Genomic DNA, 144,179 nt, shown 5'->3' with positions numbered 1-144,179 from the left:
TCTAGTGTCATATTTGGTCAGCCTACCTCAACCAGACACAAGCTAGACAACATGAGGCCTCCAGTCCCACGAGTTGACAGAGTACCTCTAGAAGACACAAGTGACGCAACATGAGGGTTTGAGTGCCAGACATGGGCAGAATGCTGGTCGTGGGCAAAGCACCTCTAACAAGAGACAAGCGATACAACATGAGGCTTCAAGTGCAGAGAAAGCAAGACCACATCAGGTTTCCAATTTTGGACCTGCTAAAGTAACTATGCATAGCATATCTCTATGGTAACATATGTGACGCCATAGTGATGCATACAGGGTACAACTGCTATAGATACATATATGTAGTATGAGTGCTATAGTGATACCTGCATGGTATGCATGATATATACTATAGTGAACGTATACATGGTGTATATGCTGTATTGAACTTATGAATGGTGTATATGCTATAATTACTTATGCATACTATGTACTATTGCTAACGTATACATGGTATATGCTAGGGATACACCGAAAATTATCAGCTGAAAATGGCCCTTTTGGACCTTCTGGCTAAGGGAATTTCCCGCCGATAATTTCGGTGGGCATGGCATAACTGCTAGAGGACAGAGGGCGCACCATGACTTAGCACACCAGGATGTACATGTATGCCCAGAGTCCTGCGGCAGCTATGACGCAAGTGCAGGAGCTGCGCTCGTATCATAGACCACAGGTCCCGACTGCTATCAGCAGCCAGGGACCCACCGGTAGTGGCGGAAATCAGTGATTGCGCTGATTTGTGCCATTAGCCCCTTAGATGCTGTGATCAATATTGATCACGGCATCTGCGGATATCCATGGCTGCGGGCATCAGATCAGCTAAGATGTGACCAGAGGTCTGCATACCTGTCTCCTGCTGCCATTTTGGGGTCTTCTTGATGGCAGACTAGAGAAATAGATCACAGATAACACTGATCAGAGCTATTCATATGGATAGAACTGATCAGTGTCTGCAAGCTAAAGATTGAAAGTGAGGCCTATAAAAGTGTAAAAAAAAAAAAAAAAAAAAAAAAGTGTCAATAATAGTGAATAAGCCCCGCCCCAATGAAAAATTTCCCTCTTTTCCTATAAAAACAAAAATTGTATAAAATTTAAATAAACCAACATACTTGGTATTGTTGGTGCAGATATGTCCGATCTATAAAAATATTATCTTAATGATCCCATATGGTGAACGGCATAAACATTTAAAAAAAAAGAACAAAGTCCAAAAATATAGATTTTTATTCACATTAAACAGTCATGGCCGTAAATGTTGGCACCTCTGAAATTTTTCTAGAAAATTAAGTATTTCTCACAGTATTTGATATACCGTATATGCCGGCGTATAAGACGACTGGGCGTATAAGACGACCCCCAACTTTTACAGTTAAAATATAGAGTTTGGGATATACTTGCCGTATAAGACTACCCCTTCTACCGCAATGTACAGTACCTTGTAGTTCCCCCCACATCAGGTAGGCAGTATAGTTCCCTCCACATTAGGTAGGCAGCATGTTCCCCCACATTAGGTTCAGTTCCCCCATATTAGGTTGGCAGTTCCCCCACATTAGGTTGGCAGTTCCCCCACATTAGGTTGCCAACTCCCTCACATTAGTAGGCAGTTCCCCCACATTAGGTTGCAGTTCCCCCACATTAGGTCGGCAGTTCCCCCACAATAGTAGGCAGCTCCCCCACAATAGTAGGCAGTTCCCCCCACATTAGGTCAGCAGTTCCCCCCACATGAGGTCAGCAGTTCCCCCCCACATTAGGTCAGCAGTTCCCCCACAATAGTAGGCAGCTCCCCCCACATTAGGTCGATAGTTCCCCCACAATAGTCGGCAGCTTCCCCCACATTAGGTCGGGAGTTACCCCCCATTAGGTCGGGAGTTACTCCACATTAGTAGGCAGCTCCCCCACATTAGTAGACAGTCCCCCCCCCTCACAGACATACAGCCTCCAGCCATATACAATGTATGGCTGGAGGCTGTATGTCTGTACTGCCCCCACAGTGTTCTGATTACCGGTCCTCCAGCCCGGGGTCACCATCTACTGCTATGGACCATAGCAGCAGTCCCGGGGCTGTAGGAGCGGTGACCGGATCACTGAAGAAGATGACGCACCGCCGGTCACTCACCAGGCCCCGGCCTGCGTGCGTCCTCCTGCGATGGTCCTGCGGTCCTCCTGCGTCTCTATGGTCGCAGGAGGACGTCACTGACATCCCGTGCGCACAACCATAGAGGCGGAGAAGCGGAGGAGGACCGCAGGAGGACCCGCGCCGGTCGGGGAATGGTGAGTGACCGGTAGACATCCCTATGTCCAGAAAAGATCTTTCGGGACACAGGGATGTCCGGCATAGGAAAAGCTATGATTATCTGCTCCCGTGATACTAAAAACCAGGGTGCCTCCGGCAAAGGCTGTCCGGGCATGCTGGGAGTTGTAGTTTCACAACCGCTGGAGACACCCTGGTTTTTAGTATCAGTAATTAGTTTTTATCTGCTCTGGCCAGCCCCGCACACGGGAGCCGGCCCAGGCAGATAGTCATAAGTTTTCCTATCCCGGACCCCAATACCCGGCGTATAAGAAGACCTCCGACTTTTCCGAAAAAAAGTTGGGGTTAAAAAGTCGTCTTATACGCCGGAATATACGGTACACATGTTTATTCCCTTTGTGTGTATTGGAACTAAACCAAAAAAAGGAGAGAAAAAAAGCAAATTGGACATAATGTCACACCAAACTCCAAAAATGGGCTGGACAAAATTATTGGCACCCTTATCTTAATATATGGTTGTACATTCTTTGGAAAAAATGACTGAAATCAGTTGCTTCCTATAACCATCAATAAGCTTCTTACACCTCTCAGTTGGAATATTGGACCACTCTTCCTTTGCAAACTGCTCCAGGTCTCTCTTATTGGAAGGGCGCCTTTTCCCAACAGCAATTTTAAGATCTCTCCACAGGTGTTCAATGAGATTTAGATCTGCACTCATTGCTGGCCACTTCAGAACTCTCCAGCGCTTTTTGCCATCCATTTCTGGGTGCTTTTTGACATATCTTTGGAGTCATTGTCCTGCTGGAAGACCCAAGATCTTGGATGCAAACCCAGCTTTATGACACTGGGCTGTACAGTGTGACCCAAAATTCATTGGTAATCCTCAGATTTCATGATGCCTTGCACATATTCAGAGGCAGTAAAACATCCCAAAACATTATTGAACTTAAACCATATTTCACTGTAGGTACTGTGTTTTTTTTCTTTGTAGGCCTCATTCTGTTTTCGGAAAACAGTAGAATGATGTGCTTTACCAAAAAGCTCTATCTTGGTCTTATCTGTCCACAAGACGTTTTCTCAGAAGGATTTTGGCTTTATCAAGTTCATTTTAGCAAAATGTAGTCTTGCTTTTTTATGTCTCTGTGTCAGCAGTGGGGTCCTCCTGGATCTCCTGCCATAGCGTTTCATTTCATTTAAATGTCGATGGATAGTTCACGCTGACATTGATCTTCCCTGAGCCTGCAGGACAGCTTGTATATCTTTGGAACTTGTTTGGGGCTGCTTATCCACCATCCGGACTATCCTGCGTTGACACCTTTCATCAATTTTTCTCTTCTGTCCACTCCCAGGGAGATTAGCAACAGTGATGTATTTCCGGCACTTGTTATAAAATGCCACAATTCCCAGGCATTTCCATCCAGCTAACCACTTTCCTTGCTATTGAAAAAGGGGACGTGGCTGCCCGAAAAACGTCTAGTCTATGACTGCAGCCAACACCCCAATTGTGGACACATTGAAGTACCCACAATCCAGGAGCCATTGCCGTTTCATTTGAGAACTGAAAGCATGCTCCACTAAACACAATCGCACCGCTGGCCAGCCGCAGAAAGCACGGCCCAGCAATCCTATCATCAGCAAAGCCGGTAAGAGCCACTTTGTGCCAAACTTTCATTCTGCTCTGAACTTTTCATTCTGTCTCTGTGCCGTCAGGGTAAAGAGGGTCCCAAAGCAGAGGACTCCAGCACTGCAAAGCGCACATGATCGACATTCAGCCTTAACCCCCACTATACTGCAAACCACTCATACAGCATCCCTGTGCCGACAGGGTAGAGTGGGCAAGGAATAGGGGGCCTCCAGTTCTGCCGAGCACTGTTACTGATCTAAACCCCAGCTCTGCATCTAATCCACTACATCGTCACAGCTGTCCGTGCCAGGAATATGCAATTCATTGCGGGGAAGTATCACCATAGTACTTACCAGCACACCGCGCCAACCATAGCGCAGACACTAAAATACTCCGTGTCCCAACCTTCTCTGTTACAGGGGAATTACAGGTATCACCTATTTCACATGCTTTTATATGTATTTATTACTGTATCGATTTAATTTTAGCATGTTTTATTATATCTTGTGACTTGTCTGAAGCAAGGGCCCTGCTTAACCCCTTGGGGACCGAGTCCATTTTGACCCTAAGGAACAGAGCATATTTTGCAATTCTGACCACTGTCACTTTAAGCATTAATAACTCTGGGATGCTTGCACTTATGAATTTGATTCAGAGATTGTTTAGCATTTTTTTACATTTGAAGCTCTCTGCTTGTAAGGAAAATAGACATACCAAAAATTATATATTGATTCACATATATAATATATCTACTTTACGTTGGTATAATAAAGTTGACATGTTTTTACTTTTTGAAGACATCAGAGGGCTTCAAAGTATAGCAGCAATTTTCCAAGTAAATTTCAAAATCTGAATTTTTCAAGGACCAGTTCAGTTTTGAATTAATTTCAGGGTCTTTATGTTACAAATACCCCATAATGGACCCCATTATGAAAGCTGCACCCCTCAAAGTATTCAAAATGACATTCAGAAAGTTTGTTAACCCCTTTAGGTGTTTCACAGGAATAGCAGCAAAGTGGAGGCGAACATTCAAAATCTTAATTTTTTACACTAGCATGTTTTTGTAGACCCATATATTTTTTTACAAGGGGTAAAAGGAGAAAAAGCCCCCCAAAATATGTAAACCAATTTCTCTCGAGTAAGGAAATACTTCATATGTGGATGTAAAGTGCTTTGTGGGCGCACTAAAGGACTAAGAAGAGAAGGAGCAACAATGGAATTTTGGAGAGCGAATTTTGCTGAAATGGTTCTTGGGGGGCATGTCGCATTTAGGAAGCCCCTATGGTGCCAGAACAGCAAAAAACACCCCACATGGCATACTATTTGGGAAACTACACCCCTCAAGGAATGTAACAAGTGGTACAGTAAGCCTTAATACCCCACAGGTGTTTGATGACTTTGCATTGAAGTTGGACCTGAAAATGAAAAATGTAATTTTTTTTACTAAAATGCTGATGTTACCCCAAATTTTTCATTTTCACAAGGGATAATAGGTGAAAATGTCCCCCAAAATTTGAAACCCCATTTCTCTCGAGTAAGGAAATACCTCATATGTGGATGGAAAGTTATCTGTGGGTGCACTAGAGGGCTCAAAAGGGAGGGAGCAACATTGGGCTTTCGGAAAGCAAATTATGCTGAAATGGTTTTTGGGGGGCATGTCACATTTAGGAAGCCCCCCATGGTGCCAGAACACCGAAAGTGCGAAAAACACCCCACATGGCACAATATTTGGGAAACTACCATCAAGGAATGTAACAAGGGGTGCAATGAGCATCTACACCCCACTGGCGTTTAACAGATCTTTGTAACAGTGGGCTGTGCAAATGAAAAATTACATTTTTCATTTTCACGGACCACTTTTAAAAAAATCTGTCAGTCACCTGTGGGGTGTTAAGGCTCACTATACCCGTTGTTACATTCCGTGAGGGGTGTAGTTTCCAAAATTGGGTCACATGTGGGTATTAATTTATTTTGCGTTTATGTCAGAACCGCTGTAACTGCAGCCAGCCCTGTGCAAATCACCAGATTTTGCCTCAAATGTACATAGTGCGCCCACAAAGCATTTTACGCTCACATATGGGGTATTTCCGTACTTGGGAGAAATTGTGTTACAAATTTTGTGGGTCTTTATTTCTTTTTACCTCTTATGAAAATGAACATGGGGCAACAACAGCATGTTAGTGTAAAAAATAAAACATTTTTACACTAACAGGCTGGTGTAGACCCCAACTGTACCTTTTCACAAGGGGTAAAAGCCCCCAAAATTTGTAGCGCAATTTCTCCCGAGTACGGAGATACCCCATAAGTGGCCCTAAACTGTCGCCTTGAAATAAGACAGGGCTCTGAAGTGAGAGAGCACCATGCGCATTTGAGGCCTAAATTAGGGATTTTTATAGGGGTCTACCCGGATGCAAGCATTTTACTTGCTTTCTCAACCAGTATGTAAGTTTTCCCCAAACAGGGTGCCTCCAGCTGTTGCTAAACTCACCACATGCCTGGACAGTCAATGGCTGTCCGGCAATACTGGGAGATGTTATTTTGCAACAGCTGGAGGCTCCGTTTTGGAAAAACTGACATACAAGACGTTTTTAATTTTTATTGGGGGGGGGGGGGGGGCGACAGTGTAAGGGTGTGGTGTATATGTAGTGTTTTGCTCTTTATTTAGGGTTAGTGTTAGGAAAATTTGCCACATCTCAAACTAGAAGCGGGAAGCTTGCTGTAAACCCCCGCCCATGTGAATGCACCCTGTACATTCACGTGGGGGGTGCAAAACTACAACTACCAGCATGCACTGACAGACCGTGCATGCTGGGAGTTGGCACATTGGTTGGGAAACACTGAGTTAGGTAACAGACTACTGCAGTGTTTCCGCACCACTGTGTTTCCTAACTCAGTGTTTCCCAACCCATGTGCCGCCAGCTGTTGCAAAACTAAAACTCCCAGCATGCATGGTCTGTCAGTGCATGCTAGGAGTTATAGTTTTGCAACAGCAGGAGGCACACGGGTTGGAAAACACAGACAATGTTTCCCAACCAGTGTGCCTCCAGTTGTTGCAATACTACAACTCCCAGCATGCCCAGACAGCCGAAGGGCATGTTGGGAGTTGTAGTTATGCAACAACTGGAGAAGAACAATTTGGAGACTACTGTGTAGCGGTCTCCAAACTGTAGCCCTCCAGATGTTGCAAGACTTCAACTCCAAGCATGCCCAGACTGCCCAGGCATGCTGGGAGTTGTAGTTCGGCAACATCTGAAGGGACAGATGTTGCCGAACTACAACTCCCAGCATGCCTGGACAATCTCGGCATTCTTTGAATTAACATCTGGAGTGCTACAGTTTGGACACCACTGCATAGTGGTCTCCAAACAGTGCCATTCCAGATGTTGCAAAACTACAACTCCCAGCATGCTGAGACTGTTCAAGCATGCTGGGAGTTGTAGTTCTGCAACATCTGAAGGGCCAGATGTTACATAACTACAACCCCTAGCATGCCTGGACAGTCTGGGCATGCTGAGAGTTGTAGTTTTGCAACATCTGGAAGGACAGTGGTCTCCAAACTGTGGCCCTCCAGATGTTGCAAAACTACAACTCCAGCATACTCAGACAGCCAAAGGCTGTCTCGGCATGCTAGGAGTTGTAGTTTTGAAACTCCAAGATACAGCAGTGAAGATCACTTTATGGCAATCTTCACTGCTGCATCTGGGAAACCACCGCCGCTGCCTCCACTTGCCTGCGCCTCCTGTCAACCACCGTTCCATGGTCCCCGCGTAAAGCCAGGTAAGCGGTGCCGGCAGTCCCCGCTGCATCCACAGGCCCCCCGCACATCGCCGCAATCTTCCCCCGCTCTGCCCCGACATCCAGGGGTGGGTAGAGCAAGGGAAATGAACGTTCACCCCCGCCCCTGCCCTGCAATTTGCCGATCAGTCCTGATCGGCCAATCGCAGGGGATAGGAGGAGGTGGCACGCCTGCCACCTCGCTCCTATCCTTTAGGATGATCAGGGCTCTCTCTGACCGCTCCGATCATCCCTATTTTGAAGGGCTATCGGGTCCTCAGAGACCCGATCCGCCCAGAATCGCCACAAATTTTGCGGCCGAATTGGGGGGGGGGGGGTTCTCAGGAATCCCACAGGCATTTGCACGGGATGCCTGCTGCCTGATTTCAGCAGGCATCCCGTTCCGATCCCTGTCCAGCTAGTGGCGGGGATTGAAATTCTCACGGGTTTACAGGTACGCCCGTGGTCCCCAACAGGTTAAGACCTCACATTACATTATTTAAATAATTATTATTTTAATACTGGACATCTGTTCTTGTATCTTCTTTTCTCCCATTTTTCTTTTTCTCCTATTTTTCTTGCTATGTACTCACCCTTAGCCTAGCAGGACTGTTACCATTTTTGTCTTCCCAGATAAGCAATAGTGTTGAGCAGCATAGGCCATATTCGAATTCGCGAATATTCGCGAATATATGAACGAATATTCGTCATATATTCGAGAATATTCGCATATTCGTAATATCCTCGTTTTATTTTCGCATACGCGAAACAAAAATCGCGTATGTGAAAAGTGTACATAAAAATTAACATAACGCAAAATTCGCATATGCGAAAATTAGCATATGCTAATTTTCGCATATGCGAATATTCGCACGCCGGCTTCACACAGTACTATTAGAGCCTTCTTTACACCACACAGCTGGAAGCAGAGAGGGATGATCACTGTGATGTGTACTGTGGGGGGAAAAAAAATAGAAAAAAACAAAAACGAATATTCGTAATTATGAATATATAGTGCTATATTCGCGAATATTCGCGAATATGCGATATTCACGAATAAAATTTGCTTTGCGAATATTCGCGAGCAACACTAATAAGCAACAGTGCCATGGGTTGCAAACTTCTTGATAATGTTGCGCACTGTGGACAAAGGCAAATCTAGATCTCTGGAGATAGACTTGTAACCTTGAGATTGTTGATAGTTTTCCACAATTTTGGTTCTCAAGTCCTCAGACAGTTCTCTTCTCCTCTTTCTGTTGTCCATGCTTAGTGTGGCACACACAGACACACAATGCAAAGACTAAGTGAACGTCTCTTCTTTTTATCCTCTTTCAGGTGTGATTTTTATATTGCCCGCACCTGTTACTTGCGCCAGGTGAGTTTAAAGGAGCATCACATGCTTGAAACAATCTAATTTTTCCACAATTTTGAAAGGGTGCCAATCATTTTGTCCAGACCATTTTTGGAGTTTGGTGTGACATTATGTCCAATTTGCTTTTTTTTCCTCCCATTTTTTGTTTAATTCCAATACACACAAAGGGAATAAACATGTGTATAGCAAAACATGTGTTAATGCAATCATTTTCTGCGATGACTGTATATTGTAGTACAACAAAGCAAAAAAAAAAAAAAAATAAACGGTTAGGCACCATGCTGGGACTTATAGTCCGGTTCAGGATTTATAATATAGGCCCCCACTCTTGCAATTATTGGGTGCGGGCGTGTAAATTTTTTGACAACACAATAAAAATAAAGAGCAAATATATATGATCATATACCTTGTTTACATACAAATTTTATATACATCAGTGTAGTGATCAAACTTATACATCTGTTGAATATAGTGCAAAGTGCCATGTAAAATATCCCTATTTCCTCTAAAATAAACATAAATCCATGTGATTCTGGCCCTTACCGGAACTGAACCTCGTTTGTATACAAATCAAGTGTGCTTGTTAAATATTAGGCTTTCCAGGTCAAAGATTAATGTGCAGCACATGCTGGAAGTGCTCACTTCCCGAGGTGCAGTCACTGACCATCTCCCTGGAGACGTCTGTAAACACAAACAGGGACGTGCGCTTGATCCGGAATGAGATTGCGCGCATATCTCCATGATGACAGCACGGGATCCCGGTCAGAGCACAGGCTCCACTCAGTTGATATAATTTAATACAATGTATTCAAGCACCGAACGGGGCTCAGGGACAGAATACACTATTTTCTAAAAAGGGCACAGTCCCTCCTTCCCCAGTCGGTGTCAGATAAGGTTTAAAGGGTACTCTGCCCCTAGAAATCTTATCCACTATCCAAAGGATAGGGGATCAGATGTCTGATCGTGGGGGTTACGCTACTGAGAACCCCCTCGCGATCTCTCCTGCAGCACCCCCTATCATCTGGTGCACAGAGCGAGCTTCACTCTGTGCCTGATGAATGGAGATGCAGGGGCTGGAGGATCGTGATGTCACTGCCCCACCCCCTCGTGACATCACACCCCACTCCCTTAACCCCTTAAGGACCAAGCCCATTTACACCTTAAGGACCTGAGGGTTTTTTGCACATCTGACCACTATCACTGGAATTCCAGGAATTTTTTGCTATTTTACTATGCTACAGGGGATGTAAAGTTAGTGTAGTTCATAATATAGTGTCTGTACCTGTGTGTGACGGTTTTCTCACAATTCTTCTATGGTTTTCTCCCCACTATTTATTTTATACGGCATACAAAATGACTGTTGTCTCAGATTTTTCCCAGCTTGCAATGTGGCTGAGACCTGACTCACTAGTCAGCTGATGACAGGGAGCCTGTCTGCTTCAATGGGTGGAGGGATCAATCTGCAACTAATGCAACAGCTGTATGCACCCTGATTGAAAACCACAGGTCTGCAGCTCATTTATGTTTCAATGGGTGGGGTGGCTGATGTGTGGGAGGGAGGAAAATGGAATTGTGGGATTTGTAGTCAAAAAAAGAAAAGTCACAAGTTCACAAAAAGCTAGCCACAGTGTTATGGTAATCTCACAACATAGTAATTTATCCCCGATAAAATTGCGATGTTCCGATAAGCTGGGACTCAGGTGGAGGTCTCCTTACCTGTCTCTGCAGCGTCCGATCGTCGATTGATTGCTCCAAGCCTGAGCTACAGGCTTGATCAATCAAGCCCCTATCTCACTGATCCGTGCAAAGCTATGGCTTTGCAGGGATCAGCATAGGAGATTAGTGTGTGCAGTGTTATAGGCCCCTTCGAGAGCTATAACAATGCAAAAAAAAAAGTTTTAAAAAAAAGTTAACAAAGGTCATTTAACCCCTTAACCCCTAATAAAAGTTTGAATCACCCCCCTTTTCCCATAAAACAAAAACTGTGTAAATAAAAATAAACATATGTGGTATCGCCGCATGCGGAAATGTCCGAACTATAAAAATATATTGTTAATTAAATGGCGCGGTGAACGGCGTGCGTGCAAAAAAAATCCAAAGTCCAAAATAGTGTAATTTTTGGTAGCTTTTTATATAATGAAAAAATTAATAAAACGTGATCAAAAAGTCCAATCAATACAAAAATGGTACCAATAAAAACTTCAGAACACGGCTCAAAAAATGAGTCCTCATACCGGCCCATACGCAGATAAATAAAAAAGTTATAGGGGTTAGAAGATGAGAATTTTTAACATATAAATTTTCCTGCATGTAGTTATGATTTTTTTCCGAAGTACTACAATATCCAACCTATATAAGTAGGGTATCATTTTAACCGTATGGACCTACAGAATAAAGATAAGGTTTTATTTTTACCGAAAAATGAACTGCGTAGAAACGGAAGCCCTCAAAATTTACAAAATGACAGTTTTTCTTCTATTTTGTCGCACAATGAATTTTTTTTCTGGATTTTTGGGTGAAATGACTACTGTCACTGTAAAGAAGAATTGGTGGCGCAAGAAATAAGCCATCATATGGAATTTTATGTGCAAAATTTTAAGCGTTATGATTTTTAGAAGGTGATGAGGAAAAAAATCAAAATGCAAAAACAGAAAAACCCTGTGTCCTTAAGGGGTTAATGACTCTGGGATGCTTTTACTTATGAATTTGATTCCGAGAAAGTTCTTTTGTGACATATTCCACTTTAAAATAGTTGTACATTTTTGTTGATACTGCATCATTTCTTGTTTAAAAATACAAAAATTTCATTCAAAATTAGAAAATTTTGCATTTTTCTATCTTTGAAGCTTGTGAGGAAAATAGACATACCAAATAAATTATATATTGATTTGCATATACAATATGTCTACTTTATGTTTGCATCATGTTTTTACTTTTGGAAGACATCAGAGGGCTTCAAAGATCAGCAGCAATTTTCCAAATTTTCACAAAATTTTCAAAATCGGAATTTTTCAGGCACAAGTTCAGTTTTTAAGGGGATTTGAGAGGACTTCATATTATAAATACCCCATAATGGACCCCATTATAGAACTGAACCCCTCAAAGTATTCAAAATGACATTCAGAAAGTTTGTTAACCCTTTAGTTGGTTCACAAGAATAGCAGCAAAGTGAATGAGAAATTTCTACATTTTTTACACTAACATGTTCTTGTAGACCCAGTTTTTGAATTTTTACAAGGGGTAAAGGGAGAAAAAGCCTCCAAAAATGTGTAACCCAATTTCTCTCAAGTAAGGAAATACCTCATATCTGAACATAAAGTGCTCTGTGGGTGCACTGAAGGGCTCAGAAGGGAAGGATTTGCTGAAATGGTTTTTTGGGGGTATGTCGCATTTAGGAAGCCCCTATGGTGCTATAACAGCAGAAAAAACACATGGCATACTATTTTGGAAGCTACACCCCTCATGGCAAGTAACAAGGGGTACAGAGAGCCTTAACACCTCACAGGTGTTTGACGACTTTTCGGTAAAATCGGATGTGTAAATAAGAAAAAAAAAATGTCTCACTAAAATGCATTTTTTCCCCAAATTAACCATTTTTACAAGAGGTAATAGGAGAAAATGCCCCCCAAAAGTTGTAACCCCATCTGAGTATGGAAATACCCCATGTGTGGACGTAAAGTGCTTTGTGAGCAAACTACAATACTCGGAAGAGAAGGAGCCACATTTGGCTTTTCGAAAGGAAATTTAGCTGAAATGGTTTTTGGGGGGTATGTCACATTTAGAAAGCCCCTATGGTGCCAGAACAGCAAAAAAAGCCCCACAGGGCAAACTATTTGGGAAACAACACCCCTCAAGGAACGTAACAAGGGGTACAGTGAGCCTTAACATCCCACAGGTGTTTGACAAATTTCTGCTAAAGTTGGACGTGAAAATAAAAAATTTGATTTTTTTTCACAAAAATGCTGGCGTTACCCCAAATTTTTCATTTTCCCAAGGGGTAATAGGAGAAAAAGCCTCACGAAATTTTAACCCCATTTAATACTCCATATGTGGATGTAAAGTGCTCTGCGGGTGAACTACAGTGCTCAGAAGGGAAGGAGTGCCATTGGGCTTTTGGAAAAAGAATTTGGTTGGAATGGAATTCGGGGGCCATGTGTGTTTACCAAGCCCCCCCGTGGTGCAAGAACAGTGGACCCCCCCCCCCACATGTGACCCTATTTTGGAAACTACACCCCTCACAGAATGTTAGAAGGGGTGCAGTGAGAATTTACACCTCACTGGCATTTTACAGATCTTTGGAACAGTGGGCTGTGCAAATGAGAAAAAAAATGTTCTTCATTTTTACGGACGACTCTTCACAAAAGCTGTCAGACACCAGTGGGGTGTAAATGCTCATTGCACCCCTTGTTACATTCCGTGAGGGGTGTAGTTTCCAAAATGGTGTCACAACAGGGGGAGTCCACTGTTCTGCCACCACGGGGGCTTTGTAAACGCACATGGCCTTCAATTTCAGACACATTCTCTCTCCAAAAGCCCAATGGCGCTCCTTCTCTTCTGAGCATTGCAGTTTGCCCGAAGAGCACTTTACATCCAGATATGGGGTATTTATATACTTAGAAGAAATAGTGTTACAAATTTTGGGGGCTGTTTTCCTATTACTCCTTGTGAAAATGAAAAAATTTGGGATAACACCAGCATTTTAGTGAAAAAATAAAAAAATCATTTTCACATCACCTTTAACGAAAATTTGTCAAACACCTGTGGGGTGTTAAGGCTCACTATACCCCTTGTTACTTTCCATGAGGGCTGTAGTTTCCAAAATGGGGTCACATGTTTTTTTTTTTTTTGCGTTTATGTCAGAACTGCTGTAACGATGAGCCACCCCTGTACAAATCACCTCAAATCTACATGGCACTCTCATCCCAGAGCCTTATTGTGCGCCCACAGAGCATTTTACGTCCATATATGGGGTATTTCCGTACTCAGAAGAAATTGTGTTACAAATTTTGGGGGCCATTTTTTCCTTTTACCTCTTGAAAAAATTAAAAGTATTGGCCAACACCAGAATGTTAGTGTAAACAATTAAATTTTTTACAATTACATGCTGGAGTAGACCCCAACTTTACCTTTTCATAAGGGGTAAAAGGAGAAAAAGCCCCTTAAATTTGTTAGGCAATTTCTCCCGAGTACAGAAATACCCCATATGTGGCCCTAAACTTTTGCGTTGAAATACGACAGGGCTCTGAAGTGAGAGAGCGCCATGTGCATTTGAGGCCTAAATAAGGGATTTGCATAGGAAATTGCAGCGGAAAATGTGCTGCATCTCAAACTTGCAGCGAGAAACTCGCTGTAAACCCCCTCCCATGTAACATAGTAACATAGTTCATAAGGTTGAAAAAAGACCAAAGTCCATCAAGTTCAACCTATAACCCTAGTGAGTCCCTACTGAGTTGATCCAGAGGAAGGCAAAAAACCCTCATACTAGAGGTAAAAATTCCTTCCCGACTCCAAATATGGCAGTCAGAATAAATCCCTGGATCAACGTTCTGTTATAAAATCTAGAATCCATAACCTGTAATGTTATTACTCTCCAAAAATGCATCCAGACCACTTTTGAACTATTTTACTGAGTTCACCATGACCACCTCCTCAGGCAGAGAATTCCACAGTCTTACTGCTCTTACAGTAAAGAACCCCCATCTGTGCTGGTGTAGAAACCTTCTTTCCTCTAAATGTAGAGGATGCCCTGTACATTTACATGGGGGGACAATCCTCCAGCTGTTGCAAAACTACAACTTCCAGCATGCCTTTTGTCTGTCCGTGCATGCTGGGGGTTGTAGTTATGCAACAGCTGGAGGCACACTGGTTGTGAAACACTTAGGTAACAAACTCTGTGTTTCGTGAGCAGTGTGCTTTCAGCTATTGCAAAAACTACAACTCTCAGCATGCAGTGATAGCTGAAGGGCATGCTGAGACTTGTAGTTATGCAAAGGCTTGAGGCATACTACTAACACTCCCAGTATGCCCTACGGCTGTCCATGCATGCTGGGGTACTAGTTATGCAACAGCTGGAGGCACACTGGTTGCAAAATACAGAGTTTGTTACTTAAAGGGGTATTCCAGGCAAAACCTTTTTTTATATATATCAACTGGCTCTGGAAAGTTAAACAGATTTGTAAATTACTTCAATTAAAAAAATCTTAATCCTTCCAATAGTTATTAGCTTCTGAAGTTTTCTGTCTAACTGCTCGATGATGATGTCACGTCCCGGGAGCTGTGCATGATGGGAGAATATCCCCATAGGAACTGTACAGCTCCCGGGACGTGAGTCATCAGAGAGCAGTTAGACAGAAAACAACAACTCAACTTCAGAAGCTAATAACTATTGGAAGGATTAAGATTTTTTAATAGAAGTAATTTACAAATCTGTTTAACTTTCCGGAGCCAGTTGATATATAAAAAAAAGTTTTGGCCTGGAATACCCCTTTAACTCAATGTTTCCCAACCAGTGTGTCTCCAGCTGTTGCACAACTACAACTATGCTTTCCGTAATAAAATCATCTTCATGCATGACAATGCACCATCTCATGCTGCAAAGAATGCCTCTGCATCAATGGCTGCTATGGGGTTAAAAGGAGAGAAAGTCATGGTGTGGCCTCCATCCTCCATTGACCTCAATCCTATTGAGAACCTTTGGAGCATACTCAAGCAAAAAGATCTATGAGGATGGGAGGCAGTTTATATCCAAACAGCAGCTCTGGGAGGGTATTCTAACATCTTGCAAACAAATTCAAGCGGAAACTGTCCAAAAACTCACAAGTTCAAAGGATACAAGACTTGTGAAGCTACTATGAAATAAGGGGTCCTATGTTAAAATGTAAAGTGACCTGTTAATATGTTTTAAAAATGTTAAACGTGTTTAAAAAGTTAAAATGTTGTTAAAAGTTTGATTGAAATAGCTTTTGATTTCAGTAAATATGCTGAAAACACAACAAATGGCAATTTTCAACCTATAACAACCTAGAAAGTGTTTTGAAACTTACTGTGTGTAATAATTTGGAACAGTGCATTGTAAGTTTTATATGTTTAAAAAAATACTGTTATCATTAGGAGGTTTGTTCAATAAAATTTGAATTGTACTCTTAATAGTTGATAACATGAGAAAAATATAACTTGCATAATATTTTGGAACAGGGTGTAGAAAAAAAAATTGTCTTAACCATTTCCCATAAAAACTTGATTTAAACAGCACATCATTTTCTGATGACATATTCAGACCGACTCCCCCTCCCCCCCCCTTTTAATTTTTTATATGATGCCGGTGTGAGGTACAGGAGCGGACGCAGACTTGCATGGGAAGCAAGTCTTCACCTCACACCGGTGCTCAGGGTGTATGGAGTGGGCTCCTTTCTCAAGCCCGCTCCATACTCCAGGTGGCCCCTGGCTGATTTCAGTAGCTGGGGGCTGCTGCTAAAAGCCAGCATGCGGCCAGCTATTATCCCTTTAGATCACCACTGTGAAAGTTGACAGCGGTGTCTAAAGGGATCTTTTAACCATCCCTGGTGGTCTAGCGGGGTGAATGCACCTCCCCCCCCCCCCCCCCCCGCAGCGTGATCGCGGGGGGAGATTCCCTGTGGAGGTAGCCGGAGGGCTTACCTCTTCATTCATGGCTGCCCCCATAGATCTGCATCGATTGAGCCTGCCTTGAGCAGGCTCAACCAAATGAACACAGATCGATGGAGTTCAATAGAACTGTATTGATCTGTATGAGGAATCTAAATGATTCCTCCTAATAAAGTGTATTTAAATAAAAAGTTTAATAAAAGTTTTAAAACACTCATTAACCCCTTTCATATTAAAAGTTCATATCACCACCCCTTTCCATATAAAAATATGTAAACATAATAAAAATAAACATATTTGGTATTGTTGCGTGCGTAATTGTCCAAACAATTAAAAAAAAATGTTATATCCCATACAGTAATTGGCGTTAACGTAAAAAAAAAAAATCACAGAATTGCCTTTTTTATGTTTATAATATCATAGCCGAGAAAAAATGAAGTAAAAATGTTCAAAATGTCTGATCAATACCATAATGATACCGATACAAACAGCATATTACGGCCCAAATAATGAGTTCTCATACAGCCCAGTATATGGAAAAATAAAAATGTTATAGGGGGTCAGGATTTTATAAATTTTTTTTATTAAAAAGTTTAAAAAAAATATAATTATTATTAAAACATGACGGAAACTAAACAAATTTGGTATTGGTGTAATCAGGCCGACCTGAAGTATCAAAATATATATGTAAGTTTGACCACAAGGTGAATGGCGAAAAAAAATAAATTTTTGTTATGGAAAAATGAAAGGTGTCATTACAAAGTATACCTGGCCACGCAAAAACAAACCTCATATGGGTCTGTAGATGGAAAAATAAGAGTTATGGCTATTATAGGATGAGGAGGAAAAAAGAAAAAAAAGTGCAGAAACTAATAAAGACCTTATTTACATACTATTTTGGTTGAAATTATTTTATCTACCAGGACAAGTGTATTTACTTGAGGGAAAAATAGATTGTGGTCTGCTTTAATCGCTTGGACAAGTAGTTTTTTTATTTTTTATTTCCACACCCCTGTCTATAATGAAACTGTTAATCAGTCAGCCCCATTCATTACATATTTCACATGAAATTATTTAACTATCATTTGTAACTTTTTATAAATTAATGTTTTTTTTTTTATGATTTTGCACTTCAAATCACCATATGAAAATATATTTACATGCTGCACCAGCTCCCGTTATGTGAAGCGCACTTCATACCTGGCAGGTCGCCGATCGGACTGTTGTTCTGTATTAACTCAAAGTTGATTGTGGCGTCTAAACCGGGAGAAAATACTGCCAGTTATCTCAGCGGAGCTGTTCAGGACCGCTGCGGTAAAATCGCTGTCCAATCTGCATTTGATTGCTCCAAGCCTGTGATCCAGAATGGAGCAATCAAGCACAGATTACACTGATCAATACTATGCTATGGCATAGCATTGTTCGGTGTATGCAATCAAAGCATTACACGTAATAGTCCCCTATGGGGGCTTAAAAAAAAAGTTTTTAAAAGTTTTTTTTTTAAAGTGAATTAATGTGATTTAACCCCTTCCTGAATATAAGTTTGAATCATCCCCTTTCCCATTTAAAAAAATATATATATGTAAACCAAAATAAAAACAAACATATATGGTATCGCCTTTGTACGTAAATGTCCCAACTATAAAAATATAATGTTAATTAAACTGCATGGTCAATGGCGTACACGTAAAAAATTCAGAAGTCTAGAATTGCGTATTTTTGGTCACTTTGTATACCCTTAACCCCTTAAGGACTAAGCCCATTTTCACCTTAAGAGAGTACCTGTCATCAACAAAAACTTTTAATATGTTGTTCATAATCATTAATGAAGACATATTGTAATATATCTTCATTAAAAAAAGATTTATATTTATACCAGTTTTTTCATTTTATACTTTTGGCCACTAGGGGTCTCTCTTCTATGCCTGGTCTGCAGGCAGCTTCCTATGCTTTTCATAGTAAGTGTACAGCTTTTAGGACTAATGCTGTAAGGGCTCTGGTCCTTCCACAGGAAGATCAGTACTCTCAGCTCAGGACTCGCTCCCAGCCTGGAGCAGCACTGTGAGCTACAAGCCTGCACATGCCTCTCATATAACAGAGGCCAGTCACCTCCCCCTCCCCCTGCTCTGTGTTCTCCCTGCCCCTCACCACACGTTATCTTATACATTGTATTATCTCACTGCACTCCCTGCTTTGTGCCCCCCCCCCCCCTGACATTCATCTTAACCTCTTAAGGACCCAGCCATTTTACACCTTAGGACCCGGCCATTTTTTGCACATCTGACCACTGTCACTTTAAACATTAATAACTCTGGAATGCTTTTAGTTATCATTCTGATTCCGAGATTGTTTTTTCGTGACATATTCTACTTTAACATAGTGGTAAAAAAAATTTGTAACTTGCATCCTTTCTTGGTGAAAAATTTGAAAATTTTATGAAAAATTAGAAAATTTAGCATTTTTCTAACTTTGAAGCTCTCTGTTTGTAAGGAAAATGGATATTCAAAATATTTTAAAAACATTTTCACATATACAATATGTCTACTTTATGTTTGCATCATAAAATTGACGTGTTTTTACTTTTGGAAGACTCCAGAGGGCTTCAAAGTTCAGCAGCAATTTTCCAATTTTTCACAAAATTTCCAAACTCACTATTTTTCAGGGACCAGTTCAGGTTTGAAGTGGATTTGAAGGGTCTTCATCTTAGAAATACCCCACAAATGACCCCCTTATAAAAACTGCACCCCCCAAAGTATACAAAATGATATTCGGTCAGCCTTTTAACCCTTTAGGTGTTTCACAGGAATAGCAGGAAAGTGAAGGAGAAAATTCACAATCTTCATTTTTTACACTTGCATGTTCTTGTAGACCCAATTTTTGAATTTTTACGAGGGGTAAAAGGAGAAAATGTATACTTATATTTGTAGCCCAATTTCTCTCGAGTAAGCACATACCTCATATGTCTATGTAAAGTGTTCGGTGGGCGCAGTAGAGGGCTCAGAAGCGAAGGAGCGACAAGGGGATTTTGGAGAATACGTTTTTCTGAAATGGTTTTTGGGGGGCATGTTGCATTTAGGAAGACCCTATGGTGCCAGAACAGCAAAAAAAAAAAACACATGGCATACCATTTTGGAAACAAGACCCCTTGAGGAATGTAACAAGGAATTAAGTGAGCCTTAATACCCCACATGTGTTTCACGACTTTTGCATATGTAAAAAAATAAAATAAAATTTCACTAAAATGTGTGTTTCCCCCCAAATTTCACATTTTTGCAAGGGTTAAAAGCAGAAAATACCCCCAGAATTTGTAACCCCATCTCTTCTGAGTATGGAGGTACCCCATAAGTTGACCTGAAGTGCACTACGGGCGAACTACAATGCTCAGAAGAGGAGTCATATTTGGCTTTTTGAGAGCAAATTTTGCTTGGGGGCATGTCCCATATAGGAAGCCCCTATGGTGCCAGGACAGCAAAAAATACCCACATGCCATACCATTTTGGAAACTAGACCCCTTGAGGAACGTAACAAGGGGTACAGTGAGCATTTACCCCCACTGGTGTCTGTCAGAACTTTGGAACAGTGGTCTGTACAACATTTTTAATTTGCACAGCCCACTGTTCCAAAGATCTGTCAGACACCTGTGGGGTGTAAATTCTCACTGCACCCCTCATTACATTCCGTGAGGGGTGTAGTTTCCGAAATGGGGTCACATGTTGGGTTTTGTTTTTTTTGCGTTTGTCAAAACCGCTGTAACAATCAGCCACTCCTGTGCAAATCACCTCAAATGTACATGGCGCACTCTCCCTTCTGGGCCTTGTTGTGCGCCCCCAGAGCACTTCGCGCCCACATATGGGGTATCTCCGTAGTCGGGAGAAATTGCATTACAAATTTTGGGGGGCTTTTTTCCCTTTTACCTCTTTTGAAATTGAAAAGTATAGGGCAACACCAGCATGTTACTGTAAAAAATTTATTTTTTTACACTAACATGCTGGTGTAGACCCCAACTTCACATTTTCATAAGGGGTGAAAAGAAAAAAAGCCCCCCAAAATTTGTTAGGCAATTTCTCCCTAGTACGGCGATACCCCATATGTGACCCTAAACTGTTGCCTTGAAATACGACAGGGCTCCGAAGTGAGAGCGCCATGCGCATTTGAGGCCTGAATTAGGGATTTGCATAGGGGTGGACATAGGGGTATTCTACGCCAGTGATTCCCAAACAGGGTGCCTCCAGCTGTTGCAAAACTCCCAGCATGCCGGGACAGTCAATGGCTGTCCGGTAATACTGGGAGTTGTTTTGCAACAGCTGGAGGCTCCATTTTGGAAACAGTGGCGTTTTTCATTTTTATTGGGGAGGGGGGCTGTGTAGGGGTATGTGTATATGTAGTGTTTTTTACTTTTTATTTTATTTTGTTGTAGTGTAGTGTAGTGTTTTCAGGGTACAGTAACACGGGCGGGGATTACAGCGAGTTTGAGCTGCCACGCAAAATTTGCTGCATCGCAAACTTGCAGCCTGATACTCACTGTAAGCCCCCTGTCCATGTGAATGTACCCTGTACATTCACAGGGGGGACCTTCAGCTGTTGCAAAACTACAACTCCCAGCATGCACAGTCTATCAGTGCATGCTGGTAGTTATAGTTTTGCAACAGCTGGAGGCACACGGGTTGGGAAACACTGAGTTAGGAAACAGACAATGTTTCCCAACCAGTGTGCCTCCAGTTGTTGCAAAACCACAACTCCCAGCATTCTCAGGCATGCTGGGAGTAGTAGTTCGGCAACATCTTTAGAGCCAGATGTTGCCGAACTACAACTCCCAGCATGCTTGGAGTTGTAGTTTTGCAACATCTGGAGGACTACAGTTTGCAGACCACTAATACAGTGGTTCCCAATCTGTGCCCTTCCAGATGTTGCAAAACTACAACTCCCAGTATGCCAAAACTGTCCAGGCATGCTGGGAATTGTAGTTCTGCAACATCTGAAGGGACAGATGTTACAGAACTACAACTCCCAGCATGCCTGGACAGTAAGGGCATGCTGAGGATGTGTAGTTTTGCAACATCTGGAAGGGCACAGTGGTCTCCAAACTGTGGACCTCTAGATGTTGCAAAACTGCAACTCCCAGCATGCCCAGACGCCAAGGGCTGTCTGGGCATGCTGGGAGTTGTAGTTTACAGGGTCCCATTACAGCAATGCATGTCGCTTTACGGCGACGTGCATTGCTGTAAAGGGCCCGACCGCGGCTGAAGATATACTCACCTGTCGCCGCCGCCGCCATCTTCCTCGCCGGGATCCAGGTCTTCAGGGACGAGGTAAGTACCGGGGCCGGTCCCCAGCTATCCCCCGTCCCCCGCCGCGTCCTCCGGTCTTCCTCCCGTCCTCTCCGGACTTTCAGGGGCCGGGCAGGACGGGAGGAAGTAACCGCCCCCCTCCTGCGATTGGTCGGTTAACTAACCGACAGATCGCAGGGTATAGGAGGAGGTGGCAGGCTTGCCACCTCGCTCCTATACGTTAGCATGGTCCTGGCTGTCTGTGGCAGCCGGGATCATGCGAAATTACCGGGCGGTCGGGTCCCAGAGATCCGATCAGCCCGGTATCGCCGCAGATCGCAAGGGCGATTTCCCTTGCGATTTGCGGCGATCGCCGACATGGGGGGCCTACATGGCCCCCCTCGGCGTTTGCCCTGGATGCCTGCTGAAGCATTTCAGCAGGCATCCAGTTCCGATCTCTGCCCGGCGCGCGGCAGAGACCGGAAAACGCCAGGGCGTATGGATACGCCCTGGGTCCTTAAGGCCCAGGGTGTGAGGGCGTATCCATACGCCCTGGGTCCTTAAGAGGTTAATTACTGCCTCTGTAATTGCTCCTACCACCCCTGGTTATCAGCACTGACTTTTTAGTGCAGAGAGACAGAGGATAGAGAGAGACAGAGGCTGCCATCCATCCCCTGTACTTAGTCTGTATGCACACTGCAGAGTTTCCCAACCAGGGTGCCTCCAGCTGTTGCAAAACTACAACTCCCAGCATGCCCGGATAGCTGTTGGCTGTCTGGGCATGCTGAGAGTTGTAGTTTTGCAACAGCTGGAGGTACCCTGGTTGGGAAACACTGCTGCTGAGGGAGAGCAGCATACAGGAAGACTGGCAGAAGCAGAGTCCCGGCCAGGCTTCATGTGACATCATGCCTGCCGGGACCTGCCTCCTTCCACCCCTCAGAAAGACAGTTCTCCTGAGTTAATGAAGAGGGATAAAAAAAAAAGTGTATTTCCACAGCGTTTTAAACCTCAATAAACACAGGGATAGGCATAGTTAGTGTAAGGGACAGATGGGGAGGGGGGGGGGGAATCAGAGAAAATTTAGTTGATGACAGGTACTCTAAGGACCAGGTCATTTTTTCATTTCTGTAATTTCATTTTTTCCACCTCACCTTCTAAAAATCATAACGCTTTAAATTTTGCACCTACAGACCCATATAAGAGCTTTTTTTTTTGCATCACCAATTGTACTTTGTAATGACATCAATCATTTAATATCAAAATCTACCGGGAAAAAAAACAAAATACATTTGTGGGGTGAAATTGAAAAAAAATTGCTACTTTTTATCTTCTGATTGCATATACTTATCAATGCTATGCAATAGCATAGCATTGATCAGTGTAATCCGCGCTCTGCTGCTCTAGCCTGCTGCGCGACATGGAGCATTAGATCGCTGATTGGGCGACGGAGAGGCAGGTGAGGACCCTCTCGTCATCCGGTAAGCTGATCGGGACATGGCGATTATGTCGCGATAGTCCCCATCAGCTCCGCTGAGCTTCTGAGACATGTTTACTTTCTTTTTAGATGCGCAATCAACTTTGATCACGTGTCTAAAGGTTAATGCTGGGCATTGGCATGATCAACGGTGTCCGGCATTAGCCATGGGCCGATAAAAACTTCAGATCACGGTGCAAAAAAAATGAGCCCTACTAATTTTGGTACACATAGTTATAATTTTTTTAAAGTAGTGAAATAAAATTAAACAAAACCCACATAAATTATGTATCTTTGCAATCATATGGACCTACAGAATAAAGATAAGGTGTCATTTTTACCGAAAAGCACACTGCGTAGAATCGGAAGCCCCAAAAAGTTACAAAATGGCGTTTTTTTCCGATTTTGCCCCACAAATATTTTTTTACTGGTTTCTCCCAAAATTTTGTGGTAAAATGATTGATGTCATTACAAAGTACACTTGGTGGCGCAAAAAAATAAGCCCTCATATGGGTCTGTACGTGCAAAATTGAAAGCATTCACAGCGGGTCACAACGGCCAGGACCCATGGCGAAAATCAAGCGGCATTGATCGCTATTAACCCTTTAGACACGGCGTTCAAAGTTGAACGCCGCGTCTAAAGTGAAAGCATGCCGGTTAGCTCAGGGAGCTATTTGGGATAGCCGCGGTGAAATTGCGGCATCCCGAACAGTTTACAGGACAGCTGGAGGGTCCCTACCTGCCTCCTTGCTGTCCGATTGCCGAATGACTGCTCAGTGCCTGAGATCCAGGCATGAGCAGTCAAGCGGCAGAATCATCGATCACTGGTTTCCTTTGAGAAACCAGTGATCAATGTAATAGATCAGTGTGTGCAGTGTTATAGGTCCCTATGGGAGCTATAATACTGCAAATAAAAAGTGAAATAGAAAAGGGAATAAAAATCATTTAACCCCTCCCCTATTAAAAGTTTGAATCACCCCCCTTTTCCCATAAAAAAAAAAAAACAGTGTAAATAGAAATAAAAATAAACATATATGGTATCGCCGCGTGCGGAAATGTCCGAATTATAAAAATATATTGTTAATTAAACCGCACGGTCAATGGCGTACGCGCAAAAAAATTCCAAAATCCGAAATAGTGCATTTTTGGTCACTTTTTATATCATGAAAAAATGAATAAGTCCTATCAATGCAAAAATTGTACCGTTAAAAACTTCAGATCACGGCGCAAAAAATGAGCATTCATACCACCGCATACGCGGGGAAAAAAAAGTTATAGGGGTCAGAATATGACAATTTTAAACGTATAAATTTTCCTGCATGAAGTTATGATTTTTTCAAGAAATACGACAAAATCAACCTATATAAGTAGGGTATCATTTTAATCATATGAACCTACAGAATAAAGATAAGGTGTCATTTGTACCGAAAAATGTACTACGTAGAAACGGAAGCCCCCAAAAGTTACAAAACTGCGATTTTTTTCTTCCGTTTCACCGTAGATTTTTGGGCAAAATGACTGACATCATTACAAAGTAGAATTGGTGGAGCAAAAAATAAGCAATCATATGGATTTTAAGGTGCAAAATTGAAAGAGTTATGAATTTTTAAAGGCAAGGAGCAAAAAACGAAAATGCAAAAACGGAAAAACTCCCCGGGTTAAAAGGTGATGAGGAAAAACGAAAGTCCATGTAATTCACATTGAATGAAAACAAAACAACAAGTATTGCCAGACAAGTGGCAATTAAAACTAACTGCATTTCTTTTCTAGTATTGCCATAATCATAAAATTGTAAAAGGGGTTTGTGTTGACAAATATAAGACAGACATCTGGTTGATGACACAGAAATAACTGTGTTATAGATATGTCAGATATGGGCAGGGAAGGAGTGCTCGCTAAGCTCTCCCGCCCCCCTGTCCCAGCCTACTTGTCCGCCTATCCTAAATGATAGGCCGGAAACTGGTCGACAATCCCTTCCTAAATAAGTGAGGGGAGTCAAATGTCAACACAATAAAATATAATCTTGTCAGTTGTCAGGAGCAATAGGGAAACAAGCAACTAACAAAGACAAACTAAACAAACATACACACATAAAGTCAATGTCAGTCAAACCGAGTCTAGCCAGGAGTGGGAAGAGGTGCCGAATCGCTATAACAAAAGAGAAGTCAGATAGGAAGCCAGAAGTCAAGTTGCCAGGTATAAAAGGGAATAAGGAAATGCTAGTTACTCAGGTAATGACCAGTTTCACAGGCATCTTCCCAGTGTCTGATGCACAGGTGGTCAATCAGTAGCTAGCCACTCAGACAGCAGGGGGTAACCCGGCAACAACACCTTGTCAGCACCTGTTAACCGTGCTGGTGCTGACAGTACCCCACCTTTTGATAGGGGCCACCGGACCCTTAAAACTGGCTCTAGGTTTGTCTGGGTGAGAATCGTGGAATTTCTTAATTAAAGTGGCCGCATGGACAAAAGAGGCCGGAACCCACGATCTCTCCTCCGGACCATAACCTTTCCAATGAACTAAGTACTGGACAGAATTCTGTACCCTTCTGCTCTCCAGTATTCTAGTGACCTCATACTCAAGCTCTCCGTCAACCTCAACCGGAGGAGGCAGACTCGGGACTGGAGACTGAGTAGGAACAGAACGTTTTAACAAGGAGCAATGGAACACATTATGAATCTTAAAAGAAGATGGTAATTTTAATCTGTAACTCACAGGATTAATAACTTCAATTACCTCATAAGGTCCAATGAACCTAGATGCCAGTTTCTTAGACGGAACCTTGAGACGAAGATTTTTCGTAGATAACCACATTTTATCACCAACTTAAAATTTTATGCCGCAAGTATGTCTCTTGTCGCCCGATTTCTTCTGTAGTACTTGGGCGTTTTCCAGGTTCTTCTGAACCTGAGCCCAAACTGTGCACAGTTTACTCATAGTGGTGTTGACCTCAGGGTTATCCCTTTCAGTATAGGTACAGGGTCTCTTTGGAATAGATAATGGACACAGCTCGGGCACAAACATCACGAGAAGCAACAAAAGTTTTCACATCCATTTTCAGGGTTGACCACCAAAATCTCTTTTGAAGCAATCTCCTTGTACCATGGATAGGGAGATGACCTGCTAACGGCGAACAATGAGATTCCTCGATTATACGGAGGCGAAACTGATTAGGTACAAAGATTTTGCCTCTAGGAATCTCTGGAGGAACCAAACCTTGATTACTCAAAATTTCCGATGTTAAATCGGCAGATACTGCAAAGATAACCACACCTTCTGGAAGAATAGTCGCAGGATTAGAGTCTATAGGCTGAGAAGCACTGAAACTTCGAGACAAGGCATCAGGTAAAAGTTCACTATCACAGACATAATCTCGGTGTGGGGGCAAAGCAGAGGTGGCCTCCTCAGAAAAAATTTCACAAAAATCTTAAATAATTTTGGGTTGAATACTTTTACCCACACCGAGAGTAGCAAGAGTCGGTAATGCATTTGTTAGAACACTCAGATCCCCACTTGATAAGTTCCCCTGAGGTCTAATCAAAAACAGGGTTATGATTTCTTAACCAGGGTAAACGCAGAATCACATCTACAGACAAATTTTTAAGAACAAAAAAAGGTGATTTTTTCAAAGTGCATAGAACCGACCAATAATCCCACTATGGGAGTAGAAAAACTGACAACGCCCTGACAAGAGTGTATAATCCACTCCAGAAATGGGAATTGGGTCCTCCATCCGTCTCAAAGGTAAATTTAAAGACTTAATACATTTTACATCCACAAAATTAGCAGCAGAACCAGAATCAACAAAAGCTTTACCAAATATTTTTCTCTTTTGAAAACATATTTGCACTAGTAAAAACATTTTTGAAGATAAATTCGGAGGTACCTGTGCACCTAAATGACCTCCCTGATTGTCATTTAGGCGCTGGCGTTTGACGCAATTCTGGAACCGATGTCCTTTGTCCCCACAAAAGAAATGGATTTTCTCTGCTGAGGGGAAAATTTCCCTATCTGCATAGGTTCCTCGGCAGAGACATGAGGGACAGGAAAAGATAGAAACATGGAGGAAGGAGAGTGAGGAACCAAATTAAAAGTCCGCTTTCGATTTCTTTCTTTCATATGTCTGTCAAGTCATATAGCTAATGTCATGGCTTGTTCTAATGAGTCAGTTGATGGATAACTTACAAAAGCATCCTTAATAGCGTCAGATAATCCTAGTCTGAACTGACACCTAAGGGCTGGATCATTCCAACCTGAAGCCGTGCACTACTTTCGAAAATTCGCACAGTACTCCTCTGCTGTTCTCTTTCCCTGCTTAAGATTGACTAGCGGCGATTCTGCAAAGGCTGCAAGGTCTGGCTCATCATAAAGAAGGCCCAATGAAGAAAAGAAAGCCTCCACTGAACTTAATTCAGGAGCTGAGGAAGGTAAAGAGAAAGCCCACTCTTGACTTGAGGGTCTCCTTGCAACAAAGACAATATAAGTCCTACTCTCTTATCCTCTGTGCTAGTAGACTGTGGTCTCATGCAAAAATATAGCTTACAACTCTCTCTGAAGACAACAAATTTCTTTCGGTCACCTGAAAAACGATAAGGAAGATTAATTTTAGGGTCACTTGAAACAGCTGGAGGACAGACCACTGACTGACCATCAGCTGTCTCCTGGGCCTGAACCCTCTCAGCAAGAGAATGCACTAACTGGGTTAATCCCTGCATTTGCTCTACTAAAGCAGTCATTGTTTCCATCATAGCAGATGCAGGTAGTAGTTTGGGCCTGTGAAAATGTCATGTATGGGCAGGGAAGGAGTGCTCGCTAAGCTCACCCGCCCCTGTCCCTGCCTACTTGTCCGCCTATCCTAAATGATAGGCCGGAAACTGGTCGACAATCCCTTCCTAAGTAAGTGAGGGGAGTCCAATGTCAACACAATAAAATACAATCCTGTCAGTTGTCAGGAGCAACAGGGAAACAAGCAACTAATAAAGACAAACTAAACATACACACATAAAGTCAATGTCAGTCAAACCGAGTCTAGCCAGGAGTGGGAAGAGGTGCTGAATCACTATAACAAAAGAGAAGTCAGATAGGAAGCCAGAAGTCAAGTTGCCGGGTATACAAGGGAATAAGGAAATGCTAGCTACTCAGGTAATGACCAGTTTCACAGGCATCTTAACAGTGTCTGATGCCTGGTAATATAGGGAGATGCACATGTAGTCAATCAGTAGCTAGCCACTCAGACAGCAGGGCGTAACCCGGCAACCTTGCAACAACACCTTGTCAGCACCTGTTAACCCTGATGGTGCTGACAAGATAATAGAGAAATAAATAGATAGATGTACTTATTGTTAGGACAGACCGGATCTTACTGTTAGGACAGGCCGGATCTTACTGTTAGGAATCACGGCAGGTGGACGACAGGAGGTGGATTCTCTGGACCTGTGTGGATGGAGACTTGAGCCGTGCAAGGGAGCGCGGTCTAAGGTGCCACTGATTTTCACCAGAGCCCGCCGCAAAGCGGGATGGTCTTGCTGCAGCAGGTGGCACCCAGGTCACTACCCCTGGCATGACTCGTCCACACAGGTAGCTGGGGGGAGACGTGGCACAGACAGGGACAGGCAGAACGTGGCAGACAGGACGTAGTGGGCAGGACTTGGCAGGCAGGGCAGAAGGACAAGGCAGGAACATAGGTACAGGACAGGCCGGAACTAGGAACAGGTACACAGAGTCGGGAACAGGACTTGACTCAGGGACAGGACTTGACTCTGGAACAGGAGTTGAGTCAGGAACAGGACTTGACTCTGGAACAGGACTAGACTCAGAAACAGGACTTGACTCAGGCTAGGACAAACAAAGACTAAGACAGACAACCAAGATCTGGCCCAGGGAGTAGGGAGGAGCAGATACTTAAGGACTAGGGGAAAGGTGCAAACACTTAGACTAATTGGGTACTGGTCCTTTAAGAAACAGAGCTCCGGCGTGCACGCCCAAAGGGCCGGAGACACACACACCGGAGCTGCGGGGACATCAGAGAGCAAGGACACAGGACGGTAAGCGACGGGCTGAGACTCGCATGCGGGCGCGTCCCGCACTGTGAATCTTAGCCCTGTCAACAGCGGTGACAGAAAGCGCTCACGGCCGGTGAGTCCGACCGGAGCGCAACTGTAACAGTACCCCCCCCCCCCTTTGGTCTCCCCTCTTCTTGGGACTCAAAGAGTTCCCCACAACATAAGACCAGGGGGGTACTGAACTGGGCAAAGGCAGACACGAACTAACAGGCTTCAGGCTACGAGTCTTTCGTCTTCTGAGATGAACACCTGGAGAGGAAAAGGTAACAAGACAAAGATCTTGGCAAAATTCAAGACGGTATGCATCCATAGCCAAAGTTGGTAGCAAGGAAGGATGTTGGGACTCCAGATGAGGTACAGACAGTTGTAGCTGGGAACCAGAAGACCCTGCAGGAGCCAGAGGGGGCAAATGGTCCACATCCAAGACCTTTTCGGCAGGAGGCAAAGTTGGTAGCAAGGAAGGATGTTCAGAAGACACTGCAGAAGCTTGACAGGGCAAATGGTCCACATTCAAGACCTCTTCAGCAAGAGGCAAAGTTGGTAGCAAGGAAGGATGTTCGGAAGGCACTGCAGGAGCTTGACAGGTCAAATGGTCCACATCCAAGACTTCTTCGGCAAGAGGCAAAATTGGTAGCAAGGAAAAATGTTGGGACTCCACACGAGGTACAGACAGGCATAGCTGACAACCAGGAGACACTGCAGGAACTGGTAGTGGGCCAGATTGTGGTACTTGCTGCTGTTGAAAGGCCAAAAGCTGTTGCATCATCACTGAAAGTAACTACAGTCATTGCGCTTGATGGACCACGACAGTGGGACTGACTTCTGGCAGAGGTACTTCAGCAGAATTCAAGGCCTGATTGAAAAGACCCGAAAAATCAGACAAAAGCGCCCCAGCGGAATCCATGGATCTGTTAGGAATCACGGTAGGTGGACAGCAGGAGGTGGATTCTCTGGACCTGTGTGAATAGAGACTTGAGCCGTGCAAGGGAGCGGGGTCTAAGGTGCCACTGGTTTTCACCAGAGCCCGCCGCAAAGCGGGATGGTCTTGCTGCGGCAGATGGCACCCAGGTAGCTACCCCTGGCATGACTCGTCCACTCAGGTAGCTGGGGGGTGACGTGGCACAGACATCGACAGGCAGGACATGGTGGGCAGGATGTGGCTGGCAGGGCAGAAGGACAAGGCAGGAACACAGGTACCGGACAGGCCGGAACTAGGAACAGGACTTGACTCAGGAACAGGACTTAACTCAGGAATAGGACTATCACAGACAAAGACAGACAACCAAGATCCTGCCCAGGGAGCAGGGGGGAGCAGATATTATGGACCAGAGGACAGGTGCAGACACTTTGACTAATAGGGTACTGGCCCTTTAAGAAACAGAGCTCCGGTGCGCACGCGCCCAAAGGGGCCAGGGGCACACACACCGGAGCTGCGGAACACAAGGGAGCAAGGACACAGGACGGTGAGCGACGGGTTGAGACTCGCATGCAGGAGCGTCTCACACTGCGAAACTGAGCCCCGCTGACAGCGGGGACAGAAAGCGCTCACGGCCGGTGAGTACGACCGGAGCGCAACTGCAACACTTATCGTAGAAATTACTACAGAAATTACAATAACACATACTCATTTTGAAAACATAAAATTTGTACACAAAAAGTAATTGCAATAATAGGTGAACGTCATTACAATATTTATTCAATTGAAGAAATATAATAATTTAAGAATTTCCTTGCTGCACCCACTTGTCATCAGCCTCACGGAGCGAAGATCGCTCTGTATCTGATGACTCACGATACAGGGGCCGGAGTATAGTGACATCACGGATCCGCCCCCTTGTGACATCACGTCCCGCCCCCTCAATGCAAGTCTATGGGAGGGGGCATGGCGGTCGGGAGGGGGCGTGGCGGCCCCTATAACTTCGCTCTGTGAGGCTGATGACAAATGGGTGCAGCAGGGAGATCACGCGGGACCCCCGCAATCAGAAATCTTATCCCTTATCCTTTGGATAGGGGATAAGATGTCTAGGGCCAGAGCACCCCTTTAAGCCATCTTCATCTCTCTGTTGTACACAAGACACTTTACCTGCTCAGAGTTGTGGGATACTACTTGTTCTTTTTTAATGCCTGAACATTTTTAAGTGATTATTTGATGGCAGGTAGAGCTTTAATTTGTGCAATGAAAATAAATAAAATACTAAAAAAAACATGACTGAGTACAGGGTTTCTAAATTTCACATTTTACTTACCATTGTGTCCTAATGAAGGATTTAGAAAAAATTATTTCCATATGTCACTGTCCTTTTTATTATCCAGTCACTGTCTGATTTATTCTAGACACCAAAAATAAGAAGGGAACTTTGTGATGTGAAGTAGATTCAAGAAAACAGAATATATTAACATTTCTTTCTCGAGATATATGGACACTGACAAAGGACGTAACTTTAAAAACTAGAGGAAAAAACACAAAGAAATACTTTTGTGCAGAAAAGGTGATCCGTGGAACAGTTAAAGTCATGGATCAGAAAGTACATGAAATATATTACCCACCCCGGGTCTGCAAAACAAATCACATAAACTCACAAAAAATGTGTACGATAATCCTTGAAGGGGTTGTCTAAATCATTTAAATATATTTTTTGGGTTGTGAAAATAAATAAAAAAATAAATAAATATATTTATACATCATAGTATACTAACCTTACTCCATCAAGTGTCAGAACTCCAGTCCTCTCTATTGCCTTTTCTTCCCTGCTAGACGTGCTTTGAGAACTACCCTGGTGACATGCCTGGGCACCCTGCAGCAAGACTTCACAGTGGCTAGCACCATACCATTGAGTCCAGTGGCAGCAGAGTGTCCTGGAATATCAGCACTTCAGGAAAATATACAGCACTGGATAAAGCATAGTTAAAACTAGTAAAATATACTAGTAATAACTAGTAAAATATACTATCTTTTTTTATCAATCAAAATGCCAGGCCGCAAAAAGGAGATTTTTTTTGTACTCATCGAAAAATCTCTTTCTCGTAGCCTTCATTGAGGGAAACCTATACTGATGGGTATATGCTCTTGCCACTAGGAGGCGCTGACACTAGGAAAAAAAAAGTCAGCTCCTCCCTGGCAGGATATACCAGCTTACTGGAACTGAGGTAATCAGTTTTGTCACAAAGCAGTAGGAGAAGCCTACAAAGACATATGTCCGAAGGACCCTGGAAAAGAATCACGGATAAAGAACCAGAAAAGATAATCAGGGGAAAAAAAGGGATATATGGGTGGGTGTGGTGTCCCCCAATGAAGGCTACGAGAAAAAGATTTTATGGTGAGTACAAAAAAATCTCCTTTTCTCGGTCGCTCTTCATTGGGGGACACCTATACTGATAGGAAGTACCAAAGCAGTCCCTTAGGGTGGTAATAACATAAACTAGAGAAAGGGAATCCATCCAGAGACCAAACCCACTCATCTGTAAGGTCTTGCGGACGAGACCTCAGGCCAGAGACAACCGAGGCCCAGAAACTGAGCTCCGAGAAGATCCCCCGTCCATGGAGATGGACTAGGACGCCAAAGGAAGGGACCGTCCTTTGCAGAGACTAAGCCTATGAAAAAGTCAACTAGGAAGCCAGATGGAAGGTAGTAGGAAATCAACCTCAAGGAACACAGAACAAGACAGGGTGCTAGCCCGGCTGGGAAACAAAAATGGAAAAAAGGGCAGAAAAGAACCCCATCCAGGGTCGACCGATTCAAGAGAACATGGCGGAAAGGCTCCAGAGAGAGCAGCGTACGCCTGAGCAGAAGGTGAGCACAAAAGGTGAAGACCAGAAAACCACTGGAAAAAAGAAAGAGATGGAAACCGGCTCAATAGAGGCCTGGTGCATAAAATCGATGACCTGAACATCTGGAGACCCAAAACCCCTATCCCAGGGACCCGCCGCGAGCACCCGGAAGGGGAAATCAGCTTGACTAGTGTAATCCAGATGACCGGAATCCCCACCATTTCTGGAGCACATGGATAAAGGAGTAGACAGAAAGTAATAACAGCCAAAAAAGGAACAGAACGCCCTGAAAAGGAGCATCCTGGAACACCAGAGAGACAGACATGGGAACTGGTGGTTCCTGAGTCACTTGGAAGACGTACACGAAAGGAAAAACGGCCAAAAAGGAGCAGAAGACCCTGAAAAGGAGCATCCCAGAACCCAGAGCGACTGACATGGGAATCGGAGGTTCCTGCGTCTCCTGGAAGACTCACACCTGAAATGTGTGTAAACCCAACGGCGGAGAAAAGCTCTGGGAGACAAACTTCTGTGTCGAGACAAGAAGAAGTGTGGTACAGAAAGACGGAAAGAAGGATTACGGTGAGGTCTGGGCAGGAGAGCTACACATGCCCGAGACCTCAACCATCACTAAGACCCAAGAAACCAGAAGGGCTGACCTAGTAAAGATGGCACGCCACAGCATACTAGGATAGTGTCCAAGACAAGGAGACTAATCAGACATGGACCATAGCCGTCTGAGAGGACCAAAACAACATCCCGTCAGGATGAGAATGGAGGGGGAACAAAAGGGAAGGTAACTCCAGAAGACTGTAGTGTCAGTGTAGCGCAGCTTACACCGACAAAGGAAAGGAGGAACAAACCCCTCCAGGGAGATTGCACCGAGGGAGGAGGAGCGCAATGGCAGAACCCAATCAACAGACGGTGATAGATCGGCTGATGCCGAACCATACGAGATCGTATAAACTACTCCAACAGAGGAGAGTGCCAAGGCAGCATGAGCAGCTGTAGATAACCAAGAAACAGGAAGAGAGCTAGGCTGCAAAAGTGCGCAGCTCAGTTGATTGCTCTCAGCAGAAAACAAGGGCCCGGCCAGCTACCCCACCTATATAAAGGAGGGGAAAACAAGTGGTGATTGCAATGAAAACCTGGCCCAGACCATGCCAAGCTCCCTGATCCCTGTACCCCTTGTGGAAAGGGGATGGCCAAGCAGTATAGGAGCAGGGAAATGCCGCCCAAAGGCAAGGGGGCAAAGAACCGGGTGGACATAGTTCTCAGGAATCCTGCAACAACATATCGAGGAATGGAGGAGATAATTTGTGTCCCCGGAGAGATCGGAAATCTGGACACTGATGCTGGACAAAGATACAAAAACGTGACTATAAATGGAAGTAAGAAGTACACGCCCCCACAGTAACCAAAGCATTGAGAGGAACACCCCAAAGTTGTAACACGTTTCAGAAGACAGGAACTCCGGTGGATGTGGATCCACCAGACCTGTGTGGCAGATGACTCGGACTGTACCAGGGAGCGGAGTCTAATGTGCCGCTGGTTTTCACCAGAGGCCGCCGCAAAGTGGGATGGACTTGCTGCAGCAGACGGCACCCAGGTCGCTACCCCTGGCACGGCTTGACCACACAGGCGGATGAGGAGATGCGAGGCACAGGAGGGATAAGGCAGCTCGTAGTCAGGATAGAGGAAGGTCAAGACAGGCGCAGTAGGAGTCAGTAGGCAGGCAGAAGAGGAGCAAAGGATCAGATACTCGGTAAGGCAACTCTCAGGAATGCTTTCTCTCAGGCACAAGGCAACAAAGATCCGGCAGGGAAGTGAGGAGTGTGGTGGAATTTATCAATGAGCCACAGGTGAATTACACTAATGTGCGCAAAGTCCTGAGATATGGCATCTGCTAGTGCCCTTGATGCGGGCCGAGAGGATATCACCACTTTCTTTTCTCAGTGCAATCTGAATGATGAGTTTTCTGTACTGAGCACTCGGGCTTTGGAAAGTCGACTCTTAGCCCTTTCCGAAAAAGAGGTGAAGCTGTTTTGGACTATCAGCACATTAAAATCTTATGTTGAAGCAAACAGGTCTCCCCGAGGATTAAGGTCTTATAAAGAGGCTTCACAATACCAGGAGGATAAAGCATTCATTACCAAATGGCAGCAGGCTCATTTAAAACATGCAATGAACCTGACCAGGATTGTCCTGGATAGATCCAACCTGGATTATGTGATGGTACAAGCTGACTTAGAGGAAGCAAGAACTGAGTTGCGCTCACGTTTAACGGAGTTACAGTGGACCACCTTCTCCCGCAAGCTGGATGTTAAATTGATCCCGATCCAAAACGAAATAAAGGAGAGAAAAAGGGACACATTTATAAGGGACAAACTTGATTTTGATCTGGATAAAATGTTCTCGTGGAAAAACCAACAACAGAAACGACCCGCGAGACCAAGAAATCAACGGCGCAGGACCAGACGCCAGAGGCAGAAACCTGATTATTGGACCACCAATTCTGGGTTGGATTCGAGTAATACAGAGGACTGTAAAACTGTCCCATTGAAACAAGGGGTGTGAGATGGCAAAGAGGAAACAGATCTCCTGGAGACAGGAGACGCTGTACCGCACAGCTCCAGTACATCGGAACAGGTCAGTTCACTTGTAGGCAGTAATGTAGTTAACATATGGAGTGTTACACTTTCAGAATCTTGTTTGTCATTACTGAGTAAGGGGCTTAACTTTTGCACCACTAACAGTTTTGATGAGGTCAATTTTGAAATTGATTTAGCAAAATCCCTGCGTAAATTAAATCTCCATAAGATATTTAAAAATAAAACATCTTATGAGAGGGACACAGAATTCTCAGGGGAAACACCAGCCAAAATAGGCCCTTTGGGGTTTACAGCTAATCCCCTTTTTTCTATTGAGGATCGCAGCATTGTGTGTGATCTGTTTACTTTACTCACGGAGGAGGAGGGAGCACAGGAGGAGGAAGAAATCTCTAAGTTCACGGGAGGTGTAAAGTCCAGCTATTTTCCCCCCTTGTCACCAGGTTCCAGTTTAGACCAATTCTATAACAGTGTAATAATGTCGGATATGAAAAGTCTTATTTATCCTACAGCTAGTGATAATTTATCGGCTGAGGAGAAATCCTCATTAAAGTGGTTGAAAAACAATAATCAAATAACTGTGAAGCCTGCTGACAAAGGGGGAAATATAGTGGTGATGGAGGGGTCATCATACATTCAGGAAGCCATGCGCCAACTGTCTGATCCAGTGACATATGTGAAGTTAACCAAGGACCCCACAGCAGTGTATCACAGTCGCCTCCAAACACTATTGCGGAAGGGGGTTGAACATGGTGTTATCTCTGATCAACTAGCAGAGAAATTGTTCCCCAAACGACCAGCTAAGCCAAAATGGTACCATCTCCCGAAAATTCACAAGGGTCTCAAGGACCTGCCAGGCAGACCCATTGTGTCTGGCCGCGGGTCAGTCAAAGAAACCTTTTTTCCTGATTTGTGGACTGGTTCCTGAGACCCTTGTTGAGTTCCGTCCCATCCTATTTAGTGGACACTAAGGCTCTACTGCAGAGTGTGAACAGTATAGACTGGCAGGGAGAGTGTAGTGTAGCCACAATTGATGTTGTGGGACTTTAACCCCTTAAGGACACATGACGTTCTCATACGTCTCCATTTCCGAGTCCTTAAGGACACATGACGTATGAGAACGTCATGTGTTTTACCGGCCCCCCGCAACCATCTGGAGCGGAGCCGGTGCCCGATGCCTGCTGAAATCGTTGAGCAGGCATCGGGGCATATCGCCCAGGGGGTTCATGATGACCCCCCATGTCGGCGATGGCCGCAGATCGCTGGACAATTCAGTCCAGCGATCTGCGGCGGATTCCGGGTCAATCGGGTCTCCAGTGACCCGGAATTATTGGCTGATCGGAGCCATCAGAGACGGCCCCGAACAGCCATAGCCAGCAGGGGTGAGGTGGCACTGGTGCAACCTCACGATCGCCCTGATTCGTCGGCCGGATTACCGGCCGACCAATCAGGGCGCTTGCTGCGGGTGTCACTCCCGCAACCCGCTCCGCCCCTCTTCCGGAGGACGTGAGCGGGTGCGGGACGTGCAACCCGGGTGCTGGGGACCCCGATCCCCGGCGTCCCTGTTGGGATCGGGGCCCCAGGAGCAGTGGCGGCGGCAATGACGAGGGACTGACCTGTGCGGCTGGATCGTTGGAGGTGAGTGACAGCCTCCTGCTGTTGCTTAGCAACAGCTCCCAGCATGCAAAAAGGGCATGCTGGGAGCTGTAGTTATGCAACAGCAGGAGGCAGACCACCACAACTCCCAGCATTCCCTTATGGGCATGCTGGGACTTGTAGTTTTGCAACAGCTGGAGGCACATTCTTTCTATGGAAAAGTGTACCTTCAGCTGTTGTATAACTACAACCCCCAGCTTGCACAATCAGCTAAAGTGCATGCTGGGAGTTGTAGTGGTGCATCTGGTGGTTGCATAACTACAACTCCCAGCATGCCCGTTGGCTGTCTGACTGCTGAGAGTTGTAGTTTTGCAACAGCTGAAGGCACACTGAGTTAAGTAGCAAACCAGTGTGTCTCCAGCTGTTGCATAACTACAATCCCCAGCATCCCCAGCCAAAGTAGTATGCCTCCATCTGTTGCATAACTACAAGACCCAGCATGCCCTTTCACTGTCCGTACATCCTGGGGGTTGTAGCTTTTGCAACAGCTGAAGGCACACTGGTTGCAAAACACTTTGTTACCAAACTCGGTGTTTCACAACCAGTGTGCCTCCAGCTGTTGCAAAACTACAACTTCCAGCATGCACTGATAGACCGTACATGCTGGGAGTTGTAGTTTTGCAACAGCTGGATGTCCCCCCCCCCCCCAATGTGAATGTACAGGGTACACTCACATGGGCGGAGGATTACAGTAAGTATCCGGCTGCAAGTTTGAGGTGCGGCAAATTTTCTGCCCCAGCTCAAACTGCCAGTGAGAAACTACTGTGAACCCCCGCCCGTGCGACTGTACCCTAAAAACACTACACTAACACACAATAAAATAAAAAGTAAAAAACACTACGTATACACATACCCCTACACAGCCCCCCTCCCCTCCCCAATAAAACTGAAAAACGTCTGGTACGCCACTGTTTCCAAAACGGAGCCTTCAGCGGTTGCAAAACTACAACTCCCAGCATGCACTGATAGACCGTACATGTTGGGAGTTGTAGTTTTGCAACAGCTGGATGTTCCCCCCCCCCCCCCCCAATGTGAACGTACAGGGTACACTCACATGGGCGGAGGATTATAGTAAGTATCCGGCTGCCAGTTTGAGCTGCGTCAAATTTTCTACCGCAGCTCAAACTGCCAGCGAGAAACTACTGTGAACCCCCGCCCGTGTGACTGTACCCTAAAAACACTACACTACACTAACACAAAATAAAATAAAAAGTAAAAAACACTACATATACACATACCCCTACACAGCCCCCCTCCCCAATAAAAATGAAAAACGTCTGGTACGCCACTGTTTCCAAAACGGAGCCTCCAGCTGTTGCAAAACAACTACTCCCAGTATTGCCAGATAACCGTTGACTGTCTAGGCATGCTGGGAGTTTTACAACAGCTGGAGGCACCCTGTTTGGGAATCACTGGCGTAGAATACCCCTATGTCCACCCCTATGCAAGTCCCTAATTCAGGTCTCAAATCCGCATGGCGCTCTAACTTTGGAGCCCTGTCGTATTTCAAGGCAACAGTTTAGGGCCACATATGGGGTATCGCCGTACTCGGGAGAAATTGTGTTAGTAATTTGGGGGGGTATTTTCTGCTATTACCCTTTCTAAAAATGTAAAATTTTTGGGAAAACAAGCATTTTAGGTAAAAAAAATATATATTTTTTTACATATGCAAAAGCGTGAAACACCTGTAGGATATTAAGGTTCAAATTACCCCTTGTTACGTTCCCCGAGGGGTCTAGTTTCCAAAATGGTATGCCATGTGTTTTTTTTTTTTGCTGTCCTGGCACCATAGGGGCTTCCTAAATGCGGCATGCCCCCAGAGAAAAATTTGCTTTCAAAAAGCCAAATGTGACTCCTTCTCTTCTGAGACCTGTAGTGCGCCAGCAGAGCACTTTTCACCCCCATATGGGGTGTTTTCTGAATCGGGAGAAATTGGGCTTCAAATTTTGGGGGGTATTTTCTGCTATTACCCTTTTTAAAATTGTAAACATTTCGGGAAACCTAGCATTTTAGGTAAAAAAAAATATATATTTTTTTACATATGCAAAAGTCGTGAAACACCTGTAGGGTATTAAGGTTCACTTTACCCCTTGTTACGTTCCCCGAGGGGTCTAGTTTCCAAAATGGTATGCCATGTGTTTTTTTTTTTTGCTGTTCTGGCACCATAGGGGCTTCCTAAATGCGGCATGCCCCCAGAGCAAAATTTGCTTTCAAAAAGCCAAATGTGACTCCTTCTCTTCTGAGACCTGTTGTGCATCAGCAGAGCACTTTTCACCCCCATATGGGGTGTTTTCTGAATCGGGAGAAATTGGGCTTCAAATTTTGGGGGGTATTTTCTGCTATTACCCTTTTTTAAAATGTAAACATTTTGGGAAAACAAGCAAGCATTTTAGGTAAAAAAACATTTTTTTTTTTACATATGCAAAAGTCGTGAAACACCTGTAGGGTATTAAGGTTCACGTTACCCCTTGTTACGTTCCCTGAGGGGTCTAGTTTCCAAAATGGTATGCCATGTGTTTTTTTTTTTTTGCTGTTCTGGCACCATAGGGGCTTCCTAAATGCGGCATGCCCCCAGAGCAAAATTTGCTTTCAAAAAGCCAAATGTGACTCCTTCTCTTCTGAGACCTGTAGTTCGCCAGCAGAGCACTTTTCACCCCCATATGGGGTGTTTTCTGTATCGGGAGAAATTGGGCTTCAAATTTTGGGGGGTATTTTCTGCTATTACCCTTTTTAAAAATGTAAAATTTTTGGGAAACCAAGCATTTTAGGTAAAAAATATATATATTTTTTTTACATATGCAAAAGTCGTGAATCACCTGTGGGGTATTAAGGTTCACTTTACCTCTTGTTACATTCCCTGAGGGGTCTAGTTTCCAAAATGGTATGCCATGTGTTTTTTTTTTGCTGTCCTGGCACCATAGGGGCTTCCTAAACGTGACATGCCCCCCAAAAACCATTTGTCGCTCCTTCCCTTCTGAGCCCTCTACCTTGCCCGCTGAACGCTTTACATAGACATATGAGGTATGTGCTTACTCAAGAGAAATTGGGTTTCAAATACAAGTAAAAATTTTCTCCTTTTTACCCCTTGCAAAAATTCAAAAATTGGGTCTACAAGAACATGCGAGTGTAAAAAATGAAGATTTTGAATTTTCTCCTTCACTTTGCTGCTATTACTGTGAAACACCTAAAGGGTTAATACACTTACTGAATGTCATTTTGAATACTTTAGGGGGTGTAGTTTTTATAATGGGGTCTTTTATGGGGTATTTCTAATATGAAGACCCTTCAAATCCACTTCAAACCTGAACTGGTCCCTGAAAAATTGTGAGTTTGAACATTTTGTGAAAAATTTCAAAATTGCTGCTGAACTTTGAAGCCCTCTGGTGTCTTCCAAAAGTAAAAACTCATAAATTTTATGATGCAAACATAAAGTAGACATATTGTATATGTGAACCCAAAAAATATATATTTTGAATATCCATTTTCCTTACAAGCAGAGAGCTTCAAAGTTAGAAAAATGCTAAATTTTCATTTTTTTCATCAAATTTGGGGATTTTTCACCAAGAAAGGATGCAAGTTACCATAAAATTTTACCACTAAGTTAAAGTAGAATATGTCACGAAAAAATAATCTCGGAATCAGAATGATAACTAAAAGCATTCCAGAGTTATTAATGTTTAAAGTGACAGTGGTCAGAATTGCAAAAAACGCTCCGGTCCTTAAGGTGTAAAATGGCCTGGTCCTTAACCTCTTCAGGACATAGGGCGTATGGATACGCCCTGCATCCCGAGTCCTTAAGGACCGAGGGAGTATCCATACGCCCGTGGGAATTCCGGCCCCACCGCTAGCGGGTTGAGGACCGGAGCCGGATGCCTGCTGAAATCGTTCAGCAGGCATCCCGGCATATCGCCCAGGGGGGTCATTATGCCCCCCCATGTCGGCGATTGCCGCAGATCGCTGGACAATTCAGTCCAGCGATCTGCGGCGATTCCGGGTCAATCGGGTCTCCAGTGACCCGGAATTACTGGCTGATCGGGGCCGTCAGAGACGGCCCCGAACAGCCAGAGCCTGCAGAGGTGAGGTGGCACTGGTGCCACCTCACGATCGCCCTGATTCGTTGGCCGGATTACCGGCCGACCAATCAGGGCGCCTGCTGCGGGTGTCACTCCCGCACCCGCTCCGCCCCTCTTCCGGAGGACGTGAGCGGGTGCGGGACGTGCACCCCGGGTGCTGGGGACCCCGATCCCCGGCGTCAATGTTGGGATCGGGGCCCCAGGAGCAGCGGCGGCGGCGGTGACGACGAGGGACTGACTCTCCGGCGTGGATCGTTGGAGGTGAGTGACAGCCTCCTGCTGTTGCTTAGCAACAGCTCCCAGCATGCAAAAAGGGCATGCTGGGAGCTGTAGTTATGCAACAGCAGGAGGCAGACCACCACAACTCCCAGCATTCCCTTATGGGCATGCTGGGACTTATGGTTTTGCAACAGCAGGAGGCACATTTTTTCTATGTATAACTACAACTCCCAGCTTGCACAAACAGCTAAAGTGCATGCTGGGAGTTGTAGTGGTGCATCTGCTGGTTGCATAACTACAACTCCCAGCATGCCCGTTGGCTGTCGGTGACTGCTGAGAGTTGTAGTTTTGCAACAGCTGAAGGCACACTGGTTGTGAAACTCAGAGTTTTTTTTTACCTAACTCAGTGTTTCACGACCGGTGTGCCTCCAGCTGTTGCAAACTACAACTCTCAGCAGTCACCGTACACCATGCACCGTACATGCTGGGAGTTGTAGTTTTGCAACAGCTGGAGGCACACTGGTTGTGAAACACTGAGTTAGGTCACAAACTCAGTGATACATAACCAGTGTGCCTACAGTTGTTGCAAAACTACAACTCTCAGCAGTCACAGACAGCCAACGGGCATGCTGGGAGTTGTAGTTATGCAACAGCTGGATGTCCCCCCCCCCCAATGTGAACGTACAGGGTACACTCACATGGGCGGAGGTTTACAGTAAGTATCTGGCTGCAAGTATGAGCTGCCGCAAACTTTCTGCTGCAGCTGCCAGCGAGAAAATACTGTGAACCCCCGCCCGTGCGACTGTACCCTAAAAACACTACACTACCACAAAAAATAAAATAAAAAGTAAAAAACACTACGTATACACATACCCCTATACAACCCCCCCTCCCCTCCCCAATAAAAATGAAAAACGTCTGGTACGCCACTGTTTCCAGAACGGAGCCTCCAGCTGTTGCAAAACAACTCCCAGTATTGTCGGACAGCCGTTGACTGTCCAGGCATGCTGGGAGTTTTGCAACAGCTGGAGGCACCCTGTTTGGGAATCACTGGCGTAAAATTCCCCTATGTCCACCCCTATGCAAGTCCCTAATTTAGGCCTCAAATACGCATGGCGCTCTCACTTTGGAGCCCTGTCGTATTTCAAGGCAACAGTTTAGGGCCACATATGGGGTATTGCCGTACTCGGGAGAAATTGTGTTACAAATTTTGGGGGGTATTTTCTGCTTTTACCCTTTTTAAAAATGTAAAATTTTTGGGAAAACAAGCATTTTAGGTAAAAAATAATTTTTTTTTTTACATATGCAAAAGTCGTGAAACACCTGTGGGGTATAAAGGGTCACTTAACCCCTTGTTACGTTCCCCTTGTTACGTTTCCAAAATGATATGCCATGTGGTTTTTTTTTTGCTGTCCTGGCACCATAGGGGCTTCCTAAATGCGGCATGCCCCCAGAGCAAAATTTGCTTTCAAAAAGCCAAATGTGACTCCTTCTCTTCCGAGACCTGTAGTGCGCCAGCAGAGCACTTTTCACCCCCATATGGGGTGTTTTCTGAATCAGGAGAAATTGGGCTTCACATTTTTAGGGGTATTTTCTGCTATTACCCTTTTTAAAAATTAAAATTTTTGGGGAAAACAAGCATTTTAGGTAAAAATGTATTTTATTTTTTTACATTTGCAAAAGTCGTGAAACACCTGTGGGGTATTAAGGTTCACTTTATCCCATGTTACATTCCCCGAGGGGTCTAGTTTCCAAAATGGTATGCCATGTGTTTTTTTTTTGCTGTTCTGGCACCATAAGGGCTTCCTAAAGGTGACATGCCCTCCAAAAACCATTTCAGAAAAACGTACTCTCCAAAATCTCCTTGTCGCTCCTTCGCTTCTGAGCCCTCTACTGCACCCGCCGAACACTTTACATAGACATATGAGGTATGTGCTTACTCGAGAGAAATTGGGCTACAAATACAAGTAAAAATGTTGTCCTTTTACCCCTTTAAAAATTAAAAATTTGGGTCTACAAGAACATGTAAGTGTAAAAAATGAAGATTGTGAATTTTCTCCTTCACTTTGCTGCTATTCGTGTGAAACACCTAAAGGGTTAAAACCCTTACTGAATGTCATTTTGAATACTTTGGGGGTGTAGTTTTTATAATGGGGTCATTTATGGGGTATTTCTAATATGAAGACCCTTCAAATCCACTTCAAACCTGAACTGGTCCCTGAAAAATACTGAGTTTGAAAATTTTGAGAAAAATCGGAAAATTGCTGCTGACCGTTGAAGCCCTCTGGTGTCTTCCAAAAGTAAAAACTCATCAATTTTATGATGCAAACATAAAGTAGACATATTGTATATGTGAACCAAAAAAAAATGTATTCGTAATATCCATTTTCCTTACAAGCAGAGAGCTTCAAAGTTAGAAAAATGCAAAATTTTCAAATTTTTCATCAAATTTACGGATTTTTCACCAAGAAAGGATGCAAGTATCGACAAAAATTTACCACTATGTTAAAGTAGAATATGTCACGAAAAAACAATCTCGGAATCAGAATGATAACTAAAAGCATCCCAGAGTTATTAATGTTTAAAGTGACAGTGGTCAGATGTGCAAAAAACGCTCCGGTCCTTAAGGCCAAAATGGGCTCCGTCCTGAAGGGGTTAAGGGGTTAAACTCGCATATGCCATGGGGATGCTGTCCTGGCCGTACACAAGCTTTTGGAGAGGGCAGGAAAAGATGCGAGGTGTATCAGTTTTATTTGTGAAGCTGTGAAATTTATATTGGACCACAATGCTTTTCGTTTTGGGGACCAATGGTATGCCCAATGCACGGGCACGGCAATGGGCACACCCTTGTTACCAATCTTTTCTATCATATTCCTGGCAATGTGGGAGGAGATAGCCATCTATGGACCTGGTAACAAGTTTGCCAAATATATCAGGCATTGGACCAGGTTCATAGATGATGTTCTGATTGGACAGGGTCTAAAGAACAATTCACTGACTTTGTGAGCTACATAAATGAGAATGAACGCAATATGCAGTTCACAGCTAACTTTAGAGGGTATAGGGTCCAATTCTTGGATACTGAATTAATCATTGAAAATGGTGAAATCACTGTGAAAGGGTATGAGAAACCGACAGCCACTAAAGCCGCTTTGCTGAAATAAACTAGCTATCACCCCCACATGTAACCAGAGCCCTCCCCTATGGACAATTCCTCCGTTTGAGGAGAAACAATTCAGATGATGCGGTCTTTTTGGAACAGTCTTGTAAATTGATGGATAAGCTGAGAGCTCGGGGTTATCCCGAGATGGCCATTCAACAGGCAATTGATAGAGCGAGGAAACAGGAATGCAGGGACTTGATTTTTTCCAGCAGGAGAGCGAAAGGAAATAAAATCTGAAACGAGCCATTTTTTCCTTTGAGTTTAGTCCAGCAGCAGAAATAGTGAAACAGGCTATATATATATATATATATATATATATAAAAACTGGCATCTCCTACAGACTGATGGGGACTTATCTGATCTCACCAAACAACACCCGCAGGTTTCGTTTCGGAGAACATGAAACCTGCGGGATGAAGTGGTGAAAAGTGGCTTACCCACGCCTAATGTGAACTGTTTGCAACGTGACTTGCCGAAAGGCAACTATCGTTGCAAACACTGTTCGTTTTGTAGCCATTTAGATACATCTCGATACATACAACTAGGTCCGATAACACATATGGTTAATGATTTTATCACGTGCAGATCAGATTTCATAGTATATGCATGAATTTGTCCCTGCCAGAAGTTTTATATTGGCAAAACTATTCGGCCACTTTTTAATAGGATCAGGGAACACTTCTATTCAGTCCGTACGGGGAAGGGCTCCCCTCGATTTATTGCACATATGAATGAGTATCATGGAGGGGCAGTAACTGGAGTACGTTTCCTAGGTTTACAGCGGATCCTCAACACTGACAGCAACCTTGATAGACACACAAGATTGCTACAGGCGGAAGCAAGATGGGTCATCCGGACGGGAGCCACTGGCACAATAGGTTTAAATGATAGGAACGATTTATCTTCATTTTTATAATAATGCATGTTTTGGTACTTTTGCCTTTTCTTGTAATTATATGTTTTTCCTTCTATGACTGCTCACATATATATAATGTATGTTCATGGAGGATTGCAAGTTTGGAGAGTGCACTAAGGGTTAAGTGTTTGGAGTACCCTTCCCTTCCCAGCATACCTTGATAAAGCGTCCTTGGGGCGTGAAACAACTGAATTGTTGGTGTAGTGCATCCTCATTGTAAGCCTTGCTTGTGGCAATAAAGCAGCAAGATTAAAGTAGAACTTCGGGTGCCGTGTCTTAATTTCCTTTGAGACATACACTAATGAGTGCACTGGCCCTATAATTCTTAAAGCTCCGGCGCGTGCACGCCCTAGGGGATGGGGACACGCACGCCGGAGCAGAGAGGCAGAAGCACCAGGTAAGTGACAGCCTGGGGCTCACATGCGGGTGCGTTCCGCGATGTGAGCCCCAGCCCTGCCGGCAGCAGCAGGTAACGGGACCATGCACTCACGGCCAGCGTGTGCGTCCGGAGCGCATAACGTAACAAAGGTGGTGAAACCCTGGAACAGAAGGGCTTCAACGGAGCCATCCTGGTAGTTTTCTAAGGCAACAGGGCCAGCATCCTGCACAGGTGCCCAGGAAAGATACCTGGAGGCATGGGGAGGGGGGCTGAACCGACTGTGTCGCCCCATCACGCCCCATGCCAGAACAGAGGTGCTCAACCGTCAGAAACCTGTGGAAACAAGATCACAGGAATGCCCGAGGCACAGCCCACCGAAAAAAAGGGAAGGTGGGCTCTACACGTGTAGAGTTGCCTAGCATATGTAGGGACACCAACATGGTTACCGCATGATAGTAGTGGGGTACCAAGACTGCAGGCGCAAAAGAAAACGCAGACATCCAAAAGTCCGGCAGCATGGAAGACAGCTCAACACCCAACGGTGTGTCACAACCATGCCTCAAGCAGACCAACGTTACACCCCTAGAAAGAGGAACAGAGAATGCTGCTGTTTCTGTGAAAGTCCATGGAACCTGCAGGAAATGCCCAGACCCCATCTCCTAATGGTGCCACACACTAGAGTCAAAGAATGTGTTTGGGAAAGAAAACATGCAGACACAGTCTGACTGGCAGGTATAAAAGATCCAATGAAACCCCCGAGACACTCTCTTTAGAACTTCACATGGAAAATGAGTCACCGGACTGTAGCTGCGGGAGCGGGCAGAATGGGGAAGGTGACCTGGCGGAGTAGAAAACCATGCAGACACAGTCTGCTATCTGGGATAGGGACCATGGCCACACCAGGTGCTGCATTCAGAACCATGCACACAGAAAGTGGGTTACCGGCCGTTGGCCGGGAGAGCAGTAGACATGTAGTGAGGAAACTGGTAAAGGAAGGAACCCTACGAACCGGTATATGGTATATTGAATAGGGCCCATGGAGCAACATGGAGAGACTCACTCGGAACTGCACCTTGGCAGTGGGTTACCTGACCTTCCGTCCTTGGTGTGGGAAGTTTATAGTAGTGGACTCGACATAGCAGTAGTAGACCATGCAGACAACTGCCTGGCTGACTGGTATAGGATTCCTGAATGCTTAGGGTCACTCCATCGAACCTCCCCCACAGAAAGTGGGGTATTGGAGCACAACCTAACAGGCAACCTGGCGGTGTAAGAGACCCAGCAGATGAAAATCTGGCTGACTGGCATCAGTCCTGAGTACCTGCAGGAACTCCAGCCACAGATACATCAGTTGTGTGATGTGAGGAAACCACGCAGACCACTGTCTGGCTTACTGGCATGGGTCCATAGTATACAACGGGTCACTCCTTCGGACACCTCGCCCAGCAGTGGGGTACCGGAACTCCAGTCGCAGATACATCAGCTGTGTGATGAGGAACAGGTGGTGAAGGAAACCATGCAGACCACTGTCTGGCTTACTGGTATGGGTCCATAGTAGACAACGGGTCACTCCATCAGACACCTGCACTAGTCGTGGAGTGCCAGCCACGGACGCTGCAGCTGAGAGATGAGTGACAGGCAAGACTACAGTCAGACATATCAACATCAGCACCAATCCATGCCCACGCAGGGACACTTCCACTGAGACCTCACACTAGAAGTGAGGATCCGGAGCACTAGCCACAGATGCGGCAGCCTGTGGAGGAGGGAATCAAATTGTATGACATGCTAGAACACCCCCTTGATGGGTGAGCGGCAGACCTGACAAAGCGTCCTTAGCGTACGCCAGGAATGCAAAAACTCTTGCAAGGGCACCCAACCAGTGTCTTCCCTCGGTAGAGAGGGACTGGAATTTGGCAGTAGGGGGGAACAGTCACCTAATATATCCCCTACAATTTCCAAGGGATCATGCAGAAAATAAATACGCCAGAGGCATACTTCAACTGACAATGTACAGGGCGATTGAAGAAATAAAGCGGGCCCCAATACCGTCCCAAGAAAAGTAACCCTGCAGATATTAAACTGATAAAAACAGAAGTGACAGACCAAGGCTGTAATAGCGCTTGGTTGCCACAAGGGGGAGCCCATTTACAGTAACAGGGCTGAGGGACTAGTTGAAGGACGTGGCCGGTTCCTCCCTCAGGGAAGCGCCCGGCAGCGTGAGACCGGAGCAGTAAGCGGGCTGGTGCACGCACTAAGGAGTGGTCGGCCACGTGGGACAGGAGACCCACTGCCTGCAGCTCAAGGTCTCCAGTCAGCTTATAAAGAACGTGGCTAGGATATTGCGTCTTGCCACAGCAAGATAGTAGTGAGCGGGCTGGTGTGCCCGCACTGAGGAAACGAGCAGCCACGTGGGACCGGAGACCCACTGACTGCAGCTGTAGGTCTTTGGTGAGCCTAATAAAGAACACGGCCAGGACACAACCTGGCCGCACAAAAAAGCTGGTGTGCCCGCACTGAGGAAACGAGGAGCCATGTGGGACCAGAGACCTGCAGCCTGCAGCTGTAGGTCTCTGGTCAGCCTAATAAAAAACACTGCCAGGACACAGCCTGGCTGCACAAAAAAAGCTGGCAAGCGGGCTGGTTACGCCCCCCTCCCCTCCCCTACTGCGAAGTGGACAGCCACATGGGACCGGAGACCCGCTGCCCCAGAAGACAAACTAGATGGAGGATAGAGTCTCCAACAGATAGAAAAACGCGGCCAAGGCAGTGTGTCTGGCCGCAATACATGTGGGACCCGAAGAGGGATGGGGGCTAGTCCACCGGACTGCCCCCTCCAGGAAGGCGCCTGAGGCCATGAGGGGTCCGGCCCAGCACAGCCACGTGCAACGGCAGCTGAGAAGCTGGGCACAGCAGAGGAAGGGGACCCCCGGATGAGCAAAAGGGAAGGAGGGGGAAGGGGGGGTTGTAGTACATACTCACCCACAAGCTCCGTCATATGGCCACGCTGCATCATACCAGGCTAAGATAGGGAGGCGAGTAGGGGCAAGTGGGAAACCCAGACCCAGGGTACAACCTCCAGGCGCTGGCCATTGGCGAGAAGGGGTTAACAGTACATACTCTATGTCTGTACCCCTTCATCACATATGGGGGAACAGGTAGCGCCATGGTCCTGAACCCCCACCTGAAAAAAGGAAACAAAAAAAGAGTAAAGAACCTAACTAATAAAAAAGACCAGGTCTGGAGAGCACCAGGCCTGTGTCTTGCCTCCTACTGAAACTAGCTAAAACTGATTACCTCACTTCCAGTGAGCGGGTATATCCTGCCAGGGAGGAGCCAACTTTTTTTCCTAGTGTCAGCGCATATACCTATCAGTATAGGTGTCCCCCAAAGAGCGACCAAGAAATTATTTTACAATTTTTTGGACAATCCTTTCAAGGTTTTTTCGCACATCCATTTTACTTATATATTCATTGTCATGTTTGTAATCCACCTATAAACTTCCATTCTTTGTTTATTATTAACATGCACTTGCACTTTTTCAGATCATTTCTTACGTTTACATTCTCCCTTGTATTCACACTTATCAATTTATTTGCATATTTCACGCTCACATATCAGCATTGGCTGTCATTATGCTGCTATTATTATGCACTATGCACCTTATGATGTCCGTTCCATACTTACCAATAATTGATTGTATGGCATGTATTTATGTTTACAATCTGTGTATAATGCTGTTTGCTGCCATAATTTATTTATTTATGAATTTGTCATTGATTTTGTGTAATGTTTACATACAGCTGGCTCTGTTACTGTGAGCATGCGCCGATCCAAGGCGCCGCAGCCTTCCAGGGTCGCCTCTCACACTGCCCGTCACGTGATGTATCATGTGGCGGAGTCAGCTGAGGCGAGTCCCCGAAGTGGCGCGGCGTTCGGTGGCTCGCTCGCTATGCGCTGCAATGATGACAGAACCTTTACCAGCCTATCACGTACATGATCTCATTGCAAATTGAATAATCTGGCACCCTATTGGACAATGTTTTATATAAATTGTATCTGCACTGAGAGGACGCCACCCCCAGGACGAAGGATATCGCCGAAACGTACTTTGGGGTGGCGTCACTACTGCTGCACTGGCCACTTTATACTTTACCTAGGTTTGTACTGCTTGTTACTTATGCACTTTGCACCTATGTATTTCCCTCTTGTTGAGAGTCCCATCTCTATGATTATGCTTGTACATTCACCTTTGTAAATTTGTTCAATATGATGTTCACAAGTGCGGCAGCGGTGACGCCTCTTGTTGTCCTTGTTCCTCCCTGTGTATGTTTCTTCCCTGCTGTATATGTTTTTATTACCATTTAATGAAAAATATTTTTATTTTCCTAACCAAATGACTCCATAGCTCTTGTGTAGTGTAGTTCAATCAGGAGTTCATATAACTAGCCCTAATTCTACCCAGCTCACCTTGATATATTAAACAATATATAGCATGTGTTGTATCACATAGACATATTTATACAATATTTGTGTTTGGTACAACTATTGAGGTAGTTTGCTATTTGTGTTTCCAATACACTTCATAGTACAGTACATGGAGATAGGCTTTCTGAACCACATCCACATGTAGTAGAAAAACTCCCGACATACTAATTAACTCATGGAAAAGCTGCACATTTTTTCTGAAGATTTGCTACAGAATCAGTTCTGTATTGAAATACACAGTAGAAAATGTGGATGTAGCCTAAGATCTGTTTCTAAGAGGCAATATTTTTGAACGATCATAACAATTAGTACACTATCTGAATGATAGAAAAAAATGAACTAAACATCAAAACCATTTTTTATCTTTTTATCTTTTTTATCGATTGTTCATATAACACAATCGTAGCAGTATTGATAAATGTAAACATTGTTCCTCTAACATTTACAATATATATATATATATATATATATATCTAAGATAAAATTATCAAATGATCAATCACTCACCAGTAGTGTTGAAAGGTTTCCAAGTACACACATACCTCACAAAAGACAAAAATTCCACAAAAATTGCTATTCCTTTCCATTTTGCACATGAAAATGCAAAAATTGCACAAAGAATATATGATAATCCCCCTTCTACTTAGCATCCATAAATAACATTAAAAAAACAAAAAAAGAATGCATACCTACTCCAAATATATATAACAAAGACAAATAAACATATAATAAAGAGATGATAATCCTGCATTTACAGTGGTAGTAACATGAACAGATACTCCCTACATATGGGTAATACCAAAGTTGTCCAAAAAGCATGTAACAGGCGGGACAGACTACAAGATGGACAAAAAATAACAGACAGAAATCTGGATATAAATACATAAATGTATGCATATGTTTATTTACATGGTGCCTGTTATTACTTAATCTTTCCCTGTATTTGTTTTGTATAGTGTATATACAAGCTAAACGTAATATAAACCTTGGATTAAAGAACCTTAAACATTTGAAGCCCAACAGGGAATATTTGCCTAAACCCATAGAGAATATCTGCCAGGATTACAGAACATTTTGAACACTATTCATTTTATTGGCAATGTTTAACTGTATTTGTGTGCTGTAACAAACTGCTGATAAAAATATAATAAAACTTGTATTATGGCTATATAGCATTGCATGGATGTAAAACACAGCTATTTTTTATGTCAACCCCATATATCCAAATAAAAATCTAACTAGATTTTGTTAAACGTAAGCTTATTTTATGTCTATGGAGGTAATACATATAATGTTTCATTTAGAATGCAGAGCAAATTCAGCTCCAGTGATTACTATAGGTTTATTTCACTATTTATGAAGAATACTATATTGCCTGCAGAGCACTTAGGACTTCCTATCTTTGTGGAACTGGCCTGATTTAGCAAATGTGAGCATATTGAGCATGTTATTAGTTTACGTTAATAATCATTTATATGAATATAGTGTAGAGCGCATATAAAAGGTTGCAATGGATTAGTGGATGTTATAGGCGTTATTCTGGACTGCATTGTCTTTGCAATAAAACTCGGTTCAAAAGACAGGGGGTTAAGTGTGAATTTTAAATGTACCTAATAACTAATAAGAATTGTATGCGGTGTGAATGTCATTCTGAATACATTTTATTGACTGAATGTCCTAGTAATGAAATTATAACAATCATTATTATTTTCATCTGTAGCACATTTTAATCGTCTATGGGCAGCACAGAAAAGGATTTACTGTAATTCTGCTGCCATCTCAAGGTCAGCGGTGGTTTATTTTTGTCTCTGGTAATTTTCTTTTTTTCCAAGAGAAAATTATTTGATTTGTGATATTTCTACATCTATATTTTACTGTTGCTGAACTCTAAATATTGTGATTGCAGATATTTCAAATTTTTCCCCACTCTGTGTAAATAATACACAATAATACACAATAAAAAAAATAAAAAAAAACAACAACAGTAAACATGAATGTATAAGCAAGGGAGTGTGTCAGCAGAAACTAACTCATTGTTTAAATCAAGTTTTTATTTTGAACATATTATTTAAGAATTTTTTAAGATGTTATTTTTCCAATTTATTCATATTACTACATTCAAATGACCCTGAAATCTTGCAGTTTTTAGTCAGGCCACTGGGCCTAATAATAATATGACTTACTTTCAAGTACTATCCTCCTTATCATCACAGACAGTGAAAGGTGAGACCATTGTATAGATAACAGAGGAACAATAGGTAGTGGTCAAAGCTCAGCCTCCCCCTCCCTATAGAATGACAGGTCATTAAGCATGCCTAAAATACTCTCTCATTATAGGATCTGCTCCAGCCAATTGTACCTATGTCCATGATGCTTGCTGTAAAACAGCTCAGGCAAGATATCTGCCCCCATAATTATCTACTAATTAAAAAATTGAAAACTGTAACAGGTTTCAGCATCTGGTTCCAATTGGCAAAAAAAGAAATATATGTAATAAATGTACTTTAAGCCATATTTTCCAATTATGCTGTCCAGGAAGCTTAGGAATAAGGAGCTGATAAGTTGGATGCTTGGAGCTGCTTTGGTTATCCCTGCATTTATATTTCACAGGAGGGAACACTGTTGTTGCCATAGATTTTTTTCCCCACTATTAAGAAAACAGCAGCTACTGGGCACAGTTATATTACCTGTGGAATGTTGTAAATGCCTCTTCTTAAAGCTTTCCTTTAAGGCCTGAGGCCACAGATTTAGTACTAGTAGGCAATGGATAGGCTATCATTCTTCTCAGAGTTCTTGCATTGATTATATCTTAAAGGGGTACTCCGGTGGGGAAAAAAATGTTTTATTCAATTGGTGCCAGAAAGTTAAACAGATTTGTAAATTACTTCTATTAAAAAATCTTTCCTCTTCCAGTATGTTTTAGCAGCTGTATGCTACAAAGGAAATTCTTTTCTTTTTGAATTTCTTTTTGTCTTGTCCACAGTGCTCTCTGCTGACACCTGATGCCCGTATCAGGAACTGTCCAGAGCAGGAGAAAATCCCCATAGCAAACCTATGCTGCTCTGGACAGCTCCTGATACGGGCATCAGGTGTCAGCAGAGAGCACTGTGGACAAGACGAAAAAGAAATTCAAAAAGAAAAGAATTTCCTTTGTAGCATACAGCTGCTTAAAAGTACTGGAAGGGTAAAGGTTTTTTTTAATAGAAGTAACTTACAAATCTGTTTAACTTTCTGGCACCAGTTGATTAAAACATTTTTTTTACCACCGGAGTACCCCTTTAAGTTAGAGATAGATAACTGTAGTGGGCTGGTTTGGTAACTTAAAGGGGTTATCCACAATAAGGTGATTTTAGTACACACCTGCCAGGCTATCTGGGTATTTCCTGTTGGAGTTTGGTCTCTTAACCCCTTAAGGACTCAGCCCATTTGGACCTTAAGGACAATTTTATTTTTACGTTTTCGTTTTTTCCTCCTCGCCTTCAAAAAAATCATAACTCTTTTATATTTTCATGGACAGACTAGTATAAGGGCTTGTTTTTTGTGCGACCAGTTGACCGTTGTAATGCCATCACTCACTTTACCATAAAATGTATGGCGCAACCAAAAAAATACTATTTGTGTGGGGAAATTAAAAAGAAAACAGCAATTTAGCAAATTTTGGAAGGTTTTGTTTTCACGCTGTACACTTTACGGTAAAAATGACGTGTGTTCTTTATTCTTTGGGTCAATTCGATTAAAATGATACCCATAATCACATAGTTTTCTATTACTGTTGCAATTAAAAAATATCGCAAACTGTTTAACCAAATTAGTACGTTTAAAATCCCCCTATTTTGAAGACCTATAACTTTTTCATTTTTCCGTATAAGCGGCAGTATAAGGGCTAATTTTTTGCGTCATGATCTGTTATTTTTATTGATACCATATTTGCTTATATAAAACTTTTAATACATTTTTTATTAATTTTTTTTTTGGAATAACATTTTATAAAAAAGCAGCTATTTTGGATTTTTTTTTTTTACGTTCACACCGTTCACCGTACAGTATCATCAACATTTTATTTTAATAGTTGGGATATTTACGCACACGGCGATACCAAATATGTATATAAAAAAAAATGAAATAGAGAAAATGGGACAATTTAGTTTTTCAAATTTTTTTTTTACTCTTATTTTTACACTTTAGTAGTCCCCATAGGGGACTATTCATAGCAATAATTTGATTACTAATACTGTTCAGTGCTATGCATAGGACATAGCACTGATCAGTATTATTGGTCATCTGCTCTGGTCTGCTCGATCACAGACCAGAGCAGAAGACCCGTGGAAGGCAGCGGAGACAGGTGGGGGACCTCCGACTGCCATGCTGGATGATCGGATCGCAGCGGCAGCGCTGCGGATGATCCGATCATCCATTTTGGTGTCCGCAATGCTGCAGATGCCGTGATCTGTATTGATCACGGCATCTGAGGGGTTAATGGTGGACATCCGCGCGATTGCCGATGTCCGCCATTACCGGCGGGTCCCTGGCTGCTGGCCGGAACCTGCCGTGCATGGCGCGAGCATCGGGACCCTCCACGCATGAAACGTAAATGTACGTCCTGGTGCGTTAAGTACCAGCTCACCAGGACATACATTTACGTCCGGCGTCGTTAAGGGGTTAAACTACACATCTCATAGTTCCATGCTTGTAAGCGTGAAGTTACATTCCTCCCTCCCAAACATTAGCAACCCCACCCATTGCAGCACAAATAAGCTCAAAAGACCAGTGTTTTCTAACTCGGGCCCTACAGCTGTTTCACTACCCAATGAAGCAGGACTGGCTCCCTTTGCACAACTGACTAGTGATGTCAGGTCTCGAAGCACTGCAATCTGGGAAATCCTGAGACATGAGTGATTTTGTATGCTGTAAAAAAATATTGGGGTGAAAATCCCATAAGATTTGTGAGACCACTGTCACACACAGGTACAGACACTATGTTATCAACTACACTAACTTTACAGCCCCTGTAGCAGTCAAATAAAAAAAATTCCTGGAATACCCCTTTAACGCCATGCAGGAAAAATACTTTCCACACAAATGTCCAGTCCAGACACGCATGACATTTTGTTACAGGCACAGGCTGGGTCACAAAATGTACATTAACCATGATGCAAATGCTGTACAGAGGCACTTGAAAATACCTATGGTTCCATAGGCACTTCATGTGCCATTGTTGCCCCATGCAACATATTGTCCTAAAGGAGCAATTGTTCATATGGGAAAATAAAATGTACATAATAATATTATATGTATATGTGAAATATAATGGCCCTGATTTACTAAGAGTGGAGTGTAGGTTTATTTGTGGGTTTTAATTCTCTACAATTTTTTTCCACTGTATTTACTAAGCTTTCCCTACATTTTCTACTTTTCCCTACATTTTGCTTTTTTTTACACATGCTCTGATCTGTAGGGTTTCGTCAGCTCAAATCCACCACATTTTCTGTGGAAACCTTAGTAAATATGTTGGGTTTTTGTGAAAATGTCGGGAACAAGAGCCTTTTCCGTGACCATGCCCCGTTTTCCTGACAAACACGCCACTTTTTCAGGTTTTCTCAGTAAAATGGAGAGTTAGTCGGGTTCTTCATATCTGGCGAAGACAGAATTCTGGCGCAATGAGACAGAATTCTGGCGCAAATTCTGGCGCAGACAGAATTTCTGGTGCACAACCCGACAAAACATGTCGGGTTTACAATAGCAAATCAGGGCCAATGTGTATATTCTAAGGAATAAATGCTGTGTTGTCCCTGCAGCTATTGCCTGTGTGTCCCAGCTGAGACAAAATATGGGAAGTGTGAGCAGGACAAGCAGGGCTCTGTACAGGCCAATGTATAAAATATATATATATATATATATATATATATATATATATATATAATGCTATACTCTTCATTATTTTAACATTATATTAAATGTTTTTGCAAATGATAGTGCCCATTTAATATTACAATTCAGACTCTAGGATATCCAATTATTAAACTGGAAAACATGATATTAAATTGTATTAAAGAACATAATATCACATGGCCTACAAACTAAGACCTGACTGCTACTTATATCCTTAACCACTTATTTTACTGTCCACTATAGTAGTCTTTGCAAATGCTTAGCACAATTTTTTTTCTTTAAATCAGCAATATTCTGGATTCTATGGAAGAACTGACTGCAAGCTTGGTTTGTTTAATACTAAATTTTGCTAACAATTTCAGAAAATACTGGATACACCAATTATTAGTCTGTTTGGATTTGCCTCTTTCAATACACTTTCAAGCTTAGAAATCTGGTTTAAGGCCACTTTCACACAGCAGTATTTTTAGCCAAAAGCAAAAGTTGAGTCTACACAGAGAAAACTATAATGTAAAGATTTGTACCTAAATCCTGTTTTGGCTTCACTTTAGTTTTGACTTACATATACTGATGCAAAATATTGACCAATATATTGTAGAATGCTAGAGGTCTAAATGCCACGTTAGAGGCATGGTTTAAAACAGTCAAGATTATCTTGCCTTTACACCATGCAAAACATCTTTTAAACTTTTTATCAGAAATTTGTTGTCAAAAATAACATAATTTAGCTCTTATTTGTACTAGCAGATTGGGACCCAGCATTAAGCTGGTCTCATATTCTCCCCCTGATTTTTTTAAGGCCCAAATAAGTAATAGAAAAAAAGGAAGTATGTATGGCTAAAACAATGTCTGCAAGCTTTGGAACAACTAAACTCTATGGGAAGTCGCTCCACTGTAAGGACCTTTTTCATAATGCTTCTCACTCTCCGCTTCCACTCTTCCAGCACGCAGGCAAGCGACCGTGTTTTTCCACTTAATACGCAGTAAAGACAGACAGCACAGCATTTGTACAACTTTCAGATAGTCGTGGGTTTTAATAGTTAAGGATTTTAGTCAGATGCTGACTTTCCTAATGCCGTTTTACGAAGCGCGGCCCTTAAAAATTTTCCTTTTGCAGCTGGGAATGGTTGGCAGGACATGAAAATTACCATGCAGTGCAATTACTTTCTTTTTAAAATAGGGATGTATGGTGAAATATATTATGCATATTGTCTTGAAGCGCACCTTTAGGCCACATTTACTTTCCCGCTGTCATACCTGCCATCGCGTGACATTTAATGAAGAATGCTAGCTGTGCCTGACAGCTGGGAATAAAGTGCAAGCTAGGCAGACCTATTATACCAGCCCTTATTGCATGTGAATCTCACTTACATCTAAATAGTATCACTCATGTCCACGCTGAGACCCCTATGCATTGTTAGATTGTCACTCATAAATATTATAACCGATTCATTATGGTTTCAGCTTTTCTACGAAACCCTTAATGTCAGTCATATTGGCCAACAAACCATGGCAGCTCCTGATTCCTCCGCCTAGCAAATGTCCATCATTGTCAGTGACAAGCATACATTTTTAAAAAAATTGTCACTCATGAGCGAATAATTACCCCCGTCCGCCTGACTGAAGTGTCACTCGGGAAATCCGTAATTAAACGCCAATAATTATCCGCATGTCAGTCAGGTTATCAGCCGCTTGGGGAGGTCTTCAGCCCCCATCAAAATTTAATCAGGGACTCGCTCAAATTCCCTTCAGATTGTATTTGGTGCTTTATTGTATTTGAAAGTCTGTCTGTGGGGGGGGAAAAAAAGCAAGTTTTTTTTTTATACAATATGAAAAGCTGCTTAGTTTGTTGGGCTCAGCATAGGATGGCACCATGCTGCCTCTCCTCAGGATAATAAACTACTTTTCTCTAGCAAATGGTGTCGTGTAGAAGATGCACCCGGTTTATGACCAAATTTAGCGCCATTATAGAGAACCTGTCATCACTGTCACGCTGCCCGAACAAAAAGTTATGGGGGGCAATCCCTGGCAGTATCTTCCCACTCCACCAGCCATAATATCTCCATATTTGGTTACAGGAAGAGATCTAGTAAAGGGTTACTTTAATTTAAAAAAAAAAAAAAACTTTTGACAAACCCAGAAAATTGATTTTCTTTGGACCAGGTCTCAGTCTTGAGACCCGCTGGGATCCCTAGTTATAAGCAGGGGAAGTTTGCAGCAGTGTGCACCTTTCTGTCAATCAAATCTGACCTTTTCTCTGCATAGGTCTATGCAAACAAAAGGTCACACATAGCGTGGAGTAAAGAGCAATCCTGTGCACTTCCCCAGCTTTAACTAGTGATCACAGTGGATCTCAGGAGTGAGAACCCATGTGATCAAAACCTTTCATGTCTGGGCAACATGTCAGAAGTTGTTTTTAATGATAGTGAAACTTTAATCAAAGCCAGTGGGACAGCTTACATTCCCTGGGGATTTCCCCAATGACTCATGGTTCAGGCAGCATGAAAGTGATGACAGATTCTCTCTAATGGCATGAGCGTGTGAGCATCATTGCATTAAGGCGGGTAGGGATAGTGAAGTGGTGGCACGAACATTTTTTACTAATCGGTCCCAAAATTTTTGTAGAATTGCCCGTCTGCTGTTTCTGACTAATATTAAGGATGTATTTGCACTTTGTAGCATAGTTTTCTGTCAGGATTTTATCTTGTAAGGTGTGAAGGCAATAGATAAGAATTCTATCTCCGTCTAATGATTGTACTACACAAGGGCGGCCACCTGTAATTCTGTCCCTGCAGACAATGCTGAGAGTTGTAGTTTTTGCGCAACCTTGGAGCTACAGGTTGCAGTACTCTCATGGCTGCCGTGCTAACTCCGTCACTGTCCCCCGTCCTCCCGCCACTTTCCTCAGCCACGTCAGGTGTCACCTACAGCAGAGAAGGCAGCACACGGATATTTGAGGCGGCGACACTACGACTTCCCGCCTCTGCTCTTGCTCCGCCCTTCTTCCCCGCCGAGCCCCCGTGACGTCAAAGCCGAGGCCCACCTGACCTGTCATGTCGAGTCACGTGATCTACCTCCCGCACGCCGCCATTTTGAAACGCCTGAGAGGAAAGAGAGTGAGTTTGCTGGGCTCTGCTTCTGAGGGGGAATTATCTTATTCGTCTTCTTCTGAGGTGGGCGATCGGCGGGAGGGTGATGGGGAGAGGGCGCGGGTGTTCTCCGGTGAATCCTAGGCAGGGGAGAGGGTTGTGGGCGAGGATGGAGCTGGTAACAGGCCGTGTGTGGAGCCTCCTCTCCTGTGTGTCTATGAGGGGCCTGCCCCTTTCGAGGTTGTCACGTTGCCTGACCAAAACAAAGGCTCTAATCTAACTTACTATGTGTATGGGTCCTAACGTAATCTGTAGGGGGGCCCACAGCGGGTCATGTGCCTCGTGAATCTACAAGTCCCAGCAGAGTGTACATGAGGGTTTGCTGTAGTTGTACCTAGTGGATTCTAGGCTGATGTGGGGGAGAAAGTAGATCTACTGATGGTCTCCTAAAGTAGTGCCTTCCAACTTGTGCTTCTCAGGCTGGTACAAAACTACAACTCCCAGTGTCCACAGGCAGCTGTTGGTTCTCTGGGAATGCTGAGTTTTTCAACACATGCAAAGCCTCTATTCTAGATTATTAGTGAGGCAAGTAGCTGTAATATGTATTGTAGTAAACTCAGCTGGGAGAAGTATTCGGGTACATCCACACCTATAGTGTTTGCTGCAGATTTGATGCTGTGTAAATGAGTGAACACAGCATCACATCTGCAGTGTACAATATATATATCTCTATCTGGGGGGGGGGGGGTGACTGTACCTTTAAAGCAGTGGTCTCCAAACTGCATCCTTCCAACGGCTGTCCAGGCATGCTGGTAGTTGTAGTTTTGCAACATCTGGAGGTCTGAAGTTTGTAGATGGCTGCCTTAGGAAACAAACACATTTTTTCTGTCCCCGTTAATCACATACATTGGTATCCCACCCAAAAAGGGAGGCTGATGTATACTATTAACAGGAGCAATGGACTGTGTTCACTTCTATAGTTGAAAGGAGTCTCCTAGTGACTCCATTTGGGACGTATTGTCTATTTTTAATGGACTAATGATGGAGGCTGTTCCGCTTAAAATTGCGTATACATCCCAAAAGGAGTCACTAGGTAATTCCTTTCGACCTTAGAAGTGAATGGGGTCTGCTGCTCCGGTTAACAGTATACTGTGGCATGCTGATGGATGCAATTAACGGGGGCAGAAATGTAATGTGTTCGTACCCTTTAAATTACAGGAGTTTGTCATCTACAGAAGGAAGGTTTGAACCATGGCCCTGTCTGGTTCTGCGACTCAGGCCCTTTAATGACCGGCATGTATAGGTTGAAATAGGTTGAATTATGTTCACATGAATTAAAAAAAAACAATAATTCCGCAGCAGAAATCTGATCCAGACCCCTGGATTTTTATCGCTGACTTTGCAGGTTCTGGTGCGCTGTATTTGCACACAGATCACTCCTTATTCAATTATACAAATTGATGGGTGACTACCTTTTGCAGATTTCACATCAGGAAGTCATTCCCACCCCCAGTTACCATTGAAACCATGGGGGGGGGGGGTGATTTTACTGGGAATACATGATATTTATACGACAAGGGTTTATCTTGAAAGCAAAAAAAGTGTTACCCACCTGGGTAGTATAAATTTTGAGACCGGGGGTCTGGTACTCGTGGTCAACTTATCAGCATCATAGTGAGGCCACTGAACTCCATACACACGTGTGATGGGTGGAGCTAATCCATTAATTATTATTCTGCAAACTGCTAGGACCGCACAGGAATGTGCCGTCTCATAGATGGCTATACATTCCATGCGGAGACTGCAGAAAAAATAAATTCTTTCTGCAGAAACGGAAATCACAATTTCTGTGCCAAAAACATTGAATTTAAAGGGGTACTCCAGTGGAAAACGTTTTTTAAAAATCAACTGATTCCAGAAAGTTAAAAAGATTTTGTAAATTACTTCTATTAAAAAAATCTTATTCCTTCCAGACACTTAGTAGCGGCTGTATACTACAGAGGAAATTCTTTTCTTTTTGGATTTCTTTTCTGTCTGACCACAGTGCTATCGGTTGACACCTCTGTCCATGTCAGGTAGAAGCAAATCCCCATAACAAACATCTCCTGCTCTGGGCAGTTCATAACATGGACAGAGGTGTCGGCAGAGAGCACTGTGGTCAGACAGAAAATAAATCCCCAAATTTTCCACATTCCTCTGTAGTATACAGCCGCTAATAAGTACTGGAAGGATTAACAATTTTTAATAGAAGTAATTTACAAATCCGCTTAACTTTCTGGCACCAGTTGATTTAAAAAAAATTCCACCGGAGTACCTCTTTAACCCCTTGAGGGCCAAGCCCATTTTGGCCTCAAGGACCAGACCAATTTTATTTTTGCATTTCCATTTTTTCCTCCTCGCCTTTAAAAAAGACCCATAGACCATCCACATCCATTCCATCCACAGACCCATATGAGGGCTTGTTTTTTGCTTCACCAATAGTAATTACATCACTTATTTTACCATAAAATGTACGGCGCAACCAAACAAATATTATTTATGTGGGAAAATTGAAAAGAAAACTGTAATTTAGCAAATTTTGGAAGGTTTTGTTTTCACGCTGTACATTTTACAGTAAAAATGACATGTTTTCTTTATTCTATGGGTCCATACGATTAAAATGATACCCATGTTATATACTTTTCTATGATTGTACCGCTTAAAAAAAATCTCAAACCATTTTAACAAAATTAGTATGTTTGAAATTGCCCTATTTTGACCACCCATAACTTTCTCATTTTTCCGTATATGGGGCGGTATGAGGGCTCATTATTTTTTGTGCCATAATCTGTAGTTTGTATCAGTACAACCCCGGGGTCCACGCTACTTCTGGCTCCTTCTGCGTCCTGCATTACGCTGTGTGCAATGACGAGTGACGCACCGTCACAATCAGTGTGCACAGTGACAGCTCAGGAGGACGCCACCGGAGCCAGATGTAGAGTGGACCCCGGGCCCTGGGAACAGGTAATTATAAAACTGGGGATGGGGGGAGGCAATGGGGCCAGTGCGGTGGGGGGTGCGACGTGGGGCGGTAAGGAGCGGCGGTGGGGGGGGGGGGGGGCGTTCACGGTAGCGGTGATAGGACTCAGGAGGACCCCAGGACAGGCAGGGGGAGAGAAGCGGGTGGCGGCGACGGTCTATGGCACCGCAAAAGCCGCTGCAGTTCATTGATTTAAAGCGCCCGCTTTAAATTAGTGATCTACAGCAGTGTCGCGGGGGGGGATAAATAGCCGATAACTTATACCGGAATATCGGTATAAATTATCGGCTGTCGGCCCTAACCTCCATAGATTATCGGTATCGGCCCTAAAAAGAACGATACCGGTCGATCCCTAGTTCAGCAATAACAAATATGTGTATTCATTTATTTTATTTTTTACGCTTTTTGGGGGTAAAATGGGGAAAAACGGACGTTTTACCTTTTTTGGGTGGCAATTTTTCCCATTTTTTTTTTTACTTTTTTTAATTTTTTTTTTTTTTTACTTTCAATTTTACACTTTTTGTCCCCATAGGGGACTATCTATAGCAATTATTTGATCGCTAATACTGTTGAGTGCTATCCATAGGGCACAGCACTGATCAGTATTATCGGTCATCTTCTGCTCGTCTGCTCGATCTTAGACCAGAGCAGAAGACCCCAGGAGATGGCAAAAGCCAGGTGAGGGGACCTCCGGCTGCCATGCTGGATGACTGGATCCCTGCGGCAGCACTGCGGGCAATCCGATCATCCATTTAAAGTACCGCACTGCCGTAGATGCCATGATCTGTATTGATCACGGCATCTGAGGGGTTAATGGCCGACATCCGTGTGATCGCTGATGTCCGCCATTACCGGTGGGTCCCTGGCTGTTGATAGCAGCCGGGACCTGCCGTGCATGAACGGAATGGTGCTCGCGGTCATGGCGAAGCGTAAATGTATGTCTTGGTGCGTTAAGTACCACGGCACCGTGACACACATTTATGTCCATTGCAGAATTCGCCACAGAAATTCCGACGTGTGAATATAGACAGAGCGGTCAGTCACTGAGTAGGACCACACACGTGAATACTCAATTCCCACGAATCTATCAATTTGCTCAGCTCCTTCACCTTGATTACCTGATACCTGCAGACTGGATTAAATTTTCAACATGACCGGCTCCTTTAAAGAGGATCTGTGGTCAAGCCAGAAAAATAAAAATTTTGGTCTAATCATATAGCCATGGGTCCCCCGATCACTCACCTTTAATTTTTTTTTACAGTTTCTTGATACACAGTTCCTGACATGGACAGAGGTGTCAGCAGAGAACACTGTGGTCAGGCAGAAAAGACATTTGAAAAGAACTTCCTCTGTAGTAGGGATCGACCGATTATCTGTTTGGCTGATATTCACGATTTTGGACGTTTTTGGTATCGGCAATTACCTTGCCGATAATACCCCCGCATCACCACCGTACCGCCCCGGCCAGAGAGCGCCGCCGCCGCTACCCCATTGCCTCCCCCATCCCCGGTTTTATAATTGCCTGTTCCCAGGGTCCGCGCTACTTCTGGCTCCTGCGGCGTCCTGTGTAACGCTGTGCGCTTCGCAGTGACGAGTGATGTCCTCAATGCGACGTCACCATCAGTGTGCACAGTGACAGCTCTGGATGCTGCCGTAGCCAGAAGTAGCCGGGCCCTGGGAACAGGTAATTACAAAACCGGGAATGGGGGAGGCAATGGGGTGGTGGTGGTGGTTGGACTAGGGAGGACCCCAGGACAGGCAGAGGAAGAGAAGTAGGCGGCAGCGGTCCCCAGGACAGTCTTTAAATCAATGATCTGCAGCGGCGTTGCCTTGGGGGGGGGGGGGGGGGCAATAAATAGCCAATAAGTTATACCGGTATATCGGCTGTTGGCCTCAACCTCCACAGATTATCGTTATCGGCCCTAAAAAAAGGATTAAAGGGGTACTCCGGTTGAAGACTTTTTTTTTTTCTTCTTTTCTTTTTAAATCAACTGGTGCCAGAAAGTTAAACAGATTTGTAAATTACTTCTGTAAAAAAAAAATCTTAATCCTTCCAGTACATTATTAGCTGCTGAATACTACAGAGGAAATTCTTTTCTTTTTGGAACCCAGAGCTCTCTGCTGACATCCCTGTCCATTTTGGGAACTGTTCAGAGCAGCATATGTTTTCTATGGGTATTTTCTCCTACTCTGGACAGTTCTTAAAATGAACAGATATGTCAGCAGAGAGCTCTGTGTTCCAAAAAGAAAATAATTTCCTCTGGAGTATTCAGCAGCTAAAAAGTACTGGAAGGATTAAGATTTTTTTGATAGAAGTAATTTACAAATCTGTTTAACTTTCTGGCACCAGTTGATTTAAAAAAAATTTGAAAAAAAGTTTCCCACTGGAGTACCCCTTTAACCTGTTAAGGATCAAGGGCGTACCTGTACTTCCTGGGTCCTTTCCCTTTCTATAACGCGGGTCCATGGCGTGGCCCCGCATCATAGCTGGTCGGGCTCGGCCTCTATCAACGGTCGGGACTCGTGGCTAATAGCACTATTATCCCTTTAGACGTGGCGTCCAAAGTTGATCGCTGCATCTAAAGTAAAACTAAACTGCCCCCCCAGCTAGCTCAAGGGGCTGTTCGGGACCACTGCAATGAAATTGCGGTGTCCCAAACAGCTGTAGGACACGAGGAGGGTCCCCTTACCTGCCTCCTGGTGTCCGATCGCCGAATGAGCAGTCAAGCGGCAGAATCATTGATCAATGGTTTCCTGTTAGAAACCGTTGATCAATGTAAAAGATGAGTGTGTGCTGTTATAGCCCCCTATGGGAGCTATAACATTGCAAAAAAAAAGTGGAAAAAAAGTTTAAGATCTTTTAACCACTTCCCTAATAAAAGTTTGAATCGCCTCCCTTTTCCCATTAAAAAAATAGTGTACCATAAATAAAAATATCGCCGCATGCGGAAATGTCAGAATTATAAAAAAAATATATTGTTAATTAAACCGCACGGTCAATGGCGTACACGCAAGCAAATTCTAAAGTCCAAAATAGCGTATTTTTGGTCACTTTTTTTATATAATGAAAAATTAATAAAAAGCAATCAAAAAGTCCAATCAATATAAAAATTGGAACAATAAAAACTTCAGATCGCGGTGCAAAAAATGAGCCCTCATACCGCCCCGTACACCGAAAAATAAGTTATAGGGGTCAGAAGAAGACAATTGTATACATATACATTTTCCTGCATGTAGTTTATTTATTTTATATTTTTTTTTTTTTAAGTTATACAAAATCAAACCTATATAAGTAGGGTATCATTTTAATCGTATAAACCTACAGAATAAAGATAAGGTGTCATTTTTACTGAAAAATTTACTCTGTAGAAACCGAAGCCCCCAACATTTTCTAAATAGTTTTTTCTTCAATTTTGTCGCACAATGATGATTTTTTTTTTTTTTTCGTTTCGTCGTGTATATTTTTGTGTAAAATGACTGAAGTCACTGCAAAGTAGAATTGTTGGTGCAATAAATAAGCCATCATATGGATTTTTAGGTGCAAAATTGAGTTATGATTTTTTATTTTTTTTAAAGGTAAAGAGGAAAAAATGAAAGTGCAAAAACGCGAAAAACCCCTGGTCCTTAAGGGGTTAAGGGTACTACAAAGTTCCAGAATTAATCTTTGAGTAAAGAACTATTCCGGCAGCACAATTTTTAATTGAGGTTCGGTAATATTTAAAATAAAGCCATTCTCCTGATCCCCCACTGGTTCCTGTGATATGTTGTCTCTGCAGGAACTGCCCACTCATCCTATCACTGGCTAAGGCGGGTCACTGAGATGGGGGTTGGTGTGGACAGTGTGTAACAGGAAGCAGGGGGAACCAGGAGCTGTCAGAATGGCAGTGGTTGGGGAATCATGGAAGTATGGCTTTTTATATTTTTAAAGAACCTTAAGATATAAAATATTTTGACCTGTTGGAATGCCACTTAGCTGTATGTTAAACAAACACGAACATTAACCTGCCATCCCTGTCAGCCATTAATCTCACTTTATTGTTTAGTTTCTAAAAGCTCCCACAAACCACATTCTAAATAAATATTGGCATCCACCCACTCTGTATCTGCACCACTGTCATCTTGTGCAGCTTATATGGCTAGGATTGTGTTCAGTTGTTGTGCAGACCCAGGGAGGTAGCTGCTGTTTGGGAATAAGACTATAAAAAAAAACCCGCAATTTTGCAACTTTTAGGGGCTTCCGTTTTCAGTTTTTTGCACCTTATTGTAAAACTGACATGTTCTATTTATTTTGTAGGTCAGTACGATTAAAATGACACTCACGTTCAGTTTTTATTATTGTACCACTTTTAGAAAGTGACAAAATCAGTATGTTAAGAATTGTCCTATTCTGACCCCCTATAACTTTCTAATTTTTCTGTATACAGGGCTGTATGAAGGCTCACTTTTTTGTGCTGTGATCTGTAGTTATCAGTTCACCATGTGGGATAATAAACATATTATAGTAGTTTGGACATTTACACATGCTGCGATACTAAATAAGTATTGATTGTTTTTTGTAATAGGAAAATGGAGGTGATTTAGGTCATTAGATTGCTCTGTACTGTTCAGTACTATGTAATAACATATTACTGATAAGTATTATCGCAATCCTCTTTGTTCAGCCTGGCTTTCCGGGCTACCCAAGAAGGTTGTCCATCCTACAAGCCAGAGGGAGGTGAGGAGACCTCGAGCGGCCATTTGAGCTCATTGGGCCCCCGCAATTGCACAGCAGGTGTTAAATGCAGGGCTGTGTAGATAAATGTTCCGACTCCGGAGTTTTCTGTACTTCCGACTCCTCTGTATTAATATGCGAATGTATTTTATACATTCCTTGAAGGAAAGAAAGGCAACATACATGTCATTACCACAGGACTACTGGCTGGGAAGCCAACAGTCTACTGTATTGAACAGTTTGTGTGCTGATCTGCTGCTGAAGATAGGGCAGTGGGAGGATCAAGGAAGGGGCATTTATTATAAAACATGATTTCCCTAGTAGAATCCCATAGTCATGTTTAAAGGGGTACTCCGCCCCTAGACATCTTATCCCCGGGGTCCCGCTGCTGGAGACCCCCGGGATCGCCGCTGCGGCACCGCACTTTCATTACTACACAGAGCAAGTTCGGGGGACGGATACAGAGCGATACAGTGGACCGAGCAGTGTAATGTCATAGCTCTGCCCCTCGTGACATCACGGCCCGGCCCCTTAATGCAAGTCTATGGCAGGGGGCGTGAAGACCGCCACGCCCCCTCCCATAGACTTGTATTGAGGGGGCTGGCCGTGACATCACGAGGGACAGAGCCATGAAATAACGGTGCTCCAACCCCTGTATCGCCCGTCATTACGCACAGAGCGAACTCGCTCTGTGCAGTAATAATAGCGCGGTGCCGCAGCGGCAATCCCGGGGGTCCCCAGCAGCGGGACCCCGGAGATCTGACATCTTATCCCCTATCCTTTGGATAGGGGATAAGATGTCTAGGTGCGGAGTACCCCTTTAAGCTAGCAATCGAGTTTACACGTTTTTATAGCCTTAGCTGAATGGCAGCAGTTTTTCCAATGGTTTACAGCTTCAGTCTTGAACTATTGACCCTCCATTCCCTTCACTTATACAAGTGTCTCTAGTCCTGCAAAAAACATATTTCCTTAACCCCTTATCAGTGAGAGGCTAGGTTCCCTGTAAGAGCAGAACACAACACTATGGAAAGTATTGCCGCTCCTAATTGTGCATTGTGTGCCATATAGTAAAGCACATGAAAAGCCTGCTTCTTCACCGTCACTTAACGTGTTCGTTTTGCGGTTACGTGAGGTACTGCATGCATTGGTCTTTATTCTTAAAGTAGAGAAGTCATTAATTATAACTTTTTGTGACTTGGGACATTTAAACTTGCTTTTTTTTTTATTTTTTATTCCAATCTAAATTTAGTCGGAGTCGTTGCATTGTTTGCCGACTCTGACTCCAGGTACCCAAAATTTCGTCCGACTCCTCGATTCAGACTCCACAGCCCTGGTTCAATGAGCCCACCCGAATGCACGGCATTGATCAAGGCATCTATGGGGTTAATGGTGGACATCAGTGAGTTCCTGGCTGCTGGTAGCAGCCTGAGCTCATCTATGTATCGAGCGCAGCTCCTGCACTCACTTTATAGCTGCGTCGTAAATGTGTGGCACTGTGGGCAAAGTTATTTGCTTCAGTGCGGTACATTTACAACGCATGTCCTTAAGGGGTTAAGAGCTTCTGTGCCTTTTAAATACTACAAGCTGGGACAGGATGTCTGATTGCGGGGGTCCCACCACTGGGGACCCCTGCAATCTCTCATGCAGCACCCACCTGTCCCAGCTACACGAATCGATGATTGCTCTGTGTCTGAAGCCTCACAACCACTGGGCCGGAGTATTGTGACATCACAACTCCGCCCCCTTAATGCAAGTCTATGGGAGGGGGCGTGATATTGTTTTAACAATATCAAGTGATATGCTTTACAGCAAGCCCCATGGACAGACAGATTGAACATCTGCAGACTATCCTTTTCATAGGACATGTTTTTAAGCATGCTATTTGATCTGTGCAGTGAAAACCCCCAAAACTTAAAGGGAAAGTGTCATTAGAAAATGACCTATTATTAAAAATCCAACTTTAAAGGAAATCTGTCACCAGTGTCGCCTGCACTAACCTGTCGTTACTGACAGGTAGTGCAGATAACACTGATGACAACGGTACTTACCTTGTCACATTCCATGGCAGGGATCTAAGGTAATCTTGTCCGTTAAGCTTCAGATTCAGCCCTGTTTGGGCACGGGCGGAGCTTAGTGATATCAACGCTGCTGTTCTCTAGCAGGGGGACCCATCTGGGATCAGCAGCGGTGACGTCACTAAGCTCCGTCCGTGCCCCCCGCCGGGCCTGAGCTGAAGCTTAACGGACAAGATTACCAGAGATTCCCTCCATAGAACAGGACGTGGTGAGCACCGTTGCCATCAATGTCACTTGCCCTATCTGTCAGTACCAACAGGCTAGTACAGGTGACACTGGTGACAGATTTAAGTTAAACATATTTATAAGAAAGTTTGTTCATTTTCCACTTTATAATCTATATTCTAAAACAGTCCTAAATATTGTAGTTTTCATTCTGGCCACTAGGCCTAAAACTAAGTTGAGACTTTTTGTTCTTCCTGATAAGGAGGCGTCTGCTGGAAAGTGATCTGTACAGTGAAAGTGACACTAGTAGGTAGATAAATAAAAGGGGTTCAGCCTTCTTCCCTTTTAGAATGGTATCTGCACAGATCAAAGAGCATGCTTAAAAACATGTCCTATAAAAAGGATAGTCTGCAGATGTTCAATCTGTCTGTCCATGGGGCTTGCTGTAAAGCATATCACTTGACATTGTTAAAACAATATCACGCCCCCTCCCATAGACTTGCATTAAGGGGGTGGAGTTGTGATGTCACAATACTCCGGCCCCGTGGTCGTGAGGCTTCAGGCACAGAGCGATCATAGCTTCATGCAGCTGGGACAGGTGGGTGCTTCATGAGATTGCAGGGGTCCCCAGTAGCGGGACCCCCGCGATCAGACATCCTGTCCCAGCTGGATAGGGGATAAGATGTCTTGGGGCCGAAATACCCCTTTAAATGGGTTTCTCGTTTCTGCTTTTTATATGTTGAAGAATACTTACTAAGAATGTTTTAGTGATGGTGGGGGACAAAACAAACAGTCTTCAGAGATCTTGCTATCACTTGATATTTGATAGTGTGGCTGTTGCAGAATGCATGGAATCTGCATCCATCGAAGTATGTCTCCCTTAGCTTGAGAGCTTTCGAGGGCTGAAAATAGCATCCTTCCTCCCACTCCCTCGTGCTTTTTTCGTTCCTGCGATTTCTGTGGAAACAAACTCTAGATGATTTTCAGCAGCTGGTTAGACTTCAAGATTTGACAGTATCTGTAATGTTGCTAACCACATAGTTACATAGTTTGTAAGGTTAAAAAAGACTACAGTCCAAGTTCAACCTAAAACCCTACTGCGTTGATCCAAAGAAGGGCAAAACAAAATTCCACGAGGCTGATGCCAATTGATCCAAAATTCCTTCCCAACTCCAATATGACAGAAATTTGCTGTACGATACCATATACAAGTTATATAATGTGTAGAAATAGCACTGCTTCTCATATTAACACACAGGTCAGCTTATCGTAAGTCACCTGAACTAATATGTATACTTTAATAGGTCACTTTTGTTTTAACCCCTTAAGGACACAGCCCATTTTGGCCTTAAAGGGGTATTCTGCCTCTAGACATCTTATCCCCTATCCAAAGGATAAGATGTCAGATAGCTGTGGTCCCGCTGCTGGGGACCTCCAGGATCTCTGCTGCGGCACTGCGCTATCATCATTATTGCACAGAGCACACTTTCTCTGTGCGTAATGACCGGCGATACAGGACCCCGGCGATCTGACATCTTATCCCCTATATTTTGGATAGGGGATAAGATGTCTAGGGGTGGAGTACCCATTTAAGGACAATGAAAATGTAACTTTTGAATTTTAGTTTTTCCTCATCACATTCTAAGTCATAATTCTCTTGATTTTCCATCCACAGACCCATATGAGGGCTTATTTTTTGCATGAGAAATTGTACTTTGTAATGACACCTCTTTTATTTTACCATAAAATGTATGGTAAAACAAAAAAAATTATTATTTGTGTGGGGAAATTGAAAAGGAAAACGCAATTTAGCAAATTTTGGAAGGTTATGTTTTCACGCTGAACACTTAACAGTAAAACTGAGGTTCTCCTTATTTTTTAATTTTTTTTTTTCTGTGGATTAATACGATTAAAATGATAGCCATGGTTAGATACTTTTCTATTATTGTACTGTTTTTAACCTCTTGGGGACTCGGGGCGTACCTGTACGTTCTGGTCCTACTCCCACGATATAACGTGGGGTCACGCGTCTAACAGTAGCCAGGACCTGGGGCTAATAGCGTGCGTCACCGATCGTGGTGACGCATTCTTTTAACCCTTTAGACACAGCGTTCAAAGTTGATTTCTGCATCTAAACTGTAAAAAAAAAAATAATTCACGGCAGCTCAGTCAGACATGATCGGGATCACCACAGTGAAACCGCGGTGTCCTGATCAGCTAGGACATGAGCGGTGCGTCCGTTACCTGCCTCCGGCGCGTCCAGGCAGCGATTGATGGCTCCAGGCTTGAGCAATCGACCGCCGAAAACACTGATCAATGCAATGCTATAGCTTTGCATTGAACAGTGCTTACAATCAATGTACTGCATGTTATAGCCCCCCTATGGGGGCTATACCATTGCAAAAAAAAAGGTGTAAAAAAAGCTAATAAACATGATTTTACCCTTTTTCGAATAAAAGTTCAAATCACCCCTCGTGGCTCTTTATTTGAACCAAATGAGCACAGATCAATGGAGTTCTATGGAACTCCATCGGTCTGTATGAGGAATTTAATGATTCCTCCTAAAAGTCCCTTAAAGGAGTAGTCCAGTGGTGACTCAGTGGTGAGCAACTTATCCCCTATCCTAAGGGTAGGGGATAAGTTGCAGATCGCTGGGGGTCCGACCGCTGGGGCCCCCTGCGATCTCCTGTACGGAGCCCCGACAGCCCGCGGGAAGGGGGTGTGTCGACCTCCGCACGAGGCGGCGGCCGACACGCCCCCTCAATACAACTCTATGGCAGAGCCGAAGCGCTGCCTTCGGCAATCTCCGGCTCTGCCATTGAGATGTATTGAGGGGGCGTGTCGGCTGCCGCCTCGTGCGGGGGTCGACACCCGCTATCTGGGTCGAGAGCCGGGGCCCCGTACAGAGAGATCGCAGGGGGCCCCAGTGGTCGGACCCCCCGCGATCTCAAACTTATCCCCTATCCTTAGGATAGGGGATAAGTTTTTCACCACTGGACTACCCCTTTAAGGGGACTGATAAAGTGTATTAAAAAAAAGTTAAATAAGTTTAAAAAACTCCTAATAACCACTTCCATATTAAAAGTTAAAATCACCCTCCTTTTCCCATTTTCCATATAAAAAAAATATGAAAAATAGACACATTTGGTATCATCACATGCGTAATTGTCCCAACTATTAAAGGGTAACTTTCCTTTTTTTTTTTTTATATATTAGATAAATGTATGCAGAATACATTTCCAATAGCATAAAAATATGCTTCATTCTATTAAATTTTCCCTTTTGTAAAAATGACCACTAGAGGTCTCCCTACCAGTCCTGGCCACAAGCCTTTTTATAGATTCCAGCCAGGACCACAGACAAGCTCAGCACTGCTCCCTGCTTGTCAGACAGGAAGGAGCCAGCACTGTGCTCATAGCACAGCAGGGCATACTCCTGACTCTGCCTTACTGCATGCCCTATCATTTTACTATCTGAGCTCTGATCTTTCTTCTCTCTGCACATGCAGTTGTAAACAGAGAGGAGAAGGTTCAGAGTTGCCCGTCTGTTATAATAGCCTCTATCCTGGACCACGCCCCCTTCCTCCCTCACACTAGGACGGCTGAATGAGCAGCCAAGAAGACAATAAATCAGGTAGAAAGAGGGGGTTTTGAATGAGAAGAACCACAGGGATAGTGTCAGTGAGAGTCGGGGACAGATTGGGGAGTTTAGATAATAAAGGGTACTCTTTCAATTATGTTTCTAATTCTGCACTGTGAACGGCGTAAATGCCCAAAAAAGTGTTTTTTTATTTTTTATTTTTTGTATTTAGCTTTGACTGAAAAAAAAAAAAAAAAAACTACATCTAAGTCTGAATGTGTGATTCCAGCCTTAGAATTGGATACCTTTTCTTAAGAGATCAGTTACTTGCTGGAGGCTAAACGGCTTGAAATTCCGCTCCTGGAATTTTTAGTAGCTATCATGATTTAATTCAGGCAGGTAAGTAGATATTTTCTTGCCTTTGAGCAACTAGTTAAAATGCATATTTACTCTGGCCAAGAGGCTGTGTGGATTGTTAAAAGCACAGTTCATTAACTAGAAAAGGCTTATGACTTCCCAGGTTCGTACAGGATTGTATGCAGTTAAATGTTATTTGTTGAAAATCCACAAGGTGATCACTTCTCCATCTGAAAAAAGTGACAGCCATTTTTCAATGAAAACATGAGACAAAATAGAAAATGTAATTTTGTTTGGATATTCTGCTGCTCCATTTATCCCTTAAAATCCATACTCTATTGGAGTTCTCTATTTAAGTTGTCCTGTGGTGTGATCAGCCTCCATCATGATCATTCAGTCGAAAGCACGCTTAGACTTAAAGTACTGAATTTAGATGTTTGAATTATAGGGTATGTTCACATGTTCTTTTTTTTTTTTGTTTGTTTTTTTTTGCAGGTACATCCCTATCTCTATTCTATTTGCATATCTTCGAAAATCGCCAAAAATATATTGTGATATTGTGATATATATTGCAGTGTACCTATTGTATGCTCATAGGATCTACTAAATCTAATGTAGCCTTTTTGTGTTTACCTATGCTCTTCACCATGGTTATGGTTTACTTGTGTGATAGAACAATGTTATCATTTCTGTTCTACACATAAAACACATAATGGTGTAAAGCAGATCAAATGTATAGTCACAAATGGGCTACATTCAGTCTATTTAAAGGGGGTATTCCAGGCCAAAACTTTTTTATATATATCAACTGGCTCCGGAAAGTTAAACAGATTTGTAAATTACTTCTATTAAAAAATCTTAATCCTTCCAATAGTTATTAGCTTCTGAAGTTGAGTTGTTGTTTTCTGTCTAACTGCTCTCTGATGACTCATGTCCCAGGAGCTGTGCAGTTCCTATGGGGATATTCTCCCATCATGCACAGCTCCTGGGATGGGACATCATCATTGAGCAGTTAGACAGAAAACTTCAGAAGCTAATAACTATTGGAAGGATTAAGATTTTTTTAATAGAAGTAATTTACAAATCTGTTTAACTTTCCGGAGCCAGTTGATATATAAATAAAAAAAGGTTTTGCCTGGAATACCCCTTTAACCTATGGGTATGCTGCAGACAGTATATGTTGGAATACTTTATTTTTATTTTTTTATTTTGCCATTGTTTCAAAGTGTCCCCACAACATATAGGACTTACTAATGTGATCTAGCCTATAAAATATAATCTTAGATAAAATCGTGTATTATATAATTATTTTAATTCAAATGCCAAAAACATGTGTAAGGGCTTGTTCACACAGCTGTCTGCCCCCGTAAATTTATGCCCGTTCTGCAATCCAATGTTTTTTAAACGGGTTGCAAACGGCTGTAAAATACTAATCCCATTGATGTCAATGGGATTTTTTTACAATCCTTTATCACCTGTTTCCTTCCTTCCCGTTTATTTTTAATTTTTTTGATGGGGGGGGAAAAAACGTTGCATGCAGTATTTTTTCTCCCGTCAAAAATAACGGCATGGAAACAGATATTAAAAATTTAACATTGAAGTCTATGGCAAACGGATGAGCATATAATGTCATCTGTTTGCACCCAGTTTTTAATATCCATTTTTCAACCGTTACTTCTGAGCATGCTCAGGAGGAGGGAAATCAGCAAACTCTTTCTGTGCTGTGGGATGACTACTACTCCCATCATGGAACAGACTTGTTTCCTTGATGGGAGTAGTAGTTTCCAGGTTGCGGGAGTCTGGGGACGCTAGATTAATGCTTGTACTACTACCCCCATCATGGAACAGTCTGTTCACTATATCACTATATATCTGTCTCCCTGCAGCGCTTCTATACACATATATTCCTCACAGCACTGTGAATAGCATGCTATCAGCAGCGCATCTGCTGGCTGGGAATCGGGCGGCATTGCGCTGACTTTCCCGGCCAGCAGCATGATGTGCTGCTGATAGTACACTATTCAGATAGCGCTGCAAGGGATTTATGTATGCGCTCACTGGGGGGGCATTATACATAGCTAGCGCAGCGGGGGCATTATACATATAGCGCTATATGTTTGGCCCCTCCCCCCCCCACTGCGCTAGCTACTTATATTACCCACTGCTGCACTACCTATAGATCTTGCTCTCCTGCAGCGCATAAGGGCAGCTGGGGAATGCAGCGCAATGCTTCCCCGGCTGCCAGTGTAGTACAACATTACAATCCTCGCTAATGACTTTAAAAACCCAGCTGAGAGCCCTGAATGGCCCCTTGGCCAATTCAGGGCTCTCAGCGGGTTATTTAAAAATGAAAGTAAAACACGCACACGATCTACATCGCAGGGTTGTGGACCATACCTCCCGCTCCCCTTGTTAACAACTTCTGATCACATTGGGTCTCAAACCCAGTGCAATCAATCACTCAGCCCCTGTACTACAACCCCCAACATGGAACAGTCTTTGTTCCATGATGGGGGTAGTAGTACAAGCACTAATCTAGCCTCCCACCTGCCTGCAGACTCCCGTAGCCAGGGAACTACTACTCCCATCATGAAAAGTCTGTTCCATGATGGGAGTAGTAGTAGTCCCGGCTGCAGGAGTCTGCAGACAGCTAATACTAACGGATGAAAAACTGATGCAAACGGATGCCACTAAATAGCATCCCTTTGCATCAGTTTGCACCCGTTAATAGAATGGTCCGTTTTGGAAGCAATAACGGACAAAATCTTGACTGGGAACAACGGCTGTGTGAACCTAGCCTTAACTTTAGTCATTTTCTATGGATTTTAACCCCTTAAGGACCAGGCCAATTTTCACTGTAGGACCTGGCCATTTTTTGCACATCTGACCACTTTCACTTTAAGCATTAATAACACTATGATGCTTTTACCTTTCATTCTGATTCCGAGATTGTTTTTTCATGACATATTCTACTTTGTTAGTAGTAAAATTTTGTTGATACTTGCATCATTTCTTGGTGAAAAATTCCGAAATTTGATGAAAAAATTGAAAATTTTGAATTTTTTTTAACTTTGAAGCTTTCTGCTAATAAGGAAAATAAATATTCCAAATAAATGATATATTGATTCACATATACAATATGTCAACCTTATGTTTGCATCGTAAAGTTGACATGTTTTTACTTTTGGAAGACATCAAAGGGCTTCAAAGTATAGCAGCAATTTTCCAATTTTTCACAATTTTGAAAATCGAAATTTTTCAGGTACCAGTTCAGTTTTGAAGTGGATTTGAAGGACTTTCATATTAGAAATACCCCATAAATGACCCCATTATAAAAACTGCACCCCTCAAAGTATTCAAAATGACATTCAAAATGTTTGTTAACCCTTTAGGTGTTTCACAAGAATAGCAGCAAATTGAAGGAGAAAATTCAAAATCTTAATTTTTTACACTCGCATGTTCTTGTAGACCCAGTTATTGAATTTTTACAAGGGGTAAAGGGAGAGAAATCTTCCTAAAATGTGTAACCCAATTTCTCTCGAGTAAGAAAATGCCTCGTGTATGTCAAGTGTTCGGCGGGCGCAGTAGAGGGCTCAGAAGGGAAGGATTTTGGAGAGTGAGTTTTTCTGAAATGTTTTTTGGGGGGCATGTCCCATTTAGGAAGCCCCTATGGTGCCAGCACAGCAAAAAAAAAACAAAAAAACACTTGGCATACTATTTTGGAATCTATACCCCTCAAGGCACGTAACAAGGGGTGCAGTGAGCCTTAACACCCCACAGGTGTTTGACGACTTTTCGTTAAAGTTGGATGTGTAAATTATTTTTTATTTATTTTTTTCACTAAAATGCTAGTTTTCCTTCAAATTTCAAATTTTTACAAGGGATAATAGGACAAAATGCCCCCCAAAATTTGTAACCCCATTTCTTCTTAGTATGGAAATACCCCATGTGTGGACATCAAGTGCTCAGAAGAGAAGGAGCGCCATTGAGCTTTTTGAAAGAGAATTTGTTTGGAATGGAAATCAGGGGCCATGTGTGTTTACAAAGCCCCCACGTGGTGCCAGAACAGTGGACCCCCCACATGTAACCCCATTTTGTAAACTACACCCCTCACAGAGTTTAATAAGGGGTGCAGTGGGTATTTACACCCCACTGGCGTTTGACAGATCTTTGGAACAATGGGATGTGCAAATGAAAAATTTTATTTTTCATTTTCACGGACCACTGTTCCAAAAAATCTGTCAGACCCCTGTGGGGCGTAAATGCTCACTGCACCCCTTATTACATTACGTGAGTGGTGTAGTTTCCAGAATATGGTCACATTTTCTCTTCAAAATCCCAATGGCGCTCCTTCTCTTCTGAGCATTAAGTGAGGGGTGTAGTTTCCAGAATGTGGTCACATTTTCTCTTCAAAATCCCAATGGCGCTCCTTCTCTTCTGAGCATTAAGTGAGGGGTGTAGTTTCCAGAATGTGGTCACATTTTCTCTTCAAAATCCCAATGGCGCTCCTTCTCTTCTGAGCATTGTAGTTCGCCCGCAGAGCACTTTACATCCACATATGGGGTATGTTCTTACTCAGAAGAAATGGGGTTACAAATTTTGGGGGGCTTTTTTTTCCCTATTTTCCCTTGTGAAAATGAAAAATTTAGGGCAACACCAGCATTTTAGTGAGAGAAATTAATTTTTTTATTTTATTTTCCCATCCAACTTTAATGAAAATTCGTCAAACACCTGTGGGGTGTTAAGGCTCCCTATACCCCTTGTTACTTTCCGTGTGGGGTGTAGTTTCCAAAATGGGGTTTATCTCAGAACCGCTGTAAAATCAGCCACCCCTGTGCAAATCACCAATTTAGGCCTCAAATGTACATTGTGCACTCTCACTCCTGAGCCTTGTTGTGTATCCGCAGAGAATTTTACGTCCACATATGGGGTATTTCCGAATTCAGGAGAAATTGTTACAAATTTTGGGGGTCTGTTTTTGCTTTTACCGCTTGTTGTGAAAACTAAAACATTTTTATACTAACATGCTGGTGTTGCCCCATACTTTTATTTTTATTTTATTTTTTCACTAACAGACTGTTGTAGCCCCCAACTTTTCCTTTTCATAAGGGGTAAAAGGAGAAAAAGCCCCCCAAAAGTTGTAGTGCAATTTCTCCCGAGTACGGAGATGCCCTAAACTGTTTCCTTGAAATACGACAGGGCTCTGAAGTGAGAGAGCGCCATGCGCATTTGAGGATTGCATAGGGGTTGACATAGGGGTATTCTACACCAGTGATACCCAAACAGGGATCCTCCAGCTGTTGCTAAACTCCCAGCATGCCTGGACAGTCAGTGGCTGTCCAGAAATGCTAGGAGTTGTTGTTTTGCAACAGCTGGAGGCTCCGTTTTGGAAAAACTGCCATACAATACGTTTAAAATTTTTATTGGGGGGACAGTGTAAGGGGGTGTATAATGTAGTGTAGTGGTTTTTAGGGTACATTCGCACTGGTGGGTTACGGTCAGTTTCCCTCTAGGAGTTTGCGCTGCGGCGAAAAATTTGCCATAGCTCAAACTTCACGCAAGAAACTTACTGTAAACCTACCCGGGTGAATGTACCCTGTACATTCACATGGGGGGGGGGGGGGGTGTGAGGGGGCAAACCTCCATCTGTTTCATAATTTCAACTCCCAGCATGTACTGACAGACCATGCATGCTGGGAGTTGTACTTTTGCAACAGCTGGAGGCACACTGGTTGGAAAACATTCAGTTAGGTTATATACTCAGTATTTTCCAACCAGTGTGTCTCCAGCTTTTGCAAAACTACAACTCCCAGCATGTACTGATTGCCGAAGGGCATGATGGGAGATGTAGTAATGCAACAGCTGGAGGTACGCAACTACAACTCCCAGCATGCCTAGACAGCTGTTTGGGCATGCTGGGTTTTGCAGTTTTGCAACATCTGAAGGTCTACAATTTAGAGACCAGTGCACAGTGATCTCCAAACTGTGGACCTCCAGATGTTGCAAAACTACAAATCCCAGCATGCCCAGACAGAAAACTGCTGTGGGCATGCTGGGAGTTGTAGTGTTTCAAGATCACTATGCAGTGGTCTCTAAATTGTAGCCCTCCAGCTGTTGCAAAACTACAACTCCCAGCATGCCCAAACAGCTGTCTGGGCATGCTGGTAGTTGTAGTTTTGCAACATCTGGAGGGCTACAGTATAGACCACTGTATAGTGGTCTCAGACTGTAGCCCTCCAGATGTTGCTAGGCAACTCACTAGCTTCCGTAGGAACCAGCCGCATGACATCGCCGGGCGATCACCGTCGACCGCAGCCTCCGCAGATCTGCAAGTGACCTTCGGAGCCAGTCCCTGTCGGTTTCCCCATCCTTCCCCGCCTATTGTGGGTGGGCATAATGGGGAAAACGAAAGTAAACCCCGCCCCTGATCTGCTATTGGTCGTCGCGTCTATACGACAAATAGCAGGGATGGCACCCCCTGCCACCTCACTCCTATCCCTTCAGGGGGATCGTTGGTGCCTTGGACAACTGCGATCCCCCTTATATTCCGGGTCACCATAGACCCGGAATCGCGCAAATCGCAAGTGTGAATTCACTTGCGATCTGCGCCGATCGCCGACATGGGGAGTCTGATGACCCCCCCCCCCTTCCCCTGGCATTTGCGCGGGGTGCCTGCTGATCGATATCAGCAGTCACCCCGGTCCGACCCCTGCCCGCTGCACGGCAGGGACCGAAATTCCCACGCCCGTACATGTACGTCATGGGTTCTTAAGTACCAGGGTCCCATGACGTACCGGTACGACGTGTCCTGAAGGGGTTAAGGACGGACCCATTTTTTACCACCATGACCAGGCTTTTTTTTTTTTTTTTTTTTTTTGACATGTATCTCTTTAAATGGTAATAACTTTAGAATGCTTTTTATGAGCAGAGCGATTCTGAGGTTGTTTTTTCGTGACATATTGTACTTTATATAAGTGGTGCATTTTTGTTGACACGTGCTGCATTTTTTGTGAAAAACCTCCAAAATATTGTGAAAAACTGGAAAGTGATGTTATATTTATTCTGTGGGTCAGTACGATTATGGCGATACCCTTTTTATATGGCTTTCTATGTTCTTTTTCCTTTTCTGAACAAAACTTTTTCTGCCATTCATTTTCAAACAGTCGTAACTTTATTTTTTGTCTGACGCCATTGAGTAAGGGCTTATTTTTTGCGGGATGAGCTCTACTTTTTATTGGTATCATTTTTGTGCTACCTTTTGATCTTTTTTTTTATTCCGCTATTTGTACCAAAATTGGCGAATTTTGCACAGGCTTCCGTAGCAGACATACAGGAGGTCATGATCTGACCTCCTGCTGCCATAGCAACAAACGGCGACCCGTGATCGAATCGCGGCGCCGCTGTTGGAGAACGGGGGGAGAGCGTTCCCCCTGTCAACACCATAGATGCCGTGATCAGGATTGATCACTGCATCTAGGGGGTTAATGCTTCCGGGACTGGCGCGATCGTGGCTCCGGCAGCTGCAGCCGGACTCCCGCTATCATTAACAGCCGGGTCCCGTCGCCGATCTCCTGCACTGCCCGCGGCAGTGCCGGAGATCGCTAGGACGTATTCATACGTCCAAATGAGCAAACATGTCGGATGATTGGACGTATGCATACGTCCTATAGCGGTAGGGGTTAAAATAAAAAAAAACATGCACAAAACTTGCTGGGTTATGGGCGACTACCCAGCATGCAGGTGTGCCAATGTCAGAAAGGACAGGAGATTATTCCTGGACATAGAATTTAAGGGTCTATTCACACATACAGTATCCTGCGCAGGCTTTGATGCTACAGATTTCAATGTACCGTATAAGCAGAGTTTTTCAGCACGATTTTTCGTGCTTAAAACACCCCCCTCGGCTTATACTCGAGTGAACTCTCCGCCCTCAGTGGTCTTCAACCTGCGGACATCCAGATGTTTCAAAACTACAACTCCCAGCAAGCCCGAGCAACCATAGGCTGTCCGGGCTTGCTGGGAGTTGTAGTTTTGAAACCTCTGGAGGTCCGCAGGTTTAAGACCATTGCGGCCTTCGACATCATCCAGCCCCCCCCCCCTCTCACCCACTTTAGTTCTGTACTCTCCTCCGCTCAGCGGGACGTTAGGGTGCGCTGGTCCGGTGCTGCAGGACTGTCCGGTGGGGAGGTCGTCCGGTGGGATAGTGGTTCCGGGCTGCCATCTTCACCGGGGGGCCTCTTCTCTGCACTTCGGGCCCGGAATAGTCATGTTGCCTTAACGACAAAGCAGAGGGACGTTCATTACCAACGTCCCTCTGCGTCGTCGTCAAGGCAACTCCTCTATTCCGGGCCCGAAGCGCGGAGAAGAGGCCCCCCGGTGAAGATGGCAGCCCGTAACCACTATCCCACCGGACGACCTCCCCACCGGACAGTCCTGCAGCACCGGACCAGCGCACCCAAACGTCCCGCCGAGCGGAGGTGAGTACAGAACTAATGGGGGTGAGAGGGGGGGGCTGGATGATGTCGAAGGCCGCAGTGGTCTTCAACCTGCGGACTTCCAGAGGTTTCAAAACTACAACTCCCAGCAAGCCCGGACAGCCGATGGCTGCCCGGGCTTGCTGGGAGTTGTAGTTTTGAAACATCTGGAGGTCTGCAGGTTGAAGACCACTGTATCAGACATTGACAAGCGGTGATGAAGGGGGGGGCTGATGACATGTGGTGATGATGAAGGGGGGGGGGGGTGTAGGATGATGAGGGGGGGTGTGGGATGATGACAGGCGGTGATGATGAAGGGGGGGGGGATGATGACGGGGGATGATGTATTTCCCATTCTAGGCTTATACTCGAGTCAATAACTTCTCCTGGGATTTTGGTGTAAAATTAGGGGCCTCGGATTATATTCGGGTCGGCTTATACTCGAGTATATACGGTAAACTAAATGACCAAGTACAGCTCCAAATCCTGTGCATCAAATCTGTACAGGATTTTGTACATGTGAATAGACCCTTCAGGTTATCTGGTCTTTTAATGGAGTACTCCAGTGGAAAGCAATTTTATTTTATTTTTTTATTTTTTTTCAAATCCTTTGGTGCCAGAAAGTTAGAGTTGTAAATTACTTTTATTTAAAAAAAAAAAAATCTTAATCCTTCCAGTACTTATCAGCTGTTGTATGCTTCGGAGGAAGTTGAGTTGTTCTTTCCAGCCTGACCACTGCTCTCTGCTGACACCTCTGTCCAGAGAAGGAGCAAATTCCCATATCTAACCTCTCCTGCTCCAGACAGTTCCTGACATGGACAGAGTTTTCAGCAGAGAGCACTGTGTTCAGACTGAAAAGAATTAAACAACCTCCTCTGAAGCATACAACAGTGGAGAGATTTATGATTTTTTTAATAGAAGAAATTTACAAACGTGACCCTCCTCCGGGCCAATTATTATTTTTTTGGTCCCCTACTGCTCTACTGTACCTATGGGTATCGCTAACTCAGAGCTATTCCTCCTTGTACTCTAACTATCCCTCTCTTTTCCGAAAGCTGCACGCACTGTTAGGTAAATGGAGGTCACAATACATTTCTTTTTTTTGGACACATAGCGGCAGTCAAGATGACCATCCTCCCTAAGGTTCTCTATTTATTTTTTAAACTTTGCCGGTGTGGGTCCCCCTGGCCGCACTACGCTCATTTCATTCAGCTGTTTTTCGGTTCATTTGGGATGGAAAGAGACATCGGCTGCCCATGTCGGTGATGATGGCGAATCGGTCTTTGGGAGGGCTGGGAGTACTGGATATAGCGAAATACTACTGGGCAGCCCACTTGCGCCACCTAGCGGCCTGGTCCTTCTATCATGCATATAGTAAGTGGATGGAGCTGAAAAAACTATGGTTGGTGCCCATTCACCCTAACTCTTTACTATGGTCTATGCCCCATATTTCCTTGACTAGCCCTCTATTGGGCGCTATGTCATTCTCCAAGTACGTGTGGACTTATTGTCTTCATTCCACCTTTTCCCCTATGCAGTCCTTTCTCTATCACCCAGACTTCTCCCCGGGGGTTACTTCTCCTATGGTTAGGGTCTGGGATTCCCAGGTACTTTTTCTGGGCTGATGTTGTAGACCCCACTACGTGCACTCTCCTTTCGTTTGAACGGATGGTTGAGCAATGGGAGCGCCCCACCTCTGCATTTGCCCACTATACTCAGCTTCAGCACTACTTATCCTCGAGACGGGGAACGCTGAATGTGTCACTCCCGTCGAGCTTTGAGAGGCTGTGTAGGAGTGGGCCTCAGACTAAGGGCATTTATGTCCTACTTAAGCATTTATGTCCTACTTATCTCCCCTCCGGATGGAGCCCCTCCTTCCCATCGATATATGGCCTGATGGGAGGAAGCATTTGATACTTCTATTACTCTTCCACAGTGGAAGGTCATATGGGAGCGGGCCTCTCGAGCCTCTATCTGCACTGCGTACAAAGAAACACAATACAAGATGCTAATGGGATGGTACCACACCCCTGCCCTGCTCAGTAAGCTGAATCCTGATATTGTGTTGAGAATCAGACTGGCCTGTCTGGTCTGCAATAAATAATATTATTATTATTTTATTTATTTTTTATTTTTTTTGCTTTGTTATTCTGACCTTTTGGGGATAATTCTTCCCATGTCGTTTCTTATGTAAAAATTACAGTTGAAAAAAATAAGAAATTAACAAATCTGTATAACTTTCTGGCACCAGTTGATTTAAAAAAAAAAATATTCCCTTAACCCCTTGGACCAAAATTTCAGGAAAAATTTGAACATTTAGCATTTTTCTAACTTTGAAGCGCTCTGCTTGAAAGGAAAAGGGACATGTCAAATAAATTACATATTGATGCACATACAATATGTTAACTTTGTTTGCATCATAAAGTTGACATGTTTTTACTTTTTGAAGACATCAGAGAGCTTCAAAGTATAGCAGCAATTTTCATATTTATCACAAAAATTTCAAAATCAGATTTTTTTCAGGGACCAGTTAAGTTTAGTAGTGAATTTGAGGGTCTTAATGATGGAAATCCCATATGATGGACCCCATTATGAAAACTGCGCCCCTCAAAGTATTCAAAATGACATTCAAAAAATGTGTTTACCCTTTAGGTGTTTCTCAGGAATAGCAGCAAAATGGAGGAGAAAAATCTAAATCCATATTTTTTTTTTCTTTTTACACTAACATTTTGTTGTAGCCCTATTGTTTTCATTTTTTACAAGGGGAGAAAGGTAAAAAAGAGCCCCCCCCCCCCCAAAAAAAAACAACTTGCAATTTTCTCTCGAGTAAGGAAATACCTCATATTTGGATGTAAAGTGCTCTGTGGGTGCACTAGAGGGTTCAGAAGGGAAGGAGCGACAATGTGATTTTGGAGAGCAATTTTTGCTGAAATGGTTTTTGGGGGCATGTCGCATTTAGGAAGCCCCCATGATGTTGGAACAGAAAAAAAACACATGGCATACTATTTTGCAAACTACACCCCCTCAAGGAACATAACAAGGGGTAAATTGAGTCATTATATCTCACAGGTGTTTGACGAACTTTTGTTTAAGTGGGACATGAAAATGAAAAATTTGATTTTTAACACTAAAATGCTGGTGTTACCCCTAATTATACATTTTCACAAGGACTAGTAGGAGAAAATGCCCCCCTACATTTGTAACCCCATTTCTCTTGAGTAAGGAAATACTTCATATGTGGATGTAAAGCGCTCTGTGGGTGCACTAGAAAGTTCAGAAGGGAAGGAGCGACATTTGGCTTTTGGAGAGTGAATTTTGCTGAAATAGTTTTTGGGGGGCATGTTGCATTTAGGAAGCCCCCATGATGCAAGAACAGTAAAAAAAAAAAAACACATGGCATACTATTTTGGAAACTACACACCTCAAGGTAACAAGGGGTGAAGTGAGCCTTAATGCCCCACAGGTGATTGACCAACTTTCATTAAAATGGGACTTAAAAATGAATAAATGCTGGTGTTACCCCAAATTTTTCATTTTCACAAGGGGTAATAGGAGAAAAAGCCCCCAAACATTTGTAATCCCATTTCCTCTGAGTATGGAAATACCCCATATGTGGATGTAAAGTGCTCTGCGGGCGCACTACAATACTCCAGCACCATTGAGCTTTTGAAGAGAGAATTTGGTGGGAATGGAAGTCGGGGGCCATGCACGTTTACAAAGCCCCCATGGTGCCAAAACAGTGGACCCCCCCACATGAGACCACATTTTGGAAACTACACCCCTCACGGGTTGTAACAAGGGGTGCGGTGAGCATTTACACACCACTGGCGTTTGACAGATCTTTGGAACAGTGGGCTGTGCACTGTTCCAAAAATCTGTCACACCTGTGGGGTGTAAATGCTCACTGCACCCCTTATTACATTACATGAGGGGTGTAGTTACTAAAATGAGGTCACATGTGGGAAGTCCACTGTTCTGGCAGCATGGGGGCTTTCGTAAACACACATGGCTTTCAATTCCAGCCTAATTCTCTTTCCAAAAGCCCAATGGCGTTCCTTCTCTTCTAAGCCTTATAGTTCGCCAGCAGAGCACTTTACATCCACATATGGGGTGTTTCCATACGGGGGGGGAAGCCTCCCAAAATTTTTAACCTAGTTTCTTATTACCCCTTGTGAAAATGAAAAATTTGGGGTAACACCAGCATTCCAGGGATTTTTTTTTTATTTTCATGTTCAACTTTAATGAAAATTTGTCAAAGACCTGTGGGGTGTTAAGGCTCACTATAGCCCTTGTTACGTTCCTTGAGGGGTGTAGTTTCCAAAATGGGGTCACACGTGGGTGTTTTTATTTTTATTTTTTTATGTCAGAACTGCTGTAACTATCAGCTACCCCTGTGCAAATTACCAATTTAGGCCTCAAATATACATATCACTCTCTCTCCTGAGCCATGTTGTGTGCCTGCAGTGAATTTTATGCCCACATATGGGGTATTTCCGTACTCAGGAGAAATTGTGTTACAAATTTTGGGGGTCTTTTTCTCCTTTTACCTCTTGTGAAAATGAAAAGTATGTGGCAACACCAGCATGTTAGTGTAAACATTTTTATGGTGTAGCACCCAACTTTACCTTTTCATAAGGAGTAAAAGTAGAAAATCCCCCCCCCCCCCCAAAAAAAATTTGTAACACAATTTCTCCCGAGTACTGAAATACCCCATATGTGGCCCTAAAATGTTGCCTTGATATTCGACAGCCCTCTGAAGTGAGAGCGCCATGCGCATTTGAGGACTAAATTAGGACTTTGCAATAGGGGCGGACCCGGATACAAGGATGGGGCTTGTCTCCACCTAAACCCTACGGCAGTGTTTCCCAAACAGGGTGCCTCCAGCTGTTGCAAAACTCCCAGCCTGCCAGGACAGTCAATGGCTGTCCGGTAATACTGCCAGATGTTTTGCAACAGCTGGAGGCTCCGTTTTAGAAACACTGCCGTATGAGAAGTTTTCATTTTTATTGGGGGGAGCGGGGGGGTTACTGTGTAGGAGTATGTCTATATGTAGTGTTTTTACTTTTATTTTGTGTAGTGTTTTTAGGGTACATTCACACGGGCGGGGGTTCACAGTGAATTTTCCTCTGGGAGTTTGAACTGCGGTGGAAACTTTGCCGCAGCTCAAGCATGTAGAAGGAAACCCACTGTAAACCCGCCCGTGTGAATGTACCCTGTACATTCACATGGGGGGGAGCACCCCAAACCTTCAGCTGTTCCAAAACTACAACTCCCAGAATGCACAAAGACAGACCGTACTTGCTGGGAGTTGTAGTTTTGTAACAGCTGTAGGCACGCTGGTGGGGAACCACTGAGTTAGGAAACCGACTCTAGCTCACTGATTCCAACCAGTGTGCCTCCAGCTGTTGCAAAACTACAACTCCCAGCAAGTACGGTCTCGGTGCATTCTTGGAGTTGTAGTTTTGCAACAGCTGGAGGCACACAGGTTGGAATTACGGAGTAAGGAAACAGACTCTAGCTCAGTGTTTCCCAACCAGTGTGCCTACAGCTGTTGCTAAACTACAATTCCTAGCATGCTCAGACAGTCTGCTACTAAGTACTAGAACATATCTCTAATATACTTTTATAAAAAAAAAAAAAAATGCTTTTAAAACATTTTAAAAGCAATTTGAAATTCGGCCACTAGGAGTCACCCTCCTAGTGGCCGAATGCAGTGCGGAGTGACGTCACTGCAAAATTCCGACTGATTCCGGCAGGGCATCAGTCGTAATCTTGCGCAGGAACATCCAGGGCTGCACATCGGCTCCCCGCACTCGCCTGACGGCCCTGCTGCAAGGTACGGGGGGGGGGGGGAGGGGGCAGGAAGAGGCTCCCCCGCACCCGTCCCTCCCGCATTGGCTCCCGGCTCACTCCTTCCCCCATGAGGCTCCTGTCCTGGGCAGCGGCAGCCAGCAGAGCCCCAGGCGGGGGGTGGGCCTGGTGCAGGGAGAAGCGCAGCCACCTGAGGGGAGTCCGGGGCTCCAGGGACCACAGGGGCCCTTCCGGCTCCACTCCGGTGTAGCTGCCGCCTTCCATGGCCGGGCTCCGGCTCAGCTCCCTGCCGCTGTCCGCCCCGTACAGAGCCACGGAGGTTGCCTTCCAATACAGGGTGCCTCCAGTTGTTTTACCACTACAACTCCCAGCATGCCCTGACAGCCAATAGATGTCAGGGCATGCTGGGAGTTGTAGTGGTGAAACAGCTGGAGGCACCCTGTTAGGAGAACGAAGGGCGGAAGTTGGCCCCCAGCAGGCATTAGTGACGTGGTGCCTGCTGGGGAAGTCTGCCTGGTAGTGAGCACACTACCAGGCAGACTAAATGCCATTTTTAAAATGGTAAAATTTTTTTAATAAAGGCAGGGAGGGTGTTAGGGATAGAAGGGCAATAGGGACAGAAAAAAAAAATGATGGTGGGAGCTACCCTTTAAGTACTAGGACTAGAGGGCCTACCTGTACGCCCTTCGTCCCCAACAGGTTAAAGTTTGAAGGCCCATCCACTCAATAAGCTTTTTATATTAGATTGACAGTGGGCGCTCTCCCAGCATGCCCTCTGCATCACTGTGTTTACTGCTGCTTTGACAATTTTAAGGATAAGTCTTTACAATTGTCATATTACTAGAAGTGGCTATAAATGGAACTGCAGAATTGTCCAATTCAAATGAAAAGGATAGCATTGCTGTTCCTTGCAATGCCAATACTAAAAGAATGTTTTTTTTTTTCACATTATGAGTTGCAGTAAACATTGAAGAGGCTTTGGTAAGGGTGTAAGGAGTCCAACTCCTACCAGTCAAATATTGATGATCTATCCAGAAGGTAGGCAGTCCTCTTTAACCCCTTGGGGACGGAGCCCATTATGACCCTAAGGACGGGAGCATTTTTTGCAAATCTGACCACTGTCACTTTAAGCATTAATAACTCTGGGATGCTTTTACTTATAAATTTGATTCCGAGATTGTTTTTTCGTGACATATTCTACTTTGTTAGTGGTAAATTTTCTTCGATATGTGCTTCATTTCTTGGTGAAAAATTCAAAAATTTCATGAAAAATTTGAAAATTTTGCATTTTTCTAACTTTGAAGCTCTCTGCTTATAAGGAATATGGATATTCCAAATAAATTATATATTGATTCACATACAATATGTCTACTTTATGTTTGCATCATACAGTTGACATGTTTTTACTTTTGGAAAACATCAGAGGGCTTCAAAGTTCAGCAGCAATTTTCCAATTATTTGCAAACTTTTCAAAATCGGAAGTTTTCAGGGACCAGTTCAGGTTTGAAGTGGATTTTGAAGGGTCTTCTGGTTAGAAATACCCCATAAATTACCCCATTATAAAAACTGCACCCCTCAAAGTATTCCAAATGACATTCAGTAAGTGTGTTAACCCTTTAGGTGTTTCACAGGAATAGCAGCAAAGTGAAAATTCAAAATCTTCATTTTTTACACTCTCATGTTCTTGTAGACCCAGTTTTTGAATTTTTCCAAGGGGTAAAAGAAGAAAAAATCCTCTCCAAAATTTGTAACCAATTTCTCTCGAGCAAGAAAATACCTCATATGTGTATGTCAAGTGTTCGGCGGGTGCATTGGGGGCTCAGAAGCGAAGGAGCGCAACAATGGGATTTAGGAGAGTGAGTTTTTCTGAAATGGTTTTTGGGGGGCATGTCCCATTTAGGAAGCCACTATGGTGCCAGGACAGCAAACCCCCCCCCCCCACATCGCACACTATTATGGAAACTACACCCCTCAAGGAACGTAACAAGGGGTCCAGTGAGCCTTAACACCCCACAGGTGTTTGACAACTATTTGTCTAAAGTCTGATGTGTAAATGAAGAAAAAAAATTTCACTAAAATGCAGTTTTTCCCCCAAATTTTACTTTTTACAAGGGGTAATAGGAGAAAATGCCCCCCAGAATTTGTAATGGAAATACCCCATGTTTGGACGTCAAGTGCACTGCGAGTGAACTACAATGCTCAGAAGAGGAAGAGCGCCATTGAGCTTTTAGAGAGATAATTTGTTTGGAATGGGAGTCGGGGCCATGTGCATTTACAAAGCCCCCCGTGGTGCCAGAACAGTGAACCCCCTCCCACATGTGACCCCATTTTGGAAACTACACCCCTCACGGAATGTAATAAGGGGTACAGTGAGCATTTACACCCTACTGGTGTTTGGCAGATCTTTGAAACAGTGGGCTGTGGAAACAAAAAAATTAAATTTTTCATTTTCACTGCCCACTGTTCCAAAAATCTGTCAGACACCTGTGGGGCGTAAATGCTCACTGTACCTCTTGTTACATTCCGTGAGGGGTGTAGTTTCCAAAATGGGGTCACATGTGGGTATTTATTTTTTGGGGTTTATGTTAGAACCGCTGTAAAATCAGCCACCCCTGTGCAAATCGCCAATTTAGGCCTCAAATGTACATAGTGCGCTCTCACTCCTGAGCCTTGTTGTGCGCCCGCAGTGTATTTTACGCCCACATATGATGTATCTCCGTACTCAGGAGAAAATTGCGTTACAAATTTTGGGGGTCTTTTTTTCCTTTTACCTCTTGTGATAATAAAAAGTAAAGGGCAACACCAGCATGTTAGTGTAAAAAATTGTTTTTTTACACTAACGGGCTGGTGTAGACCCCAACTTTTCCTTTTCATAAGGGGTAAAAGGAGAAAAAGCCCCCCCCCCCCCCAAAAAAAAAATGTAGTGCAATTTCTCCCGAGTACGGAGATACCCCATATGTGACCCAAAACTGTTTCCTTGAAATACGACAGGGCTCTGAAGTGAGAGAGCACCATGCGCATTTGAGGACTAAATTAGGGATTGCATAGGGGTGGACATAAGGGTATTCTACGTCAGTGATTCCCAAACAGGGTGCCTCCAGCTGTTGCTAAACTCCCAGCATGCCTGGACAGTCAGTGGCTGTCCAGAAATGCTGGGAGTTGTTGTTTTGCAAGAGCTGGAGGCTCCGTTTTGAAAACACTGCCGTACAATGTTTTTTATTAGGGGGACAGTGTAAGAGGGTGTATTTGCAGTGTTTTACTCTTTATTAGGTGGTAGTGTAGTGTATTGTTTTTTAGGGTACATTCGCACTAGCGGGTTACGGTGAGTTTCCCGCTAGGAATTTGTGCTGCGGTGAAAAACTTGCCGCAGCTCATAGTTGAAGCAGGAAACTTAATGTAAACCCGCCCGTGTGAATGTACCCTGTACGTTCACATGGGGGGGGGGGAACCTCCAGCTGTTTCGAAACTACAACTCCCAGCATGTACTGACAGACCGTGCATGCTGGGAGTTGTAGTTTTGCAACAGCTGGAGGCACACTGGTTGGAAAACCTTCAGTTAGGTTCTGTTACCTAACTCAGTATTTTCCAACCAGTGTGCCTCCAGCTGTTGCAAAAATACAATTCCCAGCATGTACTGATCACAGAAGGGCATGCTGGGAGATGTAGTTATGCAACAGCTGGAGGTACGCAACTACAACTCCCAGCATGCCGAGACAGCTGTTTGCTGTGTGGGCATGCTGGAATTTGTAGTTTTGCAACAGCTGGAGGTCTACAATTTAGAGACCACTGAACATTGATCTCCAATCTGTGGACCTCCAGATGTTGCAAAACTACAACTCCCAGCATGCCCAGACAGCAAACAGCTGTGTGGGCATGCTAGGAGTTGTAGTTTTGCAACATCTGGAGGGCAGTATAGAGATCACTGTGCAGTGGTCTCTAAACTGTAGACCTCCAGCTGTTGCAAAACTACAAATTCCAGCATGCCCACACAGCAAACAGCTGTCTGGGCATGCTGGTAGTTGTAGTTTTGCAACATCTGGAGGACTGCAGTCTAGAGAGCACTATAATGGACTCAGACTAAAGCCCTCCAGATGTTGCTAGGCAACTCACCGGCTTCCGTCGCATCCAGGGAGCCGTCCTCTACTGCCGATCGCCGTCGCTCCGCTGCCTCCGGACGGGTAAGTGATCTTCGGCGCCACTCCTCTTCGTTTTCCCCGTTCTGGCCCGCCTATTGTGGGTGGGCAGGACGGGGAAAACGAAAGTAAACCCCCCCGCCCCCGATCTGCAATTGGTGGTCGCGTCTAGACCACCAATAGCAGGGATAGGAGGGGTGGCACCCGTGCCACCTCACTCCTATCTCTTCAGGGGGATCGTGGGTGTCTTAGACACCCGCGATCCCCCTTATATTCCGGGTCACCATAGACCCGTAATGACCCGGAATCGGCGCAAATCGCAAGTGTGAATTCACTTGCGATTTGCGCCGATCGCCGACATGCGGGGGTCTAATGACCCCCCTGGGCATTTGCACGGGGTGCCTGCTGATATCAGCAGTCACCCCGGTCCGGTCCCCGCGCGGCGGGGGACCGAAATTCCAATGGGCGTATGGATACGCCCTTCGTCCCCAACAGGTTAAAAGACTAGATAGCCCCTTTAACGTTAAAGGAAATCGATCAGCTCTATTTTGTGTTCAAAGCTGAAGATATGGGCAGAAAACTAAATATCTGTCTCTTAGCTTATGGCTGTTTGCAAAGTCACAAAACCATGTTTTCCATTCAACTTCAGCGGTGATGCTGAGATTTAGCATGCATATACTCTTCCACACTCCCTGCTTGGCTTCCGGTACTATGCACTGTACATCAATCATGCAGGACAGGAAGGGATGGGAGGGAGTGGGGTGCTGAAGCTTAACACTGCCTCTATGGTACTTTAAGCTTGGAAGAAAAACATGATTTTACAACCTTACCATCCACAAAGAGTCAGGTATGGCTTGTCTTATAGCCCTGCTGGCCATTTACCCATGTCTGCAGCTGTAAGCATGAAATGGAACTGACCGATTTCCTTATAAGCATAGCCAATCAGTATTACAATACCAGAAATCCTGTCCCAGTAGAAGTTGTAGTTTGACAACCACTGGAGAACCTCAGGTTTAAAGGGATATTCCAGGAATTATTTTTATTAGACTATGCTACAGGGGCTGTAAAGTTAGTGTAGTTCATAATATAGTGTCTGTACCTGTGTGTGATGGTTTTCTCACAATTCTTCTGTGATTTTCACTCCAATATTTATTTTCATCAGCATACAAAATGACTGTTGTCTCAGATTTTTCCCAGGTTGCAATTTGGCCGAGACCTGACTCACTAGTCAGCTGATGACAGGGAGCCTGTCTGCTTCAATGGGTGGAGGGATCAATCTGCAGCTAATGCAACAGCTGTAGGCACCCTGATTGAAAACCACAGATCTTTTGATGAATTCAGCTCATTTGTTTCAATGGGTGGAGTGGCTGATGTGTGGGAGGGAGGAAAATGGAATTGTGTGATTTTTAGTTAAAAAAAAGTCAAACAGGAAATACCAGTTCACAAAAAGCTAGCCACAGTGTTATGGTAATCTCCCAACATAGCCATTTAGCCCCAAGACAAGTGCAGATCCTTCCTAAGCATGTCCATTACTGCCAGGTACATACTAAAATCACCTTATGCTGGATAACCCCTTTAAGACCTTAGAGATAAAGTTTCTAACAATTCTTTAGGCATACACAAAATGGGTTAACTTCCCTGACAGTTGCTGAAATTGTTAATGTTATCCTTGTAAAACATGTTACAATGGCCACAGTGTTATGTCACTAGTGAGCGGCTAGTTAGCCTTGTAAGGAATTAGCATTCCAGAGTTGGTGCTAAGCGGTATAGACTTGACCCCCCTCCCCAGGCTACCCTCACATACCACAGTATTGTCTGTGGTTACTGCAGTGGTGATGTTATAGCTAGGGAAAAGGGAAGTGATCTCATTGTGTCTTTTTTTTTTTTTTTCTGCTGAAAGTTTACACTTTCTTTTTAAGATCACTTTTTTGCGTGTCATATACTCCTCTAGAGTCACTGAAATGGTCTTAGCTTTTAGTCGCATATGTCACATCTTTCAGACTCCCCCTTACTTGTGTAAAGATTCTGCTGCGTTGTATTGATTGAGATGGTTATCTTGTAAACTGTAATTTTTTTTCATAAGCAGATTTAGGAAATATTCCTAGATGAAATTCTATGGAAAGCAGAGTCATTGTTATAAATAGAGATGAGCGAACTTACAGTAAATTCGATTCGTCACGAACTTCTCAGCTTGGCAGCTGATGACTTAACCTGCATAAATTAGTTCAGCTTTCAGGTCCTCCGGTGGGCCGGAAAAAGTGGATACATTCTTAGGAAAGAATCTCCTAGGACTGTATCCACCTTTTCCAGCCCACCGGAACACCTGAAAGCTGAACTAATCTATGCAGGAAAAGTCATTAACTGCCGAGCCGAGAAGTTCGTGACGAATCAAATTTACTGTAAGTTCGCTCATCTCTAGTTATAAATGTAAAAATGTGTTCTGACATGCCTATAATAGAGCAAAAGTTATGTGACTGGTCTCTAGTATTCTAATGAATACTTGTTACTTGTGTGAACATAGCCTGAATTCATATTCTTTAATGTGTCACATATTGAGGAGAAAAATATAAAAAAAAAACAATTTACTAGTCAGCCTATCCAGGCGAAAATTAACAGGATAGGCAATTAAGGCTGATCTAAGGGGACAAGGGCATCAACTACTGTAATACCAACAAGCTGGAGCCCAGCCACAACCAAACTAAAACCTTTTACCTGCAGTTCCCATAGAGACAATAATTCATATTGCTCTTGTTTAAAAATTACATTCTCAGTATTTGAATTGTATTCCAAGATTTGCCTGTCTTCAAATAAGACTGAATAACTTGCAAAAATTAAATATTAGGAATCTGAGGTCACATTCACACTACTGAATATCCGCTTGTGGATATCGCGAGTGCAGGGGCTGCCTCTGAAATTCATGGGCACTAAGACCGTGCAGACTAGAACTATCACCATTGACAGCAACACAGTCCAGCTAGATGTATTCATTCTTTCGGCAGAATACGAAACTAAAATTCTGCTACAGAACGTCTACAGTGTGAATGGTGAGGCAGGATCCTATTGAAGACAATGATAGGCTGCCTCAACAGTTTCAGAAATTCTGTAGAGTGAATGTATCCATACAATGGAGAGCCGCTCTGGTGGGTGTGAGCCATCCCTACATTACATCTAAATGTCCACCATATAACAGTTTTCCATGTAGCATAACAAAAATGTGTACTGCACAGACTTTTTTTTTTTTTTCTTTGTATATGTGAACCTTTGGAGGATGTTTAGCATACAATTTGTAAGGGAATGCTTCCAATGTATCTCAGTTGTACACTTTGAATAGACCTTTGTATATAGTCCCTAAGTTACTTTGTCATTCTTATTTACGCCACTGTAACTGTAGATCCGCTTAAGACTTTAAGGGGTACTCCAGTGAAAACATTTATTTTTTTTTTTTAATCAACTTGTGCCAGAAAGTTAAACAGATATGTAAGTTACTTCTATTAAAAAAAAATAATCTTTACCCTTCCAGTACTTTTTAGCAGCTGTATGCTACAGAGGAAATTATTTTCTTTTTGAATTTCTTTTTTGTCTTGTCCACAGTGCTCTCTGCTGACACCAGATGCCCGTATCGGGAACTGTCCAGAGCAGGAGAAAATCCCCATAGCAAGCCTTTGCTGCTCTGGACAGTTACTGAAACGGACAGAGGTGTCAGCAGAGAGCACTGTGGACAAAACAAAAAAAAAATCTTTTCCCTTCCAGTACTTTTTAGCAGCTGTATGCTATAGAGGAAATTATTTTCTTTTTAATAGAAGTAATTTACAAATCTGTTTTAACATTCTGGCATCAGTTCATAAAAAAAAAAATAAATAAATAAAAAAAATTCCACCGGAGTGCCCCTTTAATCAAAATCTCAAATAATTTTGTTATTAACAAAATATTATTTGCAACTCTTCACCAATGACTTGTTGGATCTCTTGTTAAGAAGTTCTCTAGACCTTGTGTGTTTGCATTTTTGTCCTTAGATAAGTGCAGTTCAGTTGGGTATTGCATAGTAAGAGTTGTCACCATTTGAAAGTTTACATAGTCTTACATTGTAAGGTGTTGGCCTGCAGCCAAATTTCTTAACCACGTGAAGTGACAGATTATCAGTGACCTGTAGCCTACAATTCTATTTTTTTTTTCTCCCGAGTTTGGTATAGTCAGTCATTTGAGGAGTGGGCACATTGGTGCACTAGTTTGCTGCATGATCCAGTATGTCTTTTTTCAGGGGTGATACCTTTTACAAGTAAATACCATGATTAATGTTAACCCCTTAACAACCACAGATGTAAATGTACATCCTGGTTTGGCGGGACTTCCCGCCCGTAATGGCCAATATCTGCGATCGCGCGCATGTCCGCCATTAACCCCTCTGATGCTGTGATCAATACAGATCACGGCATTTGCGGCACTTTGATCGGATCACCCGCAGCGCTGCCGCGGGGATCCGATCATCCAGCATGACAGCCGGAGGTCCCCTTACCTAGCTCCGGCTGTCTCTCGGGGTCTTCTGCTCTGGTCTGCAATTGAGCAGACCAGAGCAGAAGATGACCGATAATACTGAGCAGTGCTGTGTCCTATGCATAGCACTGCACAGTATTAACAATCAAAGGATTGCTATAGATAGTCCCCTATGGGGACATAAGTGTATTAAAAAAAAAAAAGTAGAAAAATGTAAAAATAAAAAGTAAAAGGGAAGAATCCCCTCCCCCAATAATGAAAATTGTCCGTTTTTCCCATTTTACCCCCAAAAAGCGTAAATTTCTTATTTTAATAAACATATTTGATATCGCCGCGTGCGTAAATGTCCAAATCATGAAAATATAATGTTAATGATCCCGTACGGTGAATGGTGTAAACGTAAAAAATTTAAGTCCAAAAATGCTGCTTTTTTTTGTCACATTTTATTAAAAAAAAATTAATAAAAAATGATCTAAAAGTTTTATATATGCAAATGTGGTATCTAAAAGTACACATTACGGCGCAAAAAATTAGCCCTCATAGCGCCCTATATACGGAAAAATGAAAGTTATAGGTGGTCAAAATAGGGCGATTTTAGCTTTAGCTTACTGATTTTGTACAAAAAGTTTTAGATTTTTTTTTTAAGCGGTAAAAAAATATAAAATTATCTAGCCATGGGTATCATTTTAATCATATTGACCCACAGAATAAAGAACACATGTCATTTTTACCGTAAAGTGTACAGTGTGAAAACAAAACCCTCCAAAATGTGCAAAATTTTGGTTTTCATTTAAATTGGGCTTGGTCATTAAGGGGTTAAAAGAAAATTGTCAAGACCATGCCAGTACTGTATGATAAATGTGACCTTGTAGCTTCAGTATGGGTCTTATCTTTTATTGAAGGCAAGGCTACAAAGTGGTATGCATAACTCCAATTTTTTGGACCAGAGGTCCTCCTTAAGTGAACAATCTTTCCAATATGTTATTGCAGTGTCATCTTAGACAAGTACACTTTCTAAATGAATTATTTGCTATTAAGGACCTTGGTGGGGGGTGCTATTAAAATCAGATTGTGGGGTACCAGTTGTTTAGAAGTAGACATATAACATTAAAATTATTTTGTTCTTGCAGGTGTGATGGAAGGTAAGGAAAGTGGAGGTACAAGGATCGAAGAAGGTAGAACTCTGGTTCCTGATGCCAGGATTACCCTGATGCACACAGTCGAGGACAAGCAGAAAAGCAATGAGCCCTTGATTAATGTGATACAGAAACTCACTGCAATGGTTAAAAGCCAAGAATCAAGCAGAAATACTGAAGTGAAGAAACGCCCATACCCAGATGATGTTGCTAATGTTCCACCATCTAAGGAGCCTGATCTGGCAAATTTCTGTCCCAAGAGGGTCAAGGAACGGAATCCCAGTGAGCAGGCTGTCAGTAGTCCTGCACCAAACAATAAAAAAGTGATGTTCTACCAGTGCAGTCTTTGCAAATTTATCTCTCCTTCTTTTGAGATCCTCACAACCCATGTGAAAAATCATGGACAACATAATGAAATAATCCTTATGTGCTCAGAGTGCCACTTGACATTTAAAACACACAGTGAACTTGAAATCCACATAAAAACACACTGTGAAAACGAAGTCTCCGCTCCTTCACAGGCTAAAGACCAGCCCAGAGAGGACAAGCAGGTGTCCCAATGTTCAGAAGTCACTGAGCCGGTGAGAAAAAAATGGTATGCCTATGAAGCTTACGGTTTGTACCGGTGTCTCATCTGCAGATATACCTGTGGCCAACAGCGAATGTTAAAGACCCATGCTTGGAAACATGCAGGAGAGGTTGACTTTTCATACCCTATATTTGAGGAAGAGAATGAGTCTGCTGGATTGCCAGATTCCACTGTTGCTCATACACCACAAGGTAGTGAGTCAGTGCTTTCAGAAAATATCTACGTCAAGCAACATGTGCAGGTATCTGGATGTGACCCTGTTCAGGAGCATAGCTTGTTGCCGGTAGGTGTACAGATCAAAAGGACTGATGTTTTAAGCCAAACTAGTGCCCCAACACCTATGACTGAAGTAGTAGTTGTCGATGAGGCCTTATCTGAAAATGATCAAGATAACTTAATTAGGGAGAGTCTTCTGTCCTCCGCACAGAAAATCATTAGCTGCAGCCAAAATACAAAAGGCCATGTGAATGTAATTGTAGAGCGTTTGCCAGGAGCTGAGGAAGCTGGTCCACAGAAACCCTTCTTAATCAGCACAGAGGTGGATGTTAAGAAGAAGATGGTTCCTCAGGATTCCCAAGAAGCAGGTTCTGTTGAAGTCTATCATGCTGATAAAAATGCAGTGGAGGGTGAAGAGATTATCATAGGATTTGAAGGATCTGATGAGAATTCTCCTCCTGTGCGAAGAAGGACAAACTCGGAGTGTTTAAGACTTCACTCTTTGGCAGCAGAAGCATTGGTAACCATGCCTATCAGATTAGTTGAATGTCCTAAAACCAGTTTCCGGCTTATCCGTGAGCCTAATTCCATTAATCCAGACACTGGTCAAGGGGATGGTGGGGATACTGTTGTATCTTGCCCCACGGTTGAATCTTCAAACGTTCCTGAAGAGAATGATGATGTTAATCAAAAGGAAGTGAAAGAGAGAGGTGAACTCACAGAGGCTCCTATGAAAATGGGTATCAGCATGTCTTTACTTAAAGTTATCGAAAAGCTGAGAGAGAGAACAGATCAGAACGCTACAGATGAGGACATCCTGAAAGAGTTACAGGACAATGCTCAGAGTGAGTGCACCAATGACCTCAGCTCTGGCAGTAACCTTGTGGAATATTTACCCAATGCTGAACGTCCCTACCGATGTCGCCTGTGCCATTACACCAGTGATAACAAAGGTTACATAAAGCAGCACTTGCGTGTCCATCGCCAGAGACAGCCTTACCAGTGCCCAATCTGTGAGCACATAGCAGAAAATAGCAGTGATCTGGAAAATCACATGATCAACCACTGCAAAACCATGAAGTATGAGTGCAAGCACTGCAGTGAATCCTTCTACTACAAGGTAAGGATTATTGGCATCACATTACTTGGGTTAAAGGGGTTATCCATGATTAGGAAAATACAGCTGCTTTCTTACAGAAAACAGAACCACAGCAGGTGGCGTGTGAGGATGACATCTTCATTAAAGGGGTACTTACTGGAAAACGTGTGTGTGTATAATCTATATATAAAAAAAAAAAAAAAAATTATATAATATAATATATATATAATCAACGTGTGTGTGTGTGTGTGTGTATGTTCCACAAAAACTTCCATACCGCTAAAGATATTAACATGAAACTTGGCACACATGTTACTTATATGTCAACAACAAACATAGGATAGGTGATTTAACCCTTACTCACCCCCATTTGCCAGGGGCGGGGTTTATGTTTAAGGTCCCATACATGTCAATGGGAAATATATGTTACTGCATAACTTCCAAACGGCAGGAAATATTTCGATGATACTTGGTCACATGTTACTTATGTCCACTTAAAATATAGGATAGTTAATTTAACCCTTAACTACCCCCATTTGTGAGTGTCAGGGTTTTTGTTTAAAGTCCCATGCAAATTAATGGGACATGTATGTTCCCACATAACTTCTGTACGGCTGGAAATATTTCAATACCTGGTACACATATTACGGGTTGGGATAGGAGGTCAAAAGCTTCCTCCTTTATTTATTTTCCTCCCCAACAAGGATTAGGAAGGAAAAACGCCGGGTACTCAGCTAGTATATATAATGTGTGTGTAAAAAAATGTTTTATTTTATTTTTTGGTGCCAGAAATTTAAACAGATTTGTAAATTACTTCTATTTAAAATCTTAATCCTTTCAGTACTTATCTGCTGCTGTATACTACAAAGTTATTTTCTTTTTCCATTTCCTTTCTGCCTGACAGTGCTCTCTTCTGACACCTCTGTCCATATCAGGAACTGTCCAGAGTAGGAGCAAATCCCCATAGAAAACATATATTCTGCTCTGGACAGTTCCTAAAATGGACAGAGGTGCCAGCAGAGAGCACTGTGGTCAGGCAGAATAATAAAAAATTTTAAAAAATTAAAAAAAACTTCCTATGGATCATAACAGCAGCTAAGTACTGGAAGGATTAATATTTTTAATAAAAGTAATATACAAATCTGTTTAACTTTCTGGCACTAGTTGATTTCAAAAAAGTTTTCCAGTGGATCTGAGCTGCAATTCCATAAACAGACTGAAGACAAGAGTGGCTATTTTTGGAAGAAATAATCTTTTTCTGAGAGCAACAGAAACCTGGTGACACTGACCCTAAAACAGGTGGTTTAACTTTTTTGTGGATTAGTTATGTGTTGTGTTTTTTTATTTTTTAATCTGTATCAATTAGCTGGGACTACTAAACACTGCACTGTGGTGCCAAAAATTAACGAGCTTCTGCTCCGAACCACTTAACTGCTGTTGATAGAGCTCTGCCACCAATTGACGGCTTTCTGCCTATGCACTGTAGAAGCAGACTGGTCCGGAGCAGAAGTTCATGATTTTTGGGGACCACAGAGTGTAAACTTGTTCTGTAGTCTGAGCTAATAAGAAACATGACCGAAAAAAGACTGCTCCTGAATAAGGGTCTAATTTAAAGCAGCATAAACCTACAACAACTTTCCTTCATAGGCTAGTTAAAGGAGAACTCTGGATAGGGATTAGTAGCTGATCTCCGGGATGGAACCCCAGCTCTCTGAGAGGAGCGCATGACTACTGGTTCCCGAGGGCAGTACACTGATCTTTTCAGCACTCCCTTAGAAATGTATGAAGCATGTGCCGCCTGCAGCAAGCGCTCCTCGCTCTGTGCCAGGTCCCATTCCGGTGATTGCGGAGGGTCTCAGTGACTGGACCCCTGCGATCAGCTACTTATCCCCTATTCTGTGGATTGGGGATATGTTTATTTTTGTCGGACATCTCCTTTTAAAGTAATTGTAAACCATTTAAACTTGAAATAAATAATAAAAAGAAGCCATGTTTGTCATTGTGCAAGATTTAGCGCAGATCTTGATTTTTAAACTGGATCTTAATGCAATGATGTCCAAACTGTGGCCATCCAGATGTTACAAAACTACCAGCATGCCTAGACAGCCGTTTGACGCCCCTTGACAAAGCCTTAGCGAAAACGCGTTCGGGGTGAGGTGAGGTATTGTATGGGGGTATATGGTCTGGCCGGTGTCTCATATGTTATATGTGACCTTTCCTTTCTTTTTCCAGTCCTTTTCCCTGTTGTGTATAATCATCATTACCATGCTTGTCTTGTTTGCGTCTTGTTGATTTTCCTGGATATGGCATATATCAGTAATCCAGCTTTACCGTTTGACCCATTATTATGTAGGTTGATCATCTCCATCAGGCGCTTTATATGATATACTCACCTCCATCTTTTCTGTGTGTGTAACTGCTTTTATAACACTGCCATTTTTAATCCTTTGGATTGTTTTTATTAAGTTAGTAAAAAAGATTCATACTTTTGATAACCAATATTTTGGCCCCTTCTTTTGGTGTAAAAGTTGGTTTTGCAACATGTGGAGGGCCACAGTTTGGACATCACTGTCTTAATGCACTGATATTTTGCAAAGAATATGGGACTCATTTGTCCTATTCCCTTCTATTTCCAGCACGGCTGGGTTTAGTGTTCTTAGTCTTGTATTGCAAACATAGTGGTGGGGTAGAGCTCCTTCTGCAGCTAGGTGTCTTACAGCCAAACAGAGACTTGTAAATAAAGTTGGCCATACACATATGACTTTCATTAGCCAGAATTTGGCTGATCAATAGTTAATGGGATCATTGATATCCAGCATGTCAGACAAAACTGGCAGATCAGGGTAATTATCAGTGAGCAAATGAAGAAAGGTAGTCCAGCAGTGCCTTAAAACGTAGATTCTTTATTTACTTTTCTTTAAAAGTACAGAGCACACACCATCCACCTTCACCTGGTCAGCAAACAACTCCTATGGACGCGTTTCGAACGCATGCGCGTTCTTGATCACCACACCACCTGTGTGTTCCTCACCTCCTAAATACCAAGTTCAAGAGGGAGGAGCACTAGCTTCAAGAAGACTTATTTAAAACACCGTTCGTGTACCTTAAAACTTCTTACAAAAACAGGTAACTATTAAAACTTACTATTGCATGAAAAATGAATGGAACGGAGGAAAAACTGTGTTGTCAAATTCTGTTGATTTAGTTACAGTAAATTTTTTGGATTTACAGCTCACAGGCATACCAGGACAGACAATACAAAGCTCCACATATCGCAAACCCACATCAGGAAACACTATTTTACGGGCCAATAGTAACCATCCCACACAAACCATAAGAGCCATTCCAGTTGGAGAACTTACCAGGTTAAAACGCAATTGCACTTCACATTTCACATTTCAGGAAGAGGCAAAACAATTAAAGGACAGGCTCATAAAAAGAGGCTACAGCCACAAACAATTTAATAGAGCCATGAAAATCGTCCAAAACAAAAGTCGAGAAAATCTTGTGACAAATCAAACGAAAACAATGTGCAATAAAAAAAAAAAAAAAAAAAAGGTACTTGCAATTACACACAATCCACATTTCAAAAACATTTGTGGTTTAATTTATAAAAACCTGCACTTTTTGAAGGAAGATGAGATCTTGGCAGGTCTTTTGGCACAAGGAGTGGCTGTGGTGCCGAAAAAAGCTAGCAATTTAAAGGATAGTCTATCCCCGAGCTTAGTCATCTCAGAAACGCAATGTGTGAACACATGGTTAGGTAACAAAGGTTTCTTCAAGTGTGGAGCAAATCGGTGCGAACTATGTAATGTTGCCAGGGTTTGCAAAGATTTTGCTGATAGTACAGACAACCACAGATATGATATTAAACAGTACATCAATTGCAATACGACAAATGTCGTGTATGCAATTGAATGCACTGCCTGCAATTTAAAATATGTAGGATGCACTTCACGTCCTTTAAAAATCAGGATCCGCGAGCACTTATGTGACGCGGTCAAAATGGAAAGTAATAGAAATAAATCGGGTGCATCCACACATTTTGCACAGGCACATAATGGAAACATAAACAATTTCATAGCATATGGCATTGAGAAAGTGAAAAAACCCATAAGAGGTGGTGACATCCAAAGAAAATTGTTCAACCGCGAGGCCTTCTGGCAGTACACTCTGCGTACCAGAATACCGCACGGTCTGAACATACGGAAGGAATTAATGTTGCATTATTAAAAAACATTTCATTAAGTGGAATTCTCGTGAATGAAATCACAGAGATTTCTCAGAACCAGTACATACAGTGCGATTGCTGTCAATTCTGCTGTCGGTATAGAACACGTATAACCATAACTGGTCGATTCAGAAAACTCACCGAGCAGAATTTGACAACACAGTTTTTCCTCCATTCCATTCATTTTTCATGCAATAGTAAGTTTTAATAGTTACCTGTTTTTGTAAGAAGTTTTAAGGTACACGAACGGTGTTTTAAATAAGTCTTCTTGAAGCTAGTGCTCCTCCCTCTTGAACTTGGTATTTAGGAGGTGAGGAACACACAGGTGGTGTGGTGATCAAGAACGCGCATGCGTTCGAAACGCGTCCATAGGAGTTGTTTGCTGACCAGGTGAAGGTGGATGGTGTGTGCTCTGTACTTTTAAAGAAAAGTAAATAAAGAATCTACGTTTTAAGGGACTGCTGGACTACCTTTCTTTTACCTACAAGTTTCAAGCCTGGCCGGGCTCGGGTCCTTGCAGACCGTGGAGGAGGTGAGCTGAGAGAACTTTATTTCTTATTAATTATCAGTGAGCTTGTATAAAATGATCAAACAACTGTGTGTTCAGCTGACCATGGGTGCAAAGTACAACCTGGCAGAAATGAGTCTTCCTTCAACCATCATGAATAATGATTCTTGCATTATGATCATGATTGGATGACGTTGACCACTGTTTGAATTATCTTGTGTGTATGACCAGGTTTGGAGCAGGTTAAATAGCTTTTTTCCTGGGATATGAATAAAATTCTCAGTATTTCTCACACTTTTGCTTACAACATTTAAAGGGTTTTTCCAGCTAGCATGCTATTTAAAAATTTGGGCTGAAAAGACATATTGCCTTACTAGTTCCCCTGTCACCATCTCTTTTTAACATGGCCCTGTTTTGCCATGTACCACAATTTGCCATTTACCGGAATATTGGTCAGCACAAGCCATGGTCCACTTACCCTATTTGTGGCTGAGATGGAACACTGCAACGGGCATTGGAGTGGACAATGACTTTAGCCAACCAGTTTCACTGAGGGGTGGTGCATCAGGAAGCAGAGCTCCGATAAAGATGCAGCAACATAGGAGAGAGTAAGGCAGGTATGTGTCCTTTTATTTTTAGCCCAACTTTAAAGAGTTAATGAACAAAGTAGAGGAGGCTGTTATGGTAGGAATTGCTGTCATATATTAAGTTTTCTACATTTGGTGTTCCTATAATAATGTCTACCAAGGACAGCTGTAAATGAACAGTGCTGCCTGTGACATTGACATTGTCAGGCAAATGGAGACTTAAAGGGGTACTCCGCCCCTAGACATCTTATCCCCTATCCTTTGGATAGGGGACAATATGTCAGATCGCTGCGGTCCCGCTGCTGGGGATCCCCGCTGCGGCACTGCGCTCTCATTACTGCACAGAGAGAGTTCTCTCTGCACGTAATGACGGGCAATACAGGGGCCAGAGCATCGTTGTCATGGCTCCACCCTCGTGACGTCACGGCACGCCCCCTCAACACATGTCTATAGGAGGGTGCGTGGCGGTCACCACGCCCCCTGTCATAGACTTTCATTAAGGGGAAGGGCTGTGATGTCACGAGGTGCGGAGCCATGACGTCACGCTGCTCCGTCCCCTGTATCGCCCGTCATTACGCACAGGGGAGGGACGGTGTTGCGGGGTTGGGGATAGAATGCGAGCTCTGGGAACCCCGCAGTATGCTGGAAGGGGGCATGTCAACCCCCACATGGCGTGAACTCCGACATGGCCCCTCTTTGTATTCCATAGAGATACATGGAGGGGCTGCGGCTTCCTGCGGGGGGTCAGAACGGCCGCTTCCGGCAGACTGCCGGGGCTCCGTCCATGAGATCGCGAGGGGTGACACATATTGTGGTTAGCCTATTGTCAAAAACTAAGAATTGTTCAAACATGTCTTGTTGCAGTGTCACAATGGCAGCCACAGCCTGGAAGACCTTTTTAAGGTGTCATTTTAGCTGGGCTTAAAGGGGTACTCCGGTGAAAACCTTTTTTCTTTTAAATCAACTGGTGGCAGAAAGTTAAACATATTTGTAAATTACTTCTATTAAAAAATCTTAATCCTTCCTGTACTTATTAGCTGCTGAATACTACAGAGGAAATTCTTTTCTTTTTGGAATGCTCTCTGATGACATCACGAGCACAGTTCTCTCTCTGCTGACGTTATTATAATAATAATAACGCCTAATTTATTGTTGTCCTTAGTGGGATTTGAACTCAAGTCCCCAGCACTGCAAGGCAGCAGTGCTAACCACTGAGCCACCATGCTGCCCTTAGCATACATCTGCTATGCATGGTTTCTAAAATGGACAGAGATGTCAGCAGAGATCACTGTGCTCGTGATGTCATCAGTGTTCCTAAAAGAAAGGAATTTCCTCTGTAGCATTCAGCAGCTAATAAGTACTGGAAGGATTAAGATTTTTTAATAGAAGTAATTTACAAATATGTTTAGCTTTCTGCCACCTGTTGATTTAAAAGAAAAAAGGTTTTCACCGGAGTACCCCTTTAAGGAATTGTGTCCTGCTCAAAGTTGGGGAGATGGAACAACTTTTCAGTTTTTCCTAATGCTCAGTTTAATTTCCTGCAGAGTCAGTTAAGAAATCATGAACGGGAACATCACAGTGTTCTAGATGCAATGTCTACAACAAGTGAAGATACGCAAGTCTGCACAGAAGATGTAGAAGAAAAACTTTCTCCTGAAGGTAATGTGCAAATCTCTCTGGGAAAGTTATGAAGCAAACTGCTGTTGACAATAATAGTTGTGCTTATGGTCCTTAACCCCTTAAGGACCAAGCCCATTTTCACCTTAAGGACCAGGCCAATTTTATTTTTCCTCCTCGCCTTCTAAAATCCATAACTTTTATATTTCCATCTACAGACCCATATAAGGGCTTGTTTTTTGCGTGACCAATTGTACTTTGTAATGAATCCTCTCATTTTACCATAAAATGTACGGCGAACCCCCAAAAAATTTTTAGGGAGGAAATTTTTATGAAAACCACAATTTTGCACATTTTGGAGGGTTTCGTTTTCACACTGTACACTTTACTGTAAAAATGACATGTGTTCTTTATTTAAGAAAAAAACATTTTTTTAATACAGTATATAAGAAAAAAATGGCGGCGCTCTGATCCCAAGGTTATATAATATAGAATAAATGTTACTCACCCGGTGTGAGTGGGGTACCACCATATAGATATATTCTCCCACCGACACCCAGGGTCCCCTTCAAGCGTGTAAAATATCCCAATCTCCGTCTAAAAGACATCCCTTAAGGGAGGGCACAAGGTGGTCCGGAATCACAGTATATAATCCGTAGTGATATGTGGATAGAAACAAATATAAAAAAGAACCAGCGCTCAGAGAGGGAGATATAGGCAGTAGTGTTCCAGATACAAATGTTGAACAGTGAAGTAAGTGAAATATTTCCCGGTTCAACATTTGTATCTGGAACACTACTGCCTATATCTCCCTCTCTGAGCGCTGTTTTTTTAAAATATTTGTTTCTATCCACAGGTGTTCTTTATTGTGTGGGTCAATACGATTAAAATTATACCCATGGCTGCTAGATACTTATATATTTTTATTTTTAAAAAAATCGAAAACTTTTTGTACAAAATCAGTAATCTAAAATTGCCCTATTTTGACCACCTATAACTTTTTTTCAGTTTTCCATATATAGGGCGGTATGAGGGCTCATTTTTTGCGCCGTCGTCTGTCATTTTCATCGATACCACATTTGCATATATAAAACTTTTAGATAATTTTTATTTTTTTGGGAATAAAATGAAAAAAAACAGCATTTTTGGACTTTTATTTTTACGTTTATGCCGTTCACCGTACGGGATCATTAACATTATACAGTGGTCCCTCAACATACGATGGTAATTCGTTCCAAACGACCCATCGTTTGTCGAATCCATCGTATGTTGAGGGATCCGTGCAATGTAAAGTATAGGAAGTTATATTCACCTGTCCCCGCCACTCCGGGCCGCGTCCAATGCTTTCCCAGGGGCTCCCGATGCTGTCCCGCTGCTCCGGTGTCTTCTTCGGGATCCTCTGGCTTCTTCTGCAGGGTCCGGACCTCACTTTCTGGTGATGTTGTTACGCTGCTGCGCCGGCACGGCGTGCGTAGTGACATAATAACGACGCCAGAAAGAGAGGCCCGGACCCTGAAGAAGATACAGAAGACGCCGGAGGATCGCGAAGTGGACCCGGAGCAGCGGGGCTAGGTAAGCGAACCTGTCCGGGAGGCTTAAACTGCTATCCGACAGCAGCTTAAGCATTTTGCACTGTCGGATAGCGGTTAATGCGATGGCCCCGACATATAAAAGCATCGTATGTCGATGCTGACATCGACATGCGATGGCCTCTGAGAGGCCATCGTATGTCGATTTTATCATATGTCGGGGGCATCGCATGTTGGGGGGTTACTGTATTTTGATAGTTGGGACATTTACGCACGCGGCGATACCAAATATATTTATTTTAAAAAAATTACGCTTTATGGGGGTAAAATTGGAAAAACTGACAATTTTAATTAATTTTTTTTTTTACTTTTTATTTTTACATTTTTCAACTGTCTCTTAACATTTTTTTATGTCCCCATAGGGGACTATATATAGCAATCGTTTGATTGCTATTACTGTTCAGCGTTATGCATAGGACATAGCACTGATGAGTATTATCGGTCATCTTCTGCTCTGGTCTGCCCGATCTCAGACCTGAGGAGACGGACGGAGGCAGGTGAGGGGACCCTTCGTCCGCCATTACAGATGATCGGATCGCTGCGGGCGATCCGATCATCCATTTTATCATGCGCATTGCCGCAGATGCCGTGATCAGTACATATCACGGCATCTGAGGGGTCAATGGCGGACATCCACTCGATCGCGGATATCTGCCATTACTGGTGGGTCCCCAGCTGCGGGATGGCTGCCGAAACCTGCCGTGTATGACACGAACACCGCTCCGATCCTCGCGGTCATACTCAGGACGTAAATGTACGTCCTGGTGCGCAAAGTACCGCCGAACCAGGATGTACATTTACATCCGTGGTCATTAAGTGGTTTAAGGGGGTTGGCCCCCTATAACCTGTTTTGTAATAAAGCAGTGCATTAACCCCTTAAGGACATGGGCCGTAAAACTACAAATCCCTGACAGCAAACAGCTGTCTCGCCATGCTGGGAGTTGTAGTTGCGTACCGCCAGCCATTGTATAACTACATCAGTACATACTGGGAGTTGTGGTTTTGAAACAGCTGGAGGCACACTGGTTGGAAAATACTGAGTTAGGTAATACAACCTAACTGAAGGTTTTCCAACCAGTGTGCCCCCAGCTGTTGCAAAACTACAACTCCCAGCATGCACATTCTCTCAGTGCATGCTGGGAGTTGTAGTTTTGCAACAGCTGGATGTTTGTACAGGGTACATTTACACGGGCGGGTTTACAGTAAGTTTCCTGCTTATAGTTTGAGCTGCGGCCCCAATAAAAATGAAAAAGTATTGTACAGCAGTGTTTCCAAAATGGAGCCTCCAGCTGATGCAAAACAAAACTCCCAGCATTTCCGGACAGCCACTGACTGTCCAGGCATGCTGGAAGTTTAGCAACAGCTGGAGGCACCCTGTTAGGGATGTTCTACACCAGTGATTCCCATTGTCCACCCCTATGCAATCCCTAATATAGTCCTGAAATGCGCATGGCTCTCTCTTACTTCGGAGCCCAGTCGTATTTCAAAGAAACAGTTTAGGGCCACATATGGGGTATTTCCGTACTCTGGAGCAACTGCGTTACAAATTTTGTGGTACTTTTTCTCCTTTTACCCCTTATGAAAAGGAAAAGTTGGGGTCTACACCAGCCTGTTAGTGTAAAAAAATAAAAAAAATTACACTAACATGCTGGTGTTGCCCCATACTTTTTATTTTCACAAGAGGTACTATGTACATTTGAGGCCTAAATTGCTGATTTGCACAGGGTTGGCTGATTTTACAGCGGTTCTGACCTGGACTGTGGAGTCGGTAGATAAATGTTCCGACTCCGGAGTTTTTTGTACTTCCGACTCCGACTCCTCTGTATTAATATGCAAATGTATTTTATACATTCCTTGAAGGAAAGAAAGGCAACATACATGTCATTACCAGAGGACTACTGGCTGGGAAGCCAACAGTCTACTGTATTGAACAGTTTGTGTGCTGATCTGCTGCTGAAGATAGGGCAGTGGGAGGATCCAGGAAGGGGCATTTATTATAAAACATGATTTCCCTAGTAGAATCCCATAGTCATGTTTAAAGGGGTACTCCGCCCCTAGACATCTTATCCCCTATCCAAAGGATAGGGGATAAGATGTCAGATCGCCAGGGTCCCGCAGCTGCGGACCCCGGGATCACCGCTTGGGACCCCGGGATCACCGCTGTGGCACCGCGCGTTCATTACTACACAGAGAGAGTTCGCTCTGTGCGTAATGACGGGCGATACAGGGGACGGAGCAGTGTGACGCCATGGCTCCGCCCCTTGTGACATCACAGCCCGTCCCCCTTAATGCAAGTCTATGGCAGGGGGTGTGACCACTGCCACGCCCCCTCCCATAGACTTGTATTTAGGGGGCGGGCCATTCCCTTCACTTATACAAGTGTCTCTAGTCCTGCAAAAAACATATTTCCTTAATCCCTTAGCAGTGAGAGGCTAGGTTACCCATGGGTAAAGTATAAGTATTGCCGCTCCTAATTGTGCGTTGCGTGCCATATAGTAAAGCGCATGAAAAGCATGCTTCTTCACTGTCACTTAACGTGTTCGTTTTGCGGTTACGTGAGGTACTGTATGCATTGGTCTTTATTCTTACAGTAGAGCAGTCATTAATTAAGTTTTTTGAATTGGGACATTTAAACTTGGTTTGTGTTTTTTTTTTTTTTTTTTTTTTTTTTTATTCCAATCTAAATTTAGTAGGAGTCTGTGCATTGTTTGCCAACTCTGACTCCAGGTACCCAAAATTTCGTCCGACTCCACAGCCCTGGCTCTGACACAAACGCTAAAAAATGAATACCCAGGTGTGACCCTATTTTGGAAACTACACCCCTCACGGAACGTAACAAGGGGTATAGTGAGCCTTCACAGACCACAGGGGTTTGACGAATCTCCGTTAAAGTTGGATGGGAAAATGAAAAAAAAATTTTTTAACTAAAATGCCCGTCTTTTTCACATGGGAAAATAGGGGGAAAAAAAGCATTTGTGGATGTAAAGTGCTCTGCGGGCGAACTACAATGCTCAGAGGAGAAAAAGCGCCATTGGGCTTTTAAAGAGAAAATTTGTCCGGAATTGAAGGCCATGTGTGTTTACAAAGCCTCCATTGTGCCAGAACAATGGACCCCCCCACGTGACCCCATTTTGGAAACTACACCCCTCATGTAATGTAATAAGGGGTACAGTGAGCATTTATGCCCCACAGGTGTCGGACAGGTTTTTGGAACAGTGGTCCGTGAAAATGAAAAATGTAATTTTTCATTTGCTTAGCCCACTGTTCCAAAGATCTGTCAAATGCCAGTGGGGTGTAAATGCTCACTGCACCCCTTATTAAATTGTCAGGGTGTAGTTTCCTAAATGGGGTCATGTGTGGGGGGGGGGGTCCACTGTTCTGGCACCACAGGGGGCTTTGTAAACGCACATGACCCCCAACTTCTATTCCAACCAAATTCTCTCTCCAAAAGCCCAATTGCGCTCCTTCTCTTCAGAGCATTGTAGAGCGCCAGCAGAGCACTTGATGTCCAGACATGGGGTATTTCCATACTCAGAAGAGATGGGGTTTAAACATCCAACTTTAACGAAAAGTTAACTAAATGTGACATGCCCCCAAAAAACATTTCAGAAAAACTCACTCTCCAAAATCCCATTGTTGTTCAAAAACTGGGTCTACAAGAAAATGAAGATTTTGAATGTTCTCCTTCACTTTGCTGCTATTCCTGTGAAACACCTAAAGGGTTAACACTTGCTGAATGTCATTTTGAATACTTTGAGGGGTGCAGTTTTTATAATGTGGTCATTTGTGGGGTATTTCTAATATGAAGGCCCTTTAAATCCACTTCAAAACTGAACTGGTACCTAAAAAAATTCTGTTTTTGAAAATTTTGTGGAAAATTGCTGCCTCTGATGTCTTCCAAAAGTAAAAAACAGGTCTACTTTATGATTAAAATATAAAGTAGACATATTGTCTATGTGAATCAAAATATAATTTATTCGGGATGTCCATTTTCCTTAGAAGCAGAGAGTTTCAAAGTAAAAAAATTCAACATTTTCAAATTTTTTCACCAAGAAATGATGCAAGTATGGATGAAAATTTCCCACTAACATGAAGTAGAATATGTCATGAAAAAACAATCTCGGAATCAGAATGTTCTGAAAAGTAAAAGCATCCCAGAGTTATTAATGCTTAAAGTGACAGTGGTCAGATTTGCAAAAAAAAGGGCTGCGTCCTTAAGGGGTTAAGAATAAATGTCCCCACTTGGTTCCCTTTATGCAGCCGCATGTCTCATTCGCCTATACATGACTGCCTATGAAGGAGCATGTAACAATAGTAGTATGCTGCATTCAAGCAAAGAGTGCAGTGCAGGAGGTACCTCCATAGGCAGCAATGTATGGCAAATGATAATTTGGCTGCATACAGGAACAGGGGCCTGAGTGGGGGCAGAATTAACCCCTTTAGTCCCTTCCCGCTCCATGCTTAACACTCTGTGCTGGACATCTCAATTTCTGTGCTTGCAAAAGCTCTGTACTGTTAATTTCTCACAACTGTGCTGCCCAAAAAATAAAGTTGTAGCATTCAGAATATGGCCACACAATACGGATTTTTTGCAGGGTAATCGCAAGACTATACTTTATGGCAAATCCACCTGATTGATAAGGGATTGGAGGGGATCTGACAACTGTGACTCTGGCTGATCACATAGGAGTCTTGGGTGCCCCTGGAACAATGACATTGGCTATCCCTCAACACTGATGTTAAAATTGAGACATTCGCCAGTGTATCCTTATATGAAGGACACACCAGAGCCCGCACACCAACGCCAAGGTTTCTCAAATGGCCCTCTGGCCCCTGGTTTTTGCTTATTACGCACAGGTAGGTTAGCGTTAGGTCCCGCGCCATTTGAGAAACCTTGGCGTTGGTGTGCGGGCTCTGGTATGTCCTTCATATAATGATACACTGGCGAATGTCTCAATTTTAACATCAGTGTTGAGGGATAGTCAATGTCATTGTTTACATCTACCACAGTAGTGCACCTAAATTTCTGTATTGTATTATTCTAATTGTTACACATCCACACTGTTTATCTGGTGTAGGATTCTATTGTGGCACTTGTAGTCCGCTGCAGGCATCCTCCATTGTATGCATTTTTATGCTGGGGACCGCCCCTAGCAACGGACCACAAGGGCAGGATCTGCTCCCCCAGTATAAATGCACAACCGCATTTGGGGTTGAGCACCTCCAGCCATTTGAAACCACGTTTTTTTGTTGTTGTGCCCCTGGAACAACAGTAGCTTTATTCTTTTGAACTGACTAATTCTCATCTATGAAACATTTGTTGTGCTCAAGATCACACTACTTCTAGAGAGAATGGGGGAGATTTATCAAAACATGTGCAGAGGAAAAGTTGCCCAGTTTCCCAAAGCAACCAATCAGATCGCTTCCTTTATTTTGCAGAGGCCTTTTAAAAATGAAAGAAGCGATCTGATTGGTTGCTATGGGCAACTTTTCCTCTGCACAGGTTTTGATAAATCTCCCCCAATAACCTTAAAGGGTGTAGTTTTGAAAATGGGATCTTTTGGGATGTTTATGTTTTGGCCCCTCCACTCCTGAGCACAGCAGAGTAATACATATTGAGTTTAAGGTTTCTGTTAATACCTGCTGTATTATATAAAAAAATTATATTGAGAATTGCTTAAAAAAAAAAAAACACTGACAGCTAGTTCACCTGCACTAAACCCAGTATACTGGGTTAAAGTATGGGTGAATAGATGCAAAAGGAGGGGTTATTTACATATTTTGGTAAGGTATTTCTGGAGTTATGTCGGTCACTAATTCAGCTTCCATTGCACTTCTATTCTATAGTCGGGTGTAGTGAAGAGCAGAGCACTAACCCCCCCCCCCCCCCCAACCCACTCGCAGCCTCTTGTGTAAAGGAAGGGGTAAGGCCAGAGAGTGAATATTGATGAGGCAGGGCGAACCGGCTCCCCACCTCCATTGTTCACAGGAGCATAACGGAAACAGAATTAGGAACAGGCAGAACTCTGGAAATACTTTACCTAAATATGTAAGTAGCCCCTATTTTTAGAGCTATTCACCCGCACTATAACCCAGTATATTGGGTTTAGTGCGGGTGAACAAGCTGTCAGTTTCTCCTGTTACCCGTACTAACAAGTTGGTACAGGTGTGTAGTGAAGTTGACACTGAGACAATACTTGCGGTGACATCAAAAAGTTCTGCCTATGCCCCAAGCCTGCCGCTGGATTGGAAGATACAGAGATACAGAGAAAGATGCTGAAACATTACCACGGAACAAGGACAGGTAAGTATGGTGGTCATCAGAATCACCGGGTAGCACTGATGAGTCTTCCTTTTAAACTTCTTCGTCTCTTTAGTTTAAATGGGCACTGGAACTTTGAAATTTTGTGTTGGTTGTAGAGATAAGTTTTTATCGAATGAGGTCAGACCCCAACCAATTTTTAGAACAAGCCAAAAGAAGAGCATGCTAAGTTGAGAAAATTACAATAAGTTAGTGCTTCTCTCTTCCCACTTGTTCTCCTAATCGGTGGAGGTCTGAACACCCAGACCACGACCAATCAAAATTTTTGATCTGTCTAATAAATGTTTATACCATATACCTTTCCTATTTTTCCCACTAATTGTCTTACAAAATTGATAATTTTAAAGTAGTAAAAGAAAACAAAAGTTATACAAGTAGGGTATCGTAATCGTATGGATCTACATAAGTGTTATTTTGACACTAAAGCACAATGCATAGAAATGTAAACCTCTTAAACCTGTTTTCTTTGCTTGCTTGTTTTTAGTTTTATTTTTTTATTTTTTCCTCACAAATAATTCTGCCCCAGCGTAGATTTTGTGGTGAAATAATTGATGTCATAAAGTACAATTGGTGGCGTATAAAACAAGCCTCCTTATGAGTCTGTAGATAGAAAATTGAATGACATATGACTATTGGCTATTAGAAGGCAAGGAGGAGAAAAGAAACTCAAAATATTAAATATCATTGTGTCCTCTAAGGGTTAAAGCATTACTGACCTGTAGGCACTTAAGGAGAGAATGCACAGATGTATGCAAGCAGTATAAAGCAGCACAGAGTTGATGATTCTGGGGGGGAATATTTTGTGTTCTAGTATACTGTGGCTATTTTTCCTGCAGATTCAGTAAAGGGGAAGTAAAGGTACACTTTAGTCCCTTATCTATCTTTGGGAAACATATTACACTGAGGATACTTGTGGCATTGTGCTCGAGTCTTTATAACTTTGACCAGGGTGAAACATGGGTCATGGTATTCAATGATCACTTCACTGACTGCACCCAATGTTTAAGACAGAATCTGCTTCATAACTGCTCTGCTTCTACATCTAAGACTATGTTCACATCAGCTGTCGGAGCTCTGTTAGCCGATTCCCTTGAAATGACAGGACTTTAGCGGAGAAAAATAGTGCTGCATGTAATTTTTTTTCCCCTCAGTAAAATCGTGATAAATAACAGGCATCTAAGGGAACCTCAACAGACCCTGTTTAAAGTGAATGGGACCTGTCTGGTTTCATTGGTGTCACAACCTACGTCCCTGCCCCATTATCAGCATGTGTAATGGAGCTCCACAACGCTGATGTGAACAAAACCTAATCTAAGAATAGATTGCTATATTTCACTTGAGGTTTTTCCCTCCTCTGTTTCTAAATACATTAAAACATTCCTAGATATTTCAAGTGTAATAAACCTTTTCCATTAGCATTGCTGCAAACTACCGAGTTGTTTATACCTCACATAAAAACAGACCGTGGAAGTATTATTTCTTTGCAATAATTGTTTTTCCCCTAAACTCTTTCCACTGTGAGAGTGCGGCTTTCAACAATATCAAATTATCATTGTCTTATTTTATTTTTATGCCTTTCTTATTCAAGACAACAATTCAAGCATCTCAAAGTTGTATCAATGTGATGTGTGCAGCTACACAAGCTCTACATATGTCGGTGTGCGAAACCACAGAAGAATTCACACTTCTGATAAACCATACAGGTATGGGAATTTACTTCACGTTTATGTGGAATTTGCGACTTCTACTACTTTAATACGTCGGGGTGATGAAGTACGTGCCTCTATCTAGGGACCCAAATGAGACACAGAAAGAGACAGGCTTGTTTATTAAAATAAAATGTATCTCACAGAAGGTAGTGACTGAGTTATCACACAGCTCGGGTGGAACTTTATGTAAATGCATTTTTCCCATGCTGCCCATTCCCTGCATCATTTCCATGTTTTATCATAGAATGACCTGACTATTACTTAGTTATGTTGTAGTCGACTTTGAAAGGAAGCTAAAATCCCAACTTGCCTTTATAACTGTGTTAATCAAAAGAATCCTAGGGACCGAAACACTGAAGATTGTTGATATTTTTGAACAGTTTCCCACATCGTACAAGTCTATAGCTGGAAGGTAATGTGTCAAAAATAAAATTTAGTATCTATCTTTATTTCTCAATCTCTGTAAATTGGCCATTGCAAGTGGTTTTATAGAATATAGTGAATCCAAAGTGACAGTTGTATAGTCTAGATACCATCAAGATTAATTTATAACCCTACTGTGTTGATCCAGGGGATCTTAGAACATCATAGTTACCTCCACTGTACTTACAAAGTGATTCCGGGCGAACGCCTTAGACCAACGGGCTCTACGGACCCAATTCACATATTTGTATGCTCAATAGTTCTTAGTGGTCATACTGCAGACAGGTTTAATGAAGCATAATGTCCATACTGATATTCGGATTTCTAATCCTTCATATATTTATTCAAATCTTCAAGATATATAGAAGCATGTAATCAGACATATAAGTGGCAATATTCATTATGCATGTTATGAACAGCATAACTCGGTCAGATGGAGAGACACGTGTATAATCCTGCCGTGCAACGTTTCAGGGGCACGCTCCTTTAGTCATCAGGGATGTGGAAATCCTATCGCCCGACGCCCGGGACAAGTAGTTTTGGGCACCGGGCAGGTGAATTGTTCATAGATTTAGCCCTGTATCGGGCTAGCAGGGACAGACCGACTTCCCCCTTATTTTTCTTTAATGCTGGTGTGAGGCGCAGGAGCCGATGGAAGTCTGCACCTCACACCGGCGCTCAGTGTATGGAGGGGGCGGCGGCGGCGGCCTCCAGCTGACCGCAGAGTCCCCTTATCTCCCCTCCCGGAGGATGGAGGACGCAGCTCAGAAGACAGGGTGAGAGGATGTAGACAGCTCCGTGCACAGCTCCATCCCCCACACACAGTTCTATCCCTCCCCCTCCTCTGTCTCCCCAGGACCTAATCCACCAAGGAGAGGTTGCTAGTTTGCATGGGGAAAACACAGAGCAGGGGGGGTTGGGTGAGGGGGGAGGACGGAAATCTCACCTCACACCGGCGGTGACTACAGCTCTGATGTCCACTCATGGCCGGCTCAGGTGAGGAGACCGAGAATGCGGGCAGCAGCAGGAAGGGTGGTTGTATATGTATGGTGTGAGTGTATGTGTGATGTGTGTATGATTGGGGGGGGGGGGGGCGCAGCGGCAGTTGTATGTATGATGTGTGCATATGTATGGTGTATATCAGTGTTTCCCAATCAGGGTGCCTCCAGCTGTTTCAAAACTGTAGTTTTGCAACAGCTGGAGGCACCCTGGTTGGGAAACACTGGTGTAGATGTATGGTGTGAGTGTATGTATGATGTCTATGTGTGATGTCTATGTGTGATGTGTATGTAATGTATAATGTGTGTATGTCTGTCTATGTGTGATGTGTATGTAATGTATAATGTGTGCATGATGTATGTCTGTGTGTGATGTGTATGTAATGTATGATGTGTGTATGATGTCGATGTGTATGTGATGTGTGTATGTCTGTGTGTGAGGTGTATGTAATGTGTGATGTGTGTATGTCTGTCTATGTGTGATGTGTATGTAATGTTTGATGTGTGTATGATTGTGTGTGATGTGTATGTAATGTATGATGTCTAAGTGTGTATGTAATGTATGATGTGTGTGGGGGCAGCGTCGGGTGTATATGTATGGTGTATGTGTGTATGTAATGTATGATGTGGGGGAGGCAGTGGCTGGGGGTGTGTGTATATGTATGATATGGGGGCAGTGGCTGGTGCATGTATGATGTGTATGCATGAATGTTTCGTATAGGAGCGGACTGTCACGTCGGGCATTAGGGCAGTTGTGCCATCTAATTTTATTTATTTTTAGTGGCACCCGCACTAAATTGCACCCCCAGAATCCCGCCCCTTCATACTCGCCCGCCAACCAAGAGTCCCACGGATGCACACAAACACGCCCGAACCAAAACTACTACTCCCAGTATGCCCTGATGCAGCCTATGGCTCTGCAGCTGACCCGAACCAAAACTACAACTCCCAGCATGTTACACTTTATAGTTCTACAGTTTAGGTTATGGTGTAACATGCTGGGAGTTGTAGTTTTGGTTCGGGTCAGCTGCAGAGCCATAGGCTGCATCAGGGCATGCTGGGTGTTGTAGTTACTAACTGCAGTTCCCAGTATTCCTTAAAACATCCTATGGCTCTGCAGCTGACACAAACCAAAACTACAACGCCCAGCATGTTACACAATAACCTTAACTGTACTACTATACAGTGCAACATGCTGCAACACCCACAGAACCATAGGATGTATCAGGGCATGCTGGGAGTTGTAGTTATCTAGTAACTAAATGCAACTTCCAGCATTTTCTGGCACATAATGCACCACATAAACTGGAGAAGCAGAACACCCGCCCCCCCCAGTAACACGTAAGTCCCTATTGGGACTGAAAAATAGTGATTAAAATATTTTAAAAAGTGCGTATACATGTGAATAAGCCCCTTTCCTAATAAGTTTCCAATTTTCTTTAAAGAAAAATAATGTACAAAAATAAACATAAGTGGTATCTCTGCATGTGGAAATGTCCAGGCTATTAAAATATAATGTTAATTAAACCGTACGGTGAACGGTGTAAATGTAAAATAGTCCAGAATTGTTCATTTTTGGTCACTTCATATGAGAATTTTTTTATAAGGTGATCAAAAAGTTACATCTAGACTTTTCTGTGGTTGACTCGGGTGTAAAAGGAGCTATAGCTCTCCGGACGCTAATAGCCTGGCATGCTGCGATCGCCTATTAAACCATTAGATCACCGCTGTCAGCAGTGTCTAAAGGGATCTTATATCCATCCCTGGAAGTCTAGTGGGGGGGGGATCAGACTTTTGGTTGAAATTATTTCATCTACAAGGACAAGTGGATTTTCTTGAGGGACAAGTAGATTGTGTTCCGCTTTAGTCCCTTGGACAAGTATTTTTTATTTTTTTTTTTAAATTTCCACACCCCTGGTCATGTGCACTTGTTTGATCCGAAAGTGGGTTTAAGAATGGTAGTGGCTGGACACAGGTGATTAGTTAACTCTTTAAGACAAACGCATATCGTAGTACTTCATAAACCATCCAGTGCACGCTAGCATGCTCAAATCCACTATTATAAGTAAACCTTGAAATTACAGTTTTCATTCAGCCCTTTCGGTCCCATAAACATTGGGGGATCTCGAAACAATGATCCATACTTTTTATCTGAAGATAACTTCCAGTCCTTCTTAATAGTATGTTTGATGATAGACGAACATTAGTCTATCCTCCAACATACTATTAGGCAGTATTGGAAGTTATCTTCAGATAAAAAGTATGGATCATTGTTTCGAGATTCCCCTATGTTTAGACATCATGTGGCTGGAGTGTGTCAGCAGTTCTTGCAAGAGGAAGGCATTGATGCTATGGACTGGCCCGCCCCTTCCCCAGACCTGAATCCAATTGAGAATATCTGGGACATCATGTCTCGCTCCATCCACCAAGCCACGTTCCACCACAGACTGTCCAGGAGTTGGCGGATGCTTTAGTACAGGTCTAGGAGGACATCTCCCAGGAGACCACCCACCACCTCATCAGGATCATGCCCAGGGGTTGTAGGGAGGTCATACAGGCACGTGGAGGCCACACACACACTACTGAGCCTCAGTTTGACTTGTTTTAAGGACATTACATCAAAGTTGGATCAGCCTGTAGTGTGGTTTTCCACTTTGATTTTGAGTGTGACTCCATATCCAGACCTCCATGGGTTGATAAATTTGATTTCCATTGATTATTTTTGTGTGATTTTGTTGTCAGCACATTCAACTATGTAAAGCGAAAGTATTTCATACGGTTAGTTCATTCATTCAGATCTAGGATGTGTTATCTTAGAGTTCCCTTTATTTTTTGAGCAGTGTATAATAAACTTTGTATTATATATTATAAGACCAAAGTGCTTCTTTCTCCTGTTATCAAACATTTACCCTCTCTCTGGACAACCACCCTCCCACTCGCCTTTAGGGGAGATTCACCAAAACTTGTGCTGAGGAAAGGTTGACCAGCTGCTCATAGCAACCAATCACTCTGAAAATCAACTTTTGCAATGCAAAACCAATCCCCTATCCGAAGGATAAGTTTTTGTTCATGATACTTGTACTTTAAAGCGCACATGTAATTTGCTATAATGTAGATAACGTTATATTTGAAATATACATTGGTTAAAAAAAGTGTATATTTTTGGGAGAAGATATGCTGTCCCTTCAGCTATTGTCTGTGTCTTTTGTGCAGGGACTAAATACAGGAAGAGTGTACAAGAGTGAAGGAGTCTGGGACTCTGACACACTCCCGACACCACAGCAGGCTGATTGACAAGCCAGGAGCCTGCACTGTGCCCTGATTGTCCTACCTTCACTTCCTGTATTTTGTCTCTGCACAAAGACACACAGGCAATAGCTGCAGGGACAAGACAGTATTTTTATCCCTGTTTATCTAACTCAGTGTTTTGCAACCAGCGTGCCTCCAGCTTTTGCATAACTACAACCCCCAGCATGTACGGACAGCCAAAGGGCATGCTGGGAGTTGTAGTTTGGCAACAGCTGGAGGTTTGGGTTTGAGATGCAGCTAATTTTCTGCTGCAGCACAAACTCCCAGTGGGAAAATCGCTGTAAACCCCCCACCGTGTGAATGTACCCTAAAAACACTACATTACACTCCACAAAATAAAAAGTTAAACACTACATATACTCCTACACAGTTACAACCCCCAATAAAAAAAAAATAGTCTGATATGGCACTGTTTCAAAAATGGAGCCTCCAGCTGTTGAAAAACAACTCCCAGTATTGCTGGACAGCCAAACAGCTGGAGGCACCCTGTTCGGGAAACACCGCTGTAGGGTAATTTTGGTATCGAAGGCAAGTGTAATTCTTGTTTCCGGGTACATCCCTATGGCAACAGTTTAGTGCAACATATGGGGTATTTCCGTACTTGGGAGAAATTGCCTAACAAATTTTGGTGGACTTTTTCTCCTTTTACCCCTTATGAAAAGGTTAAGTTGCGGTCTACACCAGCATGTGTTGTAAATTTTTTTTTTTTACACTAACATTCTGGTGTTGTCCACAAGAGGTAAAAGGGGGAAAAAAGACCCCCAAAATTTGTAACTCAATTTCTCCTGAGTACAAAAATACCCATTATATGGGCGTAAAATGCACTGCTGGTGCACAACAGGGCTCAGGAGTGAGAGCACACTATGTATATTTGAGGCCTAAATTAGTGATTTGCATAGGGGTGGCTTATTTTACAGCGGTTCTGACATAAATGCAAAAAATACCCACGTGTGACCCCATTTTGGTAAATACACCTCTCGCGGAACGTAACAAGGGGTATAGTGAGCCTATCACCCCACAGGTGTTTGACAAATTCTCGTTAAAGTTGTATGGGAAAATGAAGAGAAAAAAAATTCACTAAAATGCTGGCGTTACCCTACATTTTTTTTTTTCTTTTTTTCACAAGGGAAAATAGGAAAGCCCCCAAACAAGTATAATCCCATTTCTTCTGAGTAAGAACATACCCTATAAGCCCAAATTCTCCCTCCAAAAGCCCAGTCAGTGTCGGGAAGGAATTTTATCTAGCTCTCCGATGCTCTGCAGCCGGAGATTTTTCTGTGTTCCGCTTCCATGTGCAGCCACTGTGCTGCCTTTACCACAAGCTACCTGGTAGCCACCGTCCCTTCATGTGGCTTTAAGCCTGGAATGCGGACGCCACCTTCAGGAAGTGAGGCGACGGGCAGAAAGAGTTCTTTATTACCTCTGGTAAGACTCACAGAACCGCTTCCCATCGTAAGTTCTCCTTCCAGTTCTGCGGACCTTTGGTACCAACAAAGGGTCCAGCCAGGCGCCTTCATGGGAAGAGGGCTCCTCTTTCCGATCCCATTCCTCCCGGAGGTCGGCTATCTGTTACTGCCGTTTGGCGGCCCCATCAGGTCTCGTAGGCCTTCCTTGGCCTGAAGGGTCACCCCCACCCGCCGACCTCTCTCGGGTGGTTGGTCGCCTCTCACCCTCCGGGATGCCTGGACATGCAACGTCAGGGGAACGTTTTCGAGGTTTATTCCAACCTCTCTGTGGTCTCCAAGAAAGGAGTTTCTGTTCGCCCAGTCTTGGTTCTCGAGTATCTCAGCCAGCATCTTGCGTTCCCATCCCGAATGGAGTCTCTCCGTTCGGTGCTGGCATCCATGGTTCAAGGGGAGTTTCGTTCCTCGGTGGACATCAAGGATGCCTGCCTCCACTTCTCATTGTTTCCCGGTCATCAGCGGTTCCTCCGCTCTACAGTTCCGGACGGTCATTTTCTATTGTGGCTATCCATTTCGGTCTGGCCACTTCTCCGCGGACCTTTACCAAAGTCCTGGCGCCTGTGATATCCTTTTTTACGGACAACAGTTGTTTCCGTGATTCCTTATTTGGACTACCTCCTGATCTGAGCTCCAGCCACGACCCAGATCCTGGAGAGTCTTAGTCTCAACCTCCAGACCTTGTTTCACTTCGGTTGGATGGTCATATCCTGGAGAATCAGTCTCAACCTCCAGACCTTGTCTCACTTCGGTTGGATGGTCATTTGGGACAAGCCCAATCGCTCTCCTGGGGCTCCAGTTCGATGCGGCATCTGCCCGCTTTCGACTCCGCCGACTCTTTTCAAGAGTCTGATGCCTTCGGCTCCCTGCTCCAGTTTCCATTCGCTTTTGCATGGATGTCCTGGGTCGATTGGCGGCGGCCGTGGAGGCCGTGCCATTTTCCCAGTTTTATCACCGACCTCTTCAACTGGTGATTTTCTTCCGGTGTGACAGGTCTCCATTGTCTCTCGGCCACAAGATCGTCTCTCGTCAGTCTTGTTGGTCCCTTCTATGGTGGCTTCGTTTTCCCCCTCATTTTTTTCGGGGGTGTTCCTTCCTGTCCATCCCTGCCTGTCTCTCAGACTGGGAAGGTGTTTTCAGGGACCGCCCGGTCTGGAGTCTTGGCCACCCGTGAAACTTTTTCCCCTTCAACATTTTGGGGCCTAGGGCAATTCTTTCTTCGCTTGCTTCTTGGGAATTTTCCTCCTGGGCGGAACTCAGGTTTCCGGCCATCTGTTATCTTCAGTCTGGCCGTCCCTGGGATGTGACCTTCTCGGCCGGTCCTCAGTCGTCCAAGGCACTGGACGTGATCTGCAACCCCTGGGGCGCTCCAGGTGTGGACCTCTGCTGGTCCCGCCACAACCGAAGCGTTCCTCTCTCTTGGTCGAGCCTTGCCCTACCTTGTCTGTTTGGTGGCCGGGCTTTGCCCTACCTTATTTGTTTCCTCCTTTCTTCTCTTTTTGGGGTCTTGAGGAAACTCTGTGGGACGTTTCCGCCATTCTAGTGGCCCAGCCTGGGTCCGGCGGGTGTGGTACGTCGTCATGGTCAGGCTCCTGAACGACTTAACATTGCGCCTTCCCTATCATCCAGACCTCCTATCTCGCGTCTCCTGTGCCACTCCCTATTATCGTCCCTGCTTTGAGAGCGTGGCGGTCGAGACCGCGGTTTTGAGAGCCACGGTTTCTCTTCGCAAGTCATTCGCACTAGGCTCATAAGTCCTCCTCGGCAAAAATTTACCGCTGTACCTGGCGGTCTTATTTTAGTTGGTGTGAAGCTCAGGTCTTGTATCCCGTTACCTTTTCCGTTTCCCGACTTCTCTCTTTCTTGCAGTCGGGATTGGAACTGGGGTTGTCTCTCAGTTCCCTTAAGGGTCAGGTTTCGGCCTTTTCTTTCTTTTCCAGCATCCTCTGGCTTCTAATTCTCATGTCCGGACCTTCCTTCAAGGAGTGGCGCATGCTGCCCCTCCTTATCGGTCACTGTCTCCCCCTTGGGACTTGAATCTGGTTCTGGGGGTACCCCAAGGGGTTCAAAAGGTTCACCTTGGAGAAGTGTCCCTGCGCCTCTTTTCTTGGAAAGTGGCGTTTTCTTGTTATGTCCTCCATTCGGAGAGTGTCTGAATTGGCAGCTCTCTCCTGCCATTCTCTGTTTCTGGTGCTTCACCAGGACAAGGTTGTCTTCCGGTTAGATCCTTCCTTTTTGCCTAAGGTTGTTTCGGCCTTTCATCTCAATGACAATGAGGACATTGTTCTTTCGTCCTTTTATCCCGCTCCTTCTCATTCTAGGGAGCATTTACACAAACTGGATGTGGTTTGGGCTGTTAGGTATTACCTCTATCTCTTCTTCGTTTCGTCAGTGCGATTCCTTTTTCGTCCTTACGGAAGGTCGTCGTAAGGGACAACCTGCTTCCAAGGCTACCACTTCTCGGGGGATCGGTCTGCCATTTCGGGGGAAGATTCCTCCCTTCAGGGTTGTGGTTCATTCTACCCATTGTTTGGGGCATCCTGGGCTCTCCAGAACAAGCCTCGACCTCGCAGATTTGCAAGGCGGCTACTTGGTCGTCTTTGCACACTTTCTCGAGGTTCTACCGGGTTCATACCTTCACATCGGCTGATGCTAGTCTGGGCCGTAGACTGCTGCAGGTGGCAGTGGAACAGCCGTCTGCCTGTCTATCTGCCCACCCAAGGGACGGCTTTGGTACGTCCCACGGTCTGTGTCCCCCAATGGAGCAGATAGAGAAAAGGAGATTTTTTGACACTTACCGTAAAATCTCTTTCTCGAAGGATCCATTGGGGGACACAGCTCCCGCCCTTTTGGGTTTCTCTTTGGTTCTCTGTCTGAGGGTGTGTTCAGTTATATATTTTCATCTGGTTCTCGGACAGTCCGTGTTTTTTCCTTGACCTGTCGGTCCTCTCCTATTGCTCTGGTACTAAAACTGATTACCTCAGGGCCTGGAGGGTGGTATATCCTGCTGTGAGGAGCCGACTTCTCTTGTTGCCATAGTGTCATACCTCCTAGAGACAGCAGCATACACCCACGTTCTGTGTCCCCCAAAGGATCCTTCGAGAGAGAGATTTTACGGTAAGTGTCAAAAAATCTCCTTTTGGGGGGCATTTTCTCCCATTACCCCTTCTAAAAATTTTAAATTTGGTGAAAAAACTGCATTCTAGTGAAAAAATTAAATAAAATTCCATTTACTCTTGTTTTTTTTTTTTTTTTTTTTTTTTTTTTTCCAAATCAACTGGTGCCAGAAAGTTACAGATTTGTAAATTACTAATATTAAAAAAATCTTAATCCTTACAGTACTTATTAGCATCTGTATACTAAAGAGGAAATTCTTTTCTTTTTGGATTTTTCTGTCACGAACACAGTGCTCTCTGCTGACACCTGTCCATTTCAGGAACTGTCCAGAGCAGGAGCAAATAAATCCCCATAGGAAACATATGCTGTTCTGTCCATTTCCAGTGCAGAGAGCACTGTGGTCATGACAGAAAAGAAATGCAAAAAGAAAAGAATTTCCTCTATAGTTTACAAACACTAAGTACTGAAAGGATAAAAAAACAATTATAGAAGTAATTTACAAATCTGTTTACCTTTCTGGCACCAGTTGATTTAAAAAAAAAAAAAGAAAAGAGAATTCCACCGGAGTACCCCTTTAATCCAATATATATTACACATACACACAATGTTATCTATGTTGTATAAAAAGTTGTTTTTGTAAATGACAGTACTCATTTAAGCAGTTTGGGCAGTAATCTAGAAAGAGAGGTTATGGCTCACAGAGGATTGTGTACACATAAATTAAAGCTTCTGAATGTATATACAGTGGGGCAAAAAAGTATTGTCAGCCAACAATTGTGCAAGTTCTCCTACTTAAAAAGATGAGAGGCCTGTAATTGTCATCATAGGTATACCTCAACTATGAGACATGAGAAAAAAAATCCATTAAATCACTGTCTGATTTTTAAAGAATTTATTTGCAAATTATGGTGGAAAATAATTATTTGGTCACTTTCAAACAAGCAAAATTTCTGGCTCTCTCAGACCTGTAACTTCTTCTTTTAAGAGTCTCCTCTGGCACCTGTTTGAACTTTTCAGTATAAAAGACATTTGTCTAAAACCTCAAACAGTCACACTCCAATCTCCACTATGGCCAAGACCAAAGAGCTGTCAAAGGACACCAGAAACAAAATGTTAGACATTCACCAGGCTGGGAAGATTGAATCTGCAATAGGCAAGCAGCTTGGTGTGAAGAAAACTTTGGGAGCAATTATTAGAAAATGGAAGACATAGAAGACCACTGATAATCTCCCACAATCTGGGGATCCATGCAAGATCTCACCCCGTTGTGTCAAAATGATCACAAGAACGGTGAGCAAAAATCCCAGAACCACACGGAAGGGACATAGTGAATGACCTGCAGAGAGCTGGGACCAAAGTAACAAAGGCTACCAACAGTAACACACTATGCCGCTAGGGACTCAAAATATTGCAGTGCCAGACGTGTCCCCCTACTTAAGCCAGTACATGTCTGGGCCCATCTGAAGTTTGCTAGAGAGCATTTAGATGATCCAGAAGAGTATTGGGAGAATGTCATATGAAACCAAAGTAGAACTATTTAGTAAAAACTCAACTCGTCATGTTTGGAGGAGAGAAAATGCGAAGTTGCATCCAAAGAACACTATACATACTGTGAAGCATGGAGATGGAAACGTCATGCTTTGGGGCTGTTTTCCTGCTAAGGGACCAGGAAGACTGATCCGTGTAAAGGAAAGAATGAATAGGGCCATGTATCGTGAGATTTTGAGTGAAAACCTCCTTCCATCAGCAAGGGCATTGAAGGTAAAATGTGGCTGGGTCTTTCAGCATGACAATGATCCCAAGCACACCGCCCGGGCAATGAAGGAGTGGCTTCGTAAGAAGCATTTGAAGGTCCTGGAGTGCCCTAGCCAGTCTCCAGATCTAAACCCCATAGAAAACCTTTGGAGGGAGTTAAGTCTGTGTTGCCCAGCGAAAGCCCCAAAGCATCACTGCTCTAGAGAGATCTGCATGGAGTAATGGGCCAAAATACCAGCAACAGTGTGTGAACACCTTGTGAAGACTTACAGAAAACATTTGACCTGTCATTGACAACAAAGGGTATATAACAAAGTATTGAGATTAATTTTTGTTCTTGACCAAATACTTATTTTCCACCATAATTTTCAAATAAATTCTTTAAAAATCAGACAATGTGATTTAATGGATTTTTTTTTCTCATTATGTCTCTCATAGTTGAGGCATACCTATGATGAAAATTACAGGCCTCTCATCTTTTTAAGTGGGAGAACTTGCACGATTGGTGGCTGACTAAATACTTTTTTTGCCCCACTGTAATTAGGGATGAGCAATTCGAATCTGGCGAATCCGAATTTAAGAATTTTGGGAAAATTCGATTTGCAGTGAATGTGAATATCGCCACGATTCGCTTAATTAAAAGGGTTATCCAGGGGAAATTTTTTTTTTTATATCAACTGGCTCCAGAAAGTTAAACAGATTTGTAAATTACTTCTATTAAAACACCTTAATATTTTCAGTGCTTATGAGCAGCTGAAGTTTAAGTTGTTCTTTTCTGTTTAATTGCTCTCTGATGACACGTGTCTCGGGAACTGTCCAGAGTAGAAGCAAATCCCCATAGCGAACCTATTCTACTCTGTGCAGTTCTCAAGACAAGCAGAGATGTCAGCAGAGAGCACTGTTGCTAGACGGGAAAGAACAACTCAAATTCAGCAGCTGATAATTATTGGAAGGATTAAGATTTTTTAATAGAAGTAATTTACAAATGTGTTTAACTTTCTGGAGCCAGTTGATATATAAAAAAGTTTTTTCCTGGAATACCCCTTTAAACTCTGATAGGGACAGACAGCACTCTGTGTTGGCCAGAAAAGCTTTTTTACCAGCAGCGATTCACCACCTAGTCACATCAGCATTCTATTGCACAGAGGGACAGAGCAGTGTATTGCAAAGAACAGCAGCGTTTCAGCTCAAGCTAAAATCCTTTCTAGAAGCACTGATAGGGAAGGGAGTGAGATTGTGTGCAATTTTGGGTATAGTACACAGCGACTGTGTGCTGCAGCACTGGTGTGTACTGCTGGTGTTGTATACAAATACTTTTTTAAGCATACTGGAGCGCATTGTACTCCCCTCATAAGTGCATACCACATACATACATCTCGTACATCAGTTGTGTACAATTTTGTTCCTGTTAGTCTCAAGAGCCTAGATACTGGGAAAGGCCAGGCTAAAGTACGCACTGGCTGGTGTTGTAGACAAATACTGTTTTAAGGGTAGTGGAACGCATTGTACTCTCCTCCCATATATACACGCTTAGTATGTCAGGCAGAGAAGTGCCAGGACGTGCACAGAGGAGTGGCAGTAGCTTAAATTCATCAGGTAGAGGTTGCATTAGACTAGAGGCGAGTGGCAGCAGGAGTCTCAGCGAGAGGCCTGAGCTCCCATTATCAGCTAGCAGTCGTCTCGACCAGCAACCCATCTGCCGTCATCGATTGGTTACCACGGTCAACCACTTCATCACAAGTGACATCTGATACCCCTAGTCAACAGTCAGTGCCCGAGAGCAGTCCCTGTCCTCCCATTGCGGCTGTCCTATGCTGTTCCCTCTCCCACAGAAGTATCTTATGCTGTGGGTTCAGCTCCACTATTTAGTGAGGACGATCTAGAGGACAATCAGCAGCTACTGCTCAGCCAAGAAGCGGAAGAGACATCTGCCGCTTCCTCCGCTAGGCGGGCAAGTAGTCATGAGGAGAGTGGCGTGGCAGGTGGTGGTGCGAGCGTTTAGGTTCCTGAAGCAATCACTGTTGAGGAACCTGAGCAGGACATCAGTGACCTGCAGACACAACTCGATGATGATGATGAAGCCGATCGCAATTGGGAGCCGGGTGCAGAAGGGGCGTCATCAGAATAGGGTTGCATGTTGCCCATGAGGCAGCAGCTGAGCCAGCAAGGTGGTAGCATGGTTGGCAGAAGTGGAAATTCTGGAGCCAAACGTGCCCGGGGGAGACCACCTGCTTCCGAGGAGGTAGTGAAACTGGTTTTGGCGGCAGTAGCAGTCAATCAGTGCAGACTGTTGGTGGGAAAATCGGCTACTTGGCAGTGTGGCAGGTTTTCATCAAGCATCCGGAGGTGATTAACATGGCCACATGCAAGATATGTCCGCAGAAGATGAAGCGTGGCCAAGGTCCCAATGTTGGCACAATGGCCCTGTGTCAACACATGCAGCGTCACCGTAAAGCGGCCTGGGAGAACTGTGGCTCCGATGTGGTGGTCCAGCCTGCTGCATCACCCAGTGGCACGCCGCTGCCTGTTTCAGCTAGCCAAGGCTACACCACCTACTTCTGTCACTCCAGATGCTTCTGCTCCTCCTACTTCGTCATTCCGTCAGCAATCCATCGGCAAAGCCATGTCCAAGAGACAACAGTATGCGCCCACTCATCCAACGGTGCAGAAGCTGAATATGCTCCTGTCCAAGTTGCTGGTGCTGCAGTCCCTCCCTTTTCAAGTGGTTGACGCTGCACCTTTCAGAGAACTGATGGCTTGTGCCAAGTAGAAGGCAGTACCAGCCCTGCACAATTTTGTGGAACAGAAGGTGGGCCTGTCCTTTTTAAGCCTGTCGGTGTGTACCAAAGTGCATGGCAGCGCCGACGCGTGGAGCTGTAACTATGGTCATGGACAATACATGTCCTTTACGGCCCTCTGGGTGAAAGTGGTTCCTGCACAGAAACTTGGACAGGTCACGCTGCTTCTGCCTCCACGCTCTCAGGTCGTTGGTCCTGTGACAGTGTGTCACTCTGCCTCCTCTACACGGACAAGTCTCGGTGCCCCTCCAGTATACCATGTGTGCAGGGCATGGTGTTGTCACGCTGTTCTTCACATGATTTACCTTGGCGAACGGAGTCACACAGGGGAGGAAGTGCTAAGTCATTCATAAAGAAATCAAATCATATCGTTCTCTACAAAAACTGGAAATAAGAACCATGGTGACCGACAATGGGAAGAACATCTTGTCTGTGCTGCGACAAGGAAGTCTGAGCCAAATCTGTCTGTCAAGCGGTTCATGAAGTGTCTACCCCCCCCCCCCCCCCCCAAATCTGCAAGACATCATAACAATGGGAAGGAAAATCTGCAAGACATCATAACACTGGGAGGGAAATTTAGCATGCACTTCAGCCACTCGTACACCGCAAAGCACATCCTCCTTGAGCTGCAGCATCATAACTGTATCACCCAACATAGTCTGATTTGCGACGTTTCCACACGTTTGAATTCCACCCTTCATATGTTGGACTGACTATACAAACAGAGAGAAGCCTTTATTTTATTTTTTATTTTTTTTTTGATGATCCAAGCGGATAAGGGGACTCCCCTGTGTAATTTCAATGTCAACCCGTGGCAGCTCACACGTAACACCTGCCGTTTGCTCAGGCCCTTCGAGGAAGCCACACTATTAGTCACCAGAATTACGGGATGAACTTTGTCACTCCACTGCTTCATCTACTACAACACGTGTTTGGAAACGATGGCTGGTCAGGGCACTGAAGACTTGGCGCCTACATCACACAGGCACATGAGCCTGGTGGGGGCTAAACTGGAGTAGGGGCAAAGTGGAGCACAGTTTAGGTTTCGCGAGATGGGCGGTTTTTCTAGTCATCTGACAGGAGAGGAGGAGCAGCTAGAGGGTTATGAGGAAGGCGAGACATGGTACCCAGACACACAGTGGCAGTAAGCAGCAGTGCTGTGGAGTCAGTCGGCAAATAATGCACAGACTCCGACTCCTACTAAATAGTTACTGCAATGCCACCCACCCAAGTCAGTGTCAAAAGATTATTTTCAGCCCTAAAAATAATAGTCTGACTTAAGAGCCTCTATGAAAAAGAGGATCTGGCAGAGGCAATTCTCTTCCTTAGAACTCTGCATTGAATTGATTTGCATTTGCTAAACCTGTAACTATATTTCAAGATTAATATAAACCATATCAAGGTTTTACAGATTTTGTTTTTGGTTCATATAGATAAGCTTTGTTTTTGTTCTTAAACAACCAAAAGTCTCTGACAACGCACCATTGCTCTCATACACGGCCACCACTACCTTAGTGACGCTTCCTTAGAGACAACTAAGGCCCACGGTCCGGATGCACCACGGAGGTCCCCGGCTACCAATAATCTGTCCAACACTTTTGTACTACACTGGCATGTCACCACCTGGATTGTATTTTCATCTTGATTCTACTTGTCTTCATGCTAATGTCGATGATTTTTTTTTTTCTGCAAGTGATGCTTCATTCACTGCATTGAAGTTTGGTCCCTCCCCCTTTTATTTTGGCACCAAATTTAACTGTATTTAAACCCTGTATGTACTGTATAGCACTCACTAATCTGAAGAAGGGGGTGTTGTCCCCCAAAACGCATTATCGTGTTTACTCTCAATAAAGCGGTCCAGCTTTGTTCCACATCACTTCTCTGGTCCGATCCTTCTTTTCCACCCTGGAAACCACAGGATTTTTATTTTTTTTGCATTATTACATGGTGCTTTCTCCAGGTTTGGCAAGCCCTTTCCTGAACTCTTGGCTTGGCAGCTGTCTCCAGCATTGTTACCCCGCTCGGTGGGTTGATGCACGAGTTTTCCACTCGCTCCAGGTGAGCACCCATTACCTATGGGCAACCTGTGCCCACCTGCCTCTACTTCATCATTCCTTTATTTGCGGTAACACACTAGGTGCCCCCGCCGGTCTTTACTTTTCTCTTCAAATACATATTCTACAGACATGATGGGAGTTTTAGCTTTACAATAGCTGGAGAGCCACTTGAACCAATGTTATTGGTGGGGGTCCCAGCATTTGGACCTCCACCATAAAAAATGGGCTGCTTATTCTAGAATGCCCGGGCCTATTTTTGATTCCAGTCCGGCCCTGCCTGTAAGTCACTTATATCATTGTGTATTCTCTTGACTGTGTCCCATCAGTGCTGTAGTCACTGATATCTTTGTGACATGTATCTTGCCTTTCTTTCCTTCAAGGAATGTATAAAATACATTTGCATATTAATCCAGGGGAGTCGGAAGTACAAAAAACGGAGTCTGTTTCGGAACATTTATCTACCCACTCCACAGCCCTGGTAAGCAGTGGAGATGGAGGCAGGGAGTCCTACCGAGTCACTAACACAAATGGCACGATGCATGCTCACATGTTTGCGGATGACTTCTTGGTCTCCACCTTATTGGACCCTCGCTACCGGCACAAAACGGCGGGCCTTTTTCACACCCACTGAGAGGGAGAGACATCCTACGTATTCAGTGCACCAATCTGTGCCATCATCCATCCCCTCGTAGGTCTGACTCGGGGTGCCCTCTGCGCTCACCTTCCACTGCCATGGCTGCTGGGGAGGGGTGGGGTGGCAGGAGTAGTACCAGCTTCATCAGCAGCAGCTTGAGTCTACAGTCACTGATGAGCTTTCTTCACCCGCATAGTGAAGCAAGTCATCAGCAGCTGGTAGACCTGGAGCAGGACCTGAACCAGCAGGTGGTGGCATACCTTGGCATGACCCTTCCAACACACCTTGAAGATCTGCTGGACTTCTGGTCAGCAAAACTTGATTTATGGCTGCAACTAGCAGAGATTGCCCTGGAAAAGCTGTCCTGCCTGGCCAGTAATGTGCCATCAGAGCGGGTGTTTAGTGCGGCGGGGGCCATAGTGACCCCAAGGAGAACTCGTCTGTCTACAAAAAATGTAGAGATACTGACCTTTGTGAAGATGAATCGGACATGGATCAGCCAGGATTTCCACCCACCAATGCCTGATGCATCAGAGTAGATTGACCATGGTGCCACACCAACACTTCACAAATATGGATAGTGAAAGTTATGTTTAAGCTATTTCTCCCCAGTTAGACATTCCTTGCCATCAGACCAAGTATTGAGGATAAGCATTAGTTAAACCTTCACTTTTCTTGGGAATAAATATATGTACTAAAAAATTTTTTTTTAAATCAAACAAAAGGAAAGGCGTGCAAAAAAACACCATGTGCCACCTACACCAGCAAGTATTGTTGTGATGCAAAGACCTCTAAAAGGTGGAAGGGAACAACCTATGGTCCATTGTAACCGGTGGGGGTAAAAACTTCACCTGTAAGGCCCCACACAGGAACCTCTCCCTTTTTCCTGCAAGGCAAAGTGTTCTACACCCCTATTGAGGCTGTCTGTAGGCCTGAAATAGCAGTTTTTAATAGCGATTCACCTCAAATAAATTTGGTCTAAATCAAATTTTTCAAAAAAAAATTTGCTCATCTCTATATATAATGCAAACTGGCACAGATCTTGAAAATGATTGATTAAATTAAGTCTTGGATTATTTTAGCACAATGAAGAATGTTATTTTACAGTGATTAACCTGTATCCCTTTATTTTTTCCTCAGGTGCTCACTTTGTGGCTATGTGTGCAGTCATCCTCCCTCTCTAAAATCCCATATGTGGAAGCATGCCAGTGACCAGAACTACAATTATGAACAAGTGAATAAGGCAATCAACGAGGCTATGTCTCAGAGCAGTCGGTATGTTCAGTAAATGTATAAATGGCTGTAGTGCTGTCAATTGTATTCTAATCCCCCATTCCTTAATTATAATGTAGAGTGACTTCACATACAATGTATACTTCTAGACAGGCAGGTCTGAAATTCCAAATTAGGCTGGCTTCACATTTGCATTGTTTTCCAATTATTATTTTTTTTTAATCCGGTCATTGGAGTAAAAATAATGGACAAAGTAGTGAGTGCATCTGCTCCATACTGGATACCAACAGTGCCTTTAGGGTTCTACATTGATTTAAATGGGGCCCGTCTGGTTAGCAGCAAAGGCTCCATCATTTGACCAGACAAATTTTGAATTTTTTTTTTTTTATTTTGAATGAAATCTGCAACTGAGGCCCCCAATTCCGCCTCTGACACAGGTGAACCTACGCTTAATGGCATATTCCAGCATGCGAACTTATGACCTATCCATAGGAGTCTTTTTTCATAAGTCTGTTCATGCAGAACAGGGCCCCAGCTCTCCCCTCTGTACAGAGCGGGATGTTAGAACATACTCCATTCGTAGTCTATGGAAGCACCAGAGATCAGGTGTCTATGGCGTTCCATAGAGAATGCAATGAGCTTGTACCAACATGCCAATCCATAAAGCAGAGAAAGAGCCAGGATCACACTCTGGAGATTGACAGGGGGAGGGACAAACCCCCTTTCCCACAGAGAGACAAGTCAAAAGTTTTGATTGGTCAGGGTCAGTCTTCAGGTTCCCTCCGATTGTTAGAATGAGCCAGGAGAAGTATGCAGTGAAAGGGTGCTCCACCCACAGATATCTTATCCCCTATCCAAAGGATGGGGGAAAAGATGTTTGTTCGCGGGGGTCCCGCCGCTGGGACCCCCGCAATCTCTATGCAGCACCCGTACCGCACCTGGCACTTTAAACAGTACGTGTAGAACTCTGGGCGGCCAGAAATGTGACTTCAAGCCCCCTCATGCCATCACGAGGGGCGCGGCATGTCGCCACGTCTCCGGCTGCCCAAACCCAGCGTTTTACACGCATACTAATTAGAATGCCAGGTGCGGTGCAGGAGTCTCAACTGCGGGACCCTCCCGATGAGACATATATTATCCCCTGTCCTTTGGATAAGGGATACGATGTCTGTGGGTGGAGTACATCTTCTTAAATGTTGTGTGTTTTTTTGGTTTTTTTTTTTTTTTTTTTTTAAATCCCCCTTCTTAAGATTAACTGCATAGACCTATAATGGAACTCAGTGCACGTGGACCAACTCACTCTGATCACATCTTTATCACTTATCCATTGGATATGTAATACATTTTTCTTGCTCTCATACCACATTCATTTGTATTTAGTGTATTTACCCTTGTTTGCCATGTATTGCACTTTTTTCAGGATACAGACAGAACCCTTGAACAGATCACTAGATGAGTCAAGTATGACATTGGACAGTGACCCAGTCATTTCAGCTGCTCATTCAACACCAGAAGTAACATACATAGAAAACCAGAAGGTGAATGCCCTGCGTCATACTTTGTGCAACACTGAGAAACTGCAAAGCCAGCTCAGGCCCGGGACAGAACTGTGTGTCCTGCTTTTCTGCTGCTGCATTTGTGGCTTTGAGTCTACGAGCAAAGAACTTCTTATGGAGCATATGAAAGCCCACGAGGGAGAAATCATTAACATCATACTGAATAAATCAGAGACCACATCCTGAATTGTGCCCACTGCTTCCACCAGACATGAAGCTTGTTTCCTTGTGGAGTCTATACATTTATTTTATTTTTGTTCTTGTAATAAAAGGGCACGTACTATACAGAAGAAGGTACCACTGGTCATTTGGGATTGTGGCAAATATTAGTAATACATTTCATAAGATACTTATTTTATTTTTACTTTTCTTGTAGAATTTATTACTTTTGTAACAATGGAGACTTTTCTGGGTTATGCTTAATCAAGATTAAGTTCCAAATCCCTTTAATTATTAGTCTGCCTCCTCAATTATACAAGTCAGTGTATTTTTATATAAATATCAACAGAACAGATGCAAGAATGACTTTAGAATAGTAAAAAACAGGAGACATGGAAACCACTGTTTCTTTCAGGTTATGAATTTCTTTTCTTATATTTACGCATGTATAATATCTAGTATGGACTAAGGCTTCTAAAGCCCAATTAAGATACATTTTTGCAGAGGAGTGATGATATTTGATGGGCATGCATGTTAAGAGGTTAATTGAACAAAGGCTTGTTAGTTCTGACATGCCTAGAAAATGCCTGCACATCATGGCACCACTGAGAGTTTTCCATTACTGGGTATCTCTGGCTAAGATCTTAAGCAGATTCTCATTGATTTGAATCGACCTTTGTTCTAGAGCGGTGCCTAAGATTTAAATAGATAGAAAACTATAAGCAATGGTAACATGAATTAAGTCAATGGTGGTCTTAGTGCACGGACTTCAGATTTCCCCTTTAAGTAATAACTATTGTGGAGACATTTGTGAAGCTTTGTGACTGGCCACAATGAACAATTTGTATGGGCACGTCAGATACACCAACTTTTTATATGTTGTTCATCTTGGTAAAACGTTAACCTTTCTAATATAATTCATAAGAAAATGTAATTTCCTTTTTATAGAAATCATGGCTTTGTACAAGCTGAAGTACAGGCATGGACAAAGTCCAGTAAGTGAGGGTGGGCTAGCACTCCTCTGTGCTCTCTCCTGTCTGATAGTACTCCTCTGTTCTCTCTCCTGTCTGATAGGACTCCTTTGTGCTCTCTTGTCTGATAGGACTCCTTTGTGCTCTCTTGTCTGATAGCACTCCTCTGTGCTCTCTCCTTTCTGATGGGACTCCTCTGTGCTCTCTCCTGTCTGATGAGACTCCTCTGTGCTCTCTCCTGTCTGATGGGACGCTTCTGTGCTCTCTCCTGTCTGATGGCACTCTTTTGTGCTCTCTCCTGTCTTATGGCATTCCTCTGTGCTCTCTCCTGTCTGATAGCACTCCTCTGTGCTCTCTCCTGTCTGATAGCACTCCTCTGTGCTCTCTCCTGTCTGATAGCACTCCTCTGTGCTCTCTCCTGTCTGATAGCACTCCTCTGTGCTCTCTCCTGTCTGATAGCACTCATCTGTGCTCTCTCCTGTCCTATCAGACAGCACAGAGGAGTGCTACCCCACCCTCACTTACTGGACATTGTGCATGCCTGAGTTTCAGCTTGGACAAAGCCATGATTTTATAAGCCATGGTTTCTATAAAAAGGAAAGACAATTTTCTTACGAAGTATATAAGAAAGGTTAATGTTTTGCCAAGATGCATAACAAATAAAAGTTTATTTGTATCTGTCAGTGCCCATTTGTTACATTTATTTGTGTTGCACACAAGAATGAGTGCTAAATGTCTACCACTTTTGGCTTGAGGTAGATTGATCAGATTACTAATTGAAGAGGTTCTGTATTATAAGGCCATGTTCACACAACAAAATTTCCGTGCTGAATTCCACAGAAGAACTCAGCACGGAGATTCTGCAACAGCAGAGTCCCATTGATTTCCATAGGATTCTGCTGCCCTGTTCTCTTGGCAGAATTTCCCCACCAGATGTTTCTGATATCCGCAGAAAGAATAGTCATGCCTATTCTTTCTGCAGAGTCTGCAAGGAAATGTGTTGCCATGTATGAAACGTGCATTTCTAAGCGGTCCTAGCACTGGCATGTTCTGCCAGTGCTCTTCTGTCAGCAGAACGTCTGCCCGGTAATTTTACGAGCAGACATTCCACAGTGTGAACTGCTTTAAGGTGCATCTCCACTTGGCAGTTTTTTGTAAGATCCAGCAGTAAGAAGAAGTAGAAGTCCTTACTTTATATTTCCCATTCCTTTTTAAATACGCTTCTGGTTTTATCTTAAAAATTGCAGTGGCAGTATTCCAAAAAACTGCCCAGTGGAAATCCAGCCTGAAGGTTTTTTTTTTTTGAGATGTGAGAAAAATTGAGCAATGTAATAAAATAAAAGCATTACTCACTCTAGACCCTTCATGGGTTTAATCATTCCCCCACCAGTCTTTATTGTACTGCAGAAAGGACATGCTTGTATGCACATGTGACCGCTGTAGTCACTTGTGTACAGCAAGAGACTGCTGAGGACCATGATTGGCTGCAGCTTTTACATAGGTATAGTGACACAGGACACTGAAGCCTAGTAAACAAAGACCAGAAGGGACCACCAGATCAGTGGAGAAATCTTTCTGTTGAGTAATGTATTTATTTCTTTTTGTTCTTTGTATTGCTCAATTATTTCCACATTTCATTAAATATACTGAAATGCTTAAATAAGAACTCAAGTTGGTTATTTTCTGATATGGGACTTGGACACATGAGGATTTAATAGCTGGGGTCTGGGAGCTCAGATCACCATTGACTCCTGGAGTTAAGGGATTTGGGAAGACCCTTTCAGCCCAATGCCTGTTGCTTGTGTAGCTCAGTATTGTGGAATAGTCAAACATTGAAATCAATGTGGCTGATCTCCATAGATAATTCATTTTGAGTATATACAATACACTGAGATGCATTTGATATGCTTTAGTTATTTGTGAATAGTATTAAGTTTCATGCTTGACAAGTAACATTTTGGGGCTCTGTCATTCATAAGAGCATTGGGATATGAACTAGAGGGACAATTAGTATACAAAAAATTGGGGCTCAAGGTCAAAGATAGTGTATCCAAATGGTAGGTATGAATAACAGTGATGTATTCAAAATCTGATAAAATATACTAGATAGTATAATAAACAGTGGTACCAGTGATTCACAGGGCCCTTGTGATATCACGATAGTCACTAATAAAATGATACAGATAAAATAATTAATAAATAAATGTGACCATCAAAGTTAGGCAATAGAAAATATAAAAAATTGCAATATAATTCAGTCCACCAGGATAGTGTTAACTGAAAAGTCCAGAGCAATCTAGCAGCAGTAGTAGGAAAAATTGATGTTCGTGAATTTATAGCTGCAGTAATCCGTAGCAAGTGTGTTTTTTTTGTTCTTAATCTGCAATTGCATTTAAAGCCTGATACTCAATAGGTCAGACAGTGTGGGATAAAGATAAGCATATATTAAGTCAATGGGTGATTACACTGTTTCAATTGAACTGAACAGTAGCACTTAGATGATAGGAAATAGATACTCTGTAATCTCACCGCTCCTGGGCTGCTGCAATGTATATAGCAGAGGATCGCTTCCAGATGTCCGCGATCTCCCAGATGGCCTCTCCGTGCGTGGAACAACACTGCCGGAGACTCGGCCTTCTCCCAAGGGGCAGTGTTGGTCAGTGGTGGTCCCGTAGTACCGGTCCTGCAGTGATTCTATTCGTAGTTAACTGCACCGTCCTCGTGACAGCGAGGCGCGCGTATCGCAAGCCGGGTGGCTGATAATCGTCCCTCCTGCTGGCAACGGGGTAGGTAACCAGCAAGGGTTAAGTAGATAGTAATGATGGTGGTCACAATGTCTTAATAATAATGCTGGACGCGTTTCAAAACGGTCTGTTTTTTCTTCAGCAGCAATTAGACGTATAATTGCGGCTGAAGAAAAAAAAAAACAGTTTTGAAAAGCGTCCAGCATTATTATAAAGACATTGGGGGGGATTTATCAAAACCTGTGCAGAGGAAAAGTTTCCCAGTTGCCCATAGCAACCAATCAGATCGCTTCTTTCATTTCTAACAAGGCCTGTGCAAAATGAAAGAAACTATCTGATTGGTTGCTATAGGCAACTGGGCATCTTTCCCTTGGACAGGTTTTGATAAATCTCCCCCATTGTGACCACCATCATTACTATCTACTTAACCCTTGCTGGTTACCTACCCTTCTGCCAGCAGGAGGGACGATTATCAGCCACCCGGCTTGCGATACGCGCGCCTCGCTGCCATGAGGACGCTGCAGTTAACTACGAATAGAAGCACTGCAGGACCGGTACTACGGGACCACCGCTGACCAACACTGTCCCTTGGGAGAGTCTCCGGCAGTGTTGTTCCACGCACGGAGAGGCCATCTGGGAGATCGCGGACATCTGGAAGCGATCCTCTGCTATATATATTGCAGCAGCCCAGGAGCGGTGAGATTACGGAGTATCTATTTCCTATCATCTAAGTGCTACTGTTCAGTTCAATTGAAACAGTGTAATCACCCATTGACTTAATGTATGCTGGCAATTTATCTTTATCCCACACTGTCTGACCTATTGAGTATCAGGCTTTAAATGCAATTGCAGATAAAGAACAAAAAGACTGTTGCTACGGATTACTGCAGCTATAAATTCACTAACATCAATTTTTACCTACTACTGCTGCTAGATTGCTCTGGACTTTTCAGTTAACACTACCCTGGTGGACTGAATTATATTGCAATTTTTTATATTTTCTATTGCCTAATTGTGATGGTCACATTTATTTATTAATTATCTGTATCATTTTATTAGTGACTATCGTGATATCACAAGGGTCCTGTGAATCACTGGTACCACTGTTTATTATACTATCTAGTATATTTTATCAGATTTTGAATAAATCACTGTTATTCATACCTACCATTTGGATCCACTGTCTTTGACCTTGAGCCCCAATTTTTTTGTACACCAATTTTTTACAATATTTTTGGGCACCGTGAGTATTGTTACTATTGGGTTGCCCAGGTCTATATTGGTTTAGTTATAACAGGAGCCACTCCGCTTTTAATTTTATTAGAGTGACAATTACCTGGTGAAATCATGAACTGAATAAATGTAACATTTTCCTCGCTACTGTCAGTACTCCTTTCAATGGTAAGGATTCTGCCTTTTTAAATGCACATTTGACCTATTTATATACCTGTGTAAGCTGGACGTGACCATTAAAGGCTTTTAGCTTCCTAATTCCTAATGTAAATGAGGACTTTTCCTTTCACTGATAGCAAGCAGATATAAAAAAAAAATGGTGAAGAATTGACATGAAGAGCATATTAGAAAGTTTCATGGCTTTCCAATGTACAATAATCTTTGAATGTCTCTTCTCCCCCCCCCCCCCCCCCATCAGCTTATGAATAGTGATTGTCTGACCTCTGGGACCCCCTCTGATCCTAATATTGAAGGGGTGACAGTGCCACTGTGCACCTACCTTCACTGCACAGCGGTACCCCAGCCACCTTCATGTACAAAGATCTGTAGCTGGCCTCATTCCTTGGAATGGATCTGTGTGGCAGTTTCCTGCACAGGTGTCTAGGACGCCATTCTGCAAGGAAAGTGGTGAATTATTCTTGGGGTCAGTGGGGGCAGATTGGATGGCATAGCCTTGCATTAAGCCATTATGTATAAGATGGCAATAACACTTATGTGCATACACTGGCAGCAGATGTACTTGGTGCTCCTGTACAGTAGTGAAGGCATCCTGGGTCACATGTAGAATGAAGGGAACTTGTTTTGGTTGCTGGTAGAGAGACAATGCTTTAAAGAAGACCTCTTTAATGTATGCGTTGGTATCTAGATACAGCCAAAACAGAAAAGTGGAGAGCACACCCATAGCTTACAGTTCTCTGTTCAGAGATCACCATGATGCGTAGTAATGCCACTGACTTCATTGCAGTCCTGTTTATTTCTATGGTGCTCTGTCATTTGCATTGTGTTGCATATTTTCAGTGAGACAAATCTTTGTACAGGGCAATAAGGGGTTGGCTACATTACTAAGAACTGTGAAAACCTGAGCTTATGGACTTTCCAACAGTGTTCTAAACGGAGAACTCGATAACAAGCAGCACATTGAGAAGTGTTTCCTAGCAAAATACCATATTGCTGCTAACCAAACTACAACCTGCAGACATTGGCATAGCAGACCAATACCAGACATCTTAGAAGCAGAATATCCATTTTTAAAATGATCACCTTTTATAGACTCTTTATTAAATAAATAAAATAAAAATAGTTTAAAGTGATTTCTATATGTTTAGTGCTGTAATGAAAGCTGCATGTAAAATATTTCTGCTTTAGGACAATAGTCCATTGAGCTGCATTATTCTATTACTAAGTAGCATTGCTTATTTCACCGCATCATGCCATGTTTTTTTTTTCTTAACCATATGGTTGTAATTTATTTTAGCGTATATGGTGTGTATATGATATCCTGCATAATGTGATTTAGTATGCAGCAATACTTGTCACTTCAGGAAGGTTTCCCTGCATTCAGTAAAGTGTATAGCTAACTGTAGTCATGTAGGCTACCCAACAAATACAGAGATCAAATGGTGTTTACCGATAAAATGTACACATCAGTTTTTTACAGTCTATATATAAAAATATATGCATATGCTTTAATACAAATGTGCTAGTGTCTCACCAAAAGTGTATAAGTGAAGTATGATGATGATTTTTTTTTTTTTTCATAATATATATATATATATATATATACACACACACACACACACACACAGTCATGGCCGTAAATGTTGGCACCCCTGAAACCTGACAGTTTTCTAGAAAATGAAGTATTTCTCACAGAAAAGGATTGCAGTAACACATGTTTTGCTATACACATGTTTATTCCCTTTGGGTGTATTGGAACTAAATCAAAAAAAGGGAGGAAAAAGCTAATTGGACATAATGTCACACCAAACTCCAAAAATGGGCTGGACAAAATTATTGGCACCCATAACTTAATATTTGGTTGCACACCCTTTGGAAAAAATAACTGAAATAACCATCTGTAAGCTTCTTACACCTCTCAGCCGGAATGTTGGACCACTCTTCCTTTACAAACTGCTCCAGGTCTCTCTTATTAGAAGGGCGCCTTTTCCCAACAGCAATTTTAAGATCTCTCCACAGGTGTTCAATGGGATTTAGATCTGGACTCATTGCTGGTCACTTCAGAACTCTCCAGCGCTTTGTTGCCATCCATTTATTTGTGCTTTTTGATGTATGTTTGGGATCATTGTCCTGCTGGAAGACCCAAGATCTCATACGCAAACCCAGCTTTCTGACACTGGGCCGTACAGTGCCACCCAAAATTCATTGGTAATCCTCAGATTTCATGATGCCTTGTACACATTCAAGGCACCCAGTGCCAGAGGCAGCAAAACAACCCCAAAACATCATTGAACCTCCACCATATTTCACTGTAGGTACTGTGTTCTTTTCTTTTGTAGGCCTCATTCCAATTTTGGTAAACAGTAGAATGATGTGCTTTACCAAAACGCTCTGTCTTGGTCTCATCTGTCCACAAGATTTTTTCCCAGAAGGATTTTTGGCTTACTCAAGTTCATTTTGGCAAAATGTAGTCTTGCTTTTATGTATCAGTGTCAGCAGTGGGGTCCTCCTGGGTCTCCTGCCATAGGGCTTCGTTTCATTTAAATGTCGACAGTTTGCGCTGACACTGATGCTCCCTGAACCTGCAGGACAACTTGAATATCTTTGGAACTTGTTTGGGGCTGCTTATCCACCATCCAGACTATGCTGCGTTTATACCTTTCATCAATTTTTCTCTTCCGTCCATGCCCAGGGAGATTAGCTACAGTGCCATGGGTTGTAAACTTCTTGATGATGTTGCGCACTGGACAAAGGCAAATCTAGATCTCTGGAGATGGACTTGTAACCTTGAGATTGTTGATATTTTTCCACAATTTTGGTTCTCAAGTCCTCAGACAGTTCTCTTCTCCTCTTTCTGTTGTCCATGCTTAGTGTGGCACACAATGCAAAGACTAAGTGAACTTCTCTCCTTTTTATCTGCTATTAGGTGTGATTTTTATATTGCCCACACCTGTTACTTGCCCCAGGTGAGTATAGGAGCATCACAATTTCCACAATTTTGAAATGGTGCCAATAATTTTGTCCAGTCCATTTTGGGGGTTTGGTGTGACATTATGTCCAATTTGCATTTTTTTCCTCCTTTTTTGGTTTAGTTCCAATACACACAAAGGGAATAAACATGTGTACAGCAAAACATGGTACTGCAATCCTTTTCTGTGAGAAATACTTCATTTTCTAGAAGAATTTCAGGGGTGCCAAGTTGGCCATGAATATAAAATATATATATATGTGTGTGTGTGTATATGTTGCGTAAGTTAGGCAGTAGTGAAATAGCAGAGTTGTGACCTCAATTTTATTGTCCAAATGATGATCACAGATGCCAGATGTTGCAGTCTAGGTTCAATAGAACTGCAGGGGACGGGGGTTGCTTTAGTGTGGCAGTAACATAAATTCTAAAATGCATCTGCAT

At 43.4% G+C, this 144,179-nt stretch overlaps 1 protein-coding gene across 3 annotated transcripts; it reads left to right on the top strand.

Annotated features, from left to right (window-relative positions):
* The first annotated feature begins 58,952 nt into the window (after positions 1-58,952).
* ZNF507 (zinc finger protein 507) lies at positions 58,953-138,647 on the top strand. Of its 3 annotated transcripts, none has more exons than XM_056525655.1 (6): positions 58,953-59,812; positions 97,674-99,604; positions 106,454-106,568; positions 116,026-116,140; positions 133,838-133,972; positions 135,351-138,647. In XM_056525655.1, exons 2-6 carry the CDS (start codon positions 97,679-97,681, stop codon positions 135,670-135,672), a joined length of 2,613 nt encoding a protein of 870 aa, XP_056381630.1. In that variant the 5' UTR covers positions 58,953-59,812; positions 97,674-97,678; the 3' UTR covers positions 135,673-138,647. The 3 variants fall into 3 exon arrangements, with proteins under 3 accessions (XP_056381630.1, XP_056381628.1, XP_056381629.1); XM_056525653.1 differs by having other exon boundaries at positions 58,954-59,755; XM_056525654.1 differs by lacking the exon at positions 58,953-59,812 and adding an exon at positions 73,530-73,676.
* The last annotated feature ends 5,532 nt before the right edge of the window (positions 138,648-144,179 follow it).

The sequence above is a fragment of the Hyla sarda genome, chromosome 6 (genome assembly GCF_029499605.1).
Source record: "Hyla sarda isolate aHylSar1 chromosome 6, aHylSar1.hap1, whole genome shotgun sequence".
NCBI classification, from domain to species: domain Eukaryota; kingdom Metazoa; phylum Chordata; class Amphibia; order Anura; family Hylidae; genus Hyla; species Hyla sarda.
This window is presented reverse-complemented; position numbering and strand designations above follow the sequence as displayed.

Coding starts and splice junctions, on each gene's coding strand:
- ZNF507 (XM_056525655.1), top strand. CDS start 97,679: ATGGAAGGTAAGGAAAGTGGAGGTACAAGGATCGAAGAAGGTAGAACT. Junction 116,141..133,837: donor ACTTCTGATAAACCATACAG/GTATGGGAATTT, acceptor TTTTTTCCTCAG/GTGCTCACTTTGTGGCTATG. Junction 133,973..135,350: donor GCTATGTCTCAGAGCAGTCG/GTATGTTCAGTA, acceptor CACTTTTTTCAG/GATACAGACAGAACCCTTGA.